This window comes from Sciurus vulgaris (assembly GCF_902686455.1).
Source record: "Sciurus vulgaris genome assembly, chromosome: 5".
In the NCBI taxonomy this organism is placed as follows: domain Eukaryota; kingdom Metazoa; phylum Chordata; class Mammalia; order Rodentia; family Sciuridae; genus Sciurus; species Sciurus vulgaris.
The window spans coordinates 162284270-162428448 of record NC_136465.1 but is presented as its reverse complement, the minus strand read 5'-3'; the positions used below and the strand labels follow the sequence as shown (position 1 = coordinate 162428448).

General features: G+C 39.3%; 1 protein-coding gene across 4 annotated transcripts; it reads left to right on the top strand.

The window, feature by feature from the left end:
- The first annotated feature begins 40903 nt into the window (after positions 1-40903).
- On the top strand, positions 40904-110231 carry IGF1 (insulin like growth factor 1). 4 transcript variants are annotated; one of them, XM_079142229.1, is made up of 5 exons: positions 40907-41240; positions 46465-46621; positions 92242-92423; positions 93906-93957; positions 109100-110231. In XM_079142229.1, exons 1-5 carry the CDS (start codon positions 41178-41180, stop codon positions 109171-109173), a joined length of 528 nt encoding a protein of 175 aa, XP_078998355.1. In that variant the 5' UTR covers positions 40907-41177; the 3' UTR covers positions 109174-110231. The 4 variants fall into 4 exon arrangements, with proteins under 4 accessions (XP_078998354.1, XP_078998355.1, XP_078998356.1 ...); XM_079142231.1 differs by lacking the exon at positions 40907-41240 and adding an exon at positions 41754-43102; XM_079142228.1 differs by lacking the exon at positions 109100-110231 and having other exon boundaries at positions 40904-41240; positions 93906-95474.
- Positions 110232-144179: the final 33948 nt, after the last annotated feature.

The window sequence follows — 144179 nt, the reverse complement described above, 5'->3', positions numbered from 1 at the left end:
ACTGCCCCTTTTGCTTAGCGTAATGTGGTGAAGGTATCCAGTCACAGCATGAAATGGCCAAGGAATTTTTTCTGTCGGAAAACCATAGTACCTCTTATGGTTTAGATGTGAGGTGTCCCCCAAACGTTCATGTGTGAGACAATGCACAAAAGTTTAGAGGTGAAATAATTGGGTTATGAGAGCCTTAACCTAATCATTATGTTCATACACTTGAATTAAATAATTGGGTCATAACTCTAGGTAGGTAAGGTGTGGCTTGAGGAGGTGGGTCACTGCAGGGGGGGTGCCTTTAGAGTTTATATTTTGTCCTTGGTGAGCATAACTTTCTCTCTGCATCCTGATTGCCATGTCCTGAGCTGCTTTTCCTCTGCTATGATGTTCTGCCTCACCTAAGGCCCAGAGGAAGTCCTCACTCAGAGGACTCAGTGCCAAATAAACTTTTTTTTTTACTATAAAATTATTTTTGTCAGACCTTTTAGTCACAGCAATGAAAAAGCTGACTAAAACAGTACCATTCTCACTCTGAACAAAATTAATGATGATCCCTTAATGTCATTCCAGTTTGGGTTCATTTCTCTTCGGATATCTTGTCAGTGTCCTTTTACATTAAGTTTGTTGAAATGAGGATCCAACCAAGGGCTGCCATTGCTTTTGGTTGAAATGCCTCGCAAGTGTTTTTTTCATCTAATTGTGCTCCCTCACCCCAAACCTGGCACTTCCCTTGTATTAAAGAAATCAAGTTGCTTGTCCTATAGAATCACCCACTTTTGGATCTGGCTTTTGCAATCTCAGGCCTTGGAAGGCCTCCTATATGCTTATCCATCCTCATTATTCCCCACAGACAATGGGTAGAGCTAAAGGTCTGACCAGACTATTGTCCAATATTTTTGGCAAGAAGACCTCCTGGGGAATGTGACATCCATCATATCTTGCCATTCAGGAGGCTGCCATGTCTGTTTGTCTTACTTTACTAAGGTTAAGATTGCTCCAATGATGTCACCACAATTCAGCCATCCAACTCCTGCAGGATACAATTTCAACATGGGCAGAAGTTGTGCACATCAACTTCTCTGTTTATGGCCATCTGCCCAGTTCTTCCCTCTGTTCAAAGGCAGAGTCAAGTCCAGAGAAGTTAATGACTCGGTCAACATCAATTGTTTGTCAACCAATATTTATTGAGTTCTCACTCCTGGGAGACCTGAGGCTCTTCCCAGATAAGGTTTCATTGCTCTTTCATGTACTTCTTTTCATGTACTTGGCTTGGTTCTTTGTTTTCTTTATTTTCCCTTGTATGTTTTATTGAGGCATAACTGGTAGACAAAAATTACACTTATTTAATGTATACATTTTGATAAATTTGTACATATTTGTGCATCTATGATACCATCATTACAATCAAGCTACTAAACATGCCCATCACCTCCAACAATTTCCTTGTATATTTTGATGGGTTCCTTTGTGTTAAGAACACTTAACATGTACCCTCTTAGCATATTTTAATGTGCACAATACTATATCATTAAGAATAGGAACTATGAGGTACAGTTCTCTAGAACTTAATCATTCTGTACATTATTCCATCTCAACATAAATTTTAGATACTATAAAGAGTAGAGATTCTTTTTAAAAATGTTGGTTTTTGTTTTTTTGTTTTTTTCTGGGAGATCTTACAAGGAATTGAGGAGTAGCACAGAGTTCTCAAAGGGTTTTGAAATCTATAATCTGGGTGCTCCACAACCTGTCGCTATGTCCCAGAGATCAGCTGGGGTGAAATTTTTAAAAGACAATTCTGATCATGTCATTTCACCATTGAAAATCTTCCAATATCCTTCCATTACACTTAGAATAAAGTCCAAACTCCTATCTTCCCTCTCACCAGCTCTCCAGGCTCATCTCTTAATTTCTTTTCTACCATGGTGGTCTTCTTTTATTTCTATGGCTCCAGAACATTCCCGCCACTTCCAATCTCATGCCCTGCTACCTGGGTTTTCCTCTGCCTGGACTGCTCCTCCTCAGCATTTTGGACCTCTGATCAACTGCCCTGGGACAACTGTTTGAAATGGGCTTCTTCCAATTACTTTCCATCCCTTTACCCAGGGTATTTACTTTATGATATTATTGCCATATAGAATCATCTTGTTTTGTATTGGTTCTCTTGTTTACGTCTCTTTCCCATAAGAATAGAATCTCCATGAAGACAGAGAATTTATCTTATACACTGTTCTAGACTCAACAAATGCATGGAAGAGAAAAAGGGATTAATGACTTTTTATTGGGTCAACAAACTGAGGCAAACTTAAAAACATTCGAATGCAGAATGCCTGCATCCTCCCTTCAGCCTGTCTACCCCACACCCTGATCCTTACCTCAATACTGCTAAGTCTCTTGACATATTATCCTAGTCCATTAAGGTTGCTGAAACAACACACACACACACACACACACACACACACACACACACACACACTTATAAGCAACAGAAGTTTATTGTTCATTTCTCACAGTTCTGGAGGCTAGGAAGTCCAGGATCAAGATGCTGATAGATTCAGTGGTGAGGGCTGGTTGACATTCTGTCGCTTGCATAACATAATGATGTTGAGTGAAATAAGCCAGTCATAAACAGACAAATATCACATGTTCTCACCCATCTGTGCAAGCTAAAAGAGTTGTCAAATAGATGTAGGGAGTAGAATAGATGTCATAGAGGCCAGGAAGGGACAGAGGAGGTGGAATAAAGACAGGTGGATAATGGGTACCAAAACAAACACCTCAGAGAGAGAAAAGTGGTTCTAATGTTATTTAGCACAACAGGGCAACTACCATCTACAACAATTCATTATGCATTTCAAAATAATTAGAGAACTTGAAGGTTCCCCACACACAGAATATTTAAGGAGATAGAAATGCTAATTACCTTGATTTGATCCTTACATTGCATATCTGCATAATAAATGACAACACTGTGCCCCATAAAACAAGCATAAATAACAAAAATAATGAAGACTGAGACCAAATCACTCAGAGGAGGAGAAATTTGATCAGAAGAGAAAAAGGAGGAGAAGTTCTTGCCAGACCCTTTTCTATTGCTGAAGATACTTGGAACCAAGGATAAGAAGGAATACTGGTCATTCAGTCCCTCAACAAAAATGCATTCAAATAAAAGCTCCATACAATGAAACCAAATTCAACATCTTAATGAATAAGGAAAATCTGAAAGCATTTTCTCTAAGATCAGGAAGAAAACAAGAATATCCACTCTTGATGCTTCTCTCACTGCCAGAGCACTTAGACAAGGAAATAAATAAAAGGAATACGAACAGTAAAGAAAAAAGTCAAATTATCACTGTTTATAGATGATGTGATCTTATACTTAGAAGACCCTAAAGGCTCCACCAGAAGACTTTTAAAACTGATACAAATTATGCAAAGTAGTAAGCTTAAAAAATCAGCATATAAAAATCAATAGCTTTTCTATGCACAATAATAAATCCACTGACAAAGAAATAAGGGAAACAATTCCATTCACAATAGATTCAAAATAAAATAAAATACCTATGAATAAATCTATCCAAGAAGGTGAAAGACAGACTGTACAAGGAAAATTACACAAGGCTGAAAAAAAGGAATCACAGAACACATTAGATGTAAAGGCCTCCCATGTTCATGGATAGCAAAATTAATATTGTCAAAATGCCCATATTACCAAGAACAATTTACAGATTCAATGCAATCCCCATCAAAATACTGATGGAAAGCTTCACAGAACTAGAAAAAAATTCTAAAATTCATATAGAAGAATAAAGAACCTAAAATATCCAAAAAATCCTGAGAAAAGAGTGATGCTGGAGACATCACAGTACCCAATTCCAAATTATATTCCAGAGCCACAGTATTAAAAACAGCATGATTGGTGGGGCTGCAAATTAGTGCAGCCACTCTGGAAAGCAGTGTGGAGATTTCTTAGAAAACTTGGAATGGACCTACCATTTGACCCAGCTACCCACTCCTCGGCCTATACCCAAAGGACTTAAAATCAGCATACTACAGAGATACAGCCACATCAATGTTCATAGCTGCTCAATTCACAATAGCCTGACTGTGGAATGTAGATGTCCTTCAATTGATGAATGGATAAAGAAATGGTGGTATATATATACAATGGAATATTACTCAGCTATAAAGAATAATAAAATTATGGCATTTGCAGGCAAATGGATGAAATTGGAGAATATCATGCTAAATGAGATAAGCCAATCTCAAAAATCCAAAAGATGAATGATCTCACTGATAAGCGGATGATGACACATAATGGGGGAGTGGGAGGGGGGCAAGAATGGAGGAAGGAGGGACTGTATAGAGGGAAAAGAGAGGTGGGAGGGGTGGGGGGGAAGGAAAAAATAACAGAATGAATCAAACATCATTACCCTATGTAAATGTATTATTATGCAAATGGTATGCTGTTACTCCATGTACAAACAGAAACAACATGTATCCCATTTGTTTACAATAAAAATAAAATTTTTTTAAAAAGCAGAAAAAAAAACAGCATGGTACTGACATTAAAAAAAAATGACATGTAGACCAATGAAATTGAATATAAGACAAAGAGACAAACTCAGCTATAGTTATCTGATTCTTGACAAAGGTGACAAAATTATATGCTGGAGAATAGACAGCTTCATTAACAAATGGTGCTGAGAAAACTGGAGAGTCTTGTGGAGAAGAAATGTGAGGCTAGATCTCTTTATTTCATCCCATAAAAAAGACAACTGAAAATGAATCAAAGATCTAGTTACAAGACCAGAATCTTTGCAAATACTAGAAGAAAACACAAGGGAAACACTTCAACATATAGACACAAGCAATATCTTCTTGAACAAGACTCCTATAGCTCAGGAAATAATACCTAGAATCAATAAATGGGATGGCATCAAATTAAAAAGCTTCTTCACAGCAAGGGAAACAACAGTGTGAAGGGACAACAGAGTGGGATAAAATCTTTGCCAGCTTCTTTTCTGGAAGAGGATTAATATCCAGAATATACTAAAAAAAATTTTTTTTAAAGTTCAATAAATAGGCATTTCTCAAAAGTAGTACAAATGGCCAACAATTACATGAAAGAAAACTCAGCATCTTTAGTTGTCAGGGAAATGCAAATCAAAACCACACTGAAATTTCATCATACTCCAGTTAGAACGACAATCATCAAGAATACAAAAAACAATAAATGCTGGCAAAGATGTCAGGGACAAGGAACTCAGACACTCTTGGTGGGAATGTAAATTAGTATAGCTACTATGATGGTAAGTATGAATGTTCCTTACAAAACTAAATGTGGAACTGCTATACAATCTAGCTGTACCATTCCTGGGTATTTATGCAAAAGATTTAAAGTCAAAATACTCTAGAGATAACATGCATACCCACATTTATAGCAGCACAATTCACTATTGCCAAGTTATGAAATCACCCTAGGTATCCATCACCGGTGATTTTATAAAGAAAATGTGGTACACATACACAGTGGAGTTTTGTTCAACCACAAAGAAGAATGAAATTATGTTATTTGTAGGAAAATGGATGGAACTAGAGAGTATCATGCTAAGCAAAATAAGTCAGACTCAGAAAGACAAGTATCAAATGTTTTCCTTTGTATGTGGAAGCTGGGAGACTGGGGGAGGGCATTATGAAGGCAGAAGGGAGCCCCTAGGTAGAAGAAGATGGTTAAGGGAGGGAGGGGGAGTAAGGAGAGGTATTAGAGATCAAAACTGATCAAATTATGTCAGATGCATATATGAATATGTCCCTAGGAAACCCTCCATTCTGCATAATTATTATGTACCAATTAAAAATAAGTGAAATAAAATAAGACAGACTTATAATCACTAAAGCTGATGATGGATATATGGGGATCTATTATATCATTATTTCTTTTTATACATGTTTGAAACATTCATAATAAAAATTAAGAAGCTGAGCACAGAGGCACACATGTCTAAACCCAGCAACTCAGGAGGCTGAGGCAAGAGAATCTCAAATTCGAGGCCAGACTCAGCAATTTGGCAAGGTCCTAAACAATCTAGTGAGACTCTGTCTCAAAATAAAAAAATAAAAATAACTTTGAATGTAACTCAGTGGCAAACCCCCTCTGGGTTCAATCCCCAGTACCCCCCCCCCCCAAAAAAAAAACAACAACAAAAAAAATGAAGATAGATGATTTCCCTCATGGGGTTGATCTATGAGTATTAAATGAAAGAAAATTGCCTGGCACAAAATCAGTGCCCAGTAAAAGTTCATGGACTTGAGTGAATTTGAAGAAGATACATTTTCAAAATGCATTCAAGTTCTACTGTGCGCTGGGCATTGTGCTGTTAACCTAATTTGATTTTGTACTTGATGCTTAATGGCAGCCTTCCTCTCCCTTCCCAGGCAGGCAGGCCTCTGTGTTAGCAACAGCGCTGCTCTCCAGCCCAGTAACCATGGTTCAGTTCCCAGGTCTGTTCTTAATTAGCTACATGACCTTGGGGATGTTTCAGACTCTCCCAGTGTTCTGTTTCCTCATTGGTAAAATGGGCATAAAAAATACCCACGCTATGTGTCTTGGATGAAATAAATTGATCCATATGGCAAGTGTGCTCACAATGGGCAGATTTCCCTCACTTCTTCTTTCATAAGCCCTTGACTTATTCTCAAGTTTCCTAGTGGCCACCACCGCCTCTGGTTTGAACAGGTTTGTTCAGGTTGGAGCAGACCCTTGTATTAAGTGGGATAAGAGTCTGAGGTAAGGTTGGTAGACACTGCCTTAAGATCTCTGATGTATGTTTTGTACTTTTGGATGATTCTAACCCAAAATTATCAATGTTGCTGTTTGCTTTCCTGTTCTATTTTCAGATGTATTACAAACACGGCAAAATCAAAGAGTAATGTCAGACTCTGGCTACCATACTGGACTTTGCCACTGCCCACAGCACTCAGCTGATGTGATCATTGATCATCACTAATGGTTGGCAAAGGTGCCAGGAGAAGCCAGTCTCCTATCCTGTTAGAGGAAGTCTAAATTGAGAACAGCTTTTGAAGGATTATTTGACCATCTGTATTAAAACTCCCAAATACATATAACTTATACCCTAGAAATTTACCCTTAAGAATTAGAAGAAAGCAGTAAGAAAGCAGAATATTTAGTAGGAAAGTATTTCACTATTTACAAAAAAAAAAAAAAAAAGGAGATGAGGGAATCCCTCAATACTCAAACAGAGAAGCATGATTAAGTAAATTATTACTATCCATAAAATAGAATTCAGTATGGCCACTAGAAATCTCATGATAAACTGAAGGAGTTTATCAACTGATGAGTAAACAGAGCTAACTATAAAACAGCATGGTGCATACTTTTAACCAGATATACCAAACGTGTAACAGTGACAATATCTGCACAAAGGAATTATGGTTGATTTTTGTCATCCTCTGTTTCTCTATACAGTATTCCCACAATTTTCTGCAATCTGTACAAATTTCTTATAGTGCTTTCAAAGGTATGGGGTATCTTTGATGCTTCTAAGAATTTAATGTGTAAAGAACTCTTTAAATAGCACCCACGACAGGAGAACAGAGCAGAGAGCAGCGACTTCTGAGAATCATGGAGACCCTAAAAGCCATTGTTACATCATCCTGGTCAGGAAAGGAGCCAAGGATCAACCTGCGGCTCTGTACCTGTTCTATAGTGGTACCCGTTTCCAGGTTACACACAAAAGTTTCCTGTGACCAGCTCCATTCAACTCAGTGCATAATGCAAAGGAAGGTCAAGACAGGAAGAAATCTTGGAAATCATGCCAATTGCTCCTCCCTTCCCTTTCCTTTGACAAGGTGTCCAAGCTCAGAGAATCCAAGGGAGTGGTCTTGGGTCACAGAGCTAGTGATGCTGTTTGTAGCACCATGGTCTGTGGTAAGTGCATTGGGGTGACATGATGAATGGGAAGAGATTATGACAGATGGATAACATGTTCATTTGGAACAAGGTGGTGTGTATAAAAAACTGTGTCAAGACAAAAAATTATTCTCCTGAAGAACACAATGCTTGTTTCAAGGAATACAGAGATAAGTTCATTTGGAGTTGAAGTTGAGGCCTTGGGGCCATGAAATGGTTGGTGCCAAGTCTTCTGGGAGTGGTTAGAGTTCTCTGCACAAAAGGAGAGATTTCTATTTGTTCCTGAAAGAGGGAGAGATGGGGAAAGAGGGAAGAGATGAGAAATGTTGATTATGAAATGTTGTTGAGTAGGTCAGGTTTTGTGAGGCTCATGAAATAATACCTGAATTTTCTGTCCAAGTTGAGTAAGCCAACCAGCTCATCCCAGTTTGCCCAGGATTTTCCCAGTTTCAGTTGCAATAGTCCTGCATTCCAGGAACTTCTTAGTCCTGGGCAAACTAGAGAGGTTAGTCATCCTGGGGTGACATGTGCAGTTAAGAGAGATAGAAGCCTCATCTAACATCTGGATTACAAAATAAAGTTTCAAAAATCCAAGTCACCATCAAGTTTTACAGAACAGTGTCAAGTTTTGCAATAGGTTAAGCACCCTAGGATAAAGAACATCTCTTCCCACAGAAAAAGACTGTCTATTTCTCCAAAGTCACTAACTAACCCTCATCAAGACTTTTGAATCCTTTATGAATGTGAGAAGCTTTATTAGAAAGCTCCTCTCTTGCTACTCTTGTGCCATGCTGATCGGGCAACTCACCAAACCTCTGTAATATATGTAGAAATACAACTTCCATAAATAAAACCAAACCACTCTATGTAAAACACTGAGGTTTAAATGAGTTCATATGTGTAATGATGACTTAAAAATAGTTTCTCTGGATTTGGCTGGTTAGAACTGCTGTTTGGATTTCTGTTCCTTTTTTAAATCCTCTGAAAATATGTTAATATTGAAGTCAGAAGAAGGACCAAGGTAAAAATTCAACAATCGTAGTGGTAGACCAGAAGCTGATCCTTACCCATAGAAAGGGATGACATTTCCTCTCCCAAGTTTTCTTACTTCTTCTCTTCCAGTCCACTGTAGACCCACGGTTACCAACACCCAAACCGTGCTCCAGAGGATAAGTCAGGCCAGGGGGGAATAATTGTGCCTTCCTCCTGGTCATTCTATTAAAGTCCCCTCAGGCTTGGGCTCAGCAGATTATCGTGGCCTTTCTCATGGTACTCTAGCAGATGACATGGTAAGATGGAATAAGTGGAGATGATAGAAACATGGGTTAGGAGGACCTATTCCAGTGAAAGGGGTCTAAGTGTTCTCAACCCTCAATGATAATAGAATCGCCAAGATTATTGGTTAAAAAGAGGTGCCTGGGTCCCATTACAAACATTTTCAATCTCCAAGTATACATTTTTAATAGGCACCTGACTGTTTGGGCTGTTCCAGTTTATAGTCAGGGTGGAAAACCTTGAGCATAGCATACATGGGCTACAGTGGGTCTCAGGTGGGTGATGCTGAGGTCTCACCTGGAGAAAGGATGCTGCTGTGGTTGGGAGCACAGGTTCTGGAGTCAGGAACCTGGTTTGGAAATCCAGCCCTGCCTCTATGAAACTGGACAAATGATTTGGCCTGAGTTCTCACTTTTCTCAACATACATTGATGATCAAAATGGGGTCCTTTATGTTTGTTGTGCATGAAAACAGAGTATTTGTAAAACACTTAGCAGCACAGAACAAAGCACACAGTAAATAGTTAAAAAACAAAAAAGAAAAGAAATGTCATTATTTCTAACCAGCCACTCAATCCTCTGTGAACCTCAGCATCTTCATCCATGGAAGACAGTGCAATCGGAAAAGTCCATCTGTAAGTCTCAATTGAGACTGTTGCACTCTACGATTGGGTAGGTTGTAAAGCAGGAGTTGGCAGACTTTTCCTAAAGAGGAACAGATAGTGAATCTTTCCAGGCCATCTGGTCTCTGTCACAACTACTTGACTCTGCTGTTAAAATGTAAAAGTAGTCATAGACAATATATAAATGAGTCTGTGTGACTGTGTTCCAATAAAACTTTATTGACACAAACAGTGGACCAGATTTGACCCTGAACTGTAGTTTATATACATATAAAGGATGAAAGAAGATAGGTTCCTTACATTCTGTACTAGTCAGAACTACTGCAGTGATGTGTCTTTTCCCAGATACTACACTTCTAGAATATACTGAAGTACAAAATGTTAAGTAAGATATACCTGAGTTAGCTTATATTTTTAAAATAAATCTCCCATCATTCATGTTCTTCTTACAATGAGAGCTTAGGCCCATGTTTCCTCCCATTGACTCTAGACCAACTTGAGTATGCACAAGTGGCGCTAGGTGACTTTGGAGCTAGGATGTAAGTAGTACAGTTTCCACCTGGTTCTCGGATAACTTTTGATATTATAACATAGATACCATGCTATAAGGAATCTCAGGTCACCTAGTGCAGAGAATCACCAGGAGAATAACTGGTATGCAGCACAAAATTGCCAGTCATGTGAACAGACCATTTTGTAAGCACTAGACAAGCTGTCCCAATAGGGTGGAGCAGAACTGAAAGATCCTGCTGTGCCTTCCCCAAATCGAAGACTCGTGAACCAAATAATGATGGGCTTTGCTTTAAGCCATAATTTTGGGAGTGTTCTGTTATAGAGCAGTAGATAATTTGAAGAAATCTTGGTACTGGGAATAGGATGTTTCCATAAAAAATGTGAAATATGTGGCATTGACTTTGAGATAGTAGGCAGAAAACTAAAAGAACTTGAGGAGATGGTTAGTGAAGACTATTAGAAAGGAAAGTGAACCAAATGTTAGTCAAAGCTACAAGAAAAGGTTCTTGTGTTATAAGTGATAGAAAATTTGGCAATCCATTCCCTGGGGTAGCATGTCCAAAAGGAAATGTACCTAGAAAATTTGATGATTTAGCTAAGGGGACTTCCAAGAGGAATACTGGAAGAGCCATCTTGCTTATTCTCGCTGCCTATGATAAAATGTGAGAGGAGAGAGATGAGCCCAAGAACAAACTGTTACGCACAAATGAGCCAGGATTTTCTAAATTGGAAAATAAAACTCTTTCTAATTCCAATCCTCTCCAAGATTTTCAAATCTACAAATGGTTTTAAGGCAAAGATGATTAAATACAGGGTGTGACTATGAATTCCTTTGTTAAGATTTCAAAAATATTTAAGGTAGTGCCTCAGAGATGTGTTCAAATACATCAACTCCTAAGGATGTGAGGAAGATAGTTCACTAATCCTTTCAATTAAATGAGAGGGATTACTAGCATCTTAAGGATAATATCCTTCAGAACACTCACAGGGAGCCACAGATAAAGAAGAGCTGATGTCAAATAGGTTTATGGGTATGACTTTTTGTCTAATACAAATATATCAATATGATTCATAGAAAACCCAGGGTGCTTTTAAGAGAATTATTCTGGTGAATAATTGTACACCAATTTGGAGTACAAAGAATAAAAACTATACAAAATGAAGAGTACTTTAGAAATGGATGTAGAAAAAGAAAATTACCCAACTGCAAAAATAGAAGATGAAGGATAATGCAGAGTATGGACCCAAGAGTCAGAGCAGAACCAGAAGCATGGGGAACCATTCCCAAGGAGGAGAATGAGCCCTAATCAAGGAACTAACAGCAATGCCAGGCTGGAATTCCAAATTATTATGGTCCCATAGCAGTTGTATATTTCTTATTTTCTTCCTCTTTGAATGTGTGTATAGGGGTTCTTCTATGACAGTTCCACATTGTATGTTAGATGTGAGAGGAATAAGTAGCTTACCTCTTTAGTTACTGGTCTTCAGAATTGTACTCAAGTGGTTGTACCTGACAATATAATGGAATGAGATTTGGGGAGTCTAGTATATTGAGTATATTTTGCATAAAGATGCATATGAATTATTGTGACCGGAAGGCAGATTATGGAAAATTGTGTTTTCCAAAAATAGTCATAACAATAGCTTCATTTTCACATTTTCTCCTTACTATGCAATACTGACACCTGTCTTAACCTGGTTTGTGCTGCTATAAGAGAATAACTGAGACTGGATAATTTATAATGAATGTAGAGTTATAATGAATCCATTTCCATGATAATGGAATTAATCCATCCATGAGGGCAGGGTTCTATGAGCCTAATCACCTCTGAAAGGCCCCACTTTTTGATACTGTTAAAATAACAATCAAATTTCAACTTGAGTTCAGGAGAGGACAAATAAAAGCAACATCCCTCTATCGAAATGCTCTGTGACTTCCAAGGCTAGGTCATGAATGATGGTACAGCTTCTGCCTAGCTGTATTGGGGTGCTCATCTCTTGAACCAAACTCCTATGCTGTGAGAAAATCCTCTTGAAGAGAGGTCCATATTGAAATTGCAGACCACACCAGTGAGCTGGAAGTGGAACTTCCAACCTTAGATGACACCCTAGCTGACACTATGTGAAGCAGAAATTAGTTGTCCTCACTGCACCATGTTCAAATCACAAGTTTACTATCTAAAGAAATGACTGTTACTATTTAATCCATTAATTTCTGGGGTGGCTTTGCACAAAGCAATAGATAGGGGAACACTCAGCAGAGCTCACATTGGAATAGACATCCCTGCCTCCAAAATCCATGTTTACAGTTGACGCAGAATGCAGTACTGACCAGATCCCCATATAGGATGGAAAGACTTACTCCCTCAAATGCTGCAACTGTCACCCATGAGCAGTTCTCAGTACAGGCCTCTAGAGTAACTGCCCTTGGCTGAAAAGGGCCACCTGGTCACAGTTATGACCCCTTCCAGGGCAGTCTGCCTCCAATGTCAGGTTGATGCAAAGATATAAAATCTGGCCTCTTTCCCCCAACTGGGGCCAGCCCTAAGGGACTGCCCTGACCTCAGAGCTTTCTGCAGGGTCAGCTAAGGCCTTGTTGCTACTGCACCAGTGCCTAACTTCTCTTTTTTCTAGTCTGCTTCTTTCACTTCCTCTACAGGTGCTGATCCTGAGCAACCTCCTCCAAATGTCTGCACACTCATCTCCACTGAGGAGTCTTCTCCTTGAGGAGATACCTGCAACACCACTCTAAATTATGATTAAAATAGTAAGAGTGAAATGAGATGGTCACAAAGGTGGGACCCAATGGGAAAAGGGTCCACCCACTGGGAAAAGGGTAGAGAGAATTTCATCTGTGAAAATAACTTATTAAATGTATACTGCATATTGGGAATATAAAGACAAGACTATCTTTGTCTAGAAAAGTTTGTCCTCCAATAAAGGACATAGGAAAAGAGACATAAAAACACAATACAGTGAAATAATTACCATAAGAAGGAAGGATTCTAACAGGACTGTGGGAACCCAGAGGGTGCATATCTCTGGGCTTGGAAATAAAGAAAAATGTGAGTTGAATGTAAGCATCAGTAAACATTGATGAAAATTCAAAAATATAGGAACTGCTAAATTATACAAGTTGATGGACTGTGAAAGGCTTTGAAATCCCTGGTTAGTGGAATGCATTTTACTTTATTGGAAAATAGAGTAATATTGATGGATTTGAAGAAATGGGTCATCAGAGGTATATCCACATTTTAGAAAAATCACTATGGCCACATTTTGGAAGATAACTTTAAAAGTGGCTTAAGCAAAGACCAGAAGAGCATTCAGGGTTGCTACTGCAGTAATCCAAATGAAAATTACAACTTTTGTCATCCTTCTTCAGTGGTGCCAAAAGAGAGAAATTGGGAGTCTGTACCTCTACCCCTACTGTTTACCAAAAATGAAACCTTCTAATCTGGGCATTCTATGTTGAATGTGGCTGTCTGTTCTGATTAAGCTGAGCAATTAGTTGATTAATCCCATCCTCCACGTAGAGGCTGAGGACGCAAGAGAAACAGCAGAAGTTCTATGGCTTCAGAGGGCAAATTAGTTCCTCTGCCCCAGGACTCCAGAGAAAGCACTAGTTCCTCAAAATGAAGGTCTATGATTATTAAGCAGATGTGTGACAAGCCAATGTCCAGCCGACTGCTGAGACCCTCTGGGCACCCGCAGAAGTGGCTCTCCTGTCCCAGAGTGCCTTCAACACCTGAGGGACTTTCCTCAGGGATGAGGACATTTCTACTAGCAACAATTATCAAGAACATCTAAACTGGCTTGAGCCCAAATTTATTGCTTGTGTTTGTTTTGACATCTGTCAGCTACCATGTCTTTGGGTCAGGAGGACCAGGAAAGCAGAGATGTTTGAACAATGCAATAGGGAAAGAAGCCTAGAGTAAATTACTTTTATAATTGTCATGAAACAGAATGATCCCAGCATGGAGCATCTAAGAGCTCCAGAAAATTGCTCTAGCCTTTTGGGCTTTAATTCCCCTGGATTAGAAAGGTGAGGGGAGAGGGGATGGAGGTAGAGGAAGATATTTGTGTTAAAAGGGCACGGAGGAGTAGGTTCTTTTTCTGACCTTCCACCTTCTACCATGTGAAAAGTAAAAAGGCTTCCCCAGACGCTGATGCCTTGATCTTAGATTTCTCAGCCTCTAAAACTGAGCAATACCTTTCTGGTTTTTATAAATTAGTCGGTCTCTGGTATTCTGTTATGGCAGAACAAAATGGATTAAGACAACCACTTATCCTCATACTTTTGTCTTAGGGTCAAGCTCTGAAGAAGAGGTTCCCTTCACAAAAGTTACAATTCAATTCCTGCAAAGATGTCCATTCCCCATCCCATCCCAATTCCATCACCACTCCAACTTACCATGTTTATTCATTCATTCATTCATTCACTCATTCATATGCTCATTCATTAAATAAATTTCTTCTTTTTTGGACATTTTCCTGGCTCCTGGATACAAACAAACACTATTGATCACATATACTATCTCCATTACCTGTAATCTCTCCACCTTTAAGTTGACATCCGTCTTAGTCTATGACAAAGTAACTGAGGCTGAAAACTTTATAAAGAAAAGAGGCATCAGCTCTTAATTTGGGAGGCTGAAAGTCCAAGATCAAGTGCCTTCTAGCTGAGTCATAACACAGCAGATGGCATAATACGGCAGAAGTGTGTATGTGTGTGTGAGAGAGCGATTATGTGGCAAGAAAGGAAGCAGAAGAGTGAGCCAAGAAGGCCAAACTCACTTTAGAACAACCTGTTCTCCCAGTAACCAATTCAACCCCTTGAGACCTAAAGCCCTTCTGCAAGACAGTCATGAACTGCTTCCAGGTGCAGTGGCTCCCATAATCTAATCACTTCCCACTAGGCCCCACCTCTTAAGATTCCACCAACTCTCAATACCATGACACTGGAGACCAGTCTTCCAGTATAAGCCTTTGGGGGACAAACCATTGCAACACCTAAACTACTTTCAAGGAAGCAAAGTCCAATACCATTCCACTCAGAGCAAAACACTTAAAATATATAATCTTAACTAAAGCAGCACACGAACAAGGAGTTCCAACAATCTGTAATCAACAGTATCAACACTGATTATCCAGACCTTCCCAGTTTTTCCAAGGGATGGGGCTGAAGAGAACAAGAGATGTCAGACCTTTGAAGTGAGTCGAGGCGACCTGGATAAAAACATAATCTTCAGAAATTTTGCATGTTGATCTACACCAGAGTCTAATCCAAGACAAAGAGAAACTGCGTACCAAGCAATTTTGTCACTAGGCTACAAAGGCTCTGCTTTCATGATTTATAGACATGTTTTTGTTTTTCAGACTCCCTGTTTTCATAGTAAAGAGCTTATTCCCAGAGCACTCGTTAATGGAGGTATTATTGTCTTAAAAAAATAAAAAGAACGAAAGAAAGTCACCCCTAGCCTGAACAAATCCCACAGTCTGACTCTAATCCAGGGCTGCCGGGCACTGCTGGGGAAGTCTCTCCACTCTGAAGTTTGGATTCCAGCTACAGCTGAGCCCCGGGTGCGCTGATTAAAATTTGTGCTTGTTCATGGTCGACACTCTTCTTTTCTCTCAGCAGCTCTTTCAAATTTTTTCCTCTCTCTTTAAACTGACTGCTCTGCTTCTTTCTCCTTTGCCCCAAGTTCATGAGCCTATTTTCTATTTTAAGGGGAAACAAATGGAACCATCCAAACCTGGGGCTCCTCCAGCCATAAGCCTCTCCACATCTGCATTTATCCCCTGCTCTTGATTCCCGGCCCCTCCAAAGATGGACCTCACTTATTATTCCTGATTCTTTCCCAACTCATTATGCTAGCTTTTACCTCTCTTCCCTCCTGGATCTTCGGCTTCATAGAATTTCACTGCAGTTTTTTGACACCATCAAATAAACCTGCTCAAATTTCTTCCTTCTCTCAATGGAAAGGTTTCCCTATGACTCTCTCTTGCGGCCTTCCTCTTCTCCTCATTTCCTTGATAATTTCTCATTTGAAGGAATCATCTCTTCTCTCTGCTCTACCTTATTTCCCTCAATCATTCCTAACTCCCTGCATTTTCTTCTACTCAACACAAGGTAGACCCTTCTCTACTTTTCCAAGTTTGCAGGTCAAATAAACCCTTTTCTAATCTCAGCCTTACTCAAAATCCCAAACATCAGTGGTTGTCAAATGTAAAAAATTAATATCACCTGTGAACTTATTAGACCCTTATTGGCTCAAACCAATACCTGCTGGGAGTGGGGCCCAGGAGGCTATTTTAGTAGGTCCTCCAGGTGACTCTGATGCACGACTTTGAGTTTGAGTCCCATATTGCTAACCTCCCCACTTACTTTTCGAAACTCTTTCTTCACTTGTTCTCTAATCTACTTTTTAGCCTTGCCTTTTGCCTTTCAAGCTATATCTTTTTTGTGTCCTATCATCCATTCACCCATTAAATATGGTCATTCCTCATGGTCTGTTCTTACACTATCTCTTCTGTTCATGGGACTTCTCTATTCACGCCCTGTAGTAGCCAGCAGTGGCTCATGCCTGTCATCCCAGCGGCTTGGGAGGCTGAGACAAGAGAATGGAGAGTTCAAAGCCAGCCTCAGCAATGGCAAGGCACCAAGCTACTTAGTAAGACCCTGTCTCTAAATAAAATATAAACTAGGGTTGGGGATGTGACTCCGTGTTCGAGTGCCCCTGAGTTCAATCCCAAGTACCCCCCCCCAAAAAACAAACAAACAAACAAACAAAAACACAAACCAGGATTCTTTCAGTTGTACATGGCTGAAAACATGATTCAATTGAAACAAAATTAAACAAAAGATAGAATTTATTCATTGCTGTAACATGCTCATCCTAAGCCAGGATCTTAAATAAGAACATCAGGATTTGGCCTTGTTTCTATTTGAGTTGACATTATTTTCAATCTAGGTTTCCTTGTGTGGTCCCTTGAAGCCCCAAGAGTACGTGCTCCATTCATCTATTGAAGGGTATCTGGGTTGGTTCCACAATCTAGCTATTGTGAATTGAGCTGCTATGAACTTTGATGTGTCTGCGTCACTGTTGCATGCTGATTTTAAGTCCTTTGGGTATAAACCAAGGAGTGGGATAGCTAGGTCAAAAGGTGGGTCCAATCCAAGTTTTCTGAGGATTCTTCACACTGCTTTCCAGAGTGGCTGCACCAATTTGCAACTCCACCAGTGATGTGAAAATATGCTTTTTTCCCCATATCTACACCAACATCTATTATTGTTTGTGTTCTTGATAATAGAATATTATTCAGCCATAAAGAAAAATAATATTATGGCATTTGCAGAGAAATGAATGGAATTGGAGAATATCATGCTAAGTGAAATAAGCCAATCCCAAAAATCCAAAGGCCAAATGTTTTCCCTGATAAGTGAATGATGATTTATAATGGGGTGGGGAGGGTTGGGGGGTGACAGAAGAATGGAGGAACTTTAGATTACATAGAGGGAAATGAGAGGAAGGAGGTTATGAAAAATGGTGGAATGAGACAGATATTGTTACCCCAGGTACATGTATGATTACACAGATGGTATGAGTCTACACCGTGCACAACCATAGAAACAAAATGATGTACCCCATTTGTGTACAATGAATCAAAATGCAGTCTGTGAAAATAAAAAAAATAATTAAAAAACGAAAGAGTACATGCTCATACCTCCAGGCTTTTCTCATTTATGTTCCCATTCTAACTAACTGTCATTGCAAGCACAGTAGCATATGTTGACTTTTTAAAAACTGAGTCACGTTGCCAACCCTAGAGGTAGACATGAGGTCAGTCTTGCCCAAAAGGACATTAATTTATTCAAAGTCAGTACCTGAAGGTTCCAAGTTTTGGTTTTAATTCTGAAGTATAGCAGTGAATAACAAAATAAAAGTTTCTAGCCCCTGGAACTGACATTCCAGAGGGGATAAACATAATAAACAAAAAAAATAAAAACAGATAAACAAATAAGCTCATAAATATAAGCATAAGTGAATAAGGTGATAGAAATAAATCAGCTGAAGCAAGAACAGGGGTTGATTCCCCAAGAATATCAGGATGGTGCTAACAGAAGGATTAATGGATTCTAGGTAGGCAAAAATCAATATTCACTATAATTCCCAGGTTATTATGGTTTGGATATGAGGTGTTACCCAAAAGCTCATATATGAGACAATGCAAGAATGTTCAGAGGTGAAAAGATGATATAATGAGAACTGTAACTTAGTAGGATTAATCCATTTGATGGAGTAATAACTTCAATGGATTAATGGGTGGTAATTGAAGGCAGGTAGGGTACAAATGGAGGAAGTAGGTTGCTTGGGGTATGCCCTTGGGGATTGATTATATTGTCCCTGGATCCTTGAACTCAAGCTCTCTCTGCTTTCTGACTGTCATGAACTGAGCAGCTTTCTCTGCCTCACCCTTCCACCATGATGTTGTGCCTCACCTTTGGGCCTAGAACTATGGAATCAGTTGCCTATGGACTGAATCTCTGGAACTATGAGTCAAAATAAATTCTTCTGCCTCTCAGTTGTTCTTGTCACATATTTTGATCACAGCAATGAAAAGCTGACTAACAGGTCTACACCTTTAACTATCATATCCTATTGTCCATTGGGCCCTGTCACTTAATATGGAAATCAAAATGCTCAACTTGCTTCCATCTTTAAATAAAAAGTCTTTCCCTGTTATTCCTTCTAGCTAACTTATTTCAAAGTGAAATTAGTATATTTCTTACTTTTTATTTCCTACTCAGTTTGCTTTTTCTCAAAAAAAAAAATATATCTAGTAGGGGTCCATATTTTCTCTCCATTCCCACACCTTGGGGATAACTAATAATAAAAGATAGTTGAAATGGAATTTACAAAAATAAGAATGGAATTAAACCACAGGGATTATTTTTGAGAAGACTAAGATAGGAGCGTTGTTGGTGAAGGATGGTTGGGATGGAAAGAAATGAGATTATTGGAGAAGAAATTACTTTCCTAACAAGGTTCCTCCATAGAAATACTCTGGGTAAAATCTTAAACCTAGAAATGAATTAATTTGTCCATGTCTTCCAGTTACCACTGATAGTTTATGAGATAAGCAAAGTTGATTGTCTGGTTTCCCCCACCAAGTTTCACTCACTAAATCCTGACAATTCCACTTCTTAGATATTTCTGGAATTCATCACCTTCTGGACATTCCTGTGGCTACATCTTCAAAGTCCATGCCCCATCATATCTTATTTGAATCTCATCTGAATCCTATCCAACCTTCTTGTTTCCAATCTTGTCCTCTCCCCCAATATTCACATTATTTCTGGAAAGTTCTTGGATTTCCAGGTAGTACTGAATGATGACTTGATATCTCTGGTCAAAAGTCTAAAGTGAAGCCATTCAGCTTGATTATGTGTTTTCTCCAGCTTAACTGCTCAGTTGTAAGACATGGACAAGATGTATCCACAGAGGATGGAATAAGCAATGGGTCATTGACTCTAAGTTGAGTAAATGGGGCATGAAGGCACAGGGATAGTGAAGCATGATAGAATCAAAGAATCGGTTACTGCAATGGGACAAGGAACAGTTGGAGTTGAATTACTAGAAATAAGATGGAAAAACAGAAGAAGGTATGAAGGGAGTAGGATGCTTGAAATGGAAGTGATGCAGTTAACAAAGTCTACGATAAGAGAATGGAGGTGGATAGCTAAGGCAGGGAGGGGTAACAGAGGGTTGGCTGCAAATAGAAGCTAGGTTGTCAGATGGACTGTCCATACCGATGCTAATATACTCAAGAATGATAACAAAAGCAGTGCTAGAAAGAAAGACTGTGATCTGGACAAGAAATTTTTAATGACTGGAGGGGAATGTCAAGAAGGACAATGGATCATGGCATCAGTGGGATAGAAGGTGGTACATTCTGATAGCTTGTGCTCCAGAGGAGCTGGAACCAGAGTGATTTAGGGAAAAGGAATTAAAAAAATCATCTGAAATAGGCAATAAGAAGGAAATTATTTTACTGGAAATAAGGAGGAACTTGTCCATCATCTCTAGACCCCACTGGCATTAAATACCAGAAGAAAAAAAAGTAAACAGCCCTCACAGAGAAGGTTGGGAAATGTCAATAGGTATATAGTTTGGGGAGTAAAATAAAATGAAAAAACGGGGGATTCTGATGATGTGCTATGAGTTCCATAGGGCACCATAGAGGGGCTGGGGGAGGGGTACTGTGGTGAAGCTGGATTCAGAGATGTGCAGGACAGTAGAGAGAGTCTCCATGATGGATGGAAAGAGAAATCCAAAGCATGTAGGATTAGTCTGTATGGTCTTTTAGAAGGAAGTGAGAAACCATTTCTGACTGTTGTTGCCGCCTGCAGCAACAATCCCGCAGGGAATTTATCGGAGGCGGACTGGGAATGAACTACTTCTATTATCTTTTTCTGGTCTGCTTTCTTGCTTGCTTGCTTGTTTGCTAGTTTATAGAGGAAGAGAGGCATGCTTGCTTTTAGAGGTACTATGCTTTCAGAAAGGCTATGCTTATCAGAGAGGCTATGCTTTCACAGGATCTATTTCTTAGAGCTCTGCTGCTTCTTCTTAGAGGTGCGTCCTGCATCCTGCATCCTAGAGGTGCGTGCTATCAGAGGTGCTTCTTAGTGGTGCATCCTGTCTGTGTACTGCGTCCTTCATTCTGTGATCTAGAGGTGTGTTCTCCTCTGAGGTGAAGAGAATGTCTTATATACACTAAAGCAGCCAATCAGCTTAGGATTAAGTAGCACGATTGGAGCGCGCACCACGATACCAATCAAGAAAGAATGAGGAACATCCGTTGACCACTAGCGCAGAAGAGACATCAACCAATCAGGCAAAAGGTCATAAGAGATCACGCCATGTTAACACTAAAAATGCGCCACCTCTTGGCCCAACATCAGCCGCCATCTTAGAGCTGCTTAAACATGTCTCTACAGACCGTAACCTTCTTTGTGACATGAGCCCCAGAAGCAGTTGTCAGTAATGAGGTGGGACCTGTTGGAAGGCAACATAGTCTTGCTAAAATGTATGGGATGCTCGGTTGGTCTTCTGTGGAACCCAAAGCAATTCATATTGAGCTCCCAGTGAATTTTGACACTTTCAGGGACTATTTTTCTTTTAATTTTTTAAAAATTATTTTGTTCTAATTAGTTGTACATGACAGTAGAATGCATTTATACATTTTGATAGAGCATACATAAATGAAGTAAAATCTCTCATTTTTCTGATTATACAAATTGTAGGAAGGCCATTTTCCTGAAGTAGGCCAAAGGGTGGGATTTTGAGACTCTGCATCTTGCCTCCTCTGACCCATGTTCATTATGTTCCCCATTTCACTCTGCTAATCACCTAGAAAGTTAATATAACAGGACAAGGATTACAGTGGCAACTGTCCCACCATCAAATAACCACCCAAGAATGGTGTTTGATACCATATCCCTCTAAAGTATAGCTAGTAAATATGACAGAAGGGTCAATGTGACTATTTATGATTTGAACTAAATTTCAGAAAGTTAAATTCTTTTGGCTAACTACTAAGACTTAATATTGAAATTTGGAGTCTACTTTGAATTAATGAAAAAGATAGTGAAGTTTATAGCAGATGGTACTTCCTAAGGGCTTTGTTAGTCGTCTCACTTCTCAATGTTTAAATAAACTTCAGAACACCAAAATTCATTTTGAAACTTGTCACCCAGACCTGGACCCAAATCTTCCACCAAGAACAGGTCATCAGGAAACTCCATGCATGGATGACACCAGTGTGATAGGTTCCAAATTGGAGAAATTTGTAGGTTAGTGGCTTGTATTCAGTACTTACAAACACCTTCATACTGATACATCTACCCCATTAGAACTTTTCTTATACTCAATCTGCAAGCTGAGTATTGATATTCTAATTTTATGGGGAAGGAGATTCCCAGAGGGAATATCTTGCCCAAAGTCACACAGTCAGTGATGCAACTGGAATTTCAACCCCAGTCTATCTCAACCTAGGGTGATAGATAGGAAAGCTATCTATCATGGAACTATTCTGTGACGCTCCTAGGAAGTAAACTCAGGTCTGCTCTCAACCTCCATGACACTTATTTTGGAGGAAAGTCATTTGCTCTTTCCAACACAATGCTTTTCACCCTGTACCTGGATCATCTTGAAGCTTGTCCCCATCACTACCCCAATCTGTTTTTAACTTTCTTTCTTTTAATGTTGCCTCTCCTTTCTGAAGTGAAAAACCTAGAAGTGATTTTCCCAGTCAGGTGCCCACCAATGTGCCCCAGAAACCATCCAAGTTTTCCTTTGCTTTTTCCATTAAGTGTCATGCTAGTGACCATATGTAGCAAAAATACCTATTTCTTCCTCTTTGCTTTCTTGGCCATTTGAGATGACTGTACACCATTATTCGGCACATTATCCGGCACCAGATCTCCCTTTCTCCATTTCCATGAGGTATCAAGTGAACAGGCACTTGGACCTGAGATTATGTCTAACTAAGGTCCTTTCCAATTCTAAAATTCCACAAGTCTATCAATACTATACCCTTGATCCTTGTTTTGAAACATGGTCCATTTACCCCTGGTAGCAGACCTGTGCTTTCTTTTGCTTCATCCTAACTCTTCCCAGCAAAAATATGGGTAGCAATTATTTTAAATATTAGATTTCCATTAGATAACCACAGTTTCTTCTATGATTTTAGGTAACTGGATCTGACTGCAACCATGGAAGATGGTCATGATTTTCTGTATTTGCAATCCAAGATTCTGAGTACCCAGTAGTAAGAGAAAAAAGGTGACATCGACTAGCCTTTTGGGCTGAAGATATGTATTTATTAAGAGCCTCCTGCACTTCTAGATGTCTGCAGATTGTTTCAGACACTATTTTGGCTATTTACCAGTTGAGCTTTGTCTACTAAAGTTTCAGATTCTCCATGATTATTCTCAAATAACTATCTACCTCTGTCTAACATAATTTCACTTTAGTTCTGTAAGATAAATTCTTTTCCTGCTAAAAGACTAAAACTACCATGATTTTAAAGAAATAGAAATTAGTTAATCCATAGCAATAGGTAATCCACCAAGGATTCATTTTCTAAAGGATCCTAGACTCAAAGAAATCAGAGCTACATGACAAACATCAGAAACCCAGTTAATCCACTTGCTAGGTCACTGATGGTGAAATCACACTAGAACATACAGGTGTGGAGTTTTATTCCAGTTTTCTTTCTGTTATACCTGCTTTTAACAGGCACATTTCTCCCCACCCCACCCCAAGGAACATGCTTTATTTCTTTCCTATTGGAATCAGACATTCCAATAGGAAAGTAGGAATTCTAAGCCTTGATGAATTAATTCCCTTGTTCTCATAGTGGTCATTTGAAAAAGTTCAACAAAACCATCCTGGTGGCAAGGGGAAGGAGAGAAGAAGTGGCAGTTAGAAGGGGCCGTGGACTCAGAAGGGGAGAAGTGCCATTGCATCATGTGATGGTGGGGTGACACAGGAGAGGGTGCTGATCAAGAATTCACAAGAGGGGAAGAACTCCTGGAGAGAGCCTTGAAGAGACAAGGAGGTTCAGGGCAAGACTGGTCTCAGTGAGGCCAACAGTGGACATTGTCCCTGCGAACAGGAGGCAAAACAGTGTACCTGGAGTCAAGGATGGGCACAGGTGAATGTTTTGGGGGAACTCACAGAGGACTTCCTCTGGCAGCTTCTGTCTCTATCATAAAACAGAGGTCAAGTTTTCAGCTACTAGTGAGGATGGTGGAGGAGGGATTGGAGAAGTAGGAGAGGAGATGGGAAACAACCTTCTGCAAGGGTTGGCGAGTGAAATAGAGATGGTTTTCAGGCCACTGGAAGGACCCCCTTTCCCTTCTTTGTCCACCACAGCTATGGGCACATAAGCAATCATCACATAACTTAGAAATTGATCGCATCTTATTCGATTTAACACTTTAAGGGTATATCATCTTTAATTTCTTTGTATTTAAAAGAGTCCCCTACATAAGATAAAAACTTCTCCAGGTCATAGATACTGAGGTCATGATTAGGAAGGCCACCATGGAAATACAAATATCCATACCAGGGAGTGGTGGGGCCACTTGAGAAGACTTCCCATGTGCTTACTCTACTGTCCCCTGGAGGCACGATGGGACCGTACCTGGCTCTTGGCAAAGACACCAGAATTTTTACCTGAAGCACATAGATGAGTTAATTAATTTGTTCACTCATTTCTCAAGAATGTTTAGGTATTTATTAAATTTCCCACCTTTGTGTTTTCAATTTATGGAAACTACAGTTTCTGTTGAGGAGAACATTTGATTCAGCTGTAGTCCTAAGTTTATTGTGCCAGATAAGAGGTTTGGGGCAACTTGAGACTTTAGTTTTTGGCATTGCTTCTTGAAAATATGATTATTATAAAAAGTAATTTTTTAAGAAACCACTAAGGATTTAGTCCAGGGGCACTTTACTACTGAGCTACATCCCAGCATTTTAATTTTAATTTTGAGACAGGGTCTCACTAAGTTCCTGAAGGCCTTGCTAAGTTGCCAAGGCCAGCCTCAAACTTGTGATCCCCGTCTTGACCTCTGGAGTCACTGGGATTACAGCCATGCACCATTGCACCTGACTATAAAAACTAATTTTTACATGTTCGATTTGTTTTTTTTAATTTTAAAGAATGACTTTTAGATTATTGTATTTTTAATCGTATTTCAACCGAAATTATCAACTGTCAAATCGAGCCTGCTTCCTACCTGCATTTAAAAAAAATGACTTGAGTTTATGTTGTTTAGTTAAAATCCACAGCAACCACTTTCCATTTGTGCTCCTAGGAGCCCTCTTTTCAAAGAAAATCAATGCCATGATCAATTAACTCATGTACTGGGTAGAATTATACAGGTGGCAGAGAACGATATCACCGGAAAAATGCAGGTGAACATAAAGGGATTGAGGACATTGTCCCAAGATGTGGCACCTTGGCATTTGAGGAAACAGCAGAAGCTTCCACCCTTGTCCTGAGAATCAAGTGAAAAGACCCTTAGGTAAAATGTGCCCTCCCTACTCCCAGAGATAGACAACTCCGAAAGACAGGCCCCGCCCAGTTTCCCCCAGGCCCCGCCCAGTTCCCCCCCCCACCGTCACCATTGGATGGCACATTTTGTCCTCCACGACTGCCCACTCTTCATCAAACCTAGCAGAAAGGTCCTCACACGCACTGTCCTCGGGACTTTGTTTCCTTATACAGGCCCCCGTGCCAGGCCAAACTAATACTTAAAAAAAAAAAAAAAAAAAATTGTGTGCTTTTGTCTTGTCAATCTGTCTTCCGTTATAAGGGCCTCAGCCATAAACCTAGAATAAGGGAGGAAAGGATATTTTTTTCCTCCCCTAGAAGAGATCAACAAATATGTTGTTGGCTGCTGAAAGACAACGGAAATGAGACAGAAATGGGTTTCTCTTCCTCACACAGGGTCATCTTTGGGTCATTTCCACTCTATCTGAGTTAATCCGTGCTAAGCTCGTCTATTTGGCTATTTCAAATGCTATTACCCTGTTTTATTCTCTCTATTGTGCTTAGCGCTTTTCTAAATTATCCTATTATTCCTTTCTTTGTGTGTTTGTTTTCCACTGGCACCCTGCACGCGTGCGCGCGCGCGCGCGCACACACACACACACACACACACACACACACACACCAGACAGCAAGTTCCATGGAGGCAGTGACCATGGGGAGTTAAAGGTGGATTTTGAGAAAGAAATAAGAGAGATAATCAAACCTTTTGCCTCTACATCACGATTCCCTAAGGAAGACTCCCCTGCCTCTCCTCTCTCAGTCCATACTTTGATAAGGTACCTTTGTGATACTCCTTAAAGCCATAAATGAATGATAAAAAAAAAAAAAGCAATTTCCTACAGGGTACGTAACTCAGCTTCTAAGTATGCATTCATTAGTATTTAATTAATGACCATCTCCCTGCACTGGACGTTAAGTTTCATGAGGGGAAAATGGTGTGTGTGGTTTTACTCGTTATGTTTTCCAGTTCTCGGTATCTGTGATGCTCCCTAATTTATGAATGTGAACACATTTACAGACACACGTACAAAAAGACAAGGCATGAATGGAGCGACACAGAGTTCATAGGGGTGAGCCATCACCATCACTGCTAGCTGGGACAGCAGTCGGGGGCACAGAAGAGGTGGCAGGAGGATTGATGAAGGCCAGGTGACAAATGTGCTGGACTTTTCAGCTGGAAGTGTTGGGGTCGAGGTGAGGATGAAAATCCTTTAGCAGGAGCTAAAGATGGAAATAGGACAAAGGGTGTATCAAGTACTGTAAGTAGTCCAAGAAGGACAGGTGAAGTTAGGTAAGCCATATGAAGGTGTTTGTTTGCAAAGCTCCATTCTCATACATGATAAAGGGCTTTGGATGTTGTACTGATTCCATAATCACCTTTAATAAAAATATTGGTGTCATCTACCACATCATGCTCCAGGATAAAGAACACCTTGAAGAATATTCCTATGGTCTAGAACTCATTGCAAGTTGTTTAGAACGGATTCATTTTGGAGAAGATTTTGAACTGAAGCAACACAATGAATTAAAGCATCTTATTCTGATAGGACAGGCCATGGAACAGTCTGATTTTACATAGGTCGGTTCGTGTGCTATACTCAATCTGATCCACATCTGCATTTACTTTCCATGCCCCTGAACTTTCCAGCAGAAACTCAATTTGACGGTAGAAAGGAACATGGTGTTGTAAGGCCAAACGGGGGAAGAGAAATCCCAGATGGAAACATCCTATAGAATTCTTTCTTTCTTTCTTTCTTTCTTTCTTTCTTTCTTTCTTTCTTTCTTTCTTTCTTTCTTTCTTTCTTTCTTTCTTTTCCTTCCTTCCTTCCTTCCTTCCTTCCTTCCTTCCTTCCTTTTTCTTTCTTTCTTTCTTTTCTTTCTTTTCCTTCCTTCCTTTCTTCCTTCCTTCCTTTCTCTTTCTTTCTTTCTTTCTTTCTTTCTTTTTTTCTTTCTTTCTTTCCTCTATTTCTTTCTTTCTTCTCTCTTTCCCACTGCTTTTAAAATGTTTGTTTTGTTTTGCACACAGACACTTACTTAACTGGAAGTACAGGATTTAGCATTATGATTCCAAACATATCAAATTTCAAGTGCATCTCTGTCTCAATTACAGAAATCAAATTTCTTGGGCAAGGAGAAAGCCTCCCTTTTGCACTCAGCGAGTGTTTGGAACATAATGAACATCTGGAATATATACTCAGCTTCTTCACATAATTATTGATAGACCCAATCCCACTGAGCTCTTCCAAGACTATAAAAACGTGTTAATATAGTCACATCACACCCTTCAACTTATTTGCATAAGGCATGATTTCGCCACATGACATTTATTTAATAAAGCAAATAATAGACCCATTCAAAGTGATATTGTAGTTTGGGGCATCCATGTGAGCCCAGCTTGGCATTTCCTGCCCATTTTCTGGTCCCAGCTGACTTGCTTGGCACTGAGATGTGTCAACTTACTCCCCAGGCAGTGTAGATGAGTAGTTCCAAAAGAACAATGATTTCTTGGGGTGACCCTAGTTTCCTTGTCGGGGGGCTGGACCACCCTTACTGATGAGTCCCATCTTCCAGTCATTCAGTTAAGTAATCCCTTCACAAAGAAAATCCCTCCATGTGGGCTGAACACAGGGCTGGGATTAGCATACTTGCAACTCGGATATCTCTGAAATTTTTCAAAAGGGCTCAGGGAAGATCATGTAGAACTGTTATTTACAAACTGGAAGAAAGCATTATCTTACCACTGGTTCTGAAACCTGGTGATGCTATTGCCTACGTATTCCTAACTATGCTGATCAGGCACCTGTCCTCAGCTCCTCCCTCTCACTGTAAAGATTCCCTTCAACTCTCAGGAGCGTTGGGTTTTAGGTCATTGATTTTGTGTCTAAGTCCTAAGAGTTGATCAGATTTGGACCCCAAGATTCCTTGCCCCACCAAGCCTGTCAATGGAGGCGGCACCTCATGAACTGTCTGTGGTTATAAAACATTTGCTTTCTCTGCAAAATCCACAAAAATAAGGAGTTTGGAAAAGGCCTGGTGTTGGGAGGCTTGGCCTCGATGCCGCTTGGGAAAGACAAAGGCCCTCCCTTAGAGGCACCAGGCTCCTCCAAACTTTGCAACGCTACAATTGTCTCTGGATGTCTTCTGTGTTCCAGAGCAGTGGAATGAGTTTAACAACCTTGGCACCACGTGGAGGAGCTCCCCAGGCCAGGATGCAGGATTATTACCTTGAGGGGAACCCAAGCCACCAGGGAGCCTGCCAGTGGACGGGCAGTGCTCTAACTCGGACCCAAATCCAAGTCACCATTTTCCTTATGAAAAATCAGGGACGTGAAGACAGAGAGCAATTGATTAAAGGGAACCAGTTCAGCAAGTACCCATTAGCCAGGGAAAGAGGGTAAAGACAGGAAGGGGGAAATCTACAAAGAGTCAGAGGGAGCGGAGAGTGGAGGACAACGCAGTAAGCATACCATCTGCTCGACCCATCCTACCTTGACTTGCAGGAACTGTCTCAAATCTATCATGAGCCCATTTGGGAATTGCCAGAGAGGAAAAGTAATGCTTTCTAAGAACCCACAAACTGCAGAGTCCAGGACAGGTTGACAGGGATCTGCTCCCCATCCTAGGTCCAAGGATGACCATAGATGCTTCTTTCTCCTTAGGAAATCTAGACACCGAAGATTGTTTCTTTCCCAAGGCCCTAGTACAGCACTCACAGCCGCTAAGTGGGAAATGTGAAAGCCTATGTCTCATCTGAACAAAGCTTATCCAAGTCAGAGGAATCGGTGGAGTGGCATTGGGCATCGGGAGCTGTACTGTAGCTCCCCACATCTAAAGCTCTGGGAAGACTTCGCTCCAGAGTGCCTGTCCTCTGTTCTTCCTGGAAGCACGTGGTACAAATGGCTTCCTGTTGGAGTCAGGCTTGCCTGATCTTTTGTCTCACTCCTCTTGCTTCTGGAGGGTTATTTTCTATCTGCTGCTCTGGCAGCTCGCTTTGTGTTATCAGAGGCAGCTCAGTGTGGTGGAAAGTCTGCAGGGACTCGTATAAACCAGGTAGTGTGAGGCATTGTGCCAACCTGAATTTGAATCTGGGATCTATGATTCACTGGCTAGGGGACATCAACCAAAATATTTGACTTCTAGCTCAGTTTTCATTTACCCAAGATACATTTTTGAGAATCTAGTTTCTTCCAAGCAACAAATGAAGCCCTTTGAAATGAAAATGGAAATACAATCTCTATTCCATTGAAGAACATGAGAATTAAATTAGATTGTCAAAATGATATAAAAAATTGAATATCATGGGCACTCAAGAATGATAGTTTATTACTATAATTATTAATTAACAGGCATTTATTGAGTCCTTATTAAAAACCAAGCACCATGCTGTGAGATAGGGACATGCTGGGAATAATAACAGGACAATTTTGGAAAAGTCATGCTGGGCATTAGCAAGACATGAGGCTACATAGGAGTGGGCTGTTTTGAATGGCAGGAGGAAGACTTGGATATGAAAGGACTCCAAGGACACACTGCATGTTCCTAAGGAAGCATGATGCATGAACATGGCAGGTGAGGAAGATGATCCAGCAGTCAGACATTGGCTAGGTTGCTATGGGGGGAAACTTCTTAGAAGTTCATGCAATAATCAGGGCCTCCCTATCCAATGGGAACAATGCCAAGCAAATGGAAAAGAAGAGGATGACCTTATAGACATGACAAAAGAAAGTGGAAGATGGAAGGTGAGCGAGAGGCAATGCACGTCAAATAAGCAAGCCAAGACCAAGCTAATACTTGAAGAGGTTCCAAAGCTTTGAAGAATAAAGCGTTTCAGTGAGTAATGAAATACACAAAAAAAATGTACAAATATATGCTACATATTCCATCAACATTAAGGTCAGGTAGTATAGAGAGCACCTGCCAATGATATTTTTAATAACTCTTTAGTGTGACTTTTGGGGGGCTATAAAAGTAATATCTGCTCAATAAAAACTAATTGGTAAGTTCACAAAAGTAATAAGAATGTTTAAAAGCACTTGTCAACCTTTTAGTCAAAGGGTCAGGCAAACAGTCAATCTCTGTAGGCAAAAGCATATGGGGTTCATCCCAGGGATGGAAGTTTGTTTCAACATACAGGAATCAATAAACGTAATTCATCACATCAATAGACAAGAATCACGTGATTATCTCACTTAGATGCAGAAAAAGCAAAAACACTAGAAAAACTAGGGATAATAGGAACATACCTCAACATTGTGAAAGCTATGTATGCTAAACCCAAAGCCAACATCATTCTAAATGGAGAAAAAATGGAAGAATTTCCTCTAAAAACTGGAACAACACAGGGATACCCTCTTTCACCACTTCTATTCAACATAGTCCTGGAAACTCTAGCCAGAGCAATTAGACAAAAGAAAGGAATTAAAGGGAGATGAATAGGAAAAGAAAAACTTGCACTATCACTATTTGCTGATGACATGATTCTACACGTAGAGGAGCCAAAAAATTCCACCAGAAAACTTCTAGAACTCATAAATGAATTCGGCAAAGTAGCAGGATATAAAATTAACACCCATAAATCAAACATGTTCCTATACATCAGTGATGAATCAACTGAAAGAGAAATTAGGAAAACTACCCCATTCACAGTCTCCTCAAAGAAAATAAAATACTTGGGGATCAACCTAACTAAAGAGGTGAAAGACTTCTACAATGAAACTGCGGAACCCTAAAGAAAAAAATTGAAGAAGACCCTAGAAAATGGAAAGATCTTCCATGTTCTTGGATAGGTAGAATTAATATTAATATTAATATTGTCAAAGTGGCCATATTAACAAAAGTGCTATAAAAATTTAATGCAATTCCTGTTAAGGTTCTGATGATGTTCTTCATAGAAATAGAAAAAGCAGTCATGAAATTCATTTGGAAAAATAAGAAGCCCAGAATAGCCAAAGCAATCCTCAGCAAGAAAAGTGAAACAGGAGGTATCACAATACCAGACTTTAAATTACACTACAGAGCTATAATAATAAAAACAGCATAGTGTTGGCACCAAAACAGACATGAAGCTCAATGGTACAGAATAGAGGACACAGAGATAAACCCACATAAATACAGTTATCTCATACTAGACAAAGGTGCCATAAACATACATTGGAGAAAAGATAGCCTCTTTAATAAAGGGTGTTGGGAAAACTGGAAATCCATACGTAATAAAATGAAATTATGTCCCTATCTCTCACCCTGCACAAAACTCAACTCAAACTGGGACAAGGACCCAGCCATTAGACTAGATATCCTGCTTCTACTAGAAGAAGTAGGCCCAATTATCCATTATGTCAGCTTAGGAACTGAATTCCTTAAGAAGATTCTTTATGTGCAAGAAGTAAATTCAAGAATCAATAAATGGGATGGTATCAAACTAAAAACTTCTTCACAGCAAAGGAAACAATCAAGAATGTGAAAAGAGAGCCAAGAGAATGGGAGAAAATCTTTGCCACCTGCACCTCAGATAAAGCATCAATCTCCAGAATATTAAAAAAAAAAAAAACTCAAAAATCTTAATACCAGAAGAATAAAATAACCCAATCAATAAATGAGCAAAGGTACTGAACAGACACTTCACAGAAGAAGAAATAAGATTGGTCGACAAAGATATGAAAAAATGTTCAACATCACTAGCCATTAGAGAAATGCAAATTAAAACTACACTGAGATTCATCTCACTCCAGTGAAAATGGAAATTCTAAGGAATACACGTAACAATAAATGTTGGTGAGGATGTGGGGAAAAGGTACACTCATACGTTGCTGATGGGACTGAAAATTGATGTAACCATTCTGGAAAGCAGTATGGAGATTCCTTAGAAAACTTGGAATGGAACTACCATTTGACCCAGTTATCCCACTCTTCAGTATATACCCAAAAGACTTAAAATCAGCAAACTATAGTGACACAGCCACATCAATATTTCTAGCAGTTTAATTCATAATAGCTATGCTATGGAACAAACATAGGTGACCTTCAACAGATGAATGGATAAAAAAAATTGTGATACATATACACAAAGGAATATTACTCAGCCATAAAGAAGAATGAAATTATGGCATTTGCTGGTAAATGGATGGAACTGGAAATGATCATGCTAAGTGAAATAAGGCAATCACCAAAAATCAAAGGTAGAATGTTCTCTCTGATATGTGAATGCTGACTCACAATAGGCAGGGGGAGAGGGAGGAGGGGAGGTTCACCAGATTAGACAGGACTCAGTAGGGGGAAAGAAAGGGGGATGGGAATGGGAAAGACAGTAGAATGAATCAGACATCACTTTCCTATTTGCATATATGAATACACAACCAGTGGAACTCCACAGCATGTAAACAAAAATGGGAAGTTGTACTCCATGTATGTATGATATGTCAAAATACATTCTACTGTCATGTATAACTAAAAAGAACAAATAAGAAGATTTTTTAAAAAGCATATGGGAAACCTCTCTCTCCATCCTGCCAAAACACAGGCACTCACCTAACTCCAAACACAAGTGTAGGCCTGCTATTTCTCTGCACTGGTCTAAATAGCAAGTTTTCTTATAAGGGAATGAACACACTACCTAGAGAAAGTAAACACAGGTGTTTATGTATGTATTTGTGTGTGTATATGTTCAAGCAGTGTGTGTGTGTATGTGGGTGTGTGTGTATGTGTGTGTGTGTGTGTGTGTGTTTTCTCTGCATATCTGTTTCCCTTAGTGGAAGGAAAACACGAAACACATACTCCAGTGTGCAGCATCTTTGTGAATACTAATGTCACAACCAAGGCAAGCCCTAACTAAGACTTCCTCATAGCAATGATCAAGAAATGCTAAATGTATCATCATCCACTTACCAGAGAAATCATTCAGCCTTTGGTGTTTTGAGACTGGCTTATTTCACTTAGCATGGTATTCTCCAACTCCATCCATTTACCTGCAAATGCCATAATTTTATTCTTCTTTATATTTATATTATATTTATATTTATATATTCTTCACAATGGAATAATATTCCATTGTGTATATGCATCATAGTTTCTTTATCCATTCATCAATTGAAAGGCACCTAAGTTGGTTCCACAATGATTTCTCTGATAAGTGGATGATGATACATAATGGGGGGAGGGGGGAGGGAGGGGGCAAGAATGAAGAAAGGATGGATTGTATAGAGGAAAATGAGAGGTGGGGAGGGGGTGGGGGAAGGAAAGATAATAGAAGGAGATAAAAATCATTACCCTATGTACATGTATAACCATGCAAATGGTGTGCATCTACTTCATGTACAACCAGAGAAATGAAAATTGTACCCCATTTGTGTACAATGAATCAAAATTAGAAATAAATAAATAAAAAAGAATCTCTAAATGCAAGAGCCCAGAGTTTAAGAAGATGCATGGGAAGAAAACTTAGGATTGGAAAACATACACCACTAAGTCGAGTTTTCTATTTTTGCAACTGGTAAAAGATTGTTAAGTTTCAGTCAATGAATATACCATTTGAGAACCACTGGTCTGATAGTTAATTGTATGCGTCAGTTTACCTAAGCTACAGTCCCCAGATATTTGGTCAAACATTCTAGATGTTCCTGTGATTTTTTTTAAAGGAACAATTAACATTTAAACCCGCAGACTTTGAGTAAATTACCCGCCATAGGTCTATCTTGCAGATTTTGGACTTGCAAAGTTACCACCATTGTGTGAGTCAATTCCTTCAAATAAATCTTCCTGTATGTTTTGTATACCTCCTGCAGATTCTGCTTCTCTAGAGAATCCTGACCAATACAACTGGGTCTGAAAATTTATTTTGAGTTCAGAAAAAAAAAGAAAAAAAAAAAAAGGACTTCACCAAGATGCTATGAAGAAGAGCGAAGCATATTACAGTAATATCCGAGTGTCTCGAGGTGTGCATTTCACACTCAAGGGTCTGTGCTGGGTCTGAGATGCCAAGGGCACCCCTCAAGGCGGTTGCTCTTCAAGTCAACACTCGCACTTCTGTTTATGTTGAGAACTCCAACAAGAAGCAAACCAAAAGGCTCCCTTCAAGTAAAAGACTGAGGCTGGAGAATCTGCACCCCGCTCTCAAAGAGCACAATAAAACATTTTTAATTGACCCACACGAAGACTGGTACAAACTGATGAATCAGTGTTCCTGGCGAATACAGGACTTCCCAGAAATAACTTTTTGCAGCAACCCTTACAGCAATCTTTCATAATCAGTTCACTTTTCTATTAAAATCTACTTTCCAGAGTATCAACACTGCAATTAAACCATCGGGCTCTCTAGAACCAGCACTGGGTGATCGATCTGTACCTCAGTTCTTCCCAAGGACTGCCCAAATGAACCTGGGTTCTAATGTTCCCAAGGGGTCATCATAGGTTCAGATATGTACAGATCTTTGCATACCAGGGAAACATGAGGGAATTAAGATTTCCATTCTTTCAACTATGTGAAGGAAGTGACCGGTGGAGTCCGAGGATGAAGGGGAGCCACAGTACAGGACACTGAGCACGTGACTACATCACACCAACCCTGAGAACCTCCTCATTCCTATGCAACTTTGCTCCTGCTGTTCCCTCTGCCTGGAACAGCCTTTACTGTCTTTTACATCTTGGAGAACTCATGCTTCAAGGCCTAACTCAAAGGTTCATCTCCAAGTCTTTTCCTTTTCTATTTGTTTTTTTTTTTTTTTTTTTTTTTTTGCTTTGTTTTTGGCAGTGCTGGTGATGGAACCCAGCGCCTCACACATGCTAGGCAAGTGCTTTAGCACTGACCCACATCCCCAGTCCTTCTGCCAAGTCTTTTTCAATATCTCCAGACTCTTTGGAAGACGGGAGTGAAAAATGAGTGAGCCTAGAAGGAATCTAAATTATCTAGAAATGTAATTGACACATTTATATGCTGGCATGTTTTATTAACACGCAGCATCTTTGACCCCAGTTTTTGCACTGTGGTTCTGTATTTGTTTTCCCAAATCAACAACACGTTATGGGATACAAGTCCTGAACCAGAGACTTTTAAACAACATTTACCCATTGCTTCTCATAACGGTTGGTCACTTGTAAAGTTATTTACTCACTTTCAATATATTCTTTCTTAAATTGATGTTTTTAGGATTTAGATATATGTCTTAAAACTGAACTTTAAAATATGTATTTTAAATACAGACAGCATCACTTGCCCTAAATTGAAGGTATATTCTTAAAAACAAATACCATAAAAACAAAACAGTATTTCTCAATTTTGGATAAATTGCCACCTGGAAAGACTTAGGGTTTGAAATCCCCTTTTTTTAAAAAAACATATTTTGTTATAGTTGTAGGTGGACACAATACCTTTACTTTATTTTTATGTGATACTAAGGATTGAACCCAGGGACCCATGCATGCTAGGCGAGCACTCTACCACTGAGACACAACCCTGGCCCAGAAATCTACGTTTTTAAAAAATTAAAAATGGACCAGAGCAAGTATAAGAGAATCATGGAAAACAAACAAATCCCAAACCAAAACTTTCTCCCTGATCAATACAGGATTAAAAAAAAGAATTAAAAATGGAACCACTTGCGTGGGGTTGTGGCTCAGTGGTACAGTGCTTGCCAAGCACATGAGAGGCACTGGATTCAACCCTCAGCACCACATAGAAATAAGTTAAAGGCATTATGTCCATCTATAAATAAAAATATATTTTTTAAACATGGAACCATTTGTGAAGGTGAGCAATTCTTTAATGCTGTGGTCTTTGTTTACAGGTGTTCTAATCCACATTTTTGGGGGGGGGAGGGGTATCAGGGATTGAACTCAGGGAGTCTCGACCACTGAGCCACATCCCCAGCCCTGTTTTGTGTTTTTTTTAGAGACAGGGTCTCACTGAGTTGCTTAGCACCTCACATTTGCTGAGGCTGGCTTTGAACTCACAATCCTCCTGCCTCAACCTCTCCAGCCGCTGGGATTACAGGCGAATGCCACCACGCCGAGTTATAAATCACATTTTGAAAAATGACATGATAAAAAGTGTACGGAACAGAGTCTTGGGTTTGAACTCTGTTTTCAAGCACCTGAATTTGGTTTGTAAATCATTTTTCTACCTAGCCACCTGGCTCCCCAGTCTCATTTTTCTTATTTATAAAATGGGGAGACTGGTCATTTTCCTCTCAGAGTCTTTATGACTTTTTTTCCATTTTTCCTTTAGTATCATTTACTTTTCAGGTTTCCATTCATTCAGCAAAATATTTGGAGCCCTCACCTGGAGTTAGGTTTTGGGAATATGGATATGAAGACAGCCATGCCCTTGTGAACTTTATGAGATTTCTTTCCCCCCTTAGGACTCGTCCCCTGTTAAACGACAGTGAGTTTTAAATCTATCTTCTTTATTCCAAAAGACTTAATAAAACTAAAGATAAGTACATCTTAACGCATGTTTGAATCCAGAACTTTTAACCGCGCCCCCCACATCCAGTGAAGAATGCCTGGCAGTTTCCCAGATGCCCACTAGAGGGCGCGCACATTTCTCTATTCCCAAGGAAAGCCACTGCGTGGGTTCTACCCCGGAGGTTTGCATTGGTATCTGCTTTGCCTACTTTCTATACAACGTGCGGCAAGTTTGGTGAGTCTTCCAGTTCCCTCACTCCACCAACCCATCCTTACCCCTATGCAGTGACTCCTCCTCTACCATCACGAAGGATTCCTTTGCTCACAAAACCACAACCATTTTGTTTCTGTTTCCAGCATGTGTCCTTTTGACATTTAGAAGAAATAAGATCCAAGTTTGATGTTGAAAAGAAAGCATTGATTTCTTTAGTGAGAGGATTTCTCCTCCCTATTCCCGTTTTCCCTAGTTGTGGGGAAAATGCTCCTTTAAGCAGTTAGAGCAGCTCCTTTGAGCTGAAGAAGGTCTTTCTGGGGAGGAAGAGGACCCTTCTAAGCAGAACTTTTGAAGCTAACAAGACTCCCCTGGACCATGTTGAATTGGGGGAATTTTCCAGCCTATTCCTTTGAGTTTTGCTTTCTGCGTCCACAAACTCTTCACTTCAAACTTTGGAGAATACACCCCAGAACACCCCTCCCCACAAACCAAGATCCAAGAGTTTCCCCCAAGTTCTTTGTCTGGTGGGCTGCCTTAGAACCTGAGACCCCACCCTTTATTTGATACTAAAGGAACTTTACCTTCAAATCTCTCTTCTGGGCTTTTCTTAGGAGCCAGCAAAAACAATAAAGAAATAAATTGTAAATATGCCCAATTCTACCTGGGTGTGAAATGACCTTAGGGAAGAGCTCCCCTCCAGAGAACAAAGGGAAGATTGGGAACATGGTTTAAGAAGGAAGAAGAGAGGACTGGTCTTGTTGCCCCTTTCTGTGACCCTCAGACAGCCTATCCTTTCTGAAAATGAACAACTTCATTTTTTTTTTTATATATAGAAAGGTGTCAGAAGTCTTCTGAAGCAAGAGCTCTATGCAAATATACTACTCAAGTAGAAGGCTGTAAGGGAGAGTTATTTATATCCCTCAGGCATTACACATGCAAAAGGTGAAACTGTGAATCTCTGAATTTCCAGGAGTGGATGTTCTCATGATGAGCACATCCTTGCAGTTAGCTATTTTGGTTGGCACACAGTTCCCATCTCTGTCAGATTTTTTCCAGACAGGAGACTGCATAATCATTCCGTAATTTTAGAATGACCCTGGATATTTCTCTCCAATGAGATTTCCTGACCTGAACTTTGCTTGGACATTAGATTTACTACCACCTTGGACTCGGGTAATAGGTGCATTCATTTCTTTTTTGCCTAAACGGGTACAGCACTCAGTCATTAAAAAGTAATAATGTGGCACATTTATTGCCCCTTCGTTTCATATTGAGTCCTGGAATTAGCAAAGAAAACGGACATTTCTCTAGGAATTATTGCCCTGCTCTGTTGCTGGCTCAACTTCCCCAGCAATATAGACTATTCTCCAAATCGAAATATACGTTAATCACTTCAGGAAATTGCTTCCCCCATTGGAAACTGATAGCTCGCATCGGAATGTTTCCAAAGCACAGCTGATGACAATTACGACTCTCTGAAATTTCAGTTTTCTTTGATTGTGACATAAAAACTGGGACATAAATTAAAACTCAATTATCCTTTAAGGGTAATTGGGGTTATAAAACCAAGAGAGTCCCCGCGTCGATATCGCAGGAGGGCAGCGTCTGGTGGAATGGTATGTGTTCTGTCCCCAAAGCGGCCTTTCAGACGAAATGGTTGGATAAGGTAATCTGTGCAGAGCATGTGCCAAGAAAGCACATCAGACGGGGTCACAAACTTGGAGAAATGTAGTGAGCTTCTAGAACATCTTGGAACAATTAAAGCACACTAAAACAGCAAGGGGAAAGGGTGCAAGTGCTGGCTCACCTGGGAAGGTGCCCCATGTGAGCAAGGGACACAGCACCCAGACTCCAGCCCATTTCTGACTCTCCGAAGTGGAGAGCTTCTTTCTCACCTGAGAGGCGTGAAATTGGGGTTTTTGCTTCTATACAATCTACATCATCCCAGCCCATAACAAGAGGATGAACTTTGCTTTTTCACAAAGGGCATGATCCTCCAAAGCTGCAGAGAAAAGAAGAAAAGTTTTGGTAAATTAAGTCATAAATCAAGTGCACAAGGAGAGTTTGTTAAAGGAAGCCTTGGATTATTCTTTAAGAGCAGGGATCACCACACAGCTGCAGAAATCTCCAAGGCCACCTCTTGATGATGCATCTTTGTGTGTTCTTCAGGTCATTATCTTCTCTGCAGAAACTTCCTAACCTGGTACCCCAAAGCCTCTCATAGCACAGTACCCCACATCCCCAAGCTGGATTTGCAACATGGTTTCAGTTCAATGTCTTCCCAGGAAATTTGCTGCTCCCTTTCACCATGCCATGTTCATCGTTTTAAAAGAGCACAGAACCCACCACACGACAGCGAAGTTTTCCTCTCCATGTCTGCCTCTCTGCCTTATTCCTCTTTGTTTCTCTAGGAATGTGTGCAGTTGGGAATATAATAGGTGCTCACAAAATGATGCGGAGTATCAGGCACCAATGCAACCATAGAACTTCAGGTGGCTAACTTTTATTTCTGAAAGGTAAACACTGCTATGAGGTATTAACCACCCAGCAGATTTCACCAAACCCAATTCCCTTTCAAAACCAATCAGGTTTTCCTTTGAGGGCATCCATCTCTCCAGCCAGATTTCTAGTCACAGGACAATGTGAAAAATCAGACTAGAGTTTTCAGCAGACCTCTCTTTTCAGTCGATGGGTCAGTATTGTCAAGTCCCTTGAGAATCAGGAGAGAGACAGCAGAAAGGCAGAGACAGAGAGGCAAGGTCTGACTAATTTCTGTCATCCCTGGGAAACTGTGCCAAGAGGGATATCCAGGGAAAGTGCCATGTCTGATCTGGGCTTTTGCAACCTTATTTCATAATCCATTTTCTTATCACTGCCTTGTGAAGTCAAAGAGAAATAGGTACAAATTGTATCCACAAAAGATCAGAAGTTGATTCTCCATGGCAAAGGCAAGTATACATTATAAATAGCAAAACAGCTGGCTTGGACCCTGCTGCCGGCCACTCACCCAGTAGAGGGATTTGAATGACATCATAACCCTTGAGAGGGTATTGCTAGCCAGCTGGTGCTATGTAGAATACACAACAATTAGAGAAAGAAAATGCACCCTCTTCCCCCACCACACACACACACAGAGGTTCAAGTTATGCAGAAAAATACAAACAACAAGAAAATAGCTTGCCCCCTCAGGTGCTCTTTCCTGGAGTGTGGGGAAGGTGACAGGCAGCCAGCCTAGCCTAAGAGTGAAGAAAAAGATTTTATTTTTCAGTTGGTTTTACAGCTCAGCACAGTCTTTGCCTCTTTTGCTGGCAAAAAGCACAAGACAATGTTCTAAAAGGAGCCAATCCAACCTAACCTGCCCCTTCTGTAGGTTTTAGGAAATGAGATCATTCCCCTCACTTGGCAACTAGGACAAGGGGTCATTCCACCTCCATCTTCCAACCTAATTTACCCCAGTCATTGCAGGGTTAAAATTGTAGGATTCACTAGAGATGGTCTTTTCTTCCTTTCTTCTTTTTCATTAAAAAAAAAAAAAATGCATTTGCTCTAAAATATAAAATTGCTCCCCTATCCCATTTATTTCCTTTATTTCCTTAATTCCTTTAATTCTGGTAAGGTGTATTAGCAGACGTGTGTGTAGAAAGTTAATCGGAGAACAGATTCTTATTTTCTATGGCAGCATAAGTATTTTCATGTCTGCTAACCCTGTCACTAACACACATTCTTTTAAGAGAAAAAAAAATGCTTCTGTGCTCTAGTTTTAAAATGCAAAGGTATGATGTTATTTGTCACCATGCCCAAAAAAGTCCTTACTCGATAACTTTGCCAGAAGAGGGAGAGAGAGAGAAGGCAAATGTTCCCCCAGCTGTTTCCTGTCTACAGTGTCTGTGTTTTGTAGATAAATGTGAGGATTTTCTCTAAATCCCTCTTCTGTTTGCTAAATCTCACTGTCACTGCTAAATTCAGAGCAGATAGAGCCTGCGCAATGGAATAAAGTCCTCAAAATTGAAATGTGACATTGCTCTCAACATCTCCCATCTCTCTGGATTTCTTTTTGCCTTATTATTCCTGCACACCAATTCATTTCCAGACTTTGTACTTCAGAAGCAATGGGAAAAATCAGCAGTCTTCCAACTCAATTATTTAAGTGCTGCTTTTGTGATTTCTTGAAGGTAAATATTTCTTACTCTTTGAAGTCATTGGGGAATTTTTATTTAAATTGTGTGCCGTTTTCTTCTGCCTAGAACTGTTATTCACTTTAGAATTTTCATTATTTTGGAACTGGGAGTTATTTATAAATTGCTGAATATGCAATTCTGTGGGATCTGAAAAAAATAGCTCCGGGAGATGGATGCATTTGCACGGATATCTGTATGAGTAGAAACTATTGCAAGGTACTTATGCTAAATCCTGCACTTCTGCAGGGCTTTGGTCGTGTCATTTTGGAAGATTCCTGTAAATCGTGCCTATGGCTAAGGGCTATAGAGCATCCATAGGAATTTTGGGGATTTTTTTTTTCTTTTGCAGGTGCAGATGTTTTATTTTTAAGACCGTGTCCATGCGTGTGTGTGTGTGTGTGTGTGTGTGTGTGTGTGTGTGAGAGAGAGAGAGAGAGAGAGAGAGAGAGAGAGAGAGAGAGAGAGAGAGAGAGGTTTGTCAGGACTTTACAAGGCATGCCACAGACGGAGAGCTATATTTTAGATGATATTAAAGCTTTTAAATATGATCTTTAAAGCTAAGGACCCGGAACTCTCTGCACTTATGCCCAGAGAGTCAAAGTTAGAGTGAAGTTTAATTTGCTCTTTGGAAAAAAAACTCCGTGACAATGCTTGCTTACCTTACACAGTCACATAATTTTAAACAAACGCACACTGGATATGGAAAGCAGAAACTTTCTAGCAGCTGCTAGTCTGACTTTTTTCTTTTGAAGAGGACTTCCCCGGGTGAAGTCTGGACCCCGGGGTTTCGTGTTGTAAAGCTCGGGTTTTATGCTCGGGGTTGTAAAGTCCCTTTAGGTGAATTTGGCTGCCGTAGTCAGTGCACCGGCTTCTCGTATCTGATCACTGGCCCTGCTTCAAGTTTCCATTCTCAGCAAAATTATATCCTCCAAGACTTGCGTTTTTCAATTTGCAAGCACTTTCAAGCCGCTGTCACTGGCTCCTCTGAGGCAATTGCCGGAGGGCTCAATTCATAAAAGGTCCAGCTCCTCAGTGCAGCGTTCCTGTACTGCTTTGAAACGCTCCACCAGGAGGACTTTCCCTAGTCTAGTAAGTGGCTCCGGAGTTAAGGAGCTACCCTGGTCAGGCACCTGATTCTGCTCTCCCCGAGATTCCAGCGCACCCGGGGCCACCTTTCTTTACAAGAAATGAAGTCAGTGTACATATACACTGTGGTCTGGCAGCCGGGGTTTTTGATGTCCCCTACGTAAAGGATGATCAAAGAGGCTGTGGAATGTGATCCCTGCGTTACTTACAAGTTTGGAAAATTGTCTCCAAATGAACTTTTCCTGCTGTGCATGTTGAACATTGCAGAAGGGGAGCTAGCCATTGTTAACCCTTTCCTGTGCTTGTAGCAGGAAGTGGCTGGAGAGAGCTTCGTGGTCTTTCAAATGTAATTCAGGGAATAAAGGCATCCTGCCCAGAGGCAGAACTCAGGAGCTGCTTGCACTCAAGAGTCTCAAGGTCTTTCCCAGTGACAGAGCCAAGGGAAGGGAGGAAGGAGCAGACTGGGACTCAGGTCACTATTGGGGCAGCTACAAGAGGCATGCAATGGAAATTGGTGGCTTGATGGGGGGAAGATTGACTGGGATCCCAGCTGTGCGATTTGTTCATTGTTTGAATGGACAAAAGGCAGTTTACCCAGGCTGGTAGCATACCTGCCTGGGTGTCCAAATGTAACTAGATGCTTTTACAAACCCCACCCACCCAGCAGCACATGTTTTTAAGTCTTCAGTTTTCTATTCACATCAGCCTCATAATACCCACCCTGACCTGCTGTAAAAGACCTGGAACACACAAAAACCATCACACCTACAGTGAGTATTTTCTTATGACTATTGTCTCACATTTTACTGGGCATTTTCATGGTAGCCCAGACATCTGGAATCAATTGATCTTCCATTTATTTAAGATAGCAAGAAAGGTTTTTTTTAAAAAATGTGGAGTTGTGAATGACTTTTGAGGAAGAATTTTTTGAAAATTTTTTCTTTTTTTTCTCTTCTGTTTCCGGTTATTCCCTTTCTCCTCTCTGTCATGGGCTCTCCTTCTATTCGTTTCTTTTACGGTTGGCAAAATAAAAGGCCAAGGGAATGATGAACATATGGGGCCACTTGTTTAAAACTTTCAACTCCTAAGCAAGTTCATTATTGTTTTCTGTTTTGGGAACATAATGTGATAAATTCTGATTCTCTGTGGGTGTGCTGGACTGCTTTCTGAACTAAAAGAAAATGCACTAAAGATTCTACCTCATCCTAGAACTATAAGTACTGATATTGATCTGAGAATACAACTTGGAGGGGAAAAATGAAAAAAAAAAAAAAAAAAACAATGTGAAAATATTAAGTTTTATTTTTTTTTAGTGCAGTGCTGGGGAATGAAACCAATGTCATGTGGGTGCTGGGCATGAGCTCTACCACTGAGCTACACCCCAGCCCTAGAAAAATCTTGAGTTTTTAATTGCTAGAGATTTACATGTATTGCTGGATTTAGATGTGTTATACCAGAAATAACTATTAAAAATACAGTCTTGACATCTAATGAAGTTCCAAATCCACTAAGGCTATAAGGTGAGTCATTTCTCCCTGGATTTTACCAAAATTGAAGAACTTGAAGGCATTTACAGTTGCAGGTGCTTGACCTTCAAGCATTGTCAGAAACTCAACAAAGAAGGGAGGGTGGAGAAAGATTTAGTGGAATAATTCTTTCTAGAACCAGCTCATTGCCAGAGCAGGGGATTACATTTCTTAAGATTAGTTATGGTTTGCTCTTTTGCAAAAAGCCATGAAGTTCAGTTAGGTTGGATTTGTTGAGGCTTCCATGGGAAATAAGGAAGGGGAAACCCTCTAGTACTTCTTTTATAACTAAGAAAAGTTAGGACTGAATGGTGATCTCCTCCTGGCCTTCCCAATGGCTCTGACTCTGTGGGGGTTTCCAGGCAGAGGTCCTATTGAGAAAATGGAATAAATGTAGAGTTTTTACCTCCTCCCCTATTTTATGTCCATTAATTATGATGATTTGAAAATAAGAGGTGCTTTTCTTCTGTAGCTATTTTATAAGCATTTACTAAATATTTACCTTATGTTAACAAGAGTCAGGGGTTTGCCCTCCCCCTCCACTTGCTGGGCTGAAGGTCTGGCCACAAAACTGGAAATCTTAATTAGAATGATGGAGCAAACTTTGCCACTAGTGCAACACCATCTGGACAAGAGTTCATGGAGGACAAGGAGGTGGCCAGAAAATAAAAGACTTGAGTCTGTTTCTCCCAAACTGATTGGCCCCGCCCTTAATGTGAAGTCCAAAAATGATTCTTTAAAAAAAAAAAAAAAAATTATCACTTCCAGCATAACTTCATGACCCTTTAATAGGATCCCTTACCTAACATCCTATGGGTGGCTCTTGTCAATGCTGCTGACAGTAGAGACATCTGAGACAGGTGAAGCTATTCCCTTTGGGACCCTTCCTGGAAGAAACCACAAGTATTTGTGACAGAAATAACAATCTGGAAAGTGTAGCTTAATAGTCACCTTAGGCCATTTCTGCTTTGTAGAATGAACACAGAGTCTTGAGTCACAAGAATCCTGCTTTGGCCAGGGCTGCCATTCATTGACAAAGTCATGAAACCAGGGGTCCTTCCTTAGATTTTACTATAGAATGGATAAAGTGACACAAAAATCCCTCCAAGGGATGAAGTCAGAGTTCCTGTGACTAAATAAAAAGACTTTTTCTGATTTTAAACCCAGTGTCCTGTAAATGTGGAATGGACTCACTACACATGTTGACTTAATATTAGATTTGAGGGAGGGGCTTTAGAATGCAGACTTAGCATTTACTTAATGCTAAGACTCAGAAAACAGCACCCCAAAATACAGTCCTTGGCACACTGAGTATTGTAAACTAAAGGGAATTAATTGAAAGATCTCAAAAGCAGTCTCTCTGACTTTCTTCCTCCCTTCTTTTACCTGTTCCCTATTCTCCCCCAAGGCAGACAGACCATGGACACTGGAAACCCTCTTCCCCCAAACCAGCCCTAAAAGCTGGCACTATGGTTCTCCCTCCCCTGCCTTTCTGTGGAAGAGCTGTCCATAAAGAAACTCTGTGACTTAGTTTTTCTGGCAGTACATCACGGGACCCTTGTTCCAGAGAGGTCCCGTCCTATATTCAGGGCATAGGAACGCTCTCCAGACAGGCAGAGCCTCGTGGGTGGGATCCCACTTCAATCTGTGAGGATTAAGTCCTACCTTTTGTCCAATCATCTTTCTACCCAGCTGTCTGTGCTTCATTGAACCAAAGTATAAAAGACAGTTTTCCCTGAATCTTTGGATCTTCATTATGAAACCTGTGTGTCACAAAAAACTTCCACAGAATAAATTTGCCATGCTGTTCTCTTGTAACCTTGGGTTATAGGATTGTCACCTGTGACCCTTATGATGAATGAGGAAAGTTATCACACCTTTCTGCCCTGACTTGGGCATGAGTCAATCTCACTCCTAAATCCTTATATTTTTCCTGTTTCTGTTTATTGTTTTTCTTCCCCTTGTGATTACGTTAACTGCTGATATTCCTCAGGTAAGAAATATCTGTATTCTCCTCTGCTTCTGTCTCTCTCCCTCTCTTTCAAAGAAACTATAACAATACGTAGAATTTTCACAAGTTCCTTTTTGGCCACAGTAAATTCTCCCTAATCAGTAGCTGAGGAATGATGTTCTGGTTCATTTCATATTCTGGTTAATAATTCATGGATGGCCGATTTTTAGAGAGTTTCAATTAATAAAACATATTTGGTCACAAATCTGTACTGAGCACAATTTAACCTTTGATAATGCAAAAGTTTTCCCAGATCTCAGTGTGGAGTGGAATCCCACTATAATAACAGCATCCTTCATCTACAGAGTAAATGTTTGCAGATCTCTTATCTTACTTAATTGCAATAGAAACCCATGGAGAAGGACTTCAGGAGGATCTGATAGCAAGGGGACTGAGTGCAGGTCATCTGTTGCCAGGACCTGCAAGGGTCCTGCATGTTTTTTGTTGCTCTTCCAGGCAAGGTGGGTCTGATTAAGGAGGGCAATGGAATGATGGGGATCAATGGAATGATGGGGGTCAATGCACCCTACCCTGCTCCTACTCCCCTCACAGGGACCAGGGAGGAAACCTGACCCGCCTTCTGTTTCCTCGGCAGGTAAAGATGCACATCATGTCCTCTTCACACCTCTTCTACCTGGCCCTCTGCTTGCTCACCTTCACCAGCTCCGCCACGGCTGGACCAGAGACGCTCTGTGGAGCCGAGCTGGTGGACGCTCTTCAGTTCGTGTGTGGAGACAGGGGCTTTTATTTCAGTAAGTAGTCCTCCCTCTCCTCGTGCCGCTAAAAGTCTGAAGTATATGGTTCTGTGAACTTACAACCGCAGGGAGTGTGTGAATAACTGAATGACTGCCCGTGGCTGGCAGCCATCCTGGGCCTCTGAGATCCCTCACCTTAAAGTAAGCAGAGTGTTTCAGCAGGGCTTTGGCAGTTTTTGCAGAGTTAGGGTGGAACTTTCTGCCTTAACAGTTTGTCTTTAACAACTTCCTGTGGAGCCTTCCTTCATCTATTAATGGTCTTCTGTCACTCTTCTATTCCTTCCAAGAAATAGGATAAAATGGCCCTGGGGTAGTTAAGATCTTGTTTCCAAGACCTCTGGGCGCACATGTAAACATACAAAGACCTGTCGGACTGTTTTAAGTGCTAGGTGACTTGAAGTGAAATAGTAAGGACTCTCCATTCTTGTAGGTTTAAGAAAAGAACTATGGAGGCACATCCTAGATGTCTCATGCAATATGAAATCACCATGAACAGGCAGAAGGTGACCTTTGCTCAAAGACAGGTTTGCAAATACACAGGAAGCTTCCTCTAAATGCAAACTGAAATGTCATACCAGTTTGCCCTCTGTGCCAATTGACCTTGATGTTGTCATCACTATTCCTTGGCACAGCTCTTCTCTGCGACTTCCCAATGGTATCTCCATCTGGAAAAGGGTCTTTGATGAATGCAGAATCACTTATCTGTAGGTCTCAGACAATTAGAAAGTTGACAGTCATTAAAAAGTAGACAGATGAGTCAAAGCCTGTGAATAATAAGCCCAAAAGTCAATGGTACCTAAGGGAACTGATAACTTAAAGGATCTACCTCACATGCTTCTATCTCACTGTATCTTATAAGACAGGGAAAGACTTAAAGCCAGATGCTCACTCTGCATAATTATTCAGAATTTTAGAGTTCCAGGAAACAGAGCATGAGTCATGCTCAAAGGTTGATATCACTCAAGTGTAGACAGATTACCTCAGTTACCCACTAAGCTCTGAATAGCTCCTGTGATGACTCACATGTTGAAGGCTTTCTCATCTCCTTCCCAAATGTCGGCCTTTCTCTAGACAGGTGTTTGTGTGTGTGTGTGTGTGTGTGTGTGTGTGTGTGTGTGTGTGTGTGTAAAAACTGGGGGTAGGGATGTTTGCATTCCAATCTGGAACTGTGTAGAGGAGATAGGAAGAAGGAGGCTGGTAGGGAGACTTGTGATCTGTACTTTGGCAAAAAATGACAGAGAATCAGGAGTGCTTTCTACTGTCTGGGCAAATTCCCACTCTGCGCTCTCTGTGAATAAGTTCATTGGGAGGTGTTTTTCTAACAGGAGACTTGTTATAACTTTAGAACATCCTGTGGAAGGTAAACATGGGACAACACTGTGACCCAACAATGGGTTGAAATTATTCTATAATTTGCTGCTACCGATCTGCATTTGTTAAGAAAATAATGATTCTTATTTATGCCCAAGGGATTTTTTTTTTTTTGCCTTGATAATCCATTCTTGCAATTTCCTTTCACCTAGTTCACTAGGTAATTGCTAAGCCTCCGAGTTATATGCTAGGTTCTGATACTCACTGTGACATGCTCTGGAATGTCTGTGTGTGGTGCATGGAAAGTGGACCCCTCTGTGCCTAGGAATGTTTGCATTAGACAATGAAAATGCAAAGAAGAGCTTAGTCCTAAGTAACTGTGTGACTCTTTTATGTGTTCACACAGACACCTTAAAGTTTTGGGGAACTATGATAAAAACCAACTTCAAGACTGAAAGCATTCTTTTATTCTGAGAGTGACCAAATTTTAATGAATGTTTTTTAAATTGTGCTTTAATCACTTAAAAAGGGAGAGAGTTATATATTTCTACTCTATGTGTTTAAAGTATGACTTTGTCTAGAAAGTGGTTTGTAAACTGTGTTATTGTCAGTAGTGTCATTGAGAGCATAGATTTCATATCCCTTGCATCACAGAATTCCTGACTTAGATTCATCATCTGTCTGACACAGTTCCTCATGCACAAAACTATTCTTGTTAGCTTCTGGGTGAAATAGACAATCCTCTTTGCCTAAGAGATGTGTGTCATATTCTGCACTAGGAATGAATCAAATGCCTGGAAATGAATGAGAAATTGACCTTGTATTTAAGGGACTCACAGTTTAGTGGAGAAATTTTAAAAATGTACACATACATGTCATCAGGATCATAAAAGAAAAAGAACCTTGGAAGAAGAGACTTTATCTGTGATGCTTTTCCTGAGTATTTTGTCTCATTTTTGCCATCAATTTACTAGGTTCTACCCTCTCTATGGGATCCTTGATGCAAAAGGCCATTTTTATTTACCCTTGAATCCCAGTGTCTAGTTCAATGTCTCAGTGATGTGATAGTTGCTTACCTCTGATTCTTGAAAGGACAGGAGTGAATCCAGTTGAGTCTAATGAAATTATTTCTGTGGAATCTTGGTCCTAAGAGCGATCAGAATTTAGGGTTGTCAAGTACTTTGGATCAAACTGCTCACCTGAATTGTTTAACCAGTTATTTGATAAACTGCTTTTCTTTTTTCCAATTGAGTATAATGTCTATACCCTAACAAGGACTTACAGGTCGCGTTTTGGTCAACCCCAGGCTACATCTACGGTCTGTTTTGTGTCTGAGCCAATTATTCTTACAGGCATTAACTATTGTCAACAAATTTTATTGAGTTTCCTTTTCATTCCCTGAGATTTACTGTGTGTGGAGAAGTCAGCTCTAAGCATTTACAGTCTTTGAAATACTTTTTAGAGGGAAGCATTCTTCCCTACTTCTATCCCCTGTGAGTTAACACTTATTATTTATTGTTCTTTACCCTGACTTTCAAAGTTTCATTGTGACTATACCTTTTCTTTTAGGCTTCCTCAACTCTGTTTTAGATGTATGGATTTTTCTTAATGGCAAAAGAGAGTTTAGGATCTTAGTGTGAAATTTAAAAGAAAATTGCCTCACCTCTATCTTATTCATTAATACAGACTCTTTAACCAGGAGAGTTTTTAAAATACCATTAGAACCTGTTCTGAATAAAAACGTTTTAATGCTCATTTTGTATAATATGACCCAATATTGTGAATGAGCTCATTTTCCCGTCCAAGTTCCCCAGAAGCACAACTCAAGCAACCTTCTAGATTAACCTGTTTTGTGAACATTTACCCCAAGCCTAAGTGGAACAGTCCACCTATAATTAATGCAGCTTCCCCAGACATTTTATGTAATGGAAGAGCCAATGAAGAGCTAATTACTGATTCTTCCGGATTATATCCTAGTAAGAGGTCCTATCAATCAGCCTTTTGCTCTCAGGGTCCTGTGAGAAAAATGGCAGCATAATGGGGTGAAGCACACTGAGTCAAAGCTGGCTATTGGGACTGGGGTTGTGGCTTAGTGGCAGGGCACTTGAATAGCATGTGTGAGGCACTGGGTTCGAATCTCAGCACCGCATATAAATAAAAGAATAAAAATAAAGGTCTACTGACATCTAAAAAATATTTAAAAAATAAAAAAGCTGGCTATTACCTTTGCAGACTCGAAGCCCTCACCAAGGATGGCTTATTATACCCTCATTTTACATGGAACACAGCAATAACTGAAACCAAGTGGGAGAAGTTAAGCTTGCCACAGAGATCATCTTTGACAGCCATAGTGATGAGCCATTTTAGCATGCTGTTTAGGAGCAGGAGCTTGTAGAATTTTTCTTCTTGAAGATATTTTTAAAAAGGAAGGACAACCAACCATCTTGGATGGTTTCAATTAAGAGCAAGCAAAAGAAAGAGAGTTTCTGGGTCCTTTTTAGTTTTAAGAGTCTATAAACAGTCCCTTAAATAAACTGTATATGCTTTACCTCAGGCAGTCTGGGAAAAAGGAGAAGTAAATCAATTAGAAAAGAAAGTTGGATACCCTTTCAGCTATTCCAGATTTATGGCTTTTGTAAAACATACTTCCAATGCATAGTTATTAAGAACAGGTCTGAATAAACGAATGACATTCTTCATGTGTTAAAACGCACTGTTTTTAAAGAGTTTGAGTGAAACTTTGCAATTAACTTTCATTGTTATTGATTGCATAAACCTTCCTAGATTTAGGTTATTACTCTTAACTCAAGCTTCTTTCCTTTGATATATAGTGCTCAGAAAACTTCTCCTAGACCTGCCATTCATTAGCTGTATGACTTCGGCAGGCATTTAAACTTCCTGGGCTGAAACGTCCTCGTCTATAAAACAAGGGGATTTTGTTGAAGTAAATGACTTCTTCTAACTTTAACAGATTTGTATTCTAGGTTGTAATTAGCAAGGATTTGGTACCATTCAGAGAAGGACAACCTTGGATTTAAGTAGTGACCAAAGAGCATTATCTTCTTTACATAGTTTCTATTTGTCCTCAAAGATAGGAGATTCTATCCACTTAGAAAAAAGGAGGCAGCTTTTTTGTTTTACGTTGGGCCTCAGGCCCTCATAAATGGAACAGAAATTCAGGCACGGTCAAATACTATCAGGTCATTTACCCCAAAGGGTATGTACCTCATGAAAACACACTGTCATTTTTCTTCGCTAGGAAGCATGACCTGAAGGATCTCCTCTGTGCATTTTCTCATTTTCTTGACTGTGTGGACAAATTGATAGGTTCATTTTTAGTTGTGCTTTTTTTAAATTAGAGGAGACAAGAATCTATAGACTTCTGAACTTCCACCAAAAGCCTTTCCCCAGCCTACTGATACTGTCTTTCCAATGAAAGAAGAGAGTGTACAGTTTGGAGCATTCAAAGGTACACTCACCTGCCTTAAGCACTGTTTTAAACCAGACCAGGCCTGAGCTGTGCTTTCTGCATTCCTTTGCTTGACACTCCTGAGCCCGCCAGGCATGCATTTGTGTGACTACTGGTCAAAGTTAGGGGTACAATCACTAGCCATGGAAAGGCTCTTCTCTTTGAAATTAATTGGTTCATGTGGAGTTTGACCTTATGATCCTGGACTCATTAGTACCATAATGCTAATAGGCCACAGATATTATTAAATAAAAGCACTGGGTTTTTATATTGACCCCAAATGCTTGCTACTACTCTTTAAATATACTCAGGAAGATGAGTCCTTATAACTAGGAAAAGGATGGTTTCTGTGCAAAATTAGAAAATAATTTTCATCTTGATGACATGTTAATGCTCTTTAAGGCCATCTTCTGCCTGATGGAAAATTGTAAACAGGAGAGGGAAGGGTTCAAGACCAAGAGCATGGCCTCTATACCAGTTGTCTGGGGTTTGAACCCCAGTTCTGCAACTTACTTGGCAGGTGACCTTAAGCAAGTTAACTTAACCTCCTCGTTTCTCAATGTCTTTATCTCTAAAATGGGACTACCTTTACAGAGTTGGTATTAGGATTAAATGAATTAATGGATGAGAATATGTGAATTTAGAATGCCAACTAACATATAGCAACACACATGTTAGCTCTTACACTTACTTATTCTCTTCTGGGATCTACTGCGGAACCTATTGCAAAGGTTGAGCTATTTAAAGAGCCCAATTAATTATGCATTCATTTTCTCTCCTTGGGGGAGGCTGATTAAAACTATTGGTAACAATTGCATAAGTAGGATCAGTACTAGTAACAAGAAGAATGTCATGTTTGTCTAGTACATTTACTGTTTGAAAAATCCAGTCACTTGTTCTTTATCCCAGTCATGATGGACACAAAGATGATTGCTGTACTGGTCAAAGAAGAAATGTGAGACACACAGATTTTGTGACTTACCCCACTGGATAGGTCCAGAACTACAACCAGGTTTTCTTGTCTCCAAGATATGTATTCATTTTGTTGTTTAGAAGCCCAGAGTCTTGTAGCAGAGGGAGATGCTTCCAAACTCCCAGTCCTCTTCTAAGAGATAAGAAGCAAAAATCCTGGGGTGACTCGATTGGTTTTGAACACTTCCTTGAAGGAGATATCCATATAATGACCCTATATTTTACCTGCTGTAAAAATAAATAAATAAATAAATAAATAGAGGGAATACTAATAAGAATTTCTCAGGTTGCAAAAGAAAAATCTTCTCTGATCAGAGTCTCCTGCTGCACAAGAGACTTCACAGGTCCCCCGCTCAGGCAGGACACTGCCACTCTTCTGTCAGCACCAGGAGATGCAGTGTGATCTGGGGAGTCTCTCCTTCAGCCAGCTCAAGTTTTCTTTTTCCTCTGCCAGCAAACCTCAAGTGTTTCATTTCTAGCAGCTATTAGTTTTGTTGGTTTTTCTTAAAGAACTTTGACAAGGGCTTTTAATTGGACCAAGTATCTCTCTTGAGGTACTATGAAAGTGGTAGTGGCTATAAGGCACCATGATCCAGGGGGCTAGGCAGGAAGAGACTTCCCAGTCTGACCATGAAAGGAACCAGGAGTTTTGGAGGCAAAACCTTCACCTGTATGGTATCACTCGGCCAGTTGTTTGAAACCATTGGTATTAGAATGTCTCGTATCTCCAGGAACTTATAGGGTAGGCATTTGGGATCCAAAAGAAGGTTTTGGCATTGTGCAAATTCAGGGGGCTTCTAAATGCCTTGTCTAGACATGCCAGAATCCCTCAGGGACTCCACAAAAGACGACCTCCAGCATCTTCCTTGATTTCACAGCCCACCACAAAGAATCAGACACACTGAAAACAGCCACAAGGTCTCTCCCAAGGAGATTTCTCATTGTTCTCAATAACAGGCTGCAAAGGTTTTGCTCTTTTATGCGGCCAGACGTTTTTGACAATGGTGGTGGCAAAAAAATCATTCTTGCACTAAACTGCTACCCTGGCAAAGGTCCACCTACACCTCTCCATGAAACATCAACAAGCTCTTCCATCCCAAAGAATTACTTTTGGTTGCCTGGAAAGTTCAAACCCCTTATTAGCTGTTAGACTAAGGAGATGACAACACAGCATTTTGTTTGTCTTTATCTATATATGAGATCATGTTTAAAACATAGCAAAGAGCTGTTATTTGACGTGCAATTCCCTGACTGCAGTAAGCTGTGTGCCTATTTAATGCATTGTTTAGTCTCACATTGGCTAAAGCCACTTAAAGAAGCACTTGGCAAGCTCTAGGTTTTCATTCTTGGCATAGCTGCCCCTCTTACTTTTTCACTGAACCTTAAATACCAAGAAAAACCCTTCACTTACTTTACATCTGGCATGTTGCTTTATGTAATTTGCCAGAACCTTTGCACGTGGAACCTCTGAATTTGTCCTAAGGTAATTAATGGCTTTGCAATATTTGATCAGCAGAAACACAGATACAAAGAGAAATTGTGCAACCGGCAGAGACCACACAGTCTTTTAAATTAAAACCTTTTGCTTTAAATGCTCAGGCATTCTGCAGGGATGAGAGACTCCATTCCCATTAAAAAAAAAAGTCACACTGGCACCCCTAAAAAGACACCTAAGAACCTCATTATCAATTAAGCATACATCTTCCTATGTCTTTCTTAAAACTACCTGATTGTTGAAAGCAAACAAAATTGAAGATTGCCACAAGCTGGGGCCCTCGAAAAATAATTTTGTTGAAACCCAGAGAGAAATGACCTGTCCAAGGTCACACAGCTAATTAGTGCCAGAAGTAGGAGATTCTGTTCTCTGATCCCAGTGCAGTAGTCCTCCTTCAGCGGTAATTAACCACATCTATGTCAAAGTGATCTGGTAAATTAACATGACCAGGAGAGCCTCCAATCAAGTTCATGGAAATGAACACAGATTTTAGTGGATCTTTCATTCCGATTAGCTTAATTAACACTTTTGTTCCTTTGCTGCAAAAATTTGCACAAAGTGATTCCCTGCTTACCTCCCAAATGACAGATTTTCAAATGTACTCTGGACATTTCAGGTCCACTTAAGGTCATAATTTAGGCTATTATTGTATATTATATTATTCTGACTCTCTGGTCACTCTCTCCAATGTCAACTTCGGTAGAACTGCTTTGGAATGACTTAGCAAAGCTGTGTTCCTGGAAAATCTGAAACAGTCTGATGAGTTGTTGGATCAGCCTTTTTTCTGGAGATTTCTCTGATCATCTCAGGCCAAAAGAAATTTACACCTGATTTTTTTTTCTTTTTTTGCAAAATCCCCAGCAAATACTCTATAAATTCTGATTTTCTTCTTTCATTTGTGGCCTTTCTAAGGCATTAAAAGGTCTGTTTAAGGGGCCTTTTGAAACTGAAAATCTGTCAGTCTATGACAGAATTGTCAGGCAATTCTGTGAGCATTTCTGGGAAGATGGCACTACCTCTGTACCATTTACCCTGATGAAATGGGTCTTTCATCAGAAGTGAGTGATTTAGAAAGTCTGTGCTGAGCCAACACACAGGCAGCCAACTCCTGATCATCTGTGAAACTGGGGAAAGGAGCACAAGAGTTAGAATTCTGGATTTAACTGATGTGAAGCCTCTGTAGGTTTCTCTTTTCTCTCCTCTCTGCCCCTATCCCCAACCCCTTTATGAGACCAAGTGGCACGTTTTCAAATCCTGCTCCAATCTAATAATCCTCCCTCACCTTTCCAACAACACCTCTGGCAACAGGGTTTTCAACCTCAGTGATATTTATGTTTGGGGCCAGATAATTGATTATTGGAGGAAGGGACTGTCCTAAGCATTATAGGATGCTCAGCAACACACTTGGTCCCTAGGAGCCAAGGTGTGATGGCCAAAATATCTTTGGACATTGCCCAGGGTCTCCTCCCGAGGCAAAATCACCCCTATTCAAGAAGTATTGAACTAGACAAGTCTTCAGAAGAGAAGTGACCACAATAGTGGGGAAAACCATAACACCCCACCTAGCAAGGCTTCCCCTTGTGGGGCAGTTAGGTACCCAGTCACTGCTCACTGATTAATCACGTCTGCGTCCAGTTGCCTGGAGTAAGCAATGAGAAGAGTCATTGGGGTTTTGAAAACTTTTCTCTGAAAATAAAAAGCTCTTTCTATAGGCTATTTAAAAGGTATTTGCAGACTTTCCTTTCTGCATTCTAGCTATGGAACTCGTTTATTTTAGTCAGGGCAGGCAGAAATGGTTCAGAGCAAAGCCGTGTGCTTAGAAGTTTGATTATGACCACCTGGAGAAAATGAAAAAGAAGCTGTTTATCTTTGACCTCAATATTTGTGGCTGTTCCCCTCTTTGTCACATAATAAATAAACTCTCAATTCCTCACCAGTAAAAAGCCTAGTTTGAAGATAGTAGCCACCATTTTTCTCCTCCTTCCTTCCTTCTTTCCTTTCTGAGCAGCCCCACGCTCAATTATTACCTAGAAGCAGTCAACAGTTCCAGGTTCGGCCCTGACCCAGTTCCCCTACCAAGCAGCTCTGTGATCTTGGAAGAGTCACTGAACATCCTTCAGCTTCACATTCCTTATCATAAAATGGCGATAAAAGTATTATACCTCAGCAGTGTTCTGAGACTCAACTCCAGAAGGATTTTGGAAACCAAAAGGGCCATCCAAATACGTCACTATTACTATCCAAATATGTCACTACTAATCAATCGCTTTGCCTTGTCTCCCTCCTTATGGTCCACAAATTAGTTCAATGGTTCAGCTTCTCTAGAACCTTCTGCAATAATTATAGTCCAGAGAAGTTAATATGGCAGTGTATTTTTTCAAACTTCTTAATGAAAAAGAAAAGCATGTAGGGACCTTGCAGTCACATACCACTTTACATTTCGGCTGCCCAAGTTCATTAATAGCCTTGAGAATGCTCACTCAGTATTGCTCTTTATTTCCTCTCATTGAAAGAGACAGAAAAAGAGATGGGGCCTATCACATTCCCACACTGAGCTTGCTTAGAGAGTTTGTCCCCTATGAGGTGGTTAGGTAGTCTCTGAGGTATCACACTTAGGCAAACGATTTCCATTCTCCCAAGTCAGCTATTGGTGATTTCTGCTGAGCCTCAAAAAAACAGTGTTCAGCAGAAGGAATACACTCCTAATCAAAAAAAAGTATCTTTGAACTCTCAAGTTGCACATCTAAACTGCTTGCTTATCACTTTTCAACTTAGGAGAATCAAACTTTGTTTGTTTGTTTGAGCATGCCTTGGTCAAATCAAAATTATGAGTTTCATTACCCTATGGACCAGTGACCAAGTAGTTCTTCTCTCTCAGGAACTTCACATCCAATGACCTTCTTATCCAGAGATAAGATTTGATGTAGTAAAGACAAGTTTGAATCACACAGTCAAGTACCGGTTACTGATGCAGTGAGTTCTCATTTTGTTTTATTTTGAACTCTTCAGGAAAAGCAGAGACTAAATTTCAGCAGTTTTTTTGTTTTGTTTTGTTTTGTTTGTCCTTCATAGCATCCAGTGTGGGGCTCTTAATACTTGATTTGACATTTAAAAAGTCATTCCAAACCAATTCTCCTTTTTCAGTCCTGAGAATAAACCTGAGTTTCCATCTGTTACTGCCATCATGATGGATGGCACTGTAGGTGAAGAAATAGAAAAGTCTACAAGTCTACTTGAGGTATCACCTTCTAGGATCCCTTCAATGTTGTCCTACTGAAAACTCCCAGCTCAAGAGTGAACTTATTCTTCTTTAGAGCTGAGTAATATTCCGTCGTGTATATATACCACATTTTCTTTATCCATTCATTGGTTGAAGAGCACCTAGCTTGGTTCCATAGCTTAGCATTGTGAGTTGAGCTGCTATGAACATTGATGTGGCTGCATCACTGTAATAGGCTGATTTTAAATCCCTTGAGTATAAACTGAGGAGTGGGAGAGCTGGGTCAAATGGTGGTTCCATTTCAAGTTTTCTGAGGAATCTCCATACTGCTTTTCATAATGGTTGCACCAATTTGCATCCCCACCAGCAATGTGTAAGTGTACCTTTCTCCCCACGTCCTTGCCAACATTTATTGTTGTTTGTCTTCTTGATAATTGCAATTCTGATTGGAGATGAAATCTTAGAGTTGTTTTGATATGCATTTCTTATTGCTAAAGATGTTGAACATTTTTTTCATATATTTGTTGATCGATTGTATATCTTCTTCTGCGTGTCTGTTCAGTTCCTTAGCCCTGGTAAATGGATGGAGTGGGAGAATATCATGCTAAGTAAAATAAGTCGAACCCAAAAAGCCAAAAGCCATATGTTTTCTCTCATATGCAGATGCTAATTCACAATAAGGGTTGGGGACACTAGGGAAGAATAGAGTTACTTTAGGTAGAGGCAAGTGAAGGGAGGGGAAGGGATATAGCGATAGGAAGAGCACAGACATTATTACCTCATGTACATATATGACTGACTGATATAATCCTACAATATGGAAAATCAGAAAAATGAGAAATTACACTACAGTTATTTATGATCAAAATTCATAAATGCATTCTACTGTCATGCATTAGAACAAAGAAATTAAAAAAAAAAAAAAAGAGTGAACGTATTCTAGTCAACAGAGAATTTTCAAAGGCTACCAGACCCTCACCAATAGGTTCCACCTATGGAAGTAGTTTAGATGAGAACCTCCACTCGATTTCTCTTTCTTATTTCATCTGAATTATTTAAAAGGATTAGTGGAAGGCAAGGCATGCAACAAAGGGGACATCCCTGGCAAATAAGTTCCAAGGTGGGTGGCACAGCTGGAGCACCAACCCTTGGAGTAGACCACAAGTAATTTCTATTGCCAAAGCAGACTGAAGAATTGGAGAGCTAGAAAGAACCACATAGAGCAATCTGACCCATGGAACCGAGATCTAGAGAAAACATATGATGTGCATGAGGTCACAAAGCATACTGGTAGGGAAACCAGGACTGTAGTTCAGTCAACTCGGAGAGCTCTTTGCACAGGTAGGTATATTAAACTGAACCTTGATAAACTCCTAGAAAGGCAGACCTGGTAACTATAGCCCAAACACTCAGAATGTACTGCTATGGTGCATTCTACAGGTATAATGCATCAGAATAATCTTTGAAAATTCAAGCCCTTAACTGTTCATTAAAAAATTTCCCAATTTCTATCACCCATTGGATAATATTATTAAGTCTCTTCATCCCAAATCTGATCAACTGAACTCTAAGATTATGAATCTTCCTAAACCCTAGTAGTTTGATATAGTGGAAGCTAAAAAAATAAAAATAATTAATTCCTTTTGAAAACATTTTTTTTTTACTCATTCTAATTAGTTGTACATGACAGTCAATTTTAATTTGAAGGCCTGTCAGCCAGTTGACTAGTTAATGCATTTTATATTGCTAGCTAACTCAGAAGATACCCAAAACAAAAGGTATTGTCAATGAGTTTTCTCTTTCTCCACACATTCCTGACTTGCTAGTCTTCCATGAAGGTCTTCCATGAAGAAGCTTAAATTTTCCTACGTATTTTGAGTTTTATGTTTCTTTCCATTAAAGTTTCCAGCCGTTCATAGACATATTTAGTTTGGCAGAAGGTAGTGGTGACTCATGGAATGAAGAAATTTGAAGGCAAAGCTACTGAAAATGGATCTAATTTCTTTTTAGAGTAATTTGGGAGCAAGCAATTGATAATTTGTCTAATTTTTTCTGGTTTCATCAGCTGCCACACTGCCAAATATTTGTTCCATATGGATGCTTTGTTATTCCTGAAACACATAACAAATTTCAGCTGCAGCTATATCTAATATGGTCAAAGGGTAAGACTATTGTTGGCCCATTGTCTTATTGTTTTTGGCTGGACACCCTCAATCAATGGCTATTGAGTGAAAAAACAGGATCAAATTGAAACCATTTTCAGCGTGTTCCTTCCTATGGATCCAACCACTTCACTGAGTTTGTCAAGCACCACAAATGTTCCCTATTAAAGAGATGACGATGTTTTCGGCGTAAATGCGACTGCCTGCCAGTTAATTATATTCACCTTATAATTTCACTCGATTGTGGTGTAGAGATGTTTTTGGCTCCCCAAAGATTCCTTATTTTATGCCTGTTCTTGCCTCCCAGTATGGAACAGATATTTGGGGATCAATTCTAAGAAGTTCAAGGACTTTATCATACCATAAGTATAATTTCAGGCTTCCCTTAAGATAAGAGAGTCTGTGGGCCCTAAGTTGATGAATTGTAAGACTTGTGAAAGGGGTTAGCCACATCTAGCTGGCACCTCTGGAGATTATTAGTACTGGTGCTTTGCATGTACTTAGGGAAATCTCCCTTCCCAGATAAGCCAGACAAAGGTGCAGAGCTATACAAAAGTGCCATGATATATAAGCTAAAGGATTTGTTTTTTATTAATTCTGAGATAGTCACTGACCACTCAGAGTCTTAAAGTCACTCAGTGGATGATCAGTTTCAATATAAATGGTTTGATCCCCTCCACCACCACTACCACCACATAAACAACAACCACCATAAAGAACAGGGATATCACCTCTTAGAAGAAACCAGATTTGATTGGTGGCTATAGAAAATGTTTTGTGACAGGTAACAAGTCCTTGTTTATAATGAGCGAATTTGGTTTGATTGACACCTGTTCTAAGGGCACATGTCAATATTGCTTAGTGTGTCAAGATAGATCTCAAAGCAACCTGAAAGCTTATTAGAAATGCAGAATCAGGGACTTCCAAGATCCCAGGACAATTCAAACCTGCCATTTTAGCCAGATACCCAGGGACTGCACATGCATTAGGATCTGAGGGACCCCAGTCTAAGAGCAATTGGTGATACTCATCTGGTAAGAGAGAAAAGAGAAAATAATCAGAGTCCAACTTCCACTAAAGATAAAAACAATGATGGGGTCATGCCCACTTGTGGTCATTAATAACATGTAAGGTGATTTATCTGTATTGAGTCCCCATTCCTTCAAGTCAGTTGAGCCATTCTTTGGAGGAGGCATAGAATTGCTCCAAGGATAACCCCATGGCCTGACTTTCTGTGAACTGGAAATTGGAACTCCTAATTGCTGTAGCCACAATTTCCAGACCTCACTGGGGCCAGGAACTGAGCTCCAGTACTTAAGATCTTGCCAGTTTCTTTTTCAATAGTTACATTTTTTTTAAGAATAGTCAAACAAGAATGATGTGTGTGTGTGTGTGTGTGTGTGTGTGTGTGAATAAAATATGTTTTCTAAGTGCTTTGAGTTGACAAATGTATTTTACTCATATCACATTGCTTCCTGAGTCATGTGTCCTGGGTTCTAATATTATTTTTTACGAGTTAGTGTTGATTAGTTGCCATAAAGCTCCTATTAGAATTTAGGAGAAAGGGTTTTAAGATGAGAAAACTATATTTCTGTCACCTATTAGGAGGTGAAGGATAAACTTGAAAACTGCTTTTCAAAGAGAGATAGCTGACTTCCAGCATTTGCTAGACCTGAATACGACAGGTTCCTCTAACTGAGTCCATTAATGGAGGATCAGATACCTGAAAGATGTGCTTCTTCACAAGAACATTATCCTATACCAGAGCAGGTAAAAGTGAGAATGAGTCAGCTTGTAACTTATATTCTTCAAAATGACAAAAAAAAAAAAAAAGAAGGCCTTGAATTGGACGGTTAGAAAATGGTGACTTTACTCAGAATTCTATCACTAAATAACTTGGCAAATTTATTGATTGCTCCTCTGGATCTCAAAACTTGTTGCCTCTGAAATGATGATACTAAGATGAAACAAGAATCCTACCTCTGAAATGTGATCTCTTTCCCCAATTTTCCAGGAAAAAAAAAAAGTCATCAATTTTTGCATTTTTTACATACATTTTCCTTGAACTTTAAGTATTTGCCACCTCTTGATTATATTCAAATTTGAGATAAGGTGATACTGGGTTTTGGCCAAAGTTATATATTAGATTAGTTTAAACTTAGTTCACATTATTATTATTGACACAATAATATCCCTGACTCCTTGGCACTGTCCATACTGAATGAATGTTGACACCAAATAATCTCTAAGACCTTTTCTGTAATGGACGTTGAATGTTGTTAAATGGGAATCTCTAAAATACCCTCAAAAAGGCAATTCTGGTGGAGCTGATTGCTTGGATTTTGTTAGCATACTTCTCTCATAGTTCTTCTTAGTGCTTTGGCAAAAGGTATGGCAATAAAATTATAGCAATAACCAATTCAACTGTAGAATCATCAGCTGAGCACATGCTCTAGGCTAAAGAACACCCAAGGGAAGACAAAACCCTGGCTTCAAAGAGGCTTCACTTCGTGCACAAGTCCCCTTAAATATCAATGGTACAGGCCCAAGCTGAATGAGGTGGAGATATTTCTCCCCTCCATTATATCCATCTACAGGGATATAGTCCTCTACACAAATGATGAAAGAAATGAGGAAGACGCAGTAATCCAAACACCGGGAGTGACAGGCGTGAACAATGCACAAGCCCTGGGCGGGGGGAGCTGCTATTCTACAGCCAATGGCACACGGTGGTGCCAGCCCCACCCCCACCCTGCCCAAATCCAGCCATGACATTTTTTGGTCCGTTCTATACCTGTGTTTGTGTGTTTTCATTTTGGAAATACAAAAATCAAGAGATTTTAAATAGAAGCAAAGATTAAGAGTTTCTCTTAAAAAAAAAAAAAAAAAAATGGGACAACCTACTGTGGCTGGGCTTACCTTCCCGGGTGCCAGCCAAAAAATCTAGAGGCTTCCATGTGGCGGGGGTGGGAGGGGGGCCTACCCTTCTGGCATCAGCATACACTTTGGCCCATGGCCCTTCTGCTTCAGATATGCACGATCTCTTTGAATATTAACTATCCACCTTTCTCATTATCCAATTCAACATGCATTTGTTGACTCTGTACTATCACCTAGGCACTAGGCTCACCTCGGTTGTTCGTACAAAGAAGACACAACCCTCATCTTAATAGAATTCCATAGCTCTCCTCCTCAGACAAACCAAGGGTACAGCTCAGCTAGAATTTAAAAGATGATCAAATACTCCTGGTGAAGGAAGAACCCAGATCTGAAAAGCTGAACATTAGAGATCACAAAGAGATATTTCTTCAAGAGCAAGTGGATTTTTTTTTTTTTTTTTTTTTTTTTTTTTTTTTTTTTTTTTTACCAGTGACCTTTTAAAGCAGGAAAGGCCAGGTTCCCAGCCAATGCAATGGATGATTTACGCAATCACCCAGTGTTTAGGACAGTGGAGACCATCAAACCCAACTCTTTAGACAAAGCAAGCTGTAGCATTATAGTTTGTTTTGCACCAAGATCCAGAACAGCTGTTACCAATTCGCTAGAAGATTACACATGTGTCCCTCCTTCCAATCCCACCACTATTGAGGTCCTCTTCATCACTCACCAAAACTATTGCAACAGCCTCCTCAGTGATTGCTGTGTCCAATCTTGCTTGACACCAGCCATCCCACCCATGAGATTAATCTTTCTAAAAAACAGTCCTAATCACTTTATTCCTTTTCTAAACAACTTCCAGTGACCATGCATGGCTAAATAAATTGAGTCCAAACTCCCTAATTTGACAGCGAGGCATTTTATGGAAGACCTCTATCTGACTTTCCAATTGTGTTTCCTAATGTTTCCCTACAGCAGAGCTCACAAACTGGCAGTCTGTAAGTCATATCCAGTCTTCACAAGTATTTTGTTTGGCAAATACAGTGTTTTTATAAAAATGTGAATTATCTGCCAATATTTACTAAATGACTCTTCCCTTCATATTGGCACATGCTTTCTGCTCTACCAAAGCCCCCACCACTCTCTGTTACCATATTCTGGCCCACTTTACTTCCTTATACGACTTGTGTCGGTCACAGAGTCATTGAGTCAATTCCTCATTGAGTTCACAACTGGCCCCTACATATTCCAACATGTAACCCTGATGACTGACTACCACATGTTTTATTTTCCTGGACTTCCCTTCTCTTCTCTCAAATGTCACCTCCTTTGTAAAAATCTTCTACCAGATGTCAACTCTCTTTCCTCTGGAAGAGGAAAGCAATAATATTACTCTTAAATACTTATAATCTGTTCTATTTCGTGGTTCTGGGTGTGTTGTTCATGCCTTATGTTGTCTGGTTAACTATAAGATCCTCGAAGGTGAAGACTGTTATTTTTTACTCTTTGTAAGATCCCCCTCACTCCTTTGTGCACAGTAAAGTCAATGCCTGCATGGAATTAATTAAGGCATCCATTTTTCTTTGGACTTACAGGCTAGATTCGTTGTGTGTGCCTATAAGAAGGCAATAACTCATCTGAAATGCAGACATGGCTGAGTCGGAAGGCCCCCGTGGACTTTTAGGCATTTTCAAGTAGAGAGTGAGAAATGCTGTATCTAAAGGAAACTACTGAGGGAATTTAGGTAAACAGAACATGATCCTTTTTGTTGGAAGCTGGCTGTGATCTCCAGATTAAAACACTACTGCATGCCTCACAAGGAACCATCAGCGAATCCTTTAGTATGCTCAACTTGTTTGAATTACAGGAGTCCATCCATTCCTGGGGCCCCAGCTGAACAGTGAATTGAGCCAATGCCAATAGAGCACAAAAACACTAGAAAAAAATGAAATGCAAATAGCTCTTCTTGCTACATTCAAAAGTGTCCATTTCTAAACTTTATGAGTACCTACAAAGAGACTCTTCTCCTTGTCAGCCCTGGCGGAAGGGTTGTCAGTAAGTCCCAAGGTTACAGAATCAAATTTCAGTCCAGAAGTGGATACAACTTAATGAATTTTGATTGGAATGATCTGTTGTAAAATAATGACCAAAAAAGAAGAAAGTCACTCTTTTAAATGTAATTAAATTCAGCAATGTTTCATGAACTAATGTGTACCTAGCATAGTGCTAAAAGCCAAGAGAAGCCAAAAAAGCCAGAGGAGACACTAATATTAATGAGTAGCTATCACAATGCCAAAGTAAGTCTGTCTTAAGATCCTTCCATCTGCTTAAGAAAGTAACCCTTACTAATATGTAGGAATAATCATCATAAACCTATAATATTAAAAGAAATAATAATACATAAAATGATATTTTTTTCTATTTCTCCTGAACATAGAAGATTTCAAAACATGTTTATTGAATTTCCAAATAAATACCAAGAATTTTCAATCTCCTCTTCTTATATATAGTCTTATAAGGTCTCCATATATACAGTCTTATAAGGTTTCCCATTGATATTTAAGGTGGAATGTGTCACCTTCATGCACTGTCTGCCTGGGTCCTTGGCAAGGCACAGATATGGATGCTTTCTATAGCCTGAGAGAGGCCAGAAACACTGTGTCAAGCTACTTTGACTTTGAGTTGATGGAAAGTTCATGAAAGAATCCCTCCTTCTGTGAGGTTGCCAGACCAGTCTTTCAGTGATGCATCCAGATTCTAGCTGGAGTGATGAGGTTCACCACTCCGCTGACCTCCATATCCCACAACACAGACAGGATCAGACGCAGAGAACGTGAGCCTTGTCGGCCTCCGTTCTCTCAGAACAAGAATTCCTCCAAGCAGATTTTTCTGAATTAAGCAGAAATCCAACTATGCGTGTCTGAAAAATAACTATTTTGCAACCAGAAAGATAACACTGAGTATCACAAAGAACTCTGCATCTAAGCTGAGAAGACCTGGACACCCTAATGAGCCTGGAACTAGCTGGCTATACCCTGGGTGCATTTCTGCCCCATAGAAAGTGAGGGTGGCCATCCCTACCTGCCTAACAAAAGAGATTCTTTGGTGAGTTTGAGGTGAGGTAATACCAGTGGTATCATCACAACATTCCTAGAGAACCAAGGTCCGCTACCAGTTTCTAGAGATAATTTGAGTGGAGAGTTGTTAGAACTGAAGGAGGGCTGGGCTGGAGTACTCTGAAGCTGAAAGTGGGTTAGCCAAGATGGCACTCTTGCACCTTTCTCAAGAGCTTAGGGACTGCCATTCCCTTTTTGGGTCATGTATGATTTCTGCGGACTCGAATGACAAGGGTAAAAGTAGGGGTCGCTGTATTCTTGGTCAGTACGGCTCACATTCCACCATCCCATGAGCAGGGATAAGAGGTTAATTAAATACATCTCTCGGGCAACAGAAATGATCAAGGCTGCCCCCGGAACACAGTTGCTTCAAAAAGTAGGCTTTTATTTCAGGGAAAATCTCCCACAGAGAAACATGGACCGCCAAAGAGAACTATAAATAGGACTATCATTTATGTCAATTATAAATAGATTTGTTCCCTTTTGATTAGAAGATTAATGCTAGCTGAAACTCTGGAGTTGAACAGAAATGAGGAAAGAAATCCTGACAAAATATTATTACATGCTAACAGTTAGATTTGATACCTTTTCCTTCCTGAGGTATTTTCTCTGATTTTCCCTAAATGAGGACTTTCTTCTCATTTGAGTTTAAAATTCAGTGTAGTCTTTAAAGTATATTTGTTCAGACTTCATTGGGTCCCCAGGATCTCTCCTTACTTTTTAGATTAGACAACACCATGCACCTACACCACTTTCTTTAAAGAGGAAAGTTGAATACATCAAATGTTAGTGTTAGGAATTCAAAAGGGGGCAAATCTATTGCCTCAGATGCTTCCAAACTGGCCACCTTGTTCTATTAAAGAAGTTCTTTTCATGATGGAGATTCTCTACCAAATGACCATGGATGTGTAGACCCTCAATAAACACATGTTGGCAATGAGCATAATCACCCAAGAGACATGGGGAAATACAGAAGTCCACATTCCAGAGTGATCCAGTGGAATCACTCTGAGAACTTGTTAGATATAGAAACATTTTCCTTTCATTTTGAGGGGAGTGATATCCAGAGGGATCCCACCTCTTTAGATCTGGTGAGCCAACTCCTGGCCCTCTGCTCATGTTCATGACTCATCTCTTCTCAGGCCCAGGAAGAGAAATTATAGCTTCTCATCCAAGCTGTCTGCTAGGTTCATCCTGGGATGAGGGGTTGAGGATGGAGCAACAGAATGCCTGGGTTCTGTACCAGGCAGGATGCATGGAATACACTGGAATATGTGTCTCATCCCTGCTTGGTTGAGGGTATGGGTCTTCTTGCCCAAGATCACCCACCTTGTCCCAAGGAGGCTTTTGATTTCAGCTATCCCAGACTCAGTATATAAGGAAGGTGCTGTAGTTAAAGATGGCTGGGCAGAGGGCAGACATATGGGCAAGAACCCCTCTGGGAAACTCCTTGCCCACCGGAAAAGCCCTACTGATTTCACTATGGGATACTTTTATATAATTCTAACTTGTCAACTGTTTATTCTTTGCCTGACCTGAGAGGGGAGATTTCTAGAAAAACCCTAATCAGTGGTTTGGAAAGACAGGGTCCCAACACATAAAGAAACATATTGAATATTTTTAAAGCTACAAAGTACTTAGAACCATTGGACAGGTTTCTGTGTATGGTCTCTCTCTTCCAAGTGGCGTTGCTCAATAGCTCAGATCCCATCAGAAGGCTGACGTCACGCCGTTGTGCAATCAGGAAGAATAACGTCACTTTGTTAACTGCACTTGCTGTGCATTCCACAACTGAGAAGCTAACTGGCTTTAAGTTTTGAGTCGAAAGTTCTAAAAAGGATCATTTCCCTGAAACCTGAGCCTCTCCTTCTTCTTCTAAAAAGTCAAAAGACATTTAGATCTTGCAAATCCAGAATGTCAGAGCCAATATTTTCCTCTTTAATCAAATCCCAGGACTGCCACAGCAGGTGACTGGGGCCCTGTCCTCCTTTCTTTTCCTTCCCTTCCCCCACATGCCCTGTCAAGATTCTCCAGGCATGAGGGAGCTAAAGTGACAAAGCAGCTCTAGTCCTTGTGTGGTCAGCTCTGAACCTCTCTGCCAAGCATGGCATTAATGGACTCCAACACAGTGGGATACGGAGACATGAGCCTGAGAACACAAACTTGCTCCCAGACTGATAGGTAAACAGCAAAGAGGAAACCCTTCTCTTTCACCCTCATCTCAGCATTCCCGTTGAGATATTTTTGAACTTCATCCAACAGCCTGACTCTACATCTGATGTTGGCCTCTGACTCAGTTGGCCTCTTGATGAGGAATCGTCCATCTGTGTTGGATCACTCCTCTGGCTCCATCGATGAACATTTTTCAAAACTGAGGATATGAGGCCCTTTTCTATTCTTACTCAGGCTGTTCTAGAATGTTCTTGCGAGCTCCATGAAGAGTAACAAGCCCTGGCTTATTCACAAAGGTGGAGTGGCCTTCAGACTTGGTTAAGTCAAACATTGGCACATGCAGGTAACGAGCTTGGGTTAGTGTTTATTTTCTTTCCCTCTGTGTTGCAGACATCTTTCAGGGAAATCTAGGAATACCAGAAAGATGAATCTGCCTGCCCTTCCCCCTGCTACATGCCCTCCCCTCCAGGGAGGAGGAAGAAAACACCCTTCCATTCCACTGGATCACTCTGGAGGGTCAGAAGTAGCTTTGGTGAATGACAAGTTTCAGAAGGGGATTCTGCAAATGCTTGCCACGAAGCCTGTGAAGTGCAGGGAGGGTGCTTGCATTTGCCTGAAAGTCACAGCTAGTGTTTAAGGTAGACCTTGAATAGGTAGGATTTTGATAGGTGGAGAGATTCTGGGCGTAAAAAAATAAGTCAATGAATAAGCACCCAGAAAGCAAAGTATGGAATCTGTAGGTACATGAGACATCATCCAGCTGTTTGGGTGTTATACTAGTAAAGTATAATCCAAGATAATCCAAAACAAAATAAAAAGGTTGGCACAACATTTAGAGTGAAGAATAATAACTAGCACAGTCTGAGCTCTTATGGTATATGCATGACACTATTCTAAGCATTTATAAGTATTATTAAGTCATTTAATCCTCAACTCTGAAATAGGTACTATAACCTCACTTTATAAGTGACACCACTGAGGGACAGAGAAGTACTCAAGTGTGCTTCTAAGTGTGACAACTAGGGATTTAATTTAACTCAGGCAATCAACCAAAGCACCCATGGCACCTGGTAATCTTTACAGCATACTCCCCATAGCATGATTTTATTCTTCAGTCTTTCTTCCATTTCCTCTTCCCTCACCGTGAAAATGCTGGGTAACCTCTAAGACCAGGCTTCTTTATTCTTTCTTTAGTGCAGCCTCTTACTCCAAAAGAAAGAATTTAGCTTTCTGGACTCCAGGTGACCATTCATTTGTCATACAATAATTTCCCCAGCCTTACTTACTCATTTTTGAATTTCTTCAAGTCAGAATTGATATCACCTTTCTCTTTATATCCTCAAATCCTGAGATGGTGCTTTGCATGAGAAAGTGTTCAATTAGCATCACTTGGATTGAATTGAATACCAGAGGCCTCTGGTTGAGACCCGAAGAAATGTCCCCTACTTCTACCCTCACCATATGTCTTTAAGATTGTCTTTCCAAATTCAAAACAAAAACAAAAAAAGACCAACCTAAGAAATGCTGAGCCCTACAGGGAACTCTCCCACTCCTACAAACCTACAACCCATAAAAAAACTGTTTGGAGAAGCACAGTGTAGATAATCTCGGGCTACAGACCACGCACACTATTCCAGGTTTAGCCGTGCTTGGCTGCAAAAGAACGCTAATGGCAACATTGCTTCTAAAGGTAAATATGTGGCCACATGTACATGCCACATCTCACCAAGGGCCATGGGGTTCCAGGATTTCTGAGAAGGCTTCCTTCATCCTAATAAAGTTCTTGGGATTCTCAACCTCCAAACCCAAATCCCCCCAAGGAGATTCAAAAACACCCGATTTAATTAAAACCTTTTTTTTTTTTTTTTTTTCCACATTGAAGTCACAAGTTTTCACAGGATACAACGTGTTGCTAACCCAGCATTTTCCAGATTAGACTGCTCAGCAAGGCAGGTGCTGTTTTCTTTTTAGGGCTTATGTCCTTAAATTACTTTGCTACATAAATGTCTCTAAGGACCAAATTTCTCTGGCAGATTTTAATCCAAACTCTCCCTCTTTCACCCAACACTCTTCTGGCCCAGAATAGTTCTTTCTCCCATAGGTGAGAATAGCCAGCAGGAAGATAATGTTTTTGTTTTTAACCCATTAAGTCTCAAGTTTTCGATTCTGTATAAGATGATGTGACATAATAGGTTAATGTAGTTATCTCCCAACTCAGAATGTCAATAACAGCAGTAAGAATAGCACTGTACCTTCTGGAAGTCTGTGAAATAAGCATGTGGAATGGCCTACAAAGATCTAATTGGCAAGACCAACCTAACATGGTTTGAGTGTCATATATGTACAAAGTTGAGTGCTAACATGTGATTGATAAGTGCACAGATATTTACTGAACATCTATTTCATGACAGGCTCTATGACCAGTACTGGGAACATGATGCTAAACTGAACTGATAGGGTTCTGTCTTAGGTACTTACAATTTAGCCAGAAAGGTACAGATGGCCAGTACTAAGGGAGAGCCAGGAAGAGAGAGAGAGACCCTGAGCACTGAATCACCTGATAGGAGCACTATATGGTACATTCCCTAGCTTTCTTTCCTTCCCAACTGTTAAAATATCTATCTTATCAATCTCTCATCTTCTTTTCACTTTTTCTTTTTATCATCCTCTGTAGCATATGCTTCTCCACTGTTATTCACCATTTTAGAAACTGGTTATAGGTTCCTTGTGGTTAGATTGTCTCACTGTGAAGTTCAGTTTGTTTTCTTGATCTTTCCTCTTCTTAATTAACCAAGGGACCTGAACTGAAATTGTATGCCTTGTTGGTCTCCATCTGAATCAGGCTCATTGGTCCTCTTCATTTTCCCATACATATTGGGAAATTCTAGGTATGCTGTATTCGCTTGTCCTAAGAAGGTCCATAATTCCTGAAGTGTCAAGAAGAGGAAACCATAAAATGTTCATGGCCTGTTGTATCATGGCCCCTTGATCTCAAACTTATGGAATTTCTGATGTTCTGGAAGCTCATTACCCATGCTGTATAAACAAACAAAATAGAGAATGATAGATGATAATGGTAGTTCTCATATTGTTTGTTGAAGAAATACCAAGGTACTCCATAAAAGGGAAAGCAGTGATCTCCGATCTTGAAAATCAGGTACATGGAGAAAATCAAGTACATGGTTTAATACAATTTCATTGATGGAGTCAGTTCCCACCCAGGAGACATTTGGTCTGCCTAAAATAAGTCTGGGATTAGATAAAATAGATTAGGATTAAATTCCATATATGAAACTTTGACACACTTGATAGAGCATTAGAATGTTTTGGTAATTGTTTATCTTCTCACCAACAGTCTTCCTCTCCTCTGGTCCCATCACACTAACTTGGTATAACAATACTCTCTGAAACCTCTTTCAAGGCAGAATCTTCATGACTTTGTTTCTCTAGATCTCAAGTCCTGACTTAATTAACAGAGGTTTGATCCAAGACCCTTCTTCTGAAAATCCACCCAAGGTATTGTTGGAGTCCTATTAGAATTGGAAAGAATATCTCAAAACTAGATGCATAGATGGAAGGATATTGTATTGGCAAATAGCATGTAGATATTGATAAAATGAGATCTAAAATACCAAGAGGATATAAGTGTACCAAACAACTTGGAAAGAAGGAAAGGAAATGTATCCTTTATCTATATTTGCCAACACAAGATATAATAAAAACCATTCCATATTAGATGGTGCACAGCCCTAACCTTCAAATGGAGGATGAAGAGGAGAAGGAGAAGTTCAGAAAAGCTGCATTTTTCCAAGTCTGATTTAGTCCCAGGGTCATTGGGATTCCATTTGTCTCTAAGTGGAGCATCATGTGGTGGCCATTCATAGCACAAAGCTGCTGGGGCCATCAAAGCAAGAGGGGCTTCACAAAGAAAACCAGAGAGGAGTCCAAAAAGGCAATACGGTCTGTCACATCCAAACACACTTCGCTTAGCTGTGCTCTTTTCTTGCTGTTTGTTGTGGAGCATTTTCTAGGACAGTCATGTAAAAGTAAGGAGATTTTTAGGTGTGAGCAGCAGATGAGTAAATTGGGCAAGAAAACCATACAGTTTAGTAAGGAAAAATAGAGTGACAGGAGAGTAACAGAAAAACCTTAGAAAAGAGTGTGTACCATGTGAAAATTCACACCTATAAGCCACATATACTCTGGATGGATTTTCTCTATTTGGAAGAATCCTTTCCTTGAATAAAATGCTTTTTAAGTCTTTATCTCATGAACTCACATTTGATGCGGTTGAGCGCTCCCTTCTTGGGATCTCACCCTCTCTGTACACTACTAGATGAGGAAAAGGAGAGTTCATGAGTGGGGTCCCTGGAGGCCCTTCTACCTACCCACATTTGTGTTTCACTTCTGCCAAGTGGATATGACATAACTAGGTGAAGACAGCCCAGATAACTGAAAGGGCAAGAGTTTGTATCAAGAAGAGAGGTACAAGAACCCAAGAATTAAAGGGTTGGAAAAAACCTTCCAACTCAGAAATGCTCGGCAGAGAAAGCTTTCCCTTCTTCCACCACCTGAGAGAGACCTGTGCTAAAATTCCTCCAGGGGACAGACAACAAACAACTCTCCCACCTTCCCTGTTCTGCAGACAGAAAACTATCAATAGGGTGTCAGATGGAGACTCAGCAGAGTTGCTCCTCTGAGCCTTCCTTGTTTATACCTGCTGAGACACTGACCCTTGTTCTGCTTTGGACTATTGTTATTTATGGGTTACCCCATCTCCCTGCTAGATCAGACACTTCATGAAGACCATAGCTTGGGCTTACCCATTCATTTGCACAATTAGGGTCATGCCTTAAATATGGCAGGTAACCAGTAGCTTTGCTTGCTTTTTAAAGTGAGTTCCCTTTAAACTGACTTGAGGTTTAGCTCTGCAAGAAGACATCTAGATGATAAATGATTTTATCAATCAACATGGATTGAAATTTCCTTACTGTTTCCTTAATCTGTTAAATTTAAATTTCATCCACTAAAAAGCATGCCTGACACATAGCAGAAAGTAAATGAGTTTGTTGAATGAATTTGTGAGTGAATAAAGGAATGAATTTATGTATTTATGAGTGAATAAATTAATGAATCACAGGTGCTTTCCTTTTTTGCCTATGGAGTGAATGGTGTTGGCTGAAGGCTTTATTTGACCCTAACTCTCCTGTTTCTGTCTAGTATTGCTGACACAAAGTATCATCATCATTGTTAATCCAATACTGATGTAACCTGAACTTTTGCTCTGTGTAATCACAGATCGGTGGTGAATTTCCTAGAAGAGAACAGCTCTGGACAGAACTGTTAAATGGGAAAAAATAAACATTGGGCTTCTTCCTTCCATACTGTCAAGATCAAGGAAGCGGTGATTTGACTCTGCCTCTTCCATCTTGGTCCCTAACCCCCTGAGACCTGCCCAGATTGCCTATTTTTTGCCTTCTGTCACTCCATTCACATACCCTGGGTGATCTGTTGCCTTTCTCCCAGAATCTCTGTATAAATACATCCTAGTTCAACAAGACAAAGCCCTAATGGGGAAATTTGAGACACCAGTAACAAGAAGTGATCTGTTACTTTGTTCCTTCAAGAAGGGGTTAGCCAAGAAAAAAGAAGAGGAAAAGGAGGAAGAGGAGGAGAAAGAGGAGGAGGAGGAGGAGAGCATTAAAATACTCCATGAGTAAAAGATTTCCAGGATTACATTGGCTTAAACAAGATGGGATTTTATTTCTCTCAAGAGACATAGTTCAGGGCTGCTCTGCAGAGAGCATTTGTTTTGTAAAATCCTCAAGGATCCAGCTCCTTCTAGCTTTCTTGTTTCACCATCCTTATATTGCAACCTTAACCTTCATCTACATGACCCAAACTGTCTGCCTGAGATTCAGCATTACACCCAGGCTCCAACAAACCGGCAGATTTAAGAAAAGAAAAGAAAAGGATGCATTCTGTTTGTCTTTCAAGGAAGGATCCCAGAAGCTGTCATATCACTTATATTCCCTTGTCTAGACCTTGAGCACATGACCACGCATAGCTGCAAGGGAGGTTGGGAAATATATAGTCAGGTGAAAATTAGAGTTTCTATTATTACAGACAGAGAGAGAATGGATATTGGGCAATGACTAGGAGTCTCTGCCAGAATAAACATCCCTGAACTCTTTAAGCTGTATCACTTAGGTTTCCAAAATCAAGGCACTGCAAGATCAAAGGTTGACTTAGTGTCATCCAGAACCAGGTGCCAATCCTGCCAGCATCATTTAATAAACTGCGTGATCTCTGGACCATGTCCTGTGCTGTCACAAAGGAGTATAACACTTCCCTCTTAGATCTCTGTACCATCATGAGATGACTGGCGGTGCCTAGCACAGTGACAGGCATAGAGTAGACGCTCAGTCCACATTTATTACTATTATCATTCTGTCTGTGCATAAGATTGGCTCTGCTCCAGGCTTTAGATCAACTTGGGCATGAACACATTAACCAAGTTCCTGGCAGTCGTTCTTCCTTGAGCAATTTCACACCCTATCCATTAAGCATATGCATAATGAGTGATGTTCAAGAGAATGTCTATCCTCATCTGCCCTTCCCTTTGTTGGATGGTATTGAACAGACAGAAGCAATTTAATAAACTTCTCAGCACCATAAGAGAGAATGATTAGGGTCAGAAGAACTCGAAAAGAAAGAGAAAATGATAAGCATTTGGGTGGTGGTTTTCTTAGGAGGCAAAGAGCATTTCTTCTCACTTTACCCTGTTTATCAGGCCAAGCAAACTAATGTGGGAAGTCACTGTGGAGAAAGGTAAAGAAAAATGTGTCTCTTTCGTCACTGCCTACTATGCCATATCAAGTAAGTGGGTTAAGAGGTGTACTGGGATTTATTTCACTTTGTTTCATGCTCAGTTACTCCTAGAAAATGTGCTAAATGCATTAAGCTCTTCTCATTGGCTTCTGCCTAGGCAAGAATTTTCTACTCAAGATGAAAATCCAAGTAGTAGAATAATTTTGTACTCAGAAAGACCTGAGTCTGAATCCTGACTTGTCTACTTATTAGGTCTGGGTGATCTGGAGACAAATTAATAAACTTTTCTAAAGTCCAGTATTTTAACAGTAAGTGGGAATAATAATGATTTCCATCTCATGGGACTGAAGAGTTGTAAGAGTGAAATGAGAGAGTGCATGTACGAGCCAGAAGTCCCCATGTTTTCCAGTCTTCTTAGGTCACACTCCCTCCAGCATCTACAGAAAATGTCTTGTGCTTTGTTTCCACATTCCCATGGGAAGTCCATGTTCTGCCTAAGAGCACTGTAGCATCATGCTTCTCCCAAGTTCACAGTCTGCTTCCCCAGGATTCCCACTCCCACTTAGCACTCTAGACTCCTGGAACTGCCACCCTCTGTCATCAGCCCCCTTTTTGCTGTAGCTCACCTACAGGGTAGAAAAAAAAAAAAAAAAAAAAAAACTAGAAGGAGGGGAGTCATGGTTGGAATTTTGCAAGAGCAGTAGGAGTGGGTAGTAGGAGGGGGCCCTGAGATCTGTGATAATGGAAGCCAGGAAGCAATCTATTACTTGCTTGAATAAAGGGAAAAAAGGACTAGATAGTAGCCAAAGATGACTGTAGGCTTTTGAGTCTGAGTAAGCAAAAAGACAATCATACAAACGTGGGCAAGCCCCAAAAAGGATTTGATGTAGATTGACTTGACTTTGATCAATGGTAAAGATATTGACTTTGGTTTTAGAGCTACTGAATCATAATGGATTATTCAGAAGACAATTCTTATGGGTCATTAGGGTACTAATCAGAAAGATGACAACACAGAATATGAAAAGAGTTGGAAGTTTTCTTATACACTTGATAGCTGAAGCATGCTTCCCATACCTCCACCCAGCAAATATTAAATTTTATAAATTATTTTTTAAAGTAGAAAGAAAATTGCCCTTTTAGAATTTAAAAAGGACTGAGACCACCCAATTACATTACAGTTGATTTCCCCCAAAAAACTCATTCCTTTAGACCAGCAGCTGAGTTTCTACCCATTATTTTTGTAACCAAGATTTCAAATCACAAAATCATAACATATTGCAGTTGGTATAAGCCTTAAAATGTTCCTGAACCAAATGCCTCGCTTACATATGGGGAAACCGACCCGCTAGAGATGTGGGTGACCTACGCTTTCTCTCTCATGCTGAATAAAAGGCTGCCAGAAATTCTATCAGAATGTCTGTTGCCCTTTGCTCATTGTTCCTGCTGCAGTCCAGCTACTGATGATATGATTTTAGACATTCCACCTGCATTAAAAAATGTTCCCTCTAACTGAAGTGCAAGCAGAGGTGGCAAAGAGAGGGTGTAGAACAAGAAGCCAAAAGGCCTATATTTCAGTCCCATGCAAAAAGAACCAGCTGCTTGACCTGAAGAGAGCCATTTAATCTTCCAAGATCTCAGTTTCCTCATTCTAATAGTAAGAGCTAATAGGAAGGGGTTAGGTCTAGACCGAAATGTCTTGCAGTTCTGACAGTCCACGTTCTTGGAGGAATCAGCTTCTCCAACTGGATTCCCATCTTCCAGTCCCACACAACATGGAGAAGTTGGCCCATCCCAGCATTTTGGGAGACCCATAAGGACAAAAGCTGGCCTCTCTCTGTGGGGGCTGGAGATCGGACGCAGCTGAAGCAACACTATCAGTTTCCTTCCCATTCAGAAGAGAACAATCGAGCTCCTCCCAGGGGAAGCCATTCGGATTTGGACAGTGTGGGGTCTGTCTTGTGACGGGAATGGAGGATTACTGGAGAACAGGGGTGCTTAGCGGCCATGATTCTGAACACAGAATCAAAGATGGAAGGAAAGCCAAGAGGTCCTGAGGTCCAGTCCCCTGTCTCTGTCTAAGCCTTCCAAGGCAGATGGTTGTCATCCTACGTTTAAAGATCTCCAGGGTAGCAATTTCTCAGCTTCCCACAGCACCCTGGGTCGGCCTGTTTTCCCCTTACAATTAAGAAATTCTTCCCGATGTTTAAGTGGAAATACTTTGAAAGTACCTCAAGCCTGTTTACCCTTGTCTAGTCCTCAGTGGAGATGAGAAAGAATCCTCGGAGTAATCCTAGCCCTTCTTATACCTGGTGGTGGTTATTAAGCCACCTTTAGCCTTCTTTTCTTGGGCTACATCTTAACTTCATTTTCCACACAGTTAATCATTTTTTAGTCCTCTCTGGAACCTTTCCAGCCCTCTCCAAATGAATCCTAAAATAGGGGGATGAAATCTGAGCTCCCACGCTAATTAAAACCTCAGCAATGCCAAGTTTTGTGGAAAGGCGACTCTCTAGGCTTTTGCTCCCGATTCTCCACGTGCGCCCGCCTCATATTACAATGTGTTGTAGTACTTTCTCACTCACTGGGGCCCACAGCTATTTTGCTACAGTACTTGTCTCTGCCAGTGGAGCCCATTTCTGTCCATTTTAAACATCTTCCTGTTTTTAATGACTCCCCCTTTCTAAATTATTAAACATCTCTTTAAATTCTAATCCTACCTTCTAACATTCTGAAGCTCTTTTCCTGACTCAATGGAATCTGAAAAAACATTTTTTTCTATTATTTATCACTGAGGAAGGAATTTCAATTTACATTCATCCCAAAAGGGCCTGATTATCAGTCATTTCTTCCAAGACCCACAAGAACGGTGGCAGGAAAACCAATGTAGACCACCCCCTCCATCCACTCATTCAGCAAACATCTTTTGAGCACCAAGGATAGGTGAGAACCCAGGGATGAACAAATCAGTTTCTCTGTTCCTTCACTATTGCATCCATACATTTATACAAAACGTATTCATTAAGCACTTACTCTATGCAGAGCTCTTGTGGGCCTTGTAGCCACAGCCGTGAATGGGAATAAAAAGCTCTTGGTTCCATAAACCTCACATTCCAACAGGTTTGGGGAAGAAGAAGACAAAGTACAGATCAACCAATATGTAAACAGCACTATGTCAAATCTTGATAAATGTCTAGAAGGAAATAATTGGGTGATAGACTTGATAGTGGTTGCTGCCTTTGATAGGGTAGACAGGGGAGGAGTCCCTGAAGATCTGACAGCTTAACAGAGTTGTTATTCTAAACCAGCCCCTTTAGCAAACTAACCTTTCCTGCGTTCTCTTTGCCCAGACCCAGAATTAACTTTTGAGGGGATTTTAATGATTGACAATGTATTGTTCCTCGTTTAATTATTTACATTCTCAAAAGATTCTCTCTTAATCAAAAAAAGTGATAAGCAGAAGGAATTTCAGGATGCAGTGCCTTAGTCCCTGAGGAAGTTAATAGATATTCCTGGAAAACTGGAGTCCAGCAGTGGATTAAGAGAGGGGAAGGTAGACTTTGGTGATAGCAAATGGATCTCTTTACTGTAGGACTCCCCGCAGCCTTGAACAAGCTGGCAAACTTTAGGACTCTCCAGAATGAGATTCTGTTTACAGGTGTTCCTAAGCTTTATGCATGGAATCTCTTGAAGAACACTCTTTGGTGAATGCTGAGCTGAGGAAATGTCCTGGATCCCTGAAGGTCCTTTGACACTGGAAATGCCACTAGGAAGGTGACTCCAAATCACAACTGCAGGCCACTTCTGGCTATCTCTGAAGGGTGTGAAAGAAAGACTTCAGTGGGAGGCAGGGAGTCCTGACTTTGCTTCAATTTCCCTGTGAGGCTGGGCCTACATTTCTCTAGCTTCCTCAGATCATGGAGTCTTTTGAAAATCTATTGAGTGTCTGTCTGAATTTTCTCTTTCCAAGAAAATCCACAAACATACTTAATTATACATCAAAAAAGGAGGTTCATGAGCCTCCTCCCAAATTGCATCCTTGGGTGGAAAGATCTCTAGGGACCTATCCAGTACTGCAGTTTGAATAAGTTTAGGCTCTTGGATCATGTTAACCATGTTAACAGACATAGTCTGTGTTTTTGATTCGCCTGTGGGCTCTTTGGGATCAGAGCAAGTGTCTTACCCCCTCTCGAGCTTCCTTCATGGAATGCTTAGCATCCATGGTGTTTGCATACATATTTATTTCTATGTGGTGGCTGGTTCTCCCCAGAGGGTCCTGATGGTTGCTGTGTGAGAAACAGCTAAGGAAGATGGGAAGACTCTTTAACACAGAGGTATTACCAACCCTGGGGACACTCAATTTTGACTTCCCAATGAACAAATGAGGTCATTTTCCCTCTTATCTTTTCCAGAAATAGATCTTAGAGGAAGACATGCATCGAAAGGACCCAGAGAGGCAATGGGAAGGCAGTAGCTAGAAAGAGAATCCTTAAAAAACCAAGTTCTTCTTAAAGGGGAAGTAGAAACAAGGATTTGAAGGAAAGTAGTAATTATCCAGCCAGCTATGGCCTCTGGCTCCCCTCCTCATACACCCAATATGGATTTCCTGCCTGTGGGGCACTGCTTGGTTTAAAGCTGAGAACCTCAAACACGATCTCTTGAGAAGGGCTCAGAAACTAAATAGAGCATCATTTGTCCTCTTCCTGCCACCTATGTATGGATCCTTTGGGTTAATTAACCCTGTTTCTGCAGTGAGATTGACCCTTCCTTGAAAAATGTTGGTGTATAGCTTGGCTGACAAATATCAAGCTATATTTTTTTTCTTTTTGCAAAATGGAATGAATGTCCTCTGGTTTGTGTAGCCACCTTGGTTCTATGATCTATGAAAGGATGTTTGAACGATGTGGTCTTGAAGCTGTCCTCAAAACCAGTCCCATCCCTTTTGTCTTCTTTGCATTACCCTAGGAGGGTGCAAAGATGAAGGCATAGAAAAAGGTAGATTTGGGTTACACCCCATGTTTTCTTCAGAGGAAACTGCACTAGTAATTAAAAGCAGAAATGGGCTTGTTTATTCTAATTCATGGGATGCAGGTAAGATTCCTATTTATGTTCTACCTTGGCTGTCTCTTTTCTAATCCTGGGAGAAAATCTGGATATGATTCTCTTGTTTGTTGATTAAATTCTTTCTGGTCCTTGGCTGGGGACTGTAGGTCAGTGATAGAATGCTTGTCTAGGTTCAATTCTCAGCACCAAAAAAGAAAAATAAATAAATAAATCTGTCTGGTCCTTATGCAAAGTTGTGAACTTTCATGAAAATGTGATTTTCTGTAATATCCTTTGACTCAGTGATTTCATTCCTGAGAATTTTTTCTTACAAATGATTGAGAAGAATGTTACCTCTACAGACACTTATTTCTGCGTTAGTTAAAATACCGATAACCCTGGATATAACCTAAATGTCTATAGAAATAGAAAAATGATTGAGGACACAAATGATAGTAAATCTACTCAAAATATTCTGCACTTTTAAAATCATAATTACAAAGACTCTGTAGCAATATGGGAAATGCCTACAAAGTGAGGTAGGTTAAGTAGAAAACAACACTGCATTAAATTTAGGCTGTGACTATATATCAAAATAAAGTGTGCATCTGGATGAGCATGAGAAAAAAAATAGAAAAATGAAGATAATGTGATTTGTTGGGATATCAAAATTGTGGGCAAAATTTCCCTGTTTCCTTGTCTTTAAATTTTATAACATTGTACAATTAATTCAAAGAGATTAGAATAAAAATGGTCTGGCTACATGACAGAGCTGACTGCCCCATCTGAACATGAAAGGGTTACTGTGTACTGCATTATGCACCCTCCAGAATCTCAGTAACACTATCAACTTCAGAATAGTTCATCACCACAAAACTCCCCCAATTTCAAGGTGCCCCCTGTCAAGATGCTCCTGCTCCACTGTAAAATTTTGGTCAAGTTACTATTTAACCTTGCTATGCCTCAGCCTTCTAATACATAAAATGGATATTGTAGTAATACCTACTGCATGTAGATGTTGTAAAGATGTAAATAAAACATGACAAGCAATATGGACTATGGTAGCTTAACAAAAAGCACCCAGTCAAGGATAGCTAGTGGTAGTGTGTTATGGCAAAGGCTCTGAATTTTCTGATTGTCAAAAAGAAACTTGTGCTTAATGAAAATGTTCCCAACTTCCTGCTGGTGATATCTTTGGGTCTTATAATGCCTTCTTTCTCATTAGCTATCAGTTTCCTTGAGATTTGAGTCTTCTCAAGTGTTCTTGCTTACATGTAGGCATTGTCTATACTACTCTGTTTAAACCATGTTAGGGAGCTTAACTAAGCTTCAAACCAGGTAGCACAGCCTGCATAGTACTCTGACATTTGGAGGAATGCAAATCTCTAGGTCAGGTAGAAAGCTTGGGGAGACACCGTTGGGTATGCGCCACCGACGACTAACCCAGATGGGGGTGTGTGAGAAGGCTGGGGAGCCAGGAGCAATGGCCAAGGACAAGAGAGGAATTTGGTTTGAAAGGAGAGTGTTAAGACATCAATAGCCTGGAAAGAGAAGTCCAGGGTGATTTGTGGCCTGTAGGGTACCAGGAAAAAAAGATGTGGCAAAAGAAGGCACAGATGTTCTGAAGAACGCAAGGAATTTATGACAGTTCATAGTCCAACTGCAGTAAATGCCTGCCAAAGGCAAATCTCAGTAGACAGTGGGAACGCTGGTTCTAGAAGAAGATAGGAGACTAGGACTTCACATGTAATCTTTACCAGGGTGTGTTCTTGAACCACAAACAAAAAAGTTGAGAAGAAGAAGTTGTTTGGGAAGAAAAGTAAATTAGCAAGTGTTTAGAAGTAGATTAAAATGTTCCTGAGCCAACTGATCCCCTTTTGCTGTCATTCTTTTCTTTAAAAGTCATCTTCAAGGACTTGAACTTCAGTACAGGAAAGGGGATGTGGACAGTGCTCTCCAATCTCCTATCAGTACTCCCACACTCAGAGTCAACAGTCTCACTTCCCTGCTTCCAATCCCATTGTATGGAACTACTATAAGACCTTGAGAGTCATTTCTTCTCATTGACCTGAGGATTATGCATCTTAAACAAATATGTATGTAGTTGACATCGCGGAGATTATGAGGACCATGCCCACCAAGAGGTCAATGGACTCAATATTCTCCTTTCTTCCAAGAATGAAAGTTTTGCATAGGGTTGCACAGAAAGTACTGGCTTCACGTCTGGGAAAAGAGAATGGACACTTTTCTACTATGAGACTGTGTATCAGAAGAGAGCATTTAGTCCCTGAACTTGGCCCTCATTTTGTTAGACTTAGGGAAGAGCCCATTACACCTATTAGCATAAGCAATGTCTCCATGAAACTTTCCCAAACCCAGACCGAGCCAAAGAGAGCAGACAGAAGGCAAGTGTCAGGGGAAATAAAGTGGCCTACACACAATTATTCAGGCTGTGTCCCTGCACCAAAAGAACCTACCAGCTGAGTGTCATGTTAGGCCTCACATTGCTTATTCTCGAGGAAGCCAACTCATTCTGCAACTGTGGAAAGGTTTTGTGATAAATTAGAAAACAACTTCTGGGGCAACAGTCTCTGGTTCTCAGAAAGGAAATTCACAGAAGTGGGTGAGTGGCCAGAAGGCCAAGAGGCCATTGCCTCAGTGTGGGTCCCAGGGCAGTGATGTGGCCATTCACAGTGTATTGAAGTATGTAAGAAACACTACAAATAAAAAGGAGTGTGATTTTTTTTTCCAGCAAGTATCACAAGCCAAAAATATTTTTCTATGCCGAATTTAGTAAAATAATTAAGAGAATTCGAGATTTTTCTTGGTGGATAATTGTATTTGCTAAAAAGCATTTAATGAGGTTTGGGATATAGGCATGATGTTGGTCCCCAATGAAATAAAGATGAGAACATGACTTATCTTGGAGTCAAGCTGTAACACCTCTTTCTCTTTCTCCTTGTTCATAGACAGTTCTCTTCTTCAATTCAGAAAAATAATATTTGGAGAGTGGAGAGAAGGTTAAGAGGAATACAGAGGGTAAAAGTTAACTGACTCAATAATGAGTCTGCTATAATGTTGAAAGATGTAGGAAACTCTAAAACCCAATAATTTGAGGAAAGCACTTAAGGTCTCTTGGTCATACTTAAGTAATCAAGTATTAATGGGGAAAAAAGAAAAATTATAGCATCAAAAGTCCACAGAAAGTAAAGAAGTAATGGTCTGATGAATCCAGATTTTATCCTAAAGGCTCTGAAATAATATAATCACACTGTTAAATGAACCATTCAACCTCAGTCTGCATATTTGCCTGGTATTTTGATGAATAATATTACAACTTGCTTGAGAATTTTTTGCACAAATTTTAGAATTTTAGTAACCTCAGCATAGTATATTTTACCAAAAAAGGGATGGCATTTGAAAAACCATGTTTACAATCTTTCTCATCTGATTTTTTTCCCTTGGCACATGTTGGGTACCAATGTCTGGGGGCCCACTCACATTATCAGAGATGAGACAACATGTAGTTGGGAATTTTCAGGAGAATTGCATCTGTTCACTTGAGAGGAAGTAAATATCACACAGAGGATTCATGTACCGTTGACAGTCACCACAGAAATTAGTGAGATAAAACATTGACCTACATTAAGCAATAGGAAAGTAAGCATTTTGGTCAACAATATTAACAACCCTCTTTGGGGTAGGGAGAGTACTTATTCACCTCTTGAAGATGTAGGTTTGTGAAAAGTAATAATAAAGGGCCTTGGTAAAAGGAATTCCTAGAAAGACTCTTACATCTAACCTCTCTTCACTACTGTATTTCCCTGTTATTAAGGAGAATTGCTGTGATAAATACATAGATAGAAAGATAGACCTACCAAGGAAATATAGCATAGTAATAGTAAGAACAGGGAAATAACATATATATATATATATATTATTGATTTTAAAAGTATATAGCATAACCAGCCAGAAAGGAGCTTGATATTATTTAGTACTTTGGTTGTCTGCATGAGAAAACTGAATCTTAGCCAGTTTGAGTGGCTTGTGAGACACACAAAGGATCCAGAGCTGGAATCCAGTGTTGTTCTCGATATTACATCCTCCCTTCTTTCTATCTATCCCCTCTGTGTATACGGCACAGTGCTAGGTGCTCCCAGGACCTTTCAATCCAAGAACATTTGTTGACCCGTCAGCATGAAAGGGGCATCACACATGACCCAGCTGGCACTCAAGTGCACATCAGGCAGTTATTTATACCATGAAACACCTGAGCTATCTCCTGCCCTCCCTCGCCCCTCTCCCTGTGTTCAGTCTGTCACTGACTCTGGCTGCTCCCTTCTCTGCCATGTTGCCAAGGGCTGTCCCTGCTGCTGTGGAGGCTGTCTTCCAACAGTTTACTTCCTGACGCAGCCCCAGTGACTCTCTTTATGGGGCCTCCACCTCCCAACACTCTCCCTTCAGACATGCCAGACTTCCCTGGCAGCCATCACCCCTTCACCTGCCATCCTGACTCTGTCACACCCACCCCTGGGAAAATGTCCAGATGTGCCCCAAGCGAAAAACAGAGGTCTGAGTGAGGAGACTGACAGGGAGCAGGGCCCCTGAGAACACAGGACAGGTGCCAAGTTGCAAAGAGAAGAGAAATGATAGACTCTAGAGTAAAACTAAAAATAAAGAGAATGTACTTTAATACCCCTTTGCCTGATTCATCTTTCTGTGGCACCAGAGAGAGGGGTGTTCCCTTCTATTCATGAATGCCCTATGTTCTGCCCACAAGACCTCTCTTCTCACACTTGAGAGAGTAACAATAACAGCATAAGTATAAGAGATAATGTTGCTGGCATGTCTACAATCTCCAGGTTGGAGCCAGACTGTTTGTAATTTTCATCACAGTCTTTCTCACGAGAGAGAGAGAGAGAGAGAGAGAGAGAGAGAGAGAGAGAGAGAGAGAGAGAGAGAGAGAGAGAGAGTTTATATATGAGATTCCTCAACACCTCTTCTCATTCTTTCTCCTGTTGTCTGTTTTCATCTCATTCAGGCATGAGTCCAAGATGGAGAAGTGATTAAGTGGGCCTGGTGATACCATACACTTGGTGATTGCTTATTCCAAAAGTAGGGTTGGTGGGAAATGAAGCCCTCTTTTATAGTCATTCCAGGGAGGGAATGAACCTCTAATTCCTAGCCCACCATGCGCTCTGCATGGCACAATCTTTTGCCCTGACATTCATCAATAAGTAAAAAGAATGTCAGTGCCTATCAATATCAGGAGAAGAGGGGAAAGAGAAAAAGAGAAGAAAAGAAAGAGGCAGACCATGAACTAGAGAGAGACAAGAGAAATACATATGCTGGTTAAAGAATGGGGAAACAGTTTCTGACCACATATATCACCCACACCCATCCCATGCCTTGCAGTATTGTTTTGAAATAAGATAGATGGATACTACCATTGAAAATCCAATGATTTTAACTACTGAATTGTTAAGGAGAAATCAAAGGTAATCAGGGGTCAAGATCAGCTCATACGACTTTGCCTTGTTGGACCTTCCTGGAGGATCCATTCTTGTTAAGTGTCTATGCTAGATTAAAACTATTCAGGACAGTCCACACAGCATAAAGTCTGGATAACCTTTCAAGGGAACAGTTATCCATTTATTTTAATGGAGAACAGTCCTCCTCTATTTCTAGATAGCCATCTGTTTCAACCAAACTGGGAGGGGGGGTTACATTTTTAAGAATAAGAGAGGAAGAGGATACCTGCCCAGATAACTAGGTTAAGCAACTCAACTCCATCATACAAAACCCCATATTTATATAGTTGATTGCATGCCAGACATTGTACAAAACACATTCTTCATCTTCATAACAGTTCTAGGAGGTACTCTTGTTATGTCAGTTTGATATACAAGGATTTGAGCTTTGCTAAACCAAAGTGAAGAGTGAATAAGTGGTAGACTCTAGACCTGACTCTAAAACCTGTGCTTTTAACCACTTCATATTTTGACTCCATTATCAGTATGACAGATCTTACTCAAATTCTTTAATATGTCCTAAATAATAGAAACTACATAACTAGAAAATGGTAGCTAACCTATATAGCAGGACCCACCAAAGTAATTCAAACCTAAAAATGACCTTTTGGCATTTGATTATCTTTCACCTTAGATGTTGATAAACCAAACCATTCCCATAGGACAATGTTTCTGTGCAGCAAAGCATTTCTCTTGCCAAAGTATAATTTTGTTGGCTACATCTATCTCCTCTGAGCCCTGGAATCAGACCTAAGCTAGTAAATTGTGCTGTCCTGGCAAGATGCTCATCCTCCAGGGCATTGTATCAGGCTAAAGTAATACATCACATTGTTTCCCACTCTTTCGGCCCATTTCTCCAAAGAGTCCTAAAACAGTAATGTTTCTGCTTTGACTCTCCAGTTGTTCTGCCCCTAGGCCTTGTACTTTAGCTCCCTGGCCTTGGAAACCCAGCTGAACTGAGTGGCACCCTTTCACACCTGTCCTTGAGTCAGACTCCCATAAGAAGAGAGGCTCTCCAATAAGGGGCAACCCCACAGTGTTCTGCTTCATTTCTTTTAGACCCAGAAATACATAAACATTGACTTTATTGGTAATAGGAAGACTTTGGTCTTTTGGGTTATGGAGATTTAGTAGCTGAGAAAGAATTTCTGGGTGGTGGGGGTGGTGGCAGGTCATATAAGGCCATGATTCCTAGAAAAGATGACCTCTTCCAATTGAGAGGTAGTGGGACCAGCAAACACTGCCAATTAAAAATTAACACAGGCCAAAAGTGAAATCGATACCTAAATTTGATAGGTTTTCAAGAAAAGTTTATGAAACAGAGTTCACAGAAAAGAGAGCATTTTCTCAGTGTTCACTTTTACAGATACCAAAGGTCAGTCTTACTTGGAAAGACCCTTCCACAAAAAAAATAAAAATAAAAAATAAAAAAATAAAAAAATAAAAAAAAAACAAAGGTGTATATGGTTCACCAGCAAAGTATAAGGCAGGACATATATTTATAAAATTCTTCAAAATCAATCAGCTTTAGTTTCTAAAGCTTTGATATTTCCAATAATTCACCCAATATATGTTTCAGTATATACATATACATACTCATGTTATTCTAAATGCATAGCATTGTGGCCAGTAGTAAAACTTTCTTTCCATATTTTTACTAAGCTCATGACTGCCTGTATCTCAATATTTGCTTTAAATAAAGTATGATTTTCACAGAAATATTTTAAAAGGTAAAATATCAACTCAAAAGCTTTTAAATTAAATGTAAATCCTATGAGTTCAGGAAATATCAATCATTCAATGTATGACATTTTGGGTCTGGATAATAGTCATATCATAATTTTATTTATACTAGGAATTCAGGAAAGAAGTCTGGTTTTCCATATAAAGTCATCAAATGTACAAAATATTGGAAAGTGATTTCCATTTCTGCAAATGAAAATTAAAACACTAAAATGCAGGGCTGGGGGTATAGCTCAGAGCATGTGCTTCCCATGTATGAGGTCCTGGGTTCAATCATCAGAAACACACACACACACATATATACACACAATGCTAAAATGTAGACAACTTAAAGATTAGTTATATCTTGCACAACTATTTTACTAGTATCCTACATAAAATTTTGTCCATAGAATGAATTTTTTATCAGACAACATGCCCTACAAAGCAACATTGCCCTAAGAAACCAATCATTGTAAATTATTCCAAATTGCCAATGTGTCTGGAGGTCTGAAATACATAATTGGGATAATAAACATAATTTCTGGTTTCTACAGAACTTAACTGTGATTTTTGGTTGTGTAGTCAATCCTCTATTAATCAAAGTTAAATGCAGATGAGTTTATTAGCTAATAATCCCATTTTTTGTTAGACACATAATTGAGAATTTTCTAAAAAATAGCTCAAAAAATTCAACTTGAATTGTCTTACCTCTTTTATCCTGCTTTCAAAAAATGGCCCAATTTAGTACCTCAGCCTGTTAGCCTAACTTCTAGAGAATAATTTTATTCCTTGGACCCCAAAGAGTAACAAATACATGTCTTTAAAACTAGATATATCTCTATTCGGAAAATGTTTGCATTTTTCATTATCTAAATACTGATTCTTCAAATCAATGTTTCCTCTTTCCAATGACTTAAAATAGAGTAGCGCTTTCTCAATAAGCAAGAGGGGAAGTTTAAGAGGAAATCAAAGTCAAGTACATAGTCCCAAATGCATGTCCAGAAATCAGTATGAAGTAGAACTCACAGCACCGATAGAGGTAGTTTTATCAGTAGTGAATGACCAGAACTCTTTGCTCTAGAAGTGATGATCCCAGTGAAATCTGAGCATCACACATTGCTCTTCAGCAATGGAGGAGAGTGAGTTGCTTGCATCCATGACAAAATTCGAGACTCAGCTGACTGATGTGGTTTTGATGATGCCACAATTCTGCTCAAAACCCTTGTAACTAGCAAGTTTGCCCTGAAGATTATTAAATTACTCCCCTGACCATGCATTATTTAAAGGGAAGTGCTGTTATTATAGAAGCCAGCTGTTTAACCATTGGAATTCTGTCTGTTGGCCAACTTTCAAGGCACAGTAGTGTGTTATGACTAAACATTATGTCTACTTCTAGACAAGCCGAAGTCTAGGTTAGGTGGTAATCAGCTTCTCTGATAAGCAATCTTTGGTCTACATGCTATGAAACTGCTGAAGCAAAACTACTGACAAAATAAATACATAAATATATAAATTTTCAATGTTAAGACTTGGTCTGTGAGAAAAATCTATGGGATGTTATATATGCCTGTTTACAGTTGAGTGAGTATTTAGATGCTTTATAATACTGGTAGGAGAAAACTCTGGGTCTGTACCTCAATGCAGAAGGAACGAGCTCAGTCACATCTCTATTGTGCATTGGGTAAGGACAATGAAAAATGTTCTGAGCATCTTGGAGAACCCAAATGGAAAACAAATTTTCAACTTCTATTTTCAAAAATATCTGAACCTCTTTCTTGAAGACAATGTGAGTGGTTTCCAACTCAAATCAATATTCAGCCTAGATAAATGTTTTGTTTTCCTCCATCTTTTCTTGGAATCTTCAGAATAGAAAAGACCAGAGTAGTCATCCCCTATGCTCATCCCCTAGGAGTGCGCTCTTAGGACTGCTGACAGGTGTTCAAACAGCTTTTATTTAACTGCTTCTTACAATGTAGATTTCGCTGCTTTCAGAGATGTCTGTCCCATTTTTAACTCTTTCAAATTTAAATTGTTAAAAAAGGTTTTCTTCTACTAAACCGATATTTGTTTTTTATTCACCTACCAATTCTGATTCTGCCCACCAGAGAAGAACTAAATAGTGTGGAGTTTTTAAGGCAAAGATGTAACAATTTGTTTTAGCTCATTTAAGAATTCGTCAAAGTGACTACAGTTAACTTTAATTTAGAGGTCACTTAAAGTACCTATTTTTCTCAAAATTAATACTGGAGAAAATAATTTTAATAAATAATAAATCACATTGTGTCAGGCTTCCCGTTTTAGTCCAGAGCAGCACATATCTTTATTGTGATTCAGAATAAAAGGCATATGAGGCATTTGAAGATAAAGGACAAAACTTTGATCCACAGTTGTGGCCTCCCAATTGGTGAGAAATGATGATTGTTTGTTAAATATCTTAATGTAGAACCAGAAACCAAGTCTATAGGACACTTCAAAGGATAAATTAAAGTTTAAAGGGCAATAAGTAAACACTTGTCATATTCATATATTCTGAATAGAGTACAATGATTCCATTGTAGGCATTATGAATAGACAAAGAAAACATCTGAGATTGTAGTAGCGGAGATAACTGGTAGTTATATTTTATGGGAAAATCCAAGTCTGTATAGCATTATTTCAATAACATTTTAAAAGAAAACAGATACGGACAGAAAATCAACTTTAATCTATGGAAAAGTTCTAATATTCTCTGTTCCAAAATTCATCCGTCTATGGACTAAAAAAAACACAGCTACTTCATAAACTGAGTCATGTCAGACTCTGAACTCACCTCAGAGAGACAACAATCCAGGTGCCAGGTATGTCTGCCATTTTTTGCTGTGGTGATTACTATTCATTTCCCAAGAAGAAAGAGATCTGTGACCATTGACAATTGCCAAGAAGGGACTATACAACGCACAGGGTGGCTCTGCTACCCCAGGTGAGGGATGGCATCTCTCTTCTGTAGCAGGCTAGGTTTTCAGAGCAAGGGTTAAGTTAGGGGTGCTTGAAAGAGGAGTGCTGTGTAGGCCCTGGCTTCCCAAAACCTATTCCTCTCCATTTTCAACACGTAAGCCTGAGTTTTCAAGTCAGTTTTTCCTGAGCTGGCCAAATTTGAATGTTTTTGGAACCATTCCCACAAACCCATCCCCAAATATCAAATTTCTATTCCATCATCAACAAATGAATCCCAATTATGTCCCATTAGGAAACAGATCGTCTCAACACAGAACAATCATTACCTGTAGGGGACCACAGTGACAATTACCACAAAATTGGCCACCTTCTTCTTTTTCCCTACTCCAAGAGAAAAACCCAAGTGTTTCTGCTACTCTTGACTGGCTAACCACTTAGCATAAAGTATGTGGAAGTCTTTTGTGGATTACAAAGAACCATGTCAGCCCATTTGTGTCTTTCTTCTAATTTATAGTCCCAGGAAAAGATTATTAAAAAAAAAAAAATACAGAAAACATCGTTTACGTTGCTCAGGGGATCAGCTGGTCTTGGCTTACCAGGGCCTGGCTGGCAAGCCAAAGCACAGTTCACTTCTGCACCAGCCTTTCCTCCAATGGCAAGTCAAAGCAAAGCCAAGGCTCCAGTTGGGGCCAGCTGTCTGGTCCCTCCCAAAGCCCATAACCTTGAGGAGCCCACAGCATTTGCACCAGGAGAGAGCAGCAGATCCTGCCCAGAGAGACCGCAAATGAACCCTCACTAAGTGACTACCTCCAGCTGCCCTAAGAATGACAATAAACCTGCCTTACAGGAGGAAGCAGCCACCAGGCTCCCATGCCAAGCATCAGGAAAACATTTGGGTTCTTAGAGGATGCCATGAACAGTTGTCCCTTCAGGCAGAGAGGCAGCCAAACTAGTTTGGTAGCTGGCCATTACCATGGACCTGACATTCCCAAATGAAGAAGTTCAAAATATACGTGAGGATCTGGACTTTCAAAACCCCATCCTTAAGTATGGTGTCATTATTATGCCAACACGCAAAGACTTTTTATTGAAAATGTCAGGCTTTCCCAGATTAGGAATTAAGCTTGAGTCTATTTCAGAATTTTAATTGTATTCTTGTAGATTGGTGGTTTGCAAATTGTGTTCCACGAAGCCCCGACCTCTGTGGAGAAACCCAGGCTTCCCTTTTCAGAGGAGTCCAGGGAGATGAGAAAGGCTGAAGTCTGATCTCCCTACCCTCACCTGAGCCACAGGAGCTTCGCTTGTGCCTGTTTGACATTCTGGTGCATAGGAAAGATTTGGTTTAACAAAAGATCTGCTAGGACAAAAATTTACAAACAATTCAGGTGCATACTAAGTTCTATGTGAGTTTGTTTGGCCCTCTCTTTTAATTCCAGAGCCAGAAGAAGTATGCCCAAAACAAAATCAAACCAAGCTAAAACCTACTTGCTAAGTGAAGAGGTCTAATTGATTTGAGTACTCCCTCTGGGCAATCAGACTCACCTGAAAGATGGACATTTAGTTCAATTTGTCTCCGTCTACTAGTTTTTCTATAAGGAAATAAATGATTATACAGTTCCCTCAGGTGATGCCAGAGCCCTGTTAGGGGTTCTAAATTCCCAAGATTCTGGGTGCAGTCAATAGTAACACTGCTTCTTCATAGACCACACGAGACCCTGGGAAGGGTGCTCAAAGGAAGCAAACCAATATTTATTTAGCACCTACTATGTGTCAGGTGCTGTATTAGGCACTACTTTTACATTCTTTAATCTGATATTTTATTTTATCCTCAGTTTTGACAAAAAAGATATTATTAACCCAATTACACAAATGGAAAAACTGAGGCCTAGAGAGCTTAAGTGACTTGTCTGGAGTCATGTGCCAATGTCCTGGGCTCAATGGGGCATTTGAGCTTTGCAGAAAGTACATAGGAGTTCAAATCCTTACTTCACCACTTAACTGCATGAGTCCCCTTGAGCCAGTTGTTCCCAACTGAGTCTCCCTTTTCACGTCAGTAAAATTAGGAGCCCTTTCCACACTTAAAACCTCTTTCGTCTTCCATCTGATTTTACAGAGGAAGCAATAAAAGAGAAAAGCAAACCTTAGAGCTGTTCCACATATAAAAAATATACAGACTTATTAAAAAGATTAAGGACACCCAGTTTTCCCAGAACCATTTATTGAAGGGTGTCCTTGTTCAAATGTGTGAGATAATGGATAACTAAATATCCTGAGTTGATCATTACAAAGTATATACATGTGCTGAAATATCATGTTGGATCCCATTAACATGCACTAATATTATCTCTCAAAAGAAAAAATAGACAAAAAAGATTTTAAGGAAACTTACTGCATGATTTTCTTTTAATTAGTATTCCCAGTGGCCTCCCAAATAAGCCAATATATTGAAAATATAGGCAAAGACATGATCCTTGACTATGAGTTGCTGAAAACTTGAAGAGAAGTTCTCCATAACTCCTCTTCAAGTTTTGTGGTGAATGAGTTCATGCTAACAAGTGTACAGACTCCAGGAGTTTCATTGCAAACTCGAAGGATCTGCGGGGTCAGGCATCACTGGGGAAGCTTCCAGGAAAAGGTGAGGTATTAGAGGACAGGTGTTGGCTAGAAGTGGAGGGAGGAGAGGCGTCAGGAGCTGGATGAGGACTAAAAGTAGCAGATTCCACACTAACCCCAGGCTGCTCTGCATTTGATTTGTACAGACAAGCCCACGGGGTACGGCTCCAGCAGTCGGAGGGCACCTCAGACAGGCATCGTGGATGAGTGTTGCTTCCGGAGCTGTGATCTGAGGAGACTAGAGATGTACTGCGCTCCCCTCAAGCCTGCCAAGTCGGCCCGCTCTGTCCGTGCCCAGCGCCACACTGACATGCCCAAGACTCAAAAGGTAAGCCCACCTGATTTGGATCCAGCTACCCTCAAGTGATCTCCATCTTCGACATGTGGGTGGGCCACACAATTCTGTCCCACAGCCTCCTGGCTAAGAGTGGGGGGGAAAAGTTCCCACCAACAGGATGGATTATATATTCATCCCTCAGTCACCTCAGTCACCCAGCATTGCAAATTCTTCCTTCGGCTGCTCTGGATGATCTGAGAATGGAATATGGTATAAAACGCTGGCAAAACATGGGCTGTGGTATCAGAGAAAACTAAAGTCACCTTTGGCATCACCCTGGAAGATGCCCCTTGGCCAAATAATATAACCTATCCAAGGCTCAGTTTCAACAGTCAAAGTGGGATAATGATAACATCAACCACAACAGGATGTTATCAAAATCAAGGAAGTTAATTCAGGTCTTTTAAGATGCTTTTCACATGCCTGCACAAAGTAACTGTCAGATCAGTGTTAACATCTGTCATAATTGTAACTGATAACTAAACTTGTAAATCCTGGGATTCTGCAATGGTGTAAAGACCAAAACACAACTCTTTACTGGGAACTATTTGAAATTCACATTCAGTGGCAAATACAAATTAGAGAAAAATCATTACAGATAAAAAATACTGTTTGACTTCTAAGGACTTCTAAGAGTTAAACTATCAACATTATCAACATTAGAGATACCGGCTTTGCCATCAGAAGTACGTAAAATATCTTCTGGCATATTAATCGCTCAATAGAATTTTGTTGAATGAGTGAGTGAAAAAATGAATATCAGGGACTAGGTGAAAGTTTAGTCTGTAAGTAGAAATAATGAGAACTAAAGAGAAGATGAAAGAAGAAAAGGATAAAGTGAGGAAGATGAGGAAAAAAGGAAAAAGTTCCATTTAGGGCTCTTTGGGGACTCTGTTGGGAAAAAAAAAAAAATAATGCCAATGTGTAGTTTTAATTCTTGAAGCCAAAACTACATTGTTTAGAAAGCACAGCTAGGAAACTAAGACATTCAGCCTGACAGCTTTGCTGCTTCCTGGTCCTAAGCCACAGCTGAGGCTGAAAGAGGACCTCAGTGCCTTAGTAGAGAAGTCCCCTAGGGAGCCACCCTGTGTTATAAAAGGACTGTTGAAGACGTGGTGCACACAGAACACAGAAGCCAACAGTGAGTCAGAGAGCAAGGGCCACAGTAGAAACTTCTAGGTAAACAAAGCAGGAAGGTGTGCTGGAAGGGGCGAAGGCATGTTCATTCTTTCTCTTCCCAGATGACTCAGTGCCTCTTGATTTCTTGTTAGGGAGGAGGTGGGTATCAGAGATAAGTCCCAAAGTTCTGGAGTGTTGGGTCTTGGGACCAAGTTGTAGACTCCCCTCCAGCACCAATGCTGTTTCCTGTTTCCTATAGAGCCTGGGCATTCTGGGCTGACCCAAAGACTTTGTCTTCAGGGACACCATGGGAACAACCTGTTCTCAATGCAACTATTTTTGTGATGTTTACAGTATCAGCCCCCATCTACCAACAAGAAAAAGAAGTCTCAGAGGCGAAGGAAAGGTGGGCCAAAGACACACCCAGGAGGGGAACAGAAGGAAGGGGCAGAAGCAAGTCAGCCAATCAGAGCAAAGACGAAAGAGCAGAGGAGGGAGACGAGCTAGAAACTGATCACAGAGGCAAAAAAGGAAAATGGAGGAGAGAAGGACTAAGCAGACAGAGGCCAGGATGAGAGAGGAGGAGACAGCAATGCAGAAAAGAGGAAATGCTGTAGAGGAAATGAAGACCGGTGGCCCTGACAGCACTAGATAATTCCCGCAATGGAAAGAGAATAACCTATTATAGAGTATGGCTAAAACACACGGAGAAAAATGGAAAAGAAAAATGGAAAGCCCAAGAAAGTACAAGGAAAGTGGCAAGAATGACAAAAAAGGACAAAAATTATAAGAGGCAAACAAGACACATCGTTTTCCTTTCCCCTCTCTAAAATTTAAATGAGTAAAAACAATTCAGATAAGAAGGCTCTTATATGTATTTTCATTTAAATTTTTCTACTAATCTGTTATAAGAGAATTGCCCGTGTCAATATATGTTCAGAGTTAAATATTAGCCCCAAATTCTCAGCAAGACTGAGTTGTGTCATAGAACTTCCCAGATTTCTTTTCCTGCAATATTATTGGAGGCCGTGTTTCTTGGTCAAGTCCAGGGGTAAGGCCAAAGGGCACCCAGTATTTACCTAAAGGCTTGTGAGGTAACCTTTGAGAGGTTGCTGAACTTTTTTTTTTTTTTTTTTAATTATTTCACTTTGGAATCAGATTTTTAAAATGTATTAGTTGGCTAAGGCTGCCATAACAAGGTACCACAGGCTGACCGGCTTAAACCACAGAAATTTTTGTTCTCACAGTTTTAGAGACTAGAAGTCCAAACTTCAGGTATCAGCTCTTCCAGGAGCTCTCAGGAAGTTTCTGCCTCAGGCCCCTGCCTTGACTTGTAGATGGCCTTCTTTCTGTGTCTGGCTCATCTTCCCTTGGTATATATGTCTGTGTCCAAGTGCTTTATCATTTAAGGATGCCAGTCAGATTGGATTAGGATCCACCTTAATGACCTTATTTTAACTTAATGACCTATGTAAAGATCCTGTCTCCAAATAAGGTAATATTTTTGAGGTACTGGGAAGTGGGACTTCAACACATACATTTCAGGGAAAGGAACATAATTCAACTCATAATGAAAACATCTTATGTCCAATTACTACCTTCTAATTATCTCTCCTAGAAACCTCTGCCCCACATATACACTCTCTTTATGTTATTCCAAACTCCCTTACACACACATATCTAGATTTGATCTGGATTTTTAATTCTAAACTCCATGAGTTTATGCTCCTTGAAAAAAACCCAGGATCATGTTATGTTAGAGGTGGAAGAGGCTTCAGAAATCATTTCGTTCAATTCATTCATTTTAAATACGAGGTCACTGAGAAATAGGTAAAGACGTGCTTGGGTTCTAAGCTTCCTTCCTTCTGGTCAGCAGACAACAAACTAAGGAAGAATTCCAAAAGGCAAAGGATAACAAAAATGAACACACACACACACACAAAAAAATGAACACACGAAGTCTTCCACTAATTTAATATTTTTTCATCCAAAAAGAAGGAGTAAATAAGAGAAAAGATGCTGGATTTTCAGGAGAGTGAAGAAAAACTAAGTAGATTCACAGAATTTAAGTCTTAGATATCTTCTCCTTCAATTTTCTTGATTTTAATCAGTAGGAATGAAGTCTTCATAGAGAATAAAACAGAGTCTCAAGATAATCCAAATTGTGAATGATAGGCACTAAGAGAGGGTACAGGAGAGAAGTACTCAGCCAAGCAAATGATAAAGTTGTGGGTAAGAAGATGACTAAAACCCACAAGTGACATAGTCCATCCAAGTAGCCTAGCTTAAAGAAGTCATGGTATATATGTAATATATACCATATATATATATATTTATGCATGTATATATAATATATACCTCATATATATTTATATATAATATATATGTATATTCATATATTTTACAATATTTAAAAGACAACCTAAAGTTGATTTTTAATCTGAGGGCAAAGTTGACAGTCTAAATGTATATTTATTCTTTCTACTTGGTCTTTGGTGCTCCTGCATGCTCTCTACTCCAGATCACCCTTCCTGAAAACCCAGTAACCATTCAGTATGGAGATTTCCAAGACTCAGTCCATAAGGAAAACTTCCAATCAGAAGCTTCTCAAAGCCCCAGATGAAGGCTAAGCCATGGCTGCTGTGACTGCAAAGTGGATCCTGGCTTACCAGACCAAACAAAAGGCAGTCTGTGTGTTAAAGCCATCTGGTCAGTCACCTTCTTCTGAAGCCACTAAGTTTCCCTGCTAGGACAGCAAGCTTTGAGACCAGTCAGTGCCACGGCCACTGAAACCATCACCTTAGCAGAGCCTGCATGCACAGATGGCTCTCCAAGGAACCAGCCGTTCAGCAGAAGAATTCAGAATGCATGTCCTGTGGAAAGGTTTGAGTAAACTATTACACACAACCATACACTTTATTAAAGAAGAACTTTACAAAGAAAGGCAAGAGAGCTAAAGTTCCCATAGTCCCAGACTATTCATTACAATAAACTTCTTTTTGGAATAGGTTTTATCAACCCTAAGCAGTCCTTTGGAATGCCTGAATGTGTTCACCATATAATAGGTACTATCAATACCAAAGAGTCTAGTGATAGCTAGACTCTTTATATAATACCAGATGAAAGGATGGACAGACGGATAGACAGAGGGATACATGGATGGATAGATAGACAAATGAGTGATATAGGTGACTGCATCATGGTGGAAAGACGGACCATAAAAATAAGTTTACTGCTGAGATGAAATTATTTCTACGTAGGATAGTGAGGCAAGTACAGAGTGAAACAGGAAAGAACACAAGTCATATATTTGGAATGTGCTTCTCTAACCTAAACTGAATTGTTCAAGGACCTACTGCCATAGGTGACAAATGGCTATATACAGTGAATGTTATATGCTTATTAGCCTTCTCAATGTTTTTTAAAAGGAGGCACAGTATTAAGAATCATTTAAAATTTCCAATTTTCAACTTCAAATGTTTTTCTTAGGGCAAATTGATGATCATGTGCAAAATGAATTGAAATATGTATGGATACATGACCCTAAGTTAAAATTGTTGGAAAATATTTTTTTAGCATCTACAATGTGGAAACCTCCACACTAGGGCATGAAGGAGAGTTATGAATATTGGAAAGGTGATACCATATAGTCATTAAGAGCACAGACTGTAGAATCAAACCGCCTGAATTCAAATCCTGGCTCTCTAACTTACTAGCTAAATCTTAGCAAATCTCATAATTGACCTATGCCTTAGTTTCCTAGTCTGTCAAATGGGGTAATTGCGCCTACCTCAGAGTTGTGAGGACTTACTGAGATTTCATGTGTGTGTGTACAGATACACACACACACACACACACACACACACACACGGTGCTCAAAATGGCACATGGCATGTGATTAGCACTATTAAAGTGTTAATATTATACTATTATATTTCTAATATTATACTTCTGAAAATTAGAGCCATATGTTAAAAAGATAGTCTCCTAAAGTGGAAACAAGTGTCATATCACCAAAAACTTTAAGCCCTGCTTACCAACAGTTTTTGGTGATGTGGTACTAAAATCTCAAGCGTGTGTCAGATGGAGAGAACTGGATGACCGAAGGCCCCTTCCAACTAGGAGAACCCCTGAAACTATGAAGAATTTCAAATGAAATGGTAGCTTGGCTCTCCTGCGTGAAGAACCATTAACATTTATTTCAAAACCATACAATGAACTTTCAGAAGCCACCATTTTTTTCAACCAGTTAAAATCAAGTATAATAGGTGCTTTCATTTCGTGGTGCCTGGGGAAAATGTATTTGTAGCATGAACTCCAACTCTCGCTAGTTTTATGTGAAAGTGCCAAACTAAATAGAAATGTGGGATATTTCCGGGCTCACACAGCTTCCGGGACACTTCAGTTTTGAGGACCGCCAATCCAGCACCTTTCACAAGCACTTGATCTTCTTTCAAACATCTCTTGAAAACAAACAAAACCTCATACAGCTCCAAATGTGTGTGCTGTTAGGATGTAAGGTGGAAAAGGAGGCAAATAAATAACTTCCCATCTCTCTCCAGCACCTCCCTCTCAGCCACAGACGAAGCAAGGCTTTCTTAGGATACGCATTTTGTAGTTTTCCCTGTCCATTTGCATCCGTGGGGGAAGATGAGGCCTATTCTCTTTACATTTAAAGGGAATAGCGCTTTTTGCAATATTTAAGAGACAACCTGAAGGTGATTTTTTAATCTGAGAGCAAAGTTGACAGTCTAAATTTAAAGTGGACACGTTGGGTAGCAATGAAAAGATAAACAGTTAGAGATGAAGCAGAATCCCCTTTTTTAATAAGGTTTGGAGTGTTTACTATAGAATTCTGCAGCTTATATACTCATCTTAAAGATGAAAGCCTGTTATTGATTTCTTTGATGTAGGCAAGACAAGTCCACTTTTTTTAAAGAGGGAGAAGTTGATGTTAGTTAGCAAAAGTTCTTCAAGGACCACTAAACATCAAGACCTGCAAAGCCAAAATCAGTTTGTCTCATGTCAGTGGCCTAATGGAAATCAGTATTTTTTCCTGAAGCCTATGGAGGGGCTTTAATGTGACTTCTGAATGCCTTTAGTCTTACCATAGCAACCAAAGGAGAACATTTAGAAATATAAACAAATTTAAACTTCAGAAGACAGAACTGGATACAGAGAATACCAGGGAAATGATGAGAGACGAGGGAAAGAGATCCATGAGTCCATGCCTGATATTTCTAGGGAGCCCTGAGGAAAGTGCTCACCATTTAGGAGCTCAGTTAGAGCTTCCATGGTCTAATGGCAGATGAGTAACAATAACTAGGAAATGTTTTGGAAAATTCATGTCTTTATATTCTTAAAAGTTAATATAAATATTATTATTATTAATAGTTATTAGCCATAACTATTATGCTTACGGTTTTAAGAACTGTTGATTAGTAAACTTACTTTAAAAGTACAGGTTCAAGAGTTAGATAATACTAAAGTTATACTCAATTGATTTTAATTCTAAATGTCCTCAGTAGTAATTCAGAATCTGTAATTAAATATGGCAAACAGGTTTGGGAAAAGGGAAATCTTTTTGTTATTTGTGTGTGCATGTGTGAGTGTGTTTGCAATATCTGTATTCTCACATTGTTGCACCCAGTAGTGTTTTGGGGGTGAAGGACTTTCCAGAATCAAAAGTAAATAGGTTCCTGTCATTCAATGAAGGCAAATTCCTCTATAAAAATTAACCATCATTCCGGAAAACCCACAGGATTCCTTTGTCTTCTCAAAGACCCTGGGTTCTAGTACTAAATTAAATGTTATTCAGGAAGTAAACATTTTTGGAAGGGAAGAAAGAAGTTGGTTTTGTTTCTGTTGCATCCTTTAAGGATCCAGGGACTTTGTACACTTCCCATCTGATCTAAGAGAAGGACGTCAGATCCCTCTCCCCTGTAGATCCCAGCACTTTTTCCACAGAATCAGTTTGCGAGTTGACAATCTTCCAAGTCTACCTCTTGACCATGAGAAGCAAGGTTAGTGCACCCAGTCCTTCCTCCCTTCTGTTGGAGACTAGGATTGTTGGCAAAAACCATCACATGCCTCTTGCACCATTTCCCCCTTGCTTCAACCATAAATCTCTAACTTCCTCTCTTCGCTCTGGCATACGCTTTCATTTTCAATAGGTCAGATAAAGGAACATATGTTTATACTTGTTCAGGCAAGTATTATTTTCACTTTGGAAAAAATTAAAAAGGAGACCATGTCCACCTTGGCTACTCTGACTGGCAGGGTCAGAATCAACATAAGATGGGATGTTAAAAACAGGACCTACGACAGGCTGAGCATGATAGCAATTCTTGTCTTTGGTAAAAATTGCTCCACAGTTCCCAGTGACAGACCAAGAAATTTTACATCAATCCTGCACTGGCCAAATGACCCAGGCTTTCAAGCTAAGATTCATATGCCAAAAGTCTTATAAAATTCCATGTAAAATCTATAAACATTTGCATGGGGCTTTCTGTCTGGCCAACACCAAGAGGTTAAGTAATCAAAGACCAACCAGCCCTGCCATCTGTGAAAATATGATGGGCTATTTTCACAGCTGTAGATAACAATTATGGCAAGACAAAAATTCCAAATAATTAGGAGCAAGACCATGGCAAGTCTAGGGCTGAGAAGGATCCCTAATCATATGACAATTGTAAACTTGGGAATGTGCAAAATTTGTGTCTGGTGTGGCATGCTTGACTCGTTCAGAGGCATCATGAGATGAGAAAAAATGAAAAGTATAAAAGAACCAATAAATGCACAACATCATTATTGTACTTTCATCAATATTAGTTGAGCAGGTCATTCTCAAACGCTCTGGTTTGTCTCTGCCAATAATACTTGTCTCCTTTCTTGAAAAGGATAACAGGGTGGAGGTAGAGGTCCTTTTGGCACAATGCAACGAGTCTGATTTTTTGACTGTGCACGCATGAACCACTCTTGCGCCATGTTCTGTCTTGGAAAAGCACTGGCTGGCATCAGTCATGTTTACTTTTATATGCTGAAGGCTCCCATCAACCTCAAACAGATGCAAATCACTTCAACTTGTCATAGTGTTATTTTGTACATCCTAAAAGTTCAGGAGAGTCTTCCAAACTTCCAAAATTTCTCTCAATTCAGCGAGGAGGAAAATTCAGAACACAGAGTTTGAATGTTCTGCCCAGATTTGTCACACACACAAAGAATGAGTGGAAGAAGGCAACACCCTTTCCTACTAACCCCGCGAACTCATCAGGACTACATTAAAGTGATACCCACAGGTAAAAATCCTGGACTTCTCATCTCTCAAGGACGTCGTCATGTCAATCATCATACACGCTAGTTGAAGTAACCCTAGTTTAAATCAGTTGTCAGATGAAACAATGGCATTTAGAAGTGGAAGAGAAAAGGAATAATCAAATCCAGCTCTTAGGTAAGAATGTGCCGAAACTTTAACACATATCAGTAAAATTGCTAGAATCTGGTGTTTCACTTTTTTAAATGCCATAACATTTGAACCTTTAGCAATTCCAAAATCAACTCCCTCTGGGAAAGATAGTGTGCTTATACTTCTTTTTTTTTAATTTAAAAATGTATCAAAAACACAACAGCTAATTCAACAAGCAGTCCTGAATCCTGAAGTATTTTACAACATCCTTCAAGACTTTTAAAAACAACATAAATACCTCTTGCCAAGGAGGGAAAGTACCCTTCAGCATTTTCTTCTTCTTCTTCTTTTCTCTTCGGGATTTTTAAGCCATTTTGGTAGCGCTTTCTTACATCACTATTTGAAATAGAGTCAGGTGGTGTCCTTTGAAGACTAAGAAAATTGATAAATCTTGGAATGATAATAGGATGAATATAAGCTCCCTGATTCCTGGAATTCCTGGGGGTGCATGCCAGTCACTAGAGGGGAAGTGAAGTCTGCTATCCCTGCCCTCCAAGGAGCTCTGAAAATTCAGGCGGTGCTGCTCTTTACCTGTATCAGACAGAAAAAGGGTATACCCCAGCATGGAAAGTGCTTTACTATTAAAAGGAAAAAAAGTAACAGTAACAGCTGATATTTATTAGACACATATCCTGTGGTGAGGACCACAGTGAAGCACCTCATTTAATACTATAAGCCTGCAGGTTAAATACTATAATTATCCCTATCTTACAGTAAAGAAAACTCAAAGGGAAGAACCAAAAGAATTGTGGTATGATTATAATTCTGTAAAAACAAATAAAAGATCTATAATAGAGAGGAATTTTCTCTAACTATTTCAAAAATTTGGGGAATGGTGGTATGTGGATGAGTTTTTTAGTTTTCTGTAACATTAAAAATTAATAAATACATTATACAGTACAAAACTCCTCTTGAAAGTGAATAAAATGTATATTTCATTTCATAGAAAATGTGAACTATAGTTCAACATTTTATCAAGGCAGGAAGGAGAGGGAATAGACTCAGGCTAAGAAAATCTAGAGGGTAAATGTCTTGCCAAGGCCTTGGCTACTTTTTTTTTTTTTTTTTTTTTTTTTTTTTGGTGCTGGGGATTGAACTCAGGGCCTAGTGCTTGTAAGGCAAGCACTCTACCAACTGAGCTATATCCCCAGCCCCCTTAGCTGCACTTAATAAGTGGCCAAGTGCAAATGCAAAAACAAGTCAGACAGACACCAGTCCACCAGTCACTGCTCTGCACTCCCTCTTGCCACTACTAAGTTCTAAGTCAGCAGAGGACTCTACTATTTGTCCTTATTCAGAACCCAACAGAAAGTAGGTGGCCGTGCAGTGCTTGCTGTTGACCTAAACCGTATTCCATCAGTCCTACAGGAAATTTCAATTAATATAACCCATAACCAGTATTTCTTGTCTTTGTTCAAAATACCATGCTAGGGTCTGGGGAGGATGGAAACATGCTACCTACCCTCAAGGAGCTTACCTTCTGGTGGGGAGACAAGACACAGAGAACTTACTCTAGAGCACATCAATGTCCTAACAAAGGTAGTTTCAGAGCAGATTCTGACAGCTCTTCACAAAATCCATCTAAACCAAGTGCTCTTAAAGTATATGTTCTCTTATACACAACTATGCCTATCTCTCTGGGCCAGTTAAACATTCAAGGATTACTACATTTGATCAGAATACCTCTATGAGGTTGGTGCTCTTGCTCAACCCATTCAATATATGGAAGAGGAAACTGAGGCAAGAATAAGGCAGTGATTATCAAAGGTCACACCACCCCCATGCAACCAAACAGCTGGAATCCAAATCAGGCATACAAGCCTAGGTTCTCTAAGAAACAGAAGATGAGATGGGGGTCAAATGAGCAAGGATTTTATTAGGAGGAATGCTTGTATAAAAGAAAATAGAAGGGGCTTTGGGTGACCAGGCAAACCATCAATAGCAATGCAAGTCTGAACCCACGTGAAGGAGAAAGGGAGAGGAACTTGGTAAGAAATACCCTATGCGGCTATGTGGTCTAAAGAAACAGCTGCAAATCCATTGGAGAGTCTTTAAATCAAAGTTGACCAGCAAAGGAATGTGCTTCCCAGGAATGAGTACCTTGGTATCCCCACCACACCTAGTCATTGGCTGAAGGAGGAGCCTCCCTAGGTCAATCCACTATGATCAAAGGAGGTCAGACTGGAGAAAAAAGTGGCCATTCCTAGCTTAACTACATAAAAGGCAATGAGGTAGTTTCCAGACAACAACATGAAGGAGGGCAGAATTAACACCGTGTCCAGTAAGTACACACCTCTCACTTTTTGCTAAAGAGACAGCCACATACCCTCGACATACAGGTCACTTGACTTGTGCACCTTGTCCTTTGGTTTTAAAGTCACATCCAAATGCCCTGAGTAAATCTCATGATACTCACTCAGCTTGGCTCCCAGAGATGAAAGGCTGACCTAGCTCTCCTGGAATTTGAACTTGTGAAGTAAAAAGATATCACGGTTGACACTGAGACATCTAAATCATCTTCACAATTTCACATGTTCCCAGGCCACCCCAGGAAAAAAGCACATCCTTCCAACAAGCGAACAGCTGAGATCCAGGTCATCTCTCCATCATTCATTGCTCTCATTTTCCTGTTTTACCCTTTGCAGGGAGAAGGTCAATGCTGAGTTAGGACATTATGATATACAATAGACAGTTAATGTTCCATGCTGGACAGTATTTTCCCAGTATATATTTTTTTTAGGATGCTAGGTTTTTCCAGACTTTCTCTCATACAATGGTTAACTTGTGTGGAGAGGGTGGAGATGGAAACATAGTCTATTGAAAAGATCACTTGAAAAATTAAAGAGTCTATTATGATTCTTCTTTTAGATTCTGTCTTTCAGGCCAAATCTCTTACAGATAGGGAGAAAAGAAATGGTTATGCTGCCCAGGGTTAACTTTCACTCACTGAACACTATGCTACTGAATCTCTATAAATGATCACATAAATGGAGCCCAGTTTGTACAAGTGTAAAGGGAGGGCACCCAGTCTTCTACCCACAAGGCAGTGCGTTCCTCTCTAAAGTAGTTCCTGCCAGCAGCTGTGATCATGAGCAGTTCATGGCATTATCAGCCATTTCTACTGGGAAGAGTTTTGGACTTTGAGACACCGAGTACGGTTTCCATCTTGAGGAGATAGTACAGCAGAGTGACTAACTGGTGAGCTCCAGGCTCAGAAGGAACCAGCATAAATCCCAATCTCTGTCTCATCTTCTCTGAATGAAATTACTGTAGGTTGTTTATCAAAAGCTTCAGATTCCTTAAAGGTCAAATGATCAAGATACTAGTACCTACCCATAAGAGGACTATAAGAATTAAATCAGAAAATATTTGCAATGAACATGCATGTTACAATCCCCAGCACATAATAAATGCTCACATGATCGTTACTATTATTATCAGTCCCAGGCTTATCAATTTGTTCTTATGTGATTTAAAGCACATCACTAAATGTAAGCAAGTCTCAGCTTATTAAAGGGACTGACATGAATAACATGACTTCACCAAGTGGTTTGGGAAGATTGAGTGAGATTATCTGAAAATTGTAAAGCTTCTGCAAATGTTAAGACGATTACCATTTTCGTTGTTATTGGCCTTCAATGATCTTCATTGGAAAGTTAATGGATAGCTTTCCAGAAGAAAGCTTGGAGCTAGGATAATAACCAGGATATAATGGGAGTGGCCAACTCAGGGTGAATATACCCATGTGCAATAATGAAAGATGAAATTTTTCTACACATCTGTTTTCTAAACATCCGTAATTAACTCAGCTTGCAAGAAATAATGTATATTGCAAATTAATTCCTTACCTAGCTTATTCCCTGAAAAGTTGGTTAACTCTCCCTTCAAAAGGGTTAACCAACCCCAGTAAACTGGAAGACAGATATTTTTAAAAACAATCTTACCTTCCCTGATGTCAATAGGAAACAGTATTTACTCACTACTGTTTTCCTTTCAAAAATCTGTCTAGTTGCATACTAGAAACAGCTTCAGCTGGTTTGTTTATCTTGGACGAGCTGTTGAAGTGAAAAGTTTTTGCTTGGCTGAATGTGGGACAGTTTCATAACCCTTTGAGGAGTGCATTGAAGGTGGTGCCAGCTCAGGACGAGGACAGCTGCTCCTAACGTGCCTCCACTTGCTGCCCATTGTCAAGGGTGACTGGCATAATTAGATTAAGACAATGAGCAAAGCAACAGATGCATCTGAGACCAAGTCCCTGAGTGCTTTTGTTTTGTCACTGTCATTGTCTGCAACAAAGAAATCACATGTGAGAGCCTGGGAAGAAAGCCAGATGCAAACCAGACGACATCCCAGCTGGTTTTGAATGGCCACCACCCTACGTGTGTGTGCATGGGAACCATGCTGGTTGGAGCAATGCTGGGTGAGTTTCAGCCCATAGATTTGCTGTGATGCTGAGAAAGGTCCAGAAGAAAAAGTCCAGAAGATACCTCTGCTCAGACTTCGTACTTTCAACCTCCTGCTTTAGGAGAAAAGAATATCTGTTGGAAACAGAAGATAAGAGCTATATGATGCATCTAGCTAACCTCCATTTTTTTTGCTACAAAGTTCATGAATTTGAAGAACAGAGTCCAGAACATACCTGTTTTCTACACATCTGTAATTAACTCAGCTTGCAAGGAATATTGGGAATTAAACATCTTGTAGAGCATTGTTACCATATATTCTTCAGCATTTTCTTAGTTTGAGTATGTCAGATTCCTAAGAATGTTTTTTAAGCTGGTATACATCTTAAATAGGAAAAGAAGGTAAAACTCAAATGAGCATATTTCTCTTCTTGTTAGTTAATTTGGATTGCAGTTTGGCAGAAAGGTAGTAGCCTTAGTTATTTAGGGACTTGGATGAGATACATCCATCAGCAGGGTCAACACAGAAGTTTTTCAAGGAGTTTAGGAACATTAGTGATCTCACTTTGTGGCACCTATGTCTTTCTTTCATTTTCTTAACTACTTTTTTTTAAAAAGCAGTCCTCATAGTTGCTATGTATAGCAAGAAACACATGTTAAATAGATTTGATAAAAGGTATATGTTTTTTGAGAGAAAATTGTCAGAATTTTAAATAGAAGGTATTTTGAGGTATTCTATTCAAGTGTCCAATTTCTTTCCATCAGCTTCTTTTGCAGTGGCCATTGAGCTAGACTTTTTTTTTTTTTTTTTTTTTGAGAATTTTAGCTTCCTTTTAATCACCAATTTTCAGATTTTACAAATGATATTAGGACAATCCAGGTAACTAAGGATTTGTCGGGGGAACAGTTCTTGTACATGAAGAACAATTATATGCTCTACTTTTCTGTAAGTAACTATTGGCTGGATGAACATACATTGTCACAAACAGAAGTAAAGCCATAGATCACTGCATCTGTATTTACAAAAAGCCATAAACAAACATGCTTTTCTTTATGACAACTTAAATAGATGTTTGAACATTAAGGCAGTGATGATTCTAAAACAATGAAACTCTAAGTTAAGGCTTTATGTTCATTTTGAAACTCATCCATAGGCAACTGTGACCAAAGCAAACTTATCTACTACGTTTTAGTTCATCTGCTCAGATATGTTATTAACCTATTACCAATTCTCTTTCAGATGAATGGGATAAGCATTATTACCCACACCATCAATTTATTTTAATGAATCATTAGTCTCCTCCTTCCTGAGTTCTATTTTGAGGATTTAACTTTCTTAATAAATGTTTTCATACAATGATGCCATCTGCTTTTTATTCAGTCAGCATAGGATATCAATCTTCAACTCAAAATGCTAGCTACCTTCCACAAAGGATTTGGTGGTAAAACTCTAATGTTCCAGGCAGACCTGAACACGTGTAAGAAAAATTGCCAAATTCGTGTGGGTCTTGGCCAACAGGTATTATTTCTAAGGAATGGATTGTTTCCAGTTTCAGCATTAAAACCTCTTAATGCTCTCGGTCTCGGTTCCAAGCAGCAATAAGGACTCTTAGTTCCTAACAGCATTGTGTTTGGGTGGGTGATCAGAACTTAAGCCAGAGGAAAAGTTTGGAGATTCTGGCCATCATCATAAGAACTATTGGTTTGTGGTCTTAGTGAAAACATGTTTTAGAGATGAGGATGAGGATTCTTGAACTCCATTCTGTACCAAATAATTGTCCATTATGTCCCCCCATAGAGGGTCCTCTGGCTAGAAGTAGAACCAAGCAAAGTGGTGCCTTAATTGTGCACATGTAAATAACGTTTTAGTTCACATCTCCTAATATGTCTAAATACACTGCTATCTAAATTTATTCAAGACTAAAATAACAACCATAGGAAAAATTGAATAACTTGGTTTTGCACATTGTGAGGGAATCCCTTGTACTCATGTAATTCATCCTATGGATTTGATTGAGCACCCACAATATCCTGGGCCCTGTTTTGGACTCTGCAACTGTCATTGTCCTCACCCTCATAGAGCTTATATTGCAATCGAAACCCCAAATTCCTTAGCTGACAGCCTTGTTTTTCAGTGACTGAATGTTGTCAACAAAGCAAAGAACTCGGGATATTTGGTCTTGGAACGGTTACTTTCCAATACAGATGACATAATGATAAGAGCAAAAATGAGTAACTGAAAATAATAACAGCTAATACTTAAGTAGTGCTTATCATGTGCCCAGTTAGTGTTAAGTGCTTTTATATACAGGAATTCTTTAATCTTTAAGCCTGTAAGGTAGATAACATTATTATTCTGTTTCATGAAGAAAGAGATACAAGAGACATCACTTGTCCAAGTTCACATGGCTGGAAAACAGAAGAGCTGAGCTCAACTCAGGATATGTGTGATTTTTTTTTTCTAATTTTAGGCATTTATTTCCTTTTTTGCACTTTATTTCAGCCACTAAGTGGCCCTGATATTCTAACAGAAATATGTGTGTTGTTACTAAATTGAAGAATTACAGCTATTGTATTTTAGAGTTCACAGGTAGTTCTTATTCATGGGCAAACTCTATTCCATAGATGCTCTTCTTAACCTTGCCCCATTTGTTTATTTCTAACAACTGCTTTCCTTTTATTTATTATTATTATTTTTTTATTTAGCTTTTAACTTTTTACAGACTGCATTTTGATTCAGTGTACACCAATGGGGTACATCATTTCATTTCTATGGTATCAATGACAAAATTTGTCAATTTCTACATCCAAACTCTGCCTCTTTCCAGAGGGAGGGAAAAAGTACAAAAAGAAAGGGAAATATCTGCTTTTTTTATGAAAATGAAAACAGAACTGCAGTAAAAATAGCAAAGTATGATCTCACCATCTGATAGATGAGTTCTGTTTTGTTCTAAGAAAAGATGCTATAGGCCAGACACTGGAATTTTCAGACTATTAATGAGTCTGTAAGAGAGTCAGATGGGTAGAAATGTTAAATGATTATATATAATCATGTGTGTGTGTGTGTGTGTGTGTGTGTGTGTGTGTATTTCCACACCACCAGGCATGAAAGTAACCTGAGCGAGGCTTAATCAAAGTATTAACTAAAGACCTGTCCATCTATATGTCTTTCTCAGAAAAACCAATGCCCACAGCTCTGTTTTAGCTTGATTCATGGCATATAAGATACGAAAGATTGAGACCCCATGTTAAAAACAGATGGGTACAGTTAGATAGGAAAAATAAGTACTAGTCTTCTACAGCACAGCATATATATATATTCTAAATTATAATTTAGAATAATTGATTATATATTTTGTTAAGAACTAGAAGAGAGTGTTAGTTTTCCAACATGAAGAATGATAGAATTTTAAGGGGCTAGAAATACTAATTACCCTGTTTTGATTATCACAGATGATACCCTTGAATTATCTATCACAAATATATAATTTATTTATAATATAAATTATAAATATATAAATTATATATTCATAATTTATAACATAATATATTTATAATATAATTTATTCTTCCCCCATAAATATATACAATTTTAAAATAGTTGCACTTCTAAAAAAGTAAATTAGATGGGTATGTAAAACCTCCCCAAGCTCACATCTCTGTTTCTCCTTTATTCATAGGAAGTTCATTTGAAGAACGCAAGCAGAGGGAGTGCAGGAAACAAAAACTACAGAATGTAGGAAGAGCCTCCTGAGGAAAGAAGAAGGACATGCCACCGCAGGATCCCTTGTTCTGCGCGAGTTACCCGTTACACATTGAAACACCTACCAAAAAATAAGTTCGATCTCAGTTCAAAGACGGGCATTTCCCCCAATGAAATATACAAGTAAACATTCCAACATTGTCTTTAGGAGTGATTGCTAAAAGATTTGCACCTTGCAAAAATGGTCCTGGAGTTGATAGATTGCTGTTGATCCTATATCAATAATGTTCTATAGAGAAAATATATATATATATATATATATATATATATATATCTTAGTCCCTGCCTCTTAAGAGCCACAGATGCATGGGTGTTGTACAGATCCAGCTGCACTAAATTCCTTTCTGAATCTCGGCTGCTGGAGCATCCATTCAGCAACCTTGTCTAAGTGGTTTATGAATTGTTTTCTTATTTGCACTTCTTTCTACACAACACAAAATGTTTGTTTTACAGTGTCTAATAAGGTTGTTTATCCCCATCACTCACCCCCTTCGAATAATTTACATTTGTCTAATTTGGCCTCCTCAAAAGCAGTAGCAAGAAGTCAAATAGTCCACCAATTTTCAACCCACAAGATTCGATCTGTGGCATTTGTACCAAATATAAATTGGATGCATTTATTTTAAACAAATAGCTTTATTTTTCCACATCATGCCACAAAAAAAATATTAATGATGCAAGTAGTTGCAATTTTGAGGCCAATCATTTTTAGGTGTATGTTTGAAACAGAAAGTCTCTTAAACTCTCAATGGTTCCTTCGAATGATGAGTTAGCGTGCAACCTGATTAGTAATTTCTCTCTTTTTATTTTTTCCATGTAGAGCACTATGTAAATTTAGCATAACAATAATACAGGATATATCAAACAGTATGTAAAACTCTGTTTTTTAGTACAATGGTGCTATTTTGTAGTTTGTTATATGAAAGAGTCTGGTCAAAACGGTAAAAGGCGAAAGCAAAGCGGAAGAGATAGCCTGGAGCCAGAGATGACGAAGGGGAGGGGAACTGGAAATTCCATCCATTCAGGAAAGAGGGCAAAGCCCCCCAATTATGACTGGTGCATCCAGAGAGGAAGCCTTGGAATGGAAAAAGCAAAGGCTAGGATTTTAACAGACCTGGTTTCTGTTTCTTGCTAGAGAAACAAACTGCCAGCTGTGCCACAGACTCACCACCGTGTGACCTTGGGCAAGTCGCTTCACCTCTCTGTGCCTCAGTTTCCTCATCTGCAAAATGGGGGCAATATGTCATCTACCTACCTCAAAGGGGTGGTATGAGGATTAAAAAGATGAAGCTTCAGATTTTTATCCTAGGTTTTGATGAGGGTGCAACATCAGAGCCCTTGAATTACTGGGATGTAGGGGACTGTACAAACAACCCTTTCACAACACGGCTAGAGGGTTACTAACCAAATGTTTGTATGAATATGAAGATAAGTGAAAAGAGAAAGGAAAGGAGAACAGTGGAGAAACAAAAAGATTGCTACCAATGAAAGATAATTAATCACTATGTTCATTAAGTTCTTACTGATTTTTCCAAGCAGTTGCCATCTGTCTAGTAGCACCTCTTTAAATATGGCAAATAATATTTACTCATTTTGAAAAACACACTTTTTTTCTTCTTAGAAAATATAAGAAAAATGGCCCAAGATTTTAAATATTGAAATAATATCCACTAAAATGTCTTTAATGGACTTTACTGATGTCCCTGGTTGTAAATACACACATTTTTTTTTTTTTTTTTTTTTTTTTTTTTTTGTTAAAATACGCTGATTAGAGTTGCTAATTAAGAGGCAAAAAAATTTCCTCCTCAACCCTGGAATTTCCCCTCAGGTCTGCTCAGAAGAGTGACTCCTAATTTTCTGTGGATGTCTTATACATTCAACTGAACATTGGTATTAAGAAAATCCAGCCATCACGGTGGCGCACACCTGTAATCCCAGCGACTCTTGAGTGGCTGAGGCAGGAGGATTGAAAGTTCAAAGCCAGCCTCGGCAAAAGCAAGGCACTAAGCAACTCAGTGAGACCTTGTCTCTAAATAAAAAAATACAAAATAGGGTTGGGGATGTGGCTCAGTGGTCAAGTATTCCTGAGTTCAATCCCAGTACCCAAAAAATAAATTAAAAAGAAAGAAAAGAAAATCCAAAAATCTGAGGACAGGCCCTCCATGGTAGTAGCCTAGATATTGCTCTTTGTCTGTGGATCAGGATTATCCTTTCAGAACAATGAACTACGAATGCAGCATTCAGATCTTTTCATCTGCCTTAGATTTTTTGGTGAAAAGTATACAGGTTTGATTATCTCATGCAAAGTTTTATCCTTTATGTTCTTGGAAAGTATATATGAAAAACAAAAATGACACCTTTAGGTTTTTGTTTTTGATTTTTTGTTTTTGTGTTTTGTTCTTTTCTTACTGGGTCTCCTCATGTTTAAGAGGCCAGCAAAAGAAAAAGAAAAAAAAAAAAAAAAAAAAGACTTCCCAGATCTCTGGAAATATGCAAAGAGAAGGCTTTCTTTAGTGTTCAGTCAACAAGCATTTTAAGTCTCAGTCCACAGAGTCATTTGAATCAAGCACCTTGGAATGCTGTGAGCAATGCTGGGAGATGTAAAAAAAGAAAAGGAAAAAAGCCCTAGATCGGTTTTGCCCTCTGCCTGTTTTCCAGACGTGGGTACTATGGAATAGATGCTGCACCCAAGCATCTCCCCAAGATGGCACTTCTGACTTTTATTTCTTGATCCGAGTGTGTACATTCTAAAATTGCTGACTCCCAGAAAAACTTTACAGGCAATCTTCCCCAGATGTGTGTGTTTCTTGACATAGTTGGATATGATCATTCTAAGAGTGACTACAACTTATTTTATTCCTTTAATTCTACATGCAAAGATCTCCCAATGAGGAAAGCCTCAATATGTGATACCACGCCATTTTTTCTAATGTTGTCCAGTATATCATCCGCACCAACTGGATCCTAAATCAAAAAATAAAAATTAATTATACTAGCCCACCATTTTACTTTTAAATGAATTAACTCTCGAAGACAAATAGATGTCAATGCTAAAATTCAACTGATTACTACCACAGAATGACCCAGGATTGACAGGAAGGAAGCACCTAAAACTTCACAGCTCAAAACTTTATCAGCTTTGCTATGGAGTTATACTACTTTAGCACTTAGAAATGGGGCAATTTTAAGTTGTTTATGTTTTAAAAAATGACAAATATTGGTAGACTGAACTTTCAATGGATAGGTTTATTTCCAATGAAATTGACAGTATTCAACACCTATGTTAATTTTTGGTTTCTCTTCCCCAAATAGTATAAAGAATACTTGGATATTTCAAGAGGAGGCAATTCCACTGAACAGGCTAATGCATTTCTCCATCAGAATTTACTCTTCTATTTTAAAAGAAAAACTCAACACCCAGCCTGCACACATACATGCACACATGCTCACCCTAAGAGCCCAATGGAATATTGAGGAGAAAATCACTTTCTTGAAAATCTTCCTTTAAAATAATGAAAACAAACAAAGCATGACCTCCCTCGAGAATCCTTCCCCTCCCTTAGAACATGGATGTTTTGTATAGATGAAACATCTCATGCTCTGTGGCTCCAGGGTTTCTGTTACTACTTTATGGCTTGCAAGAATGCTTAGAATGGAAGATGTAGTATATTTTGCTTTCCCATTTATTGTTTGGCCAGCTATGCCAATGTGGTGCTATTGTTTCTTTAAGAAAGTACTTGACTAAAAAAAAAAAAAAGAAAAAAAAGAAAAAAAAAAAGAAAGCATAGACATATTTTTTTAAAGTATGAAAACAACAATTCTATAGATAGATGGCTTAATAAAATAGCATTAGATCTAGTCACCCCACCTTTCAACTTTTTATCATTCACAAGTAAAGTATTGTTCACCAAATTGTGAGTTTGGGGATATTGGGGCAGAAGATGGAAATTTTTAAAAGTTAGAAGGCTCCATTATTTTGTTGGCTCTCAAACTCAGCAAAATTAGCAATATTTTATCTAATCTGAACACTTTGATCAAGAGCACGAAGTATAAAGGGAAAGAAAAAGAAAAAATCTTCTAGGCAAATGGCAGAACTAGAAGGAAGATTCAGTTGTTTTTTGTATTTTTTTTTTTTTTTTTTTTTTTTTTTTTTTTTTTTTGGTGCTCTGCTCTAAAACAGATATTCAGCAAGTGGAGAAAATAAAAACAAAGAGAAAAAAATACATTCACCAACTACTAAAAACACTTTCTGCCACATCGTCCTTGGGTGTTCCTTGGCATTGGCTGGTGTGTAGAAGATCTCTCCCTTCTCCAAAGATCTCAAAGAGGCCCTAGCTCTCATAAAACACAATCACTCATCTCATTGGGAAATGTGGGAAAGGATTTCCTTATGAGATGGGGGTTATCTACTGATAAAGAAAGAGAAGCCTTTATGAGAAATTGTTGAAAGAGATGTAACAATCTGTGAAGATTTTTTGGTTCTGTTTTTGTTCTCGATTTCTGGTTTGTTTGTTTGTTTTTTTTTTTTTTTACACAGTCTTTATGAATATCCAAATATTCAAATGATTTGGTCCTTTTCTTTATTTTTCATATTGGAATGAGGGGATAAGTTAAACCCGCATACACTCTTTAAACTGTAGGCTAGATAGAAATGTATGTTTGACTTACTGAATCCGATTCTTTAAAATGTTTTGCAATTTTTAATCTTGAAAGATTGTCCTAATTTATTAGAGTAGAATCTGTTTGGCTTTCCTCATAAAAAAGAGCATTCCCATTCAAACCACATGGATTTTCCATCAATGTTTTCAAAAGGTAAATCTGATCTATGATAGGGCATCTTTTACTTTAAAATACGGTAGAAGAATTGTGAGTCTTCATGCCCCTCCTCTGCAGTGTTCATAAAGTCCAGGATCTGAGGGAGCAAAAACAAAAGGGAAATTTTGTGGATTCTCTATTTTTGTTTTTGTTTTGTTTTCAAGGCTAGTGTTTAATCTTATAGTACATATTTGCTTATTGCTATCTTAATATTCTATAAGACTTTCCTGTTAGGTATTAGAAATTGATACATAGATATCTTTTTGTGTGATTTCTATTTAAAAAAAAAAGGAGACACAAAGACTGTCTAAAGCTTTAAGTGCATATGGTACAGGATAAAGTTATCAATTTAAATAAATAAGTCCTATCTGGAACAATCTTTTTTTTTTTTTTTTTTTTTAGGAAAACTCTTGCAGATAAAACAGAAACCCAGGAGATTTTTTTGAAACGGTCTTTATTCTTTCCATTCTTTTTTTTTTTTCTTTTTAGTATCTGCCTCAGAATATTTTAGAGAGCTGATCAAGCTGAAGTCCTAGAATTAAAGGAACCTCTTTTAAAAAAATAAAAAACATACACTTCACATGGTCCTGCTTAATGTATGATTGCATTGATCTTAAGCACAGTCCTTCTCTCCCTGTTTTGCAAATGTCATTGATATAGTCTTTCAAGGGAAACTTTTTAAAAAATTTTTCTAAGAGAGAGAACTCAAGAGTCCAAATGTTACTGCCCAATTGAAATATGAGCTAAGATGGAAATAGAGTTTCTCCTACTTAAAAACCCAAGGCTGAATCACCTTCAAAATGACCTTTTACAATCCTCAGAATATCACTTTGTTTAAATTACCCAGGCCTAAAAGCAAACATTACTCATTTTCTTTTGCCCACAATGCACTGATGTAAAGTAGGAAAAATGAAAATAGAATTCTAAAAATCCCTTCCAAGCCACCCACCAACCCTACTCACAGATTCATAGCAAAGTCACTTCTGTTGATCCCTTACTCTGATTTTGTTTAGATATTTATCTTGTACCTGCTGCTAAACACACTGCAGGAGGGACTCTGAAACCTCAAGCTGTCTACTCACATCTCTTATCTGTGTCTATGTATCATTGAAATGTCTATTCAAAATATCAAAAACTTTCAAACATCATGCAGCTTATATTCAGTTTACACAGAAACCCCAAATATAATGTCAGATCTCTTTTTGCTAAGAGAGTTAATGAACTATAAGAATTGAGATTACATAATGTATTTTGCTTCATGTATTTTTATCACACTTATAGGTCAAATGTGATAAATAAACTTACCGACAATGAATTAATTTTCCCCTGCTTCTTTGAAACCAGAAAATAATGATTGGTCATTCATTGTATCTGTTTTAGTGAAAAGCATATTTTTATTAAATTAATTCTGATTGCATTTGAAATTATTCAATTCATTTATGGCAGAGGAATATCAGTCCTAATGACTTCTAAAAATGTAACTAACTGAATCATTATCTTACATTTACTGTTTAATAAGCATATTTTGAAAATGTATGGCTAGAGTGTCATAATAAAATGGTATATCTTTCTTTAGTAATTACATTAAAATTAATCATGTTTGATTAATTTGTTCTTTTGGATAATGTTGGTGTCATGTGTCATTCCTTAAGAGGTCTACTATTATATTGCATTCTTATTAAAATCATTACAACAAGTAAACATGAAAACTTACCCAGAAAAATAAAATTAATCATACAACAAAATGGAGATATCTTATAGAACTAAGATTATATTTAAAAATAAATATATTTCAAAAGTCTTGTATACATTATGTAAGAGCAAGGTAAGATGACTTGTACAATATGTGCATCAACAATAAAAGTAGGTTGGAGAGACTGACCTCATTCACTGAGATCCAGCCTCGAATAACAACCCATGATAGAAAATGTTTGGCAAACAATGTTCTTGCCAAAAGACTTAAACATACCTCAGAGGGTACCTAATATACAGATGGCACTTAATACACGCCCACACCAAGAGACTCTACAAGAATGCAGTCTCTCAGCATTGAGTTTTAAAATAGATCTTTTTAACTCTACTGAATAGACACTGTGAATATCAAACTCACAACAGTATTTGTAGTGGTATGAAGTGAAAAGATTTAAAATTTCCCCTCTTATTTAAAAGCATGATTGATCCATTTTTCTTTTAATAAGCTCACCATAAACGATTTGCAAAATTACTCAAATATGAAACCAGCTCATGAACATCGTACTTGGTTTTAAAGAAATAGTACTGAAGTTTTCTTTACTATTTCTCATATGACTCTGATAACTCAGCTTACCACCACTCCCGCCCTCAATCCCTCAAAATTTCTGTGGCTCTCCCCTGGACTGATATTTCTTCGGGCACTTTCCTCCAAATGTCCTATTCATGGTTTGGCATTTTATCTCCCATGCCCATGGACTCCTACCGGCTCTTCTCCATCCTCTGCCCAGGATAATATCTTTCTCCCTTTATTCACACTAGGCTACTCTTGTTGCACTCCTGCTAAAGGCTTTGTAGATAAGGAAGTGAGAGCCAGCTGACCACACAGCAGAAAATGACATCTAATTCAATGTCAAACATCCATTACTAAAAATCCATCAGGGAATTTCTGGCTGCTCACAGGCCTCCTGTTGCCTTAGTAAGACCCCTCCTCTCTTTTGCAAACTCTCTCAGGAACTACAGGTACTTCCTATCCAACCTTTCCTCACCTCCCTTAGAAAGAACTTGCAAGAAAATTCTAGTGTTTTCCTCTGCAGAGCAAACTTCCTCTATGACAGCATTGCTCATGGTAGGGTGGAAGTAGAGCTGACTCACCTTTTATTACTGAATGTCCGAAAAGGGTTGTTTTTCCAAAACAAACAAGCCATTCCATTCCTAGAAGGAATGCTATCTTCCTCCGGTCATCTAGGTCAAATGACTGCCACTGTTAAAAATATTATTTTCTTCCTGTCAGATCTGCATCAGTAATAATTACTACTACTCTAAAATAATGATGGTTAATATTCACTGAGCACTTACTGTGGGTCAGTCCCTGTGCCAAGTGACCTACCTACATTGTCTCATTCATCCTTATAAAAAAAAATTATATTCATCAGACACTACTATGAACCCTATTTTAAAAACCAGTAATGGATGCCCAAAGACATTATCTAACTTTCTGAAGGTGACACACCAGCAAAACCCCTTGATTCTGGGTCTGAAGGCATCAAAACCTGTGTTTTCACTACTTCACCATTCATGTCCCAATCCAAACATGAAAACAGCTCAGTATACAGATGGATACATTCTCATTCAAAGTTTGTTTTACAGGTTACAGGCAGAAATATAGCTAGTTACATCTTTGAGTGATGAATTATAGTTAAGTATGGCATCATCAAGATAAATAAGTGTTTCAAGTGCAACAACTAGCGTTATCTACCTGGGTTTTCAGCATCACCTGCTGCCACTCCTCTGCTCAACCACACTGTAATATCAGTCCTTGACAGCGCTTCACACAGTTTCTAACATCCAAGGGTAAACCAATGTCAGGACCCCTCAGGGAGGCAGGTTATGTCTTGGACTTACACAATCCAGAAATAAACAGTTTTCACATGAGTAAAACTGAAGGTGATCATAAAAAATCTTACCAAGGGCTCTGGCAATAATCCACCTATTTTTTTTTTTTTTTTTTTCCCTTGACAACTTATCAAAGTCAGTGTAGTCTCAAGGGGAATGGTGGAATCATAGCTTCTGGAGGGGAAAAAAAAAAAAAATGCCCTCGAAGCGTGGAGCTTCACGAGACCACGCTCCAACGTCCTTGCCCTTCAAAACGACCTGTCAGACCACATTACAGGTTCCCAGTAGGAACACTGCTGGTCGTAGATGGCATTTTGAGAACACGGAGGGACACTTGGGGTTGTCACAATGATTGGGGAAAGTGTTACTGGCATTTATTAGGCAGAGGCCAGGGCTTCAGACTTTTCATGTAGGTGATAACCCTGTTTATAATCACCTCAGTCTAGAAAGAACATTGCTCCAACTTATTTATAAACTCAAAGTATTTTTCTAGGATTTTAACCCAGACTGGATTTTGCAGGAATATAATTGCCATGTAAACTGAGGGAAGGTTACAGTGTCTTTTTGTTTGGAAGTTTACCAGATGTTGTCACCATTTTAGAAAATCACACCCGCAGTACCGATCGTGCTATTTGAAACTCTTCAGTCCGTAGCTGGCCGGCCGCACATGCAGTGTAAACATCTGACAACTTCATTATGTTTTCTAGTAGAGCTGTGTCTGCACATCTCTATCTTGTGATACATGCTTTTTTATGTCAAACGCTTTTCCTTTCATTTCTCCTTTATATGACAGTTCAAGCATGGCGGTGATTTGTGGTTGTTGTTGAAATTGTGTATTTCAATGTTATCTATGAATTTCACTTGGGGACATTAAAATGTCTATCACAAAATGTTCCTTATAAAAGGTAAAATCCTAAGTGTAGACCTGAGCTAAAAACTGGTCTCTTCCTCACCTGTTTATGAAAAGAAATTAAGCCTCTTTGGGATCCAATGAAGGATAATGGTTATGGTTAGTACAACATCTGGTTTCTAAATGTTCTTTCCTTTACCCTGTGATGGGATGAGATGACTTTGAAAAGAATAAAGCAATCACTAAAAACAGAAACAGATGTAAATTGCATTTGAGACAATTGCAGCAGTACATCAGAAGTAAAATTTGACCTTGGATTTCAAGTAAGGTAGGAAATGTGGCCTGGCAAGAAGGTTCCTCTTTTTAGTTAACAAGAAGGAAAGTGAAAGATTGAGTAATTGTCCTATAATTTCCTAACCTGACTTATTTCACTCGGTGGCTCCTGCCTAGCCCCCAGCTTATTCAAATGGAAATGGGGGAGGGGGGTCATAAAATTTAGTTATGTCAACTTCTCTATGTAATTGCTGTGACCGAACCTAACATCCCACCCCATCCATACTCTTCTTCCCAAACCCAAATCTCTGACAGGTAAAAGGGGAGGAGTCATTCCTTGAGAGAGTGAAAGAGACAAAAGAAAGAAACATAGAAATATTAGCCAGGATCTGCTTCCCATCTTATTTGGCCCAGAACTTCTACTTCAGTCACCCTAATTATAAAAAATACACCAAAGTACCAAAGTTCTCTCTATATTTATTCTGGCTCTCTCTGCTTTAAGAGTCATTTGGAAATACAGATATCCCCATCCCTCTCCAATAGACCACATGGATTCTTCTAGACTGTTAATATTGAAAAGTCTCTTTTGGTATCACTAGACCCTGCAGCTACAGTAAAAGCTGCAGTAAAATTCACTACAGGTTTATACAAGAACATGCAGGTTTTTTACCTGTCTGTTTTTATATCTGTTTCCCAACATTCCCTTGAACAGCTGCTTCACGAGGAACTACATTTCCCAGAGCCTATGCTCTCTGGTCTGAGTGAGTTTGCCCAAAGGAGACACAAGAAAAGGTAGAGGATGAGAGGAAGAAAGAAGCCAGGGTGTTTTTCCCCTTTTTCTTCCGCTTCAAGTAGCGTCTTCAGCAATATGTGCAGCTCTTCCCTCCATAGGCCCTGTTCTCCAGACCAAGAAGCATCCTGTGCCTCCTGGTGGACAGAGGCCTATCCATTGGTTTTTCCCACTGGGAATTCCACCTCCTTTCTGTGTCTCTGTAGCCCTAGGCATAGCGACTTCCTGGGGCTGATATTCTCTGGGTGGGTTCCTCTCCCTTATTCAGCTACTCATCTCTTGATCACCTGTATTAAGTCCTCTCTGCTTAAATACACCCTAACCAATACACATAGGAACGACACAGTGATTAGAAATAGGAGTGTAGAAATCTGGCAGGTGTGGGCTTGCGTCATGGCGCTGGCTTCTAGTTGGGTGCTTTGGACAAATTAAAATGACTTCTACAAAGATCGGTTTCCTCTTTTACAAAATGATAATAACAGTAACAGTAATATCTGTCTCATCTTAGTATGAGGATGAAACATTATCATACCACAGTTCCTAAACCCCTAAATTTCACTATTTCACTAATTTCCTAAGCCAAAAATAGAATTTTTAGTTTAGTGAAATTTCCTAAACTAAAAATAGAAATTGGTTGAAATGGTGACAAAAATCTGTTTTTACCTAAAATAAGAACATAAAAAATAATCATCTATCATAAACATGTCATCGAAAGGGAATTTCAAAAAAACATAGCATGGTTATGAGAGGGCATTTCTTTAAAAAAATAATACATAAAGCTGTATGGAAAACTCATTCCACTGGCTTCATTCTTTTTATCTTTTTGATTCTCTGTGGTGAGGTGAAAACACCAGCAGAGTCCAGCAGTTCTGCTCATTAGCTCTTGCTCATGCGGTTTATCATTGTTTTTATTATCATCACTACTGCTAACTACTATTATACGAATGAGCCCTTTAAGAATCTAACATCCCCCCTGTAGTCTCTCTTGTTGATTAATAAATATATGAAAAAGTAAAAAAGTGTTCAACATCTCTAGTAATTAGAGAAATGCAAATTAAAACAACTCTAAGATTTCATCTTACTCCAATTAGAATGGCTATTATCAAGAGCACAAACAATAATAGATATTGCCAAGGATGTGGGGGAAAAGGCACACTTTTACATTGCTGGTAGAGTTGCAAATTGGTGCAGTCATTCTAGAAAGCAGTGTGGAGAATCCTCAGAAAACTTGGAATGGACCCATCTTTTGACCCAGTTATCCCACTCCTCAGTTTATACCCAAAGGACTTAAATTAGCATACTATAGTAACACAGCCACATCAATGTTTATAGCAGCTCAATTCACAATAGCTAGATTGTGGAACCAACCTAGATGCCCTTCAACAGATGAATGGATAAAGAAACTGTGGCATATATACACAATGGAATATTATTCAGCCATAAAGAAGAATAATATTATGGCATTTGCAGATAAATGGATGGAATTGGAGAATATCATGCTAAGTGAAATAAGCCAATTCCCCAAAACCAAAGGCCGAATGTTTTCCCTGACAAGTGGATGATGATATATAATGGGGGGGATGAAAGAGGGAAATGAGGGGGGGTATGAAAAATGGTGGAATGAGACAGACATCATTACCCTATGTACATGTATGATTACAGGAATGGTATGAAACTACATCATGCACAACCATAGAAACGAAAAGATGTACCCCATTTGTGTACAATGAATCAAAATGCAGTCTGTAAAAATAAAAAAATAATTTAAAAAAACTGAATGTAACATTCCCAAGGTAGACTTCTCTCCACTGACTTTGTCACGCCCTTTTCAATGCACACTCTGACTCTTGGCCTCCGCTTTCTAACACTGACCAAGTGACCACCTTTTCTCCCAATCTGAGAGAATCTTACTTGGGAAACAGTGGTGCAAATCCTTGTACCATGAAACAAATGTAAAATGTTAAGTCTAGCATTTTCTTGCTGGGTCCGTGTAATTATTTGTCTTCACCCCAGCCCAATGCAGCCAGCAGAGCTACAAACTTCCCCCACAATGAATTTTAATGACTTATTTGATAAGTCAGTTTCTTGTCATTATGCACCAAACACCAATAATTTTTCAACTACTTTTGCCAGATTCTTCAGCTACAACTGTATTCTTTTTTATACCAATTAATTTTATTAGCCTAAAATTAATTGAAATAAAATAATAATCACCATTCATTTATAAAACTATTTACTATTCAGTCAACTAATATTTACTAAGCACCTCCTATTGTCTAGGTCCAAAAAACATGTCTGTTACCATATAGAATTCTCAAAACCATTCTTTTTAGATAGTAGTATTTTTTATTGAACAGATATCAGGGAATATATCATCTATTGTTCACATGTAGTTATTCTTTTACTTTTAGCCATATTAATTTCACAGCATAGTCTTCCAAGACATCACTCTTATTCTTAGTAATCTATTAAAACATGTCTTACTCTCTATCTCTTAAATTTTTCATACATGGAATGATAGAAATATAAATGGCATGGCAAACTCCAATTCCCTGAAAGAGAAGTGAACATATTTTCAAGTCCTTCTTAAGCTGTGAGCCCTTATTTTTACTCTTTCAAGATGTGTGTAACATTTTTCCAACTCTTCATTGGGGTCACTCCTGTACAACCCAGGGGTGTGCCAGTCAACTGGAAAAGCAATTTGAGAATCTCTAAGATTGATTTTTGAAAATGCAGTATGCACAGAAACAGACTTCAGATACTGTCCCAGCAGGTACTGTAATTGTGCTTTTGCAGAAGATGCCTTCTGGCGCCTTGTTAAAGGGCCATTTTATGGCAATCATCATTCCTTTTAAAAGAAACACACACACACACACACACACACACACACACAACACGTTCTGTGCTGTATCCTTGTATGACCACTTCACAAGAATTTTGAGTGTGGACTGGTATTTCCCAGTCAGAATCCACAACAAGCTAAAGCAGCCAGATAAGATAAGGAAGATCGGTCAGTGAAAGGCTGTCTTAGTGTCTTTTGGCTTGTTCCTGGCTCTCCGGGGTTTGTTTGTACATTAGTAAGCCAACTCTCAAAGTCAAACTGATAGTACCCCAATATTTGCAAGTAGACACTTGAGTGGCAAAGAACCACAGACTCCTGGATCTTTGCATAGCCTTTACCAGAGAAGCGAATGAACATGGGAAGGCAGATCTGAGTGGACATGCACGTGACAGTTCCATGTGCACTAGGTCATGATGCTGTCTCAGAAAATGTGATTTCTGTCCCAAGAGCTGAGGGAGGAAGAAAACAAGGCTTCCGGAAGAAGCAACCCAGATAAAGCCACTTGGAGCCGTTCTTCCAGTAGTTTAATGGATTACACACAACCACGTGCACTTTCTCACTGGGCCCCCTTGGGACGATGCTACATAGTTTAGAGACAAGTAGACAGGATTAGGGGTGAAGTCTGTGAACCATGGAATGTAATTTTCCTCTCCATGAAACTAACTGGCCCTTCTGGGGATCAAACCCATGACCTTGGGCTCGTTAGCACTCTACTCCAACCGTGCCCAAAACAAATACAGGTTTGAAGCCAGAGGAGCTTCAAACCACACATAAGAATGTAATCAACTGAGCCACAGGGAAACACATAAAGTAAACACTTTCTATATAGGCAAAAAAGAACGGAAGATTTGGAAAGAACCTACATTCTCTAAATCCCTTAGTCATCTGAAGGCTTACTGGAAATTTCCACTTGGACATCTTTCAACACTTTGACTTTAATCCATTTTCCTCTCACAGTCTTATGTCTAAAAGAAATCTGCTATTTAGAACTTTGAATCTACGGTACCACCTCTCAGTAGACCAAGTTAGAGTTGTTCATAGCAACTCATTCAAGCCTCCAATATACATTTAGATCAAAACAATGTCCGTTGAGGCCACTGTTCAAACAATCTCTCAGATCTCTTCATCTTGCCTATCCCCAAAGGCATTATCTTAATCCAACTTTTGCCACCTTCTGGAAAGTTGCAATAGTTCTCTCTCTAATTCACTTCATATAATGTTCTTAAAATTCTGTTTAGCACACTTCAAAAAACTCCAGTGGCAACTCAGTGGCTACTATCCCAACCTGGTATCTTACTTTTTCTCATTAATTATTTCAACTGGACTACCTACCTGCATCTTGCCTTTGCTTGTCATTAATCCTTCCTTCCTTTCCAAATATTCGAAGGCTATCCATCATTTAAGACATCACTATGCTCCAATTCTCTTTCTAGGCTACTTCAAACTCTGTGAATCTTTCTTTCTAAGATCCTGTGTCTGCAATATCATTCATTATGAGTCCAGTTCTCTTCTCATCTACCATTAGGTTATCTTCTGTGTAATTCTTCTCTAACATCTATACTGAACATTCTTGGAAGGCAGGGATTTGATTTTTATCACATGGGCATTTATTGAGTCTTAATGTGTAAGAGGCACTATTCTGGAAATATAATCATAAGGAAATCGGATTTACTTTATAGTAACAGAGAGATGGTCAATAAAAATACACATAAATAAGGTACCTACAAATAGAAGAATAAATAAAACAATAGAGTAATGTAATAAAACATGAATTGTTACTACAAATTCACCTCTTATCTGGGGCCAGGCAGTCTAATGGGGGAATCAAACTTTTACAAAGAAAGTGTACCCCAATTTTATCTCAGTTTCCCTTTTCCTCTAGCATTCCCTCCCTAACAAATACCATCCTCTTATGTATCATTTTCCTCTGGGCTTGATTTATTTCCTCTCTTGAAATTCAATCATTATAATCCACTAACTGAAAATCACCTCCACCTCTAACTGTACTGTCTAACAAACCAGTTATTGAACTCTCAAAATACGGCTGGTACAAGTTGGGATATATTGTAATTATAAAATACATACTAGATTTCAAAGATCTGACATAAAAATGATATTTTTACATTGATTATGTGTCAGAATGATAATATTTTAGCTGTAATGAGTTAAAAGATATTATTAGTATTAGTTTCTTCTGTCCCTTTTCACTTTCTTATGGTGGCTACTAGGAAAGCTTAAATTGCACATGGCTAGCATTTGCGGCTCTTGTATTTCCCCTGGATAGTGCTAATATCTTGGAATACCTACCAACCATTCAGATGTACAGCACTTCTAACAGGGCAGGATTCTACTTGGCACCTAACAGCTCATACTGCCAGTACTTCAACACAGTGACACTGAATGTGTTCCTTCTCCTCCCAAGGCTACTCTACCTTTTGGCTTTCTGACTTCCATCAAAGATTCCACTCCAATTTTCCCAGATTTGGGAAGTCACAAATCTGTATCTTTCCTCATGGTGGCATGATTTGCCAAGTCCTGTGCAGGTAGGTAACATCTCCCCCTGTCTTCTCCCTCCTGCTAAACTTATGCCACTGCTCTTGACCTCTCTCAAAGGACAATTCAGTTGACTCCTTGCCTCCTTCCCTCCATGTGCTCTAGATGCCACTGCCAAATCACTGATCCACTGTCCTGATACCAGAATCACAGAATGGGACAATTGAAGGAATCTTGGGAATCTTCATAGGTTCCTATCAAAATGAGATGGACAGGTCAGATTTATAGAAGAAGTACTGTTTGCCATCTATTCAGTATGTCACTTGCTTAATCACATTTAATTGTCCTAATAACATTATGAGAGAGAGAATATTATTACCAAACACATTTTACAGATGGAGATCCCAAACCCTGGGAGATTAAGTATCATAATTCAAGGCACAATGCTATTTATAATTCTGGTCCATCTGACCTCAGAGGCCTTGCTCTTACATTCTACGTTATGTTATTACAATGACAGGAAATTCTCCTATGCTTCTCTCTGAGAAGTTTGCTTCTGTCTAGATATGTATCTGGTTCCAATATTCACCCAGTGGCTTGGGTTAAAACTCTGAGTCTTTTTTTATGACTTTCTTTCTCTCACACTCCAAACTGAATCCTTCAGCAAATCCCATAATCTCTCTCCTAAAAATATATCCCAAATGGAACTTCCCACAATCTTCATACATATACATACCCTCGCAGAGACCCGCCATGGCTCAAATTTTTAATTTGGTTCTTTATTGATGTAGTGGGTTGAATTGTATTCCAAAAAGATAAATTCAAGTGCTATCATCCCCTTACCAATAAATACAGACTTATTAAGAAATAGAGTCTACAGATGCAATTATTAAGGCTCTCTGGATATAGTCATCCTGGACCAAGGACAGGTCCCAAATTCAATGGTTTGTGACCTTCTGAGAACAGGGAGAGGAAGATTTATACACAGAGACATAAAAACAGGGAAGAGCAAGGCAGAGGCTAGGGTAATGCTGCCACAAGCCCAGAATGCCAAAAGCCACCAGAGCTGGAAAAGGCAAAGGCGGATTCTTCCTCAAGACTTCAGAGAGAACATGGCCCTGCCAACACCTTGATTTCATATTTCTGGCCTCTGGAATTTTAAAAGAATAAATTTCTGGTATTTAAAGCCTCTTGACTTGTAGAAATTTATTATGGCAGTTCTAGAAAACTAACACGCTCTCTTTTGGTCTTCCACAGTCTGTTCTTAACAGAAATGCTTTACATTTCAGATTCTGCATTAAAGGAGCTTGGAAGTTGAAATGCCATCCTAACAAGTAAAAATTCAAACAAACTGAAAATCAGCAACTCTTCTTGGATTCATAAAAGAGGGGAGGACCCAAGATAAACCACTGTCCCAGGATTGGAGACACAGGGAGCCACAGTTTACCAGAGTGGGAACTCACAAGCAGAAACTATTATGAGAACCAAGGATGGGACAGGAAAACCTGAACTGTAGTTGACAAGTTACTGGAAACTCAGTGTTGATAAGCCTAAGAGTTAAAAACTTCTGGAACACCCAGTCATAGGGGGCCCCCACAATATCAGGATATTTACCTTTGGCGTTCAACCAGGTTCCCACAGAGAAAATATCAGAGAAAAATTCCCTCATGCTTCCAGCATGGGAGGGGGAATGCATTTTGAAGTATACCAGAATGTTCTGTTCTTCATTTCTTTCAGGAAAAACTAGTTAACCAGAACCTAATCTGCTGAGGTATTATCAGAGCTTAACCTACCAGAGGAAGATACCTCAATTCCAGTCAGCTCTAGCCTTCCATACGGAAAAAGGGAAATAGCCCATCCAGATGATTTTTGTCATTCTGCCACACTGCAGGGGAGAGAAAAAGCTGAAGAACACTTGCAAAGTGTACAGACCATGGGCACAGGCTCAGGAAAAGACTGAGACTTATCAAAGAAATATAGATTGCTTCCCTCTCCAACACTTACTATCACAATAACAAACACCTGTTTATACCAGTTTTTTTTTTTTTTTTTTTATCCAGTGCATCATTTTTGCTGTCAAAAATTACAAAGTATACCAAAAGGAAACACAAACACACATACACACCCCCCCCCCCAAAAAAAAAAAAAAAACATAATTTGAAAAGACAGAGCAAGCATCAGAACCATTCTTGGCAGGGATATTGGAATTATCAGACCAAGAATTTAAAATAACTGTCATTATGATGGACAATGTAAGCAGAAAGATGAAAATCCCAAGAAAGAACCACAAGGAAATGGCATATTGAAAACAATGTAACAAAAATGAAGAATAACTTTGGTGGAATTATTAGCAAACTGGATACAGCTGAGGAAAGTATCTCTGAGTCTAAGTATACATCAGCAGAAATTTTAAAAATCTGAAAAGCAAAGAGAAAATTGGGGGTGGGGGGGTCAGGAAATAACACAGACTATCAAAGGACTGTGGGTGTGATCAGAGAAAGTAGAATATATGCATGATGGGAATGTGAGAAAGAGAGAGAGAGAAACAGAAGAAATATTTGAAACAACAATATCTGAGAACTTCCTCCCATTAATACCAGATACCAAATACCATATCCAGGAATCTCAGAGATCACTGTTACAGTATAGATCTAAAAAATGTCCCCTGAAGAACTCATGTGTTAGGCAATGTAGCAATGTTCAGAGGAGAAAAGATTAGATTATGAGAGCTGCAACCTCATTTGCAGGTTAATCCATTTGACGGATTAATGACTTGAATGGTAATTGTAGGCAGTGGGCATGACTGGTGGAAGGAAGTCTCCAGGGGCATGGTCTTGGGGATTGTATCTTGTCCCTGGATCCTCACGATCTCATCCCTGCTCCTTGGTTGCCATGTGCTGAGCAGCTTTCCTCCACCATATCCTTCTGCCCTGGTGATCTGCCTCATCTCAGGTCCAGAAAATGAGGTCAGATGACCATGGACTAAACCTTTGAAGCCATAAGTCAAAATTAACTTTTCCTTCTCTAAATTGTTCTTGTCAGGTATTTTGGTTACAGCAATGAAAAGTTAACATAAACACCAAGCAGGATATTTTCAAAAACAAAGCAAAACAAAACAACAACAACCCATACCTAGATATATCATTTTCAAACTACAGAAAATCAAAGATAAATTCCAGAAATAAGATAGAACTTAAAAATACCTATAGAGGTGTTTAAAATAAGAATTATATTCAACTTTCCATCAGGAATCATGAGGCAAGAAGAAAGTGAAGTGAAATAAAAATGTTGAAAGGAAAAGAAAATCACCAACTACAATTCTATACTCTTCAAAATTATCCTTCAACACTGAAGAATAAATATTGTCTTAGCCAAATAGAAATTGAGGGAATTGTTCCTTATTGACCCATCTTCCAAGAAATGTTAACAGAAACTCAGAGCTACACCAGGAAAGGAAGACCAGTGTACAAGAATAAGTGGCAGTAAAATAAAAACATTTATTTTCCTTATTCTATTCTTAACAAAACTATTAGAGCTTTCCATTTAATGGTCAGATCAAGGTACTTCCTATTCCCAATCCTCCCTCCTGTGATTTCTCATCATATTTGAAATAATATCTAAAGTTCTGCCTATGCCCTTCTGGACACAATGTGGTCTGGTCTTTGGCTACTCTCAGACCATTGCTCTAATTTCCCTGGCTTCTGGATGTTTCTCAAATACAAAAGTGTCCTCCCACCTCATGTGATTTCTGTATGGAAGGCTCTTCTCCAAGATATTTCCAAGTATCTTTCTTATGTTGTATAGTTTTCTGCTAAAAAAAAGAAATGAGGCCATCCATGGTCATCTACCCTAAAGTTCCGTGGTCATCTACCCTAAAGTAGTACATCACATCCTGAACTTTCAATTCAGAGAGGGCTCTCTAGCATGTCAACTACCTGAAAGCAGGGACCTTATTCATGATGTATCCACAGCACCTACTACACTCCCCAATACATTACTGGCCTTCAACAAAGATTCATGGAATGTGTGGACTACTGAATGAACTCCTGAGTTAGAGCATGATAAAAATTAGGTAGGATTTTGTGAAGGTCCCCAGATTATTATCATCAGGATAACAAAGATAAAAACAACAAACTTTTATAATAGCAACCACTCCTTGAAGGAGTTCTATGTGCCAGACTTAAATATTTTATCCTCAAAATGACTCTAGACTATAACAACAATTACCTATTGAGTAAACTGAGCTTAGAAGGTTAAATTGCTTCGGTATATATAAAGGAAAGAGATATCCAGAATCTGTACATAATTCCTATAAATCAATATAAAAGATACAAATAACCCAGTAGAAAAAAATTGGAAAAGATACAGAGAACTTATGGAAGTGAGCACACAAAAGACTCACAGTAACATGAAAAAATAAAAAGTGCTACTCCCATTTACTTATAATTAGTAAAACAAAATATTAACCCACAGTTTAATACCATTTTTACCCATAGTGATGTCAAATTTTTAAAATTTATTACTAGCAAGTATTGACAAGACTATAAGGAAACAGGTATTCTCATATCTTGTCCCGGTGTATACTTTAGTTCACTGGAAGTCAAATGAGCAGTAAATATTAAGATCTAAAATGCCCATGTGATATGATCCATCAATTCTACTTCTACCCTAAAGGAGTCCTTGCAAGCATATATAAGAAGGAATCCCCAAGGATGTTGTGTTCCGTGCATCAAAATCCTGTGAACTATATCAATGTCCACAACAGGGGAACAGTGGAAACCTGTGAATGCATTTGTCTTAGTCCATGTGTGCTGCTGTAACAGAATACCAGTTCATAAACAATAGGAATTTATTTCTGAAAAATCCAAGATCAAGATGTAGGTTTGGAATCTGGTGACTGCTGTCTGCTTCCAAAATGGCCTCTTGCTTCTGCACCTCCAGAGGGAATAAAGTTGTATTCTCACAGTTGAAGGGATGGAAGGGCAAACGGGAAGGGAATAAGCTACTTCCCTCCTCCCCTTTTATAAGGCAGTAAACCATTCATGAGGGCAAGACTCTCATGAATGTATCAGTTCCCAAAAGGCACTACCTCAACACCAACACAATGGGGACTAAGTTTCCACAAATGAATGTTGGGCACATTCAGGCCTTCGCAGTTTTCATGGTAATGAACAGTATGAAGCTATTAAAAAAGAGTGGGGCAGTTTAAAATCAGCATACTCCAGTGTCGCAGCCACATCAATCTTTATAGCAGCTCAACTCACAATAGCTAAACTATGGAATCAACCTAGGTGCCCTTAAATAGATGAATGGATAAAGAAAATGTAATATATTTATATATGATGGAATATTACTCAACTTTAAAGAATGAAATCGTGACATTTGCTGGTAAATGGATGGAGTTAGAGAATATCATGCTAAGAGAAATAAGCCAATTCCAAAAAACCAAAAGCTGAATGTTTTCTCTGATATGTGGATGCTAATTCACAAAGTGGGGGGGGGGGGGGCGCTAGGGAAGAACAGAGTTACTTTAGGTAGAGAGGAGTGAAGGAGGGGAAAGGGTATGGGAGTAGGAATGATAGTAGAGTGAAACAGACATTACTTCATATACATGTATGATGCATGACTGATGTGATCCTACAGTATACACAATCAGAAAAATGAGAGATTACACTCCACTTATGTATGACCTATCAAAATGTATAACTGCATTTTACTACCATGTACAACGAATTAGAACAAATAAAAAATTAATTAAAAAAGAATGCGGTAGTCTCCATGAACCATAGTTATGTTAAGTTAAAAAAAAAAAAAGCAAGGTGCAGGATGATATCTATGTAACACATCATTTACAAAATAGTAAACAAAACAATTCATTTCCTAGGGGAATGATAGATACGTACATACATAAATAGATAGGAAGAATACATAGGAAAGAGAGGACGGAAAAGGGAGAATGGATAGAAAATCAGAGCTAGGGAATGAATAAGACCTAAGAACAATGTGGGGAGAGGAGTGGAGCACCCAGGACTCAACGCAGAGGAACCACATTTCTCAGAGTTTGGGTAACGGATTTCTGAGCAGTCGTGTTGCAGAGGTAGGCGGAGAATCAGAAGACTGAGGTGCTGCTGAGCCTGGAAGACAAAGTGCTTCAAGGAGACAGTCAGCGCTCTATTGCACCGAGTGGCAATAAGAGTTCAACAAGGCACCTTTTAAAACAAAACTTTTATTTGTTTTAATTAGTTAGACATGACGTAGGATGCACTTTGATACATCACAGATAATGGAGTATGATTTCTTCTGGTTATACATGATGTAGGATCCCACCAGTCATACAGTTATATATGTACATAGGGTAATAATGTCTGATTCATTCTACTATCCTTCCTACCTCCACACCTCTTCCTCTCCCTTCACTCCCCTCTACCCAGTCTAAAGTAACTCTATTCTTCCCTAGCCCCCCACATTGTGAATTAGCATCCACATATCAGAGAAAACATTCAGCTTTCAGTTTGGGGAGACTGGCTTATTTTGCTTAGCAGATAGTCTCCAGTTCCATCCATTTACTAGCAAATGCCATAATTTCATTCTTCTTTAAGGCTGAGTAATATACCATTGTGTGTGTGTGTGTGTGTGTGTGTGTGTGTGTGTGTGTGTATCTTTTTTTATCCATTCATCTGTTGAAGGGCACTAGGCTGCTTCCATAGTTTAGTTATTGTGAGTTGAGCTTCTATAAACATTGATGTGGCTGCATCACTGCAGTATGATGATTTTAAGTCCTTTGGGTATAAACCAAGGAGTGAAATAGCTGGGTCAAATGGTGATTCCATTCCAAGTTTCCTGAGGAATCTCCATATTGCTTTCCATAATGGTTGCACCAATTTGCATTCCCACCAGCAATGTATGAGTGTACCTTTTTCCCCACATCCTGACCAACATTTGTTGCTGTTTGTATGCTTGATAATTGCCATTCTGACTGGGGTGAGATGAAATCTTAGTTTTGATTTGCATTTCTCTAATTGCTAAAGATGTTGAACATTTTTCTTATATTTGTTGATCAATTATATAACTTCTGTGAAGTGTCTTGTTCAGTTTCTTAGCCAATTTATTGATTGGGTGATTGGGTTGTTTTTTTTTTTTTTTTTTTTTGTGTCAAGTTTTTCAAGTTCTTTATATATTCTAGAGATTAACGATCTATCTGAGGTGCATGTAGTAAATATTTTCTCCCATTAGGTAGACTTTCTCTTCTCGTTCTTGATTATTTCCCTTGCTGAGAAGAAGCTTTTTAGTTTGAAACCATCCCATTTATTGACTCTTGATTTTATTTCTTCCTTCCTTTGTTTCCTCCCTTCCTCTCTTTCTCTCTCCTTCCCTCCTTCCTTCCCTTTCATTCCTTCTTTCCTTCTTTCTTTCTACCCTCCTTTCTTTCTTTATTTCTTGTAGTTCTATAGATTAAGCCCAGGGCCTTGCACATGCTAGGCAACTGCTCTACCACTGAGCTATACCACGAGTCCTGAGAGGTTTATTTGGTTATTTGGAATGGAAGATACTAGAAAGTATATGTATATTAACAAGCACCAGTTTAAAAAAAAAAAAAAGGAGCTAAAGGTTAAAAAAAAGAGGAGAAAATGAAACTTAAAGAATTAAGTCCTTGAAAAGATGAGAAGGTATAAGGTAAGATCTAGGCCCTTGGAGGAAAAAAAGTTTTTGATTGGAGAAAGGCTACTTCCTGGATAATTATTTCCTCGACAATCCTTTCTAGGAGCAAAGACGAAAAATGTGCAGCTGCAAGTAGCTTAGAGTTAGTAACAGAAAAGTCAAAGCGTGCCTGTCTGAAATGGGATTCAAGGCCGTCATTAAAAGTAAGGTCAATAAGGGAGGGGGCTGGAAGTTTGAGGTAGTAAAAGATATAATATGCTTATTGCAGATGGTAGGACAACCTTATGTAGTACATCTGTTGATAACAGAGACTGTTCATTTGAAGTTGAGGATTACAAACATATAATGAACCAATAGGACCATTTGTCTCTATGGCCACAAGTTGAAAGCACCAAGGAGAAAAGTCAAGGTCTTGGCTAAATGCAACTTGTTTTACCTTTTCCCAATCTTCAATCAACTCATTATAGTCAATCAAAAAGTGTACAATCTACCAAGGATTTTTTTTTTTTTTTTTTGAGGTCAAAGAGATGTTTGGGGGGGTTTTGTTTGTTTGTTTTTCTATGTTGCTTCATTAAAACCATCCTGGGCAGTATTACTAATGTTTCTAAAAATACACTAAGAAAAAAATATAATATACCTGGGTTATCTTCCATTCCTTGTTCTCTGTCCATCCTGCCTCTCAGGTTCTTCTTCAATGTGTCTTCTTACTCCATATCCTCTGCTGTCACCCTAGGACATCAATATCACAACATCTAGCTGCATATAAGGATCCTCTGAGCCCTACCCAATCTGCTTCAGAGATTTGGGAAACTGGGTCCCTGAAATCTCCACAATTAACATGATCCCTAAGGGATACTTTTGCAGTCAATATCTGTCCACCTTTGGAACCCTCTCTACCACATGTAACATGTATTTTTGATCTTCTTTGACTTCAGAAAAAAGCACCTCCACCTCACAGAAAAATAAATGTAAGAAACCAAAAGAGGATTTCCACTTCCAAAACAATTCATTATTCTCAGAGTTGACCACTTGAGTCCAAAGCGCACATGTCTACTTTGTGTGTAAGATCTAATGGTTGTGGAATGAATAAATGAATGGATGACAGCTAAGCCCACAGGAACAGGTGAGGAGATGCTTGACTGGTTAGTTCCAAGGCTTGACAAGTCTTCACAAAGCCTGTGTTGAAGAGCTGACAGGGAGAAGAAACACCCAAGACAGAGGAAAAGTTGAGTAAGAGGAAACTTAAAGAGGAGTATGGAAGCTTGGAAAGAGTAATGTATGAAATAAAATGTCATTTATTCTTTTCTAATCACAACTCAGTTTAATGAGGACATTTGGCAGAGAGGGGGTCCTGGTTGGAATCAAGATGCTCTATTAACCAAAGAAGCCAGTGGAGATTACAGTAGCCAAATAAACTGTACTGGCCTTCCCTAATTTACCAGCTGTTTCCTTTCTGTTGGATGAAAATAGAAAAATTAAACCTTCTAAATTCAATATGAAAATAATTTTTTCAGACTCTAGAGAGCATGATCAGGTCCTTACAAGGGAAACAACAGTGACTTAATGATGCATCCCCAGAATACAAATTCAAGGGACCAGACATGGAATGTTCATCAGCCTTTCTAATGACATTCACAGAGTTATTTTTATGCTTAATCAAATGAGTCTCAGCTTTTGAATATGGAAAGGATGATACACAAATGTTTGTGCCAATTTCTGGTTATGCACTTTGCTTAAAAATTGACTTGGACTAGCTGAAATTTTGGCTGAAGACGTTTCTTGGTGAGAACACAGTCAAATATGCAGGCATCTCATACAAATTGGGGAGATGTCACTTTACCTCGAGACTTGGGGCTATAAAAAGTTAGCTAGGTGACAAAGTGACAAATTCTCATTACACCATTTAACAGGATTTTATAGATTACAGGTTGAAGTAGGCAATTTCCATTACCATTTCCTGGATGGGGAATACATTGAAATCCTCTATTAAAAGCATAATAAATGACTCAAAGTGTTAAAATTAAAGTCTGTTCCCTTCATTTGCTTTTGCCTTAAAAATACAAATTTGTAATATGATATAATATAATTTAGAACTCAAAAGACACAAGAAAACACCTAACTAAAAGTGTTTATTTCATAATGAAGAGAAACTGTCAAATTTAGTTCAAAATTAAAGTACCTAAGAAGCTATTGGATTTATCATAACACTACCAATGTAGTTTGACTGAGAACATGGCTTCAATTTTCCATACCTGTTATATACTAGAAATAAGATCAGGCATCCATCAATACCCCAGTGGAGGGCAGTTTCCTTCCCCAAAGTCCTTGTCTTTATCTCACCAGTGATGTGCTGGTTTCTAGGAAATATCTGGTAGAAGAAAGTAAAGAGAGGAAGGGAAGACCCCAGCAAAATCCTACCAAAACTAAATCATTTGAAGAGAAAAAAAAAATTCATTTTTTCCTTGGCTAAAGTAATTTGGTTTGGCCTTACACATGACCCAAATTCACCAGATAATTACCAGTTCTCTGTTTCTCTTCGTGCCATTTTGGTCTGGCCTTTGAATCCTGGGTGTACCCACAGTCCAAGGGATTAACTGAAAATTTCCCCTGACATTATTAAACCCATATACCATGCATTTTATGGCCTGCTGCAGGACCCCAGATTGCCAGCACTGGGAAATATACTCAGGAGATTGGCTCAGGCCCCCACATCAGGTAAAGGAAAAGGAGTTACTAGAATTGACTAGTTAGGGTAATGAACTTCATAAGGACAGGGACATGCCTATTTTATTCCCATTTTAGCCCCAGTCCCAGCCCAATGCCAGTAGACATGTAGAAAGGGCTCAATAAATATTTCTTAAAAGCATTTACAAATTAATGAATAGAAAATCAAATCAATAACTCCAGAATGTTGAGAAATTGAGATAGTGAAAATGTAACCTTCCCTTTTGGTTATTGTAAAAAATAAAAATAAAAAATTAAGTTAAACTTAAAAGACAACTATTAGTTTGTCAGCTCTGTACCACAGACAGAACACACACACACACACACACACACACACATACACACACACACACACGTGCACACACACACAAACTTGCCCTCATGTGGCTGAGCACAGGCAATAAGAACGACTACAACCAGCAATTACTGAACTCTGCTGTGCACCAGCCATTGTTCTAACAAAGTCCTTCATGTGTATTAATTCATTTAATCGCTGCAAACCCATGTGGCAGAAATTATGATCATGCCATCTGGCAGACAAGAAAGCCAAGGCTCTTAGAGTTTCATAAACGTCCTCAAAGTTTCCCAGCTAATAGAGGGAGAAATTCAAAATACAGGACAGTCAGCCGAGCTCCAGAGACCGTGCTCTTAATCACTGGGCTGTATTAACTTCTAAAATACAACTGAAGGAATACAGATGGATGGGGCACCTCATAAAAAAAATCTGGGAGCTTACCCTCCACATCTACAAAGAACTTTCAGGAACAGTGTCTGTGTCTCAAGGCACATATGAGTGTCACTGGCCACTGAAAAGAGAGATGTGATTAGGTAACTCATCTGGAACTTAGAAAAATCTAGGAATATTTGGGATTATTGCTTCTGCTGCAAATGTATGGCTTGACAAGCAGGCAGATGTTTTCAGAAGGTTCTGAACAGAAAAATTACAAAGAAATGACTAATGAGGTCTTCCCATAAATGGCAGTGACAGCTCTGCAGAGCACACCAACCCTGTAAGCTCACTCGGTCCCTTCCACCGGGTCCCCTCATGTCTGGTCTCCTCCTGGCAACCTGCAGTCCACCTCTTCTCTCCTTCTTCCAATTCAGAGACCACCACCCACCAGCCTGGACAGGGGGTGACACGTTCGGGTTCTTCCCCTCTTTTCTTTGTAACCTAATTTTATGTCACAGACTCTACAACATGATTCCTAAAAGACTTTCCCTTTGGATTCTCAAGGACATCTTCCCCCTCAGCAGAACCTGGCTCCTGTAAATTAAAGCTTTGATATTAAAATCAATGCTCCTATTGTGAGCTGCAAGAACCTGATTTCCTAGTTTCTTACTGCTTTCCTAACTTAACAGTTCGAACTCTCTTTGAAGCAACATGGAAGAAATGCTGCAAACATAGCAGAGATTAATATTTCTTTTTTGTTTGGTTGGGATTTTTGAGTAACAAAAATATTAATATTTCAAGAACAAAAGCAAAACCCCCCTTCTGTGTCAGTCAACTCAACCACTTAGTTTAAGACATCACTAAAGTGTAATGGTTCACCTTGTTATGTTTCTTCTGTTTTTCTTTGCTTTGTTATCTCCTCCCCAAATTTGCAGAAGCAATTCTTGGACATGGCCCCCTTTGCTCCAGAGTAGAAGAGTTCTGGTCCTTAGCTTTTGGCCTAGGACTGCCACTATCATGCTACAAAACTTGGGCTAGCCCTGTGAAATCTCTCCCAGCTGTACATTCTATGGAGCATTCATCCTACTTTCTATTTATCAGGCAAATCTTGTAGGCAGACCCTCTCTAGATAGGTGTACCTGGATTGCTTCTCTTGACCTTACAAGAATCCTGAGAACAGGGAGGTATTTCTATCCCCATTTTACAGATAATTCAGCTAAGGTATAATGATAAATTCAGATCAAAATCTAGATTTGCTGGTCTCTGAAACTCCTCATATTCTATAACAATGTAGAATTGAGATTGGTTTCTGTGTGTGTTGTGTGTGTACATTTGTATGACCACAGAACTGCCAAATACATCATAAAGGAAATTTTAATGGGCAAATACACCTAAATACAAAGACAAAATGTCTGAAACACATCTATGCACAATGCTGGAGAGGTAATACCTAATAGTTAATCACCAGTCAAAGGGCAGAGCCATGGGGGATATCCTCATCCAAGAGACAGGCAGCAAATGTTGAGTGAACTAGCAAATTTCCTTTGGTTGACCAATCTGGGCTGATTACATTGATGGGACAATTTCTCATCCCGCTAAGACAGGACCAGAGTTGCAAAATCTTGAAAAAAGGGCAAGACAGAGACCACAAGCATTCTGGCAAAATTCTGGTTTGCAGAGGCTTCTCATGCTGATTTATTTTTGCTGAAATGATAAGGCTCTCTGGGCAGGAAACTCCAGTGCCAAGGGATGGAGTCTAATTAGGAAATGGACAATGAACCACACGCAGACCTTTGTATCCCTGACGCAGCAAAATACTCCCTTTGCTCTGGATGGCAAAGTTGTTTTCCCACTGTGCGCGTGGGAGAGAGATGACGCATTCTGTGACAGTAACTGCGAACAGGTGGGGGGAAAAACAAGGGTCACTTCCAAGAGGCCTGTTAAAACTTTCCCTTTTCAAAGTCTGAGGAAATAATATTGCGGCTGCCCAAATGAAAACTTATCTGTTGCTATGCGTTCAGTGTGCACCTTGCTTAGCCACTCAAAGTCTCAATTAAAATCACAGCTGTTATTTGTGTGGTGGGTTCGTAGGCTCTCCCAGAGTCATGGCAAAGGAACAAAGGAAAACACCCTTGTTGGTTGCCACACCTGCAACTGGGATGAATGTGGTTGATGTCAGCTGCATTCATATTGTATCTGGAATAATAATAATGCTTTTCATTTGCAGAGAGCTTTACAATTCATGAAGCCCTTTTACATGCATTTCACGCATGTATTAAAATTAAATATGGTGTCTCCCTTACAGTAAACAATACAAAAGGACATTTTCAAAAATCGGCTTCTGCAACATGTAGGTGACCAAACATTTCAGTCTTGGAAAATATTTGATTTGTGGTCACAACAATGACCATAAAGATTTCCCACTCTTCTCCATTTTAACACACACACACACACAAAAAAAAAAAATGCTTCCCATTTTTGGTTGGGTTGTCTATCTTTTATATTCACGAATTTACAGGAATTACTTGTGTATTTCTAGTATTTCTTTGTCAACTATATGATTTGTGAATATCTTCCACTTGCTTGCTAGATCTACAATTCATATACCATTTGTTGACATTTAGAGTTATAAAAATTGCTAGTAATTCTTTAGTCCAACTTCTTCATTCACAGATGAGGAAAACAGAGCCAGAAAGCAGTTCATATAGCTGTTTAGGGGTAAAATTAAGATCAGAACCCAAATCTTCTGACTTTTTTCTTCTGGGCTATAGTTAATACTCTGCACTGATGAATTCTTAAGTTGTTGTAGCATATGATTCATAGATAGCAATAAAAATAAAACCTATCCATGTATGCAACAGCATGAGGAATCTCAGACATAATGTTGAGCATTCAGATACAATTACACAACTACATACTGTGTAATTCATTTAAATAAAATTCAAATGAAATTGAGTTTTCAACGTTCAAATCTATTGTAATAGATTGGATTTGTGCCCCAGAGGAGAGGATAGTGACTATATAAGAGAACTTTCTCCTGGTGTCAAATGTTCCATAACTTGATTTGTGAGATAATTGTGTGTATGAATACATATGTTCAAATTCATCAAGCTGTACACTTACAATTTGTGCTTTTTACTATATATGTTATACATCAGAAGAAAACAAAAACCCAAAGCAAAACAGAAATTTAACTATTCCTCATTAACATGACAAATATTTAGCAAAACAGAATAAGTCTGGCCCTCAACTGATTTTTAATCGGAATTATTCTTTTTGGCTGTCTTTCAGTATTACACAAACTCTGAAGTTGCCAAATCTCCACTTCTTTGAATAATCTGGCTCTTTCTTGAACGAGCTGTGGGTTGGGCTCATTGACCTTCAAAGTCTCTCCTTGGTCCAAATTTCTGGGATTTTTTTTAAAGATGCCAAAATATATGTAATCTCTGAGTGGGAAGGAGCATCAGAGGTTGTCTGGTTCTTGTCTGTTATTTTTCCAGGAGGCTGCGGCTAGCTGGAACACTGAAAACGACTTCGAACATTGCACCAATAATAATTGGATACAGATATACAGGCTTCACCTCTACTCAATTCACCAAATATCCCTCCATGCCTGTTTTGTGCCAGGCACCAAATCAGATTCTACACTGATTTCCCAGTCTCCATAATGCCAACAGTTAGGACACCAGAGGTCTGCTGTATAAGAAAACCAATGAGCTCATCTCCTACTTATTCAGTGAGGGCACCAGCAGACAGGGTCAGAAGATTTAAAAAGGAAGCAAGACCAAGGTCAAAGCACCAAAGTAATATAGCCATACTGCGCTCAGGAACAGATACAGCGTGGCTATGTTCTTCTCAGCTCTAAGATGAACAGAGGCTGTGACTTATAAGACCATTAAGAAACTTCTCAGGCTGGTGGTTCTAGGACTCTACGTTACAAAACTGACAATAATTTTAGAAAATCTACTACATAAAAATTCTAATCATATGGAATAGATTATGTGAACCTGAACTTCTCTATTTTATGAATTTGTACTTCCTTTCTGATGCAACTTGTATATTTAAGTAATTTTCCCCTTTAGTCAATTTAACACACATGATGACCTTACTGCTGTACCCTTCTCAGAAAGTGATTATGGGAACCCAACATGACGCATGTACAATGTACACCTCAAAGCATGCAAAGCATAATAAGCCTTTGCTTTGGTGTTAAAAGCATACTACAGTAGATACAGGCTCAGAGAGAACGTTAGAAGACTTGGTTCCAGCTTCATTCTACAACCAACTAGCCAGGGAATCTTCTATTTTCTGGGCTTTCACTTATCTTCTCTGGGCTTCCATTTCTTAATCTACAGATTGAAGAGGTTGGATCAAAGAATCACTAAATTCTTCTCAGTTCTAAGATTAACAAATCCTATGACTTATGGGCTCATTAAGAAACTTGTGAGGTTGGTAGACTTGTTGGCTCTTTCAGAGAACACTATGGGTAGTGAGGATGCAGAGGGTTAAAGGAGAGGAGAAAGGACAGAGAAGTAGTGGGGAAAGGGGAGAAAATCAAAGAGACTATGAGAGAAAGACTTCATTGAGATCTGTGTGATGAACTGCCAGATAAGACCTTCAGGGGGTCCCTGCTCTGGGCTTCTGACCTCTTTCCTTTCCCTTCATACTCGTACCCATGATGTAGCTGGTTCTACCCTGATCATGTTGACCCAGAAAAGTTCTAGGATCTCACCGGGGAGTGGCGACTGGCCATTTTCCTATACTTTCTCCTTTACAGTCCCACTTCCTTTTCCAAGCCATTGTGGGCCATCCCCCCAATTCCCCTCTGTGTGCAAAAGGCACAGTAGTCCACACCCACACACATTTCCTTTTATTCTTGAACTCCACACAGATTTGATTAAAGCCTATACTTCTAAACTGTGAGCTTAATGAAGACCAAGTAAATACATAACCCCCACCACAAGTCTTCATGAAGTCTGGTATCTTTGAAGCTTTATACAGCTCAGCATTTACCTGAGATACAGATGAGGATTTTTCAACAATGATCACACATTAGGAGTTCACTGTGTCTCTGAAAACAGGAACATTGGGAGCCAGTTACCAGGGAAGAATGGTTATTCTGAGAGCACCCCCAAGCCCAGTTCATGAAGAGGTTCTAGAACACCCTTCCCCTCAACACAAAGTGCGCACACACCAGATTCTGTCTTATTTTCTGACCTCACCACCTAGTGAGACCCAGAGAGAAAGGTGAGCTTGTTGGAGGAACCTCCTTTTCTCCATCACCTACAAAATAAAAACCAAACCCCTTAACACAGCATGGAAAGCCCTTCATGAACTTCACATCTCCGTCAGCATTTGTAGTAGATCTCCATGTGTTTCCTCTGCCTTCTTGAATCTGATGCTCTGATTCTGTGCTTCTCAAATTAAGATGCAGTGACTGAGTGTGGTGGCGCACACCTGTAATGCCAACTGCTCGGGAGGCTGAGGCAGGAGGATCTTGAATTCAAAGCCAATCTCAGCAATGGCGAGGTGCTAAGCAACTTAGTGAGCCCCTGTCTCTAAATAAAACAAAAAATAGGGCTGGGGATGTGGCTCAGTGGTTGAGTGCCCCTGAGTTCAATCCCCAGTACCAAAAAAAGAAAAGAATTTTAGATGCAGTGGTTCTCTGCATCAGAACCATCAGAGGAACTTTATAAATACAGATGCCCAGACCATGACCTACCCTCATTAACTGAGCATCTGTAGGGATGAGAGTTAGATATCAATATTGTATAAAACCTTCCTAGTGGTTATGATGTTCCTACATAGAGAATTGCCACTTTAATTGGTTTAAGAATCACAGAGGGGGCTGGTAAGAATAAAGATTGTCGGGCACCATCCCTGAGATTCCAAATCAGCATGAAATAGGGATCTGAAATGTGCATTTCCAATAATCTCCCCCAAGGAACTACAAACAGATGGCCCGAGGGCCACACTTGGAAAAATTCAGTCCATGTTGCCTGAGCTCTCTCACTGTCCTTGGCTTTCTTTTGGCTTAGCTCTCTGCCTGGAATGCCCGCCCCTCCCCCTGACCTCTGAGAGAACTTTTGATCACCTCCCAAATGTAAACTCTTCTCTGTGACTTTTCCTGACCCTTCCCAGGAGGAATTAATCACTCCCCCATCTGAGTTTCCATAGCACTTTGTACATGCTTCTGCTAAAGCATTTATCACATGGTATTATGGCTGTTTCTTTATGTGTCTGTCACACCCTTTAAACTGTATTTTCCTTTTTTCATTTCGCCAGCACCTAGCACCGTGCCTGGGACATAACTCAAGTCAGTAAGTGTTTATTGGATTAAATGCAGTTGTTTGTGGAGTTGGTCCTCATATCAGATATCCATTCATGTGTGGTAAGACTACAGATGCTCGGAATGGGACACAGGAAAGATCCTAGTGCCAGAGGGAAGAGTTGGACATAATGAGGCATGATAGAAGAACTGCCAGCCCCAGAACCAGGACTCTGGATGACTCCTCCAACACAGAGAGCATATAAGACTTGTTCCCTAACACCAACAGGGACAAGAACTGTTTTTTGAAAAAGTTAAAAATAAATATGAGGGCTGGAGTTGTAGCTCAGAGGTAGAGTGCTTGCCCAGCATGTGTGAGGCACTGGGTTCGATCCCCAGCATCATATAAAAATAAATAAAATAAAGGTATTGTGTCCAACTACAACTAAAATAATATTTAAAAAAATAAATATGAAACAGAACTCAAGGTATATGACTATGGCAGATGATAAAAAAAAATACTGGGGCATTTATTATTTAAATTAAAATAAAACAGACTAGAGAGCCAAAAACCAGACCTATAATCAAAAACTTCCATGTGTCACATGAATAATCTAAATGTTTAGTAAGAGCCCAGAGAATTCTTATGACATTCAGGCTTATAAAATACATGGCTAAACTAATCTCAGGAAGAGATAGGAAAGAGTGAAAAGATTTGTAGTGCAAAGGAAACCCAGCATCCTCAGGCACTTAGTGGTCTGTCCTTGTAGTATTAAATATTGGTCTGATGGGAAGTGAGGGTAAGTTTGAAGTTTAGGGGACAGTGGGCCAAGGCCACCCTTGGGTCCCATGAGGGTAGGCCTAACTTTTAAGAACCTAATAATGACCTGCACCAGCTGAATTGTAGGTCTTCCTGATTATCCTACTTCCATGAAGCTTGAGCTACAACAGGACTGAGTACAAGTTAGGGACAGTGTGGACAGGGGTCAGTTAGAAGAGAAGCTGAGGCTGTAGGAAGAAAGCCACTGGCAGAGAGGGTAGAAAAACAAGCAAAGGTCATCCCTACCTCTCCCAAACTATAACAATTGTAATTCTAGTCATCTTCCAAATCCTAGGAAAGGGGTAGAATATGAGTGTGTCATTACCTGGAATTAGCCAAACTGCAAAGTCTCAGGGCACAGTCTCACAGACCATCCTCACTTCTGCTAGTGCAGGTTTGGGGGAGACCTCAAAGTCATCCTCAGACTTGATGATCCACCAGAAGGATTCACAGAACTCACTGAAAGCTATTAAATTCATGATTATGATTTATTACAGGAAAAAGATTAGAACCAACGAAAGGAAAAGACAGAGGACAGAGGTTAGAAGGCCTACAAATGGAAAGCTTCCAATGTTCTCAGGATGCATTACCCTTCTAGCATCAATTTGTGACAATAGACACAAAGTATGACCAACTTGGGAAACTCAGCTTCTATGTCCAGAGATTTATTGGGGCTTCATTACTTAGGTTTGATTGGTTGGTTGATTGATGGATTGTCCACATAGTTGAACTCAGGTTTTCTTCAATTGCTCTCCTCCTTCCTCAAAGCATGAGGGTTGGGCTGGAAGAGGTCTGAAGAACTAGCTATGCCTAGTCTTTGCCATCCTTGGAATGGAGTTAATGCTCGAAGAACCAAAACTGGATTTTCCATAGAACAATAGGGTCCTGACCCACATTGCATAGTCCTAGGATCAACCCAAGAACCAATTAGAACTAGGATAGCTTTATAGAAAGTTTGGAATGGAGGTAAAAACATTCAAATATATACATACATAGCGACTCTCTACATTCAGTAAAATACTCAATTAGGACTTAACCAAAACTCTTATTGACCAATTGCTCTTTGTTGTAAAGGGTAACCCACCACATGCACAGTACCATCCCAGGCATCAAACCACTATTTGGGGGGATATTTTAGAAATATCAGATAAAATCAGGGCATCCAGAAATCACAAGTTAGTTGATGAAGATAAGTCAGACAAATGAAA

Bases quoted from the DNA above. Each gene is read 5' to 3' on its own strand.
- IGF1 (XM_079142228.1), top strand. From the start codon at position 41,178: ATGGGAAAAATCAGCAGTCTTCCAACTCAATTATTTAAGTGCTGCTTT. The intron at 41,241-46,464 runs GTAAATATTTCT...TTTCCTCGGCAG, and splicing joins GCTTTTGTGATTTCTTGAAG to GTAAAGATGCACATCATGTC. The intron at 92,424-93,905 runs GTAAGCCCACCT...TGATGTTTACAG, and splicing joins ACATGCCCAAGACTCAAAAG to TATCAGCCCCCATCTACCAA.